Source organism: Vigna unguiculata, chromosome 4 (assembly GCF_004118075.2).
Source record: "Vigna unguiculata cultivar IT97K-499-35 chromosome 4, ASM411807v1, whole genome shotgun sequence".
NCBI classification, from domain to species: Eukaryota; Viridiplantae; Streptophyta; class Magnoliopsida; order Fabales; family Fabaceae; genus Vigna; species Vigna unguiculata.
In genome coordinates this window covers 37,889,937-38,031,882 of record NC_040282.1, presented here as the reverse complement: position 1 = coordinate 38,031,882, position 141,946 = coordinate 37,889,937, and the positions used below count along the sequence as shown (strand labels likewise).

The window sequence follows — 141,946 nt, the reverse complement described above, 5'->3', positions numbered from 1 at the left end:
GAAAGAAAAATATATTAAATATATTTAAGGAGACAGAACAAAACATATTTGTCCATTTTTTTTTTTCACTCATGATCTTCAAGGAAATGGTGATGTAGAGATCCAACAAATTTGTTCATGTGAAAATCTAACAGATTTATGTTTAAAGTCTTTGACAAGGAGAACTTTTGAACAATTGATTCACAAGATTAGAATATGTTATCTTAATGATGTAAGTTTACATAAGGGCGAGAGATGGAAGATGTAATGAACAATATTACATTGTAAAATATATTGAAATAAAGTTTTAATGAGGCACATCTTATCAATGGACATTAATTGAGAAGTATTATGAATTAATGGTTGTTCATTGATATAATTTGATACGATTAGTAATATGATTTATATGTTATATGATTGATTACTATAATTACTCATATGATATGCATGCTCGTATGAATAATCACTCTTTATGATGCTCAATATATGTATTAATTATTTAATTTATACCTTTTATGGATTACATTTTTTATCTATAAATATAACTCACTCTTCCTGTTAGTGATAACACAAAGTTGTTCATCTTTATCTTTTTCTCTCTATAATTAGCTTTATTCTATAACAACTTACTATTGATAATAAAATAAGCTAGAGAATGAAACTTTTATCAAAATCAATTTAAAGAGAAAATATAAAGAGAAAAAAACATAAAATTAAATATAAAAGAAATTTCAAATTTTAAGTATATGTTTTTTTTTAATTTCTCATCCAAATAACATATTTTCTCGGTTTTTTAAATTCTGTATATAAATACGTAAGAGTTGAACTATGAAAATGACTAACCCAAATACTATTTTGTTTTAATCGTTCTTAATGACGATAATTTTGTTAAAAACCATTTACATACTTAGAACTATGTTAGAAATTCACTTGACAAACTCAATTGTTTTGATAAATTTAGCCTTCAATATCTTCTGGATTTCTTCTTGAATTGTGGTGATGTTTTGATTCTTCAGGAATTCAACTTTCTCTTCCTTAAAAGCTTTTATTGTTGACTTGTTAAACATTACACAACATCCATGACATAGTTCAACATCTTCATCACTATCTTTCTTACGATTAAGATAATCACCCAAAATCTCTCTAGCATGAGTCAATTTTTGTTTCTTTCTCCGTGAAAGACTTTGATATCAAAATTCTAAAATTTCATTAGTAATTACCAAAAAAATATTCGTCAGAAATTATTAAAGAACAATTTCGTTAATAATTTAATTGATGTTGAAATATATGCGCATACTGACGAAATTATTCGTCTGTAATTTAAAAGGTTATGGCAATGCAATTTGTTCATATACCAGTACATAGCAAACCTACATATCATAATTCCAAAACATTTCCAAACACAAGACGAGCGTATAAAATAGTTATAAATTAATTATAACCATAAAATCTCAATAAAAAATATGACAAGAATATTTGAACGTATGAAATCATATTTGTCATAAAAAAATCAGCTTAATGTCTTTCACCATTGTTATTTTCGTTATAAATAGTGTTAAGAATATTTACAATAATTATTACTCATAATATCTTATAATCTTAAATTTGGGAGAATAAATCAATCTATAATTACCTAACTTATTCTTAGGAAATCATATCAAAATATACTTATAATTACAAAATATCCTATCATCTAAGTTGGGAAGAACAAATCAATCTATGATTACCTAGCTTACTAAGGAAATCAAATTAAAATATTTAAGGAGACAAATTAATTCTTGATTGACAATATTTCATACTGAAATAAAATCTGAGTTAAGAAAGCATGTTAAAAACAATATGTATAATTAAGAGAGGATTGTGCTTGATCTAGATTTTCACCCTCTTGGTCATTTTGTTGTTGAAGGTCTTGTTGTTATTGTTGTTGTTGAGAGTGTGCCTCTTGTTGAGGGATTTATGGATTTCATTGGTTGGTGTTTGACTATTATTGTTGAAGAAAAGATTGGATATCAAGATGGAGAAATTACATAACTAGGAATTGAAAAGGATTAAAACTGATGAGTCAATCGCCCATTTACCTCATCACTTGCTAAAAGTTGTTGTCTAAGTTGGGTAAGGTCCTTATATTTGGAAGAAGAAGTTGATAATTGTTGCTTAAAGCTATCATTTCCACATGTATAATTTGCATCAAGTTGTTTGGCCTCATAAAGCCTTTTTTTCCACTAATAGTCTCAATAAACATCGAGTCCTAATGGTCTCATCCTACGAAAGATCAAAAGCATTATTCTCTTTTAGTCCATTAGTACATGAAGAAATATCATATTTGACTTATGAAATTCTAGTCTCAAATTTGTTGTACACTACAAGAAAAACATGAAATATGGACTAAAATTTCGATCACTAAATGAGTAAAATCGGGCATTAATCAAAGTAGTGACCGATTTAGTGACCAACCCATATCGGTCACTATTTCCTTGGTCAATAATGCATAATGACTAATTTAATGACCAATATCAATGAATAAATCAGTGACCGATTTAGTGATTGGTGGTGATAAAGGCAACACCTGAGTTTACATGTCTATTGGCACTCTTTGTAATCATTTGGGAAGGGATAGTTGTTGATACAACTTAGATAAATTAGGTTAGGTTTTTAATCAATAAAATAATGGAAAAGTTGAATATGTTAAATTTTTTCTATTAAAAAATAAACAAGTAGAATGGATTCGAAAATAATGTCTGATTTAATCCATGATTTTTTTGACAAAAATCCAGTCACAAAATTGATTACTAATTCAAAAAATAATTTTGGTCATTAATTTAGTCACTTATAATGACTGCCATATTCTGTCACTAAATTTAGTCACTATTTATCATATTTCTAATAGTGCTAATAGTAAAAATTGAAGAATTATTATCACATGGTATATATAAGTCTTGAGGTAAATAATATTAACACAAAAATTTGCTTACATGTGTATTCCATACATGCTCTCTAATAATCCATTCAACATTTTCACTACAATTCTAGTATTTCCTAACATCTAAGATGGTTTATGAGATGCTTTAGCGTTGACGTTTTTCTTAATTTCATTTTAATGCTCTAATCCCAACTAAAGCTCCATATGTAACAATTAGTCAATTAGATCTTGGATATGAGATGTGCCTATAAAAGTTCCTATAAAACTTTCACCATATTATTATTCACAATGGGTCTACTTTAAATAAAACCTAAGTAGTAAACGTTTAATTAATTTTTCACATATAAGCATATTCTTGTATACATGTATTGAATAATAAGTTCAATCATGTTACCTTAAAACGTTGCTGGTAGGGCTTCTGATAAGATGGAGGTATTGCTACCATGTCGTCCAAGGCTTAAAATTGTTGCTTAATACATGTATTGTGTAAGGTCTAATACATCTCAGCCAAATTGGATTTGACACATCTCACCCAAGATTGGCCCTAATACATCTTGACTATAATAATTTGGTGAGTCTAGTCTTGTTTTCTTGGTGTAAGGCCATATATTTCAACCAAGATGAATCTGATACATCTTTGTAATGATAACTTTGTGTGTTTAGGGTTGAATACATACTGGTCATATATTGACTATCTTGATACAAGAGACCAAGGGTATGAAACGAGAAGTATCATACCGGAGAAACCTATACATCCTGGATAGGGACTTGCTAGCTTCGTCAAGACAATATTGAACATGTTTAGATGTTAATCTTCATATTATCATTATAATTATCATATACTTCTTTATCCTGACTTGAAAGTATTAGCAGGTATTCCTCCCTGTTCCTCTCATAAAAGATGTGTGTTGAGAACACTCTTGACATAACATCAGAAAAAATAAAAACTTTCAAGAACAATTCAGCTTCATACACAAACAAGATAGTCTATGAAGCAACTTTGAAAGGAACAAACTTAGATAAAATAAAAAAATCACAAAAATATCATAAATAAAGCAACTTATATAATATAAATAATTATTTAAATTGAATTAAAATATTACCCTCGATTATAAAATTCAAAATTCAATTCTCAATTCGTCCATTCTTAAGTCAATTACTGCTTTAAGTATTTACATCTATACTTACTTTAAAATCCTATGTACATAATAATTAACAAGTTCTGTCATATTTTAGAAACTTCATTGAATTCACACTTAACAAATTGATTAAATTAATCAAAACTTCATACCTTACAAACTAATTAAATTAATCAAAACTTTTGCATTATTTATTATCACAAAAACTTCAAATGTCTTATAAACTAACATTTAGATCTACATTTATGTCTAATTTTAAATAATTATATTATGTTAACTAAGGATAGATTTGTTCATATATTTGTTCATACCTGTTAATGTATTTGTTCATCCTAAAATCATCTTAAATTTTCCATTCATATATTTGTTCATACCTGTTCATGCTTATTCATAATTAGTAAACTAAAGATATTCAATGTGTCAGTTTTATATTAAGATAACAATTACTAGACTGGAATGTTATAACAATAAATGTTTTTATATATGATAATTGTTCAAATGTATTGACTTATCAAAAAGAATATCCTAATAATGATTGTGGTCAACTTAGAACTTAAAATATCTTTCATTTACCAACTTTATAAAAAATATTCATAAAATATCACAAACGAAAATTCAGTCAAACCTACTTCATCCAAATAGTTAATTTTTGTAATCTTAATCAATTTCTTTATTTAAATATCAGTTCCGTACTTTTCATCATTTTTTATTGACAATTACACCATAACCAATACCTTATCTGGTTTCATTGTACTACTGCTCACTGTAGTGCATATATTGATGTATATGTTTGAAAGATTAATATTTATAAATTTAGTAAATACTAATTGTCTATGACTTCATTATATTCTTATTCTCTTAATATATACTTTTGTTATAATATTTTAATTATTTCTGTTTTCATTTTTACATTTAATTAGTGGCGCTCTTATAAGATCGTTCTTTCTTTATCTTAATTTTATTTACTTATTTGATGGATAGACAAAAATTATTGACAGAAACTAATTAATATATATATATATAATTTGATAACTAAATTAATTAAATTTGTTATAAAAAAGTTATGAAAGATGTAACTTAAATAAAGTATTGTATTAATAGAAAACAAAAACAAAAATAAAAAACTATTACATAGATTAAGAATAAAAAACAATAAAAAAAATTGCCTATATAAGAGCGAGCGGAAGATGTGTCACCAAAACAAACGATGTAATGATCCTTCACTTCACTCGGTGTGCGGCGCTTCAGTTTCAAATTGGTTTGGTTTCATCGGTTTCAACGATTCATGGATTCAAACCCTAACCAAACATTCTATAAAGAAATTTGAAGCTGCCACTTTGTAACTGTGACATCTCCGAAGTATAAGGTATTACTTCTGCGTCCCCTTTTTCGTTTTACTAATTATTTTAGAAATGACAGAAAAAAGATTTTTTCTAATAATGATAACTTCTAATAGGGTTTTTTTTTTTTCATACTTTAGAAAGAAAAGAAAAAAACACCATGGGAGGTCTAAGGTTTATCCTCAGATGCTAAAATTCTTTAGAAAGAGAGATAGGGAGAGTAAGTTGTTTCTTATTTTTGTTCAAAATGGAATTATTGATTGAATAACTCTAATCCTTTTCAAGAACCTGTTAGAAGGATTTTTTAGAGTATTTATTAATTGGAAAAAGTTCTATATTTTTTATTTCTTTTGCATGCAATGAGACAAGAAACTCTGAAAAACACTTAGGCCTTGTGTGGATACACTGTTAGAAGAGCTTTTGAGTGTTCATCTACTAATGCTGTATTTCCAGTCCTTACGATCTATAAAACAGTTTTCAGTTTTGTCTTGTATCCAAAGACGCTTGTATAACTTGCATGCAATCAGATCCTTTGTGACCAAAGTGAATAACTTGCATGCAATCAGACAATCAGACCCTTTGTGACTAAAGTGACAATAAGTAATTAAGTTTAAGACTAAATGACAACATGAGGATTTAGTTTGAATTTTCTGATTTTCATATACTAATGTGGTATTGTTTTACACCTTTATGAATAAAAATGGTTGTTTGCCCTGTAAAAATGAAAAATATGTTAGAAAGGTTATTAATTTCCTGCAATTTAAAGCATATATGAGATTGAGAAGTATTTTTTCTAACATTTTTATGGTCAGGTATCAACAGTAGGAGAAGGAAAAGTAGGGAAGTTGATTATGAAGACAAGGAAGAAGAGAAAGAGGCAGAGTAGAAGAGATAGAGAAGGGAAGAGGGACAGGCTGAGTGAATTGCCTGACTGTGTTCTGATCCACATTATGGAGTTTATGGACACAAAGCATGCTGTTCAAACCTGTGTCTTGTCTAAAAGATGGAAGGATCTCTGGAAACATCTCACTACTCTTGCATTTAACACATTCTTCTTTAATAATGTTGTCAATTTCAAGAAATTTGTGTCTCACGTTCTATCTAAACGTGATGATTCTATTTCCCTGCTTAATCTTGAATTCACTCGTCGCGGTTATGCTCAGCCCCAGCTCCTGAATAGGCTCATGAAATATGCCGTGCAGCACAATGTTCAACAATTGACAATCTTTATAAATTTGAATTCTAAACCCAGTTTTGAGTTTCGCCCTCACATCTTTTCCTGTCAGTCCTTGACATTTCTTAAGCTTTCTGTTAGTAGTTATGACCCTTTTATGATATTACTTCCAGAGTCTCTGGACATGCCAGCAATAAGAAGCATGCAGCTTGAGTCTGTCACTTTTACTGCAATTGTCAATGACTATGCTGAGCCATTTTCTAATTGTCGCATGTTGAATAGTTTGATACTTGAAGGTTGTTCGTTGCATAATGGTCTAAAATTCCTTCGTATATCCAATTCTAACCTTTCCAATCTGATCCTAGATGGCAGCTTTGAAGCAGGATTTTTCAGAATTGATGTTTGTACTCCAAACCTTAGTTCTCTCACTTTATCGGGTCATACTGATCATCCACTTTTGTCCATACCCAATCTTTCGTCCCTTGAGGAATTAACCATCGAGTCACGTGGAAATTCATGGTATCACAAGACACAGTTACTCATCCTATGCTGGCTGCAAGGGATAACTGATTTAAAGATGATGACAGTGTCTCTGAGTGCTCTTGAGTTAATAGTACAAGTGAGTTACTATGCTTTTACTCTTTACCTCTTTTATTTTTTTCATAAGACATATAATATTCTTGTGTTCTTGTGCCATTTTTTTCCTATTACTCAGTCTTTCAATTAAGAATGTTGATCAAAGTATGTCTTCAATTCCAATTTTCTCTATCTCTGTAGGATCTATCAAAACCTCGTGCAGCGGGCATTCGACCTCCTTCTTTTGTTGAATTGAAGACATTGACTGTGAAGAAGCTACCATATGAAGAAGTATCTGATGATATATTAAAGATATCATTGCCATACTTACTTAAGAACTCTCCAGCGGTCAAAATTGAGTTTGACTTCACAGATTGATGAAAGACATATACATGCTTAACTCTTGGGGTATAAAATTTTTCAAATTATTCAGTTTTACTTTGTTCATGTTTCTGTTTTTCCATGATATGGTGATGCACTTATGTAGCAAGTTATGGATTGTGTTTGTACGTGCCTCGTCTATATTGTGTGTCATCAATTCTTTTTTTTTCTTTTCAATTTAGCAAATGAAAATTACAAAATTTAATAAGCTACCACTATACCACTATGAGGAGTTATTAAGTGGTTGTAATCAGTCCGATATGTTCTGTTTTAAACCTAACTTCTTTGAAGTTCAGGGACAAAAGATATACAACCATCTCTTTTGATTAATTTATGTATCTCTAACTGTAAAATGTGGTTTTGTGTTGTAAAATGTGTCATACATTACATCTTGCTTTTTGGGGTTAAGCTCTGTTAAATGAGTCATTGTTCATTTTCTAAACCTGAGATACTTTTTCTGACTGCAAACAAAATGTTTGAGGTACAAGCCTCCCTTTGTTTGTTCTTTTAAAAGGAAAGCCTAAAGATTCTCTAACCATTTCAAACTAACATTAGGCACCTGATTGATGAAATGCTTCCACCTTGTCCAGCAAAGGAGTCTGTCTTTTGCAAATTAATAATTTTGTTCTTTCAAGTATCTTCTGTGTTCTTTGGGTCCCTGTTTATCTGTTTCTTTCTCTTTCAACCGATTCTTTGTATCTCTAATTTTCTTTAATCTTCATTTCCTTTTCAGTTGTCTTTATTTGTCTACTTTTATCCAAGTCTCTGTTCTTTTCTATTGATTCTTTAATTTGTTCTCTCTGAACTGTGAGGCTTCTTAGTATAAGTTTGTGGATTGTGTACTTTTGGTGAACTTTATTTTTTACCACATGTTTGTATTTCATAGTTTGTTATCGATGTTGTTTTTTAATTATATTCTGCAGTTTTCAAGTATACTTTTTGTTTGTAGAATGCTTTTTTACTATATCCACCATGCTTCTATTATAGACTGCAATGGCATCTGCCGTGTATTCATGGCAGACTTTTGACTAGTCACTGCAAGAAACTGGAATGGGTGCTTAAAAGTTGTAATTGATCTAATTTCATTTGTTTTATGAACTTCGAATTTTTAAATTTAAGTGACATACATTATACATTTTTAGTTGCAATACTTTCTCAGACCTAATTTCATTAAGCATGTGTACGGTTTTGCACCATACTAACTGACTTAATTGCATTAAGCATATGAAGTAGTACCTCTGCATTGCTAGAAAATATTCAGTGTTCTCAGACTTCAAAGCCCAATTCGATTTTCTATTCCTTATCCCCTGTTAATCCAATATAGTTTATATGCTATGTCTTCCAGAAAATTACATGTTTTTTTGGAACTGTCATGTATAATCTGTGCAAGGTAATAATTCTGTTGATTTAACTTTTTATGATTCTTTTGATAAGATAATGCTTAAAGAGATCTAGTTAGCTGATTAACTTAACATATGTCTGGAACTTCTTGTGTTTTAGTCAGTTTCGCTTGCTGTATTATATTCAATAAAAGTAAGCACTCTTAATTTTTGCAAATTATGTTGAAACTTGAGCTTGTATTGGCATAAAATTGTTTTAGTCTAGTTTTTGCTTGCATGGTTGGTGTAGTTATTTGGCATTACAAGTTCGATTTGAAGCCTAAGAAGATTTACCACTTATGGCATGTCATTTTTTTAATTGGACCTATTGAAATGCTTGAAAATTTATTGCTATAGGTTTACTCCCTAATCTAAATTGGTTTTGACTAATTTTTACTCATTCTTGTTTAGGTTGTTGATCTATGCACTCAAAGAATCCCATGCGGCTCAATATGGTGACAGTTTGTTGCTTTCTTGAAGACAGGGCCTAAGGAATGGTTAGGTTCTCAATGTCTTTTACTACATTTTAGACCTAAAGCAAGGAAATTTCATAGCAATGATGGTAGCTGGAAGCTTAGAACTTTTGAGAATTCATCTCTACTGTAGGTTTTCTTTTTCAAATTTTATTTTCCGTTCGTAGCAATGGCTAATTTGAGACTCCAAAACAGGCCTCGAAGTTGAGTTTTGACAATTGAACATAAACCCAAGTATGTGAAGAATCTGCTCTTCAGACTATTAGAATCGTTTGGGTATTCTCTGTTTTTAGATGAAATTTATAAAAAATCATGGAATTTTGTAGTTTTAATTAGAGATGTTAAAATTGATTATATGCGAGTTTAACACGAGTTTGAGCCGGGTTAGCTTAAAAAAAATAATTATTTTAAATGTTGAATAAATCAAACATAGTTTATGTGTTAAATGAGGTCAAACTGAATTAAATGTGAGTTGATATGCAATTCACCAAAATCTATATTAGTTTTTTATCATCTTTTATAATTTTTTTATCATAGTTATTTCGTATATTATTTCATACATTTTAACTAGTCTATATTAAATTGAGATGGATTATAAAATTTTTAGCTTTAACAAAACATGAATTGATTATTTTTAACTTGATGTTTGACATCTTTAGGAATAGTCTCATTTATAATTTTGTAGCTTTTTATTCAATACAAAATGGTGTCTTAACCGTCTTTTAAATCTAATATTGGAAATTAATGGGAATGGATTGTGCTTATATGGAAATTAAAGTGAAGCATTTTCTGTTTTTGTATCGGCCTATTATTATTGGGGATTATTATTGGGGATAATGATATTTTAATTCATTTTTTTTATCTATTTTTAACTTATCACTTTAATCACTATTAGATTATTACATCACTTGAAAGAATCAAAATAAATGATTTAATGATGATTGAAGGAGTAAATTAAAAGTGGATAAAAAAAGTAGATTAAACTATCTTTATCCTATTATTGGAAGCCTCTTTTTTGTTGAAGTGAGGTTGGAATGCTTTCAAAACAACTCAGTAATTTTACTATTTGTGGGCTCTGAATTCCACTAAAAACCTGTGCAGAAATAAACTGCTCATCATTCTAAACTATTTTTCGTTTTAAAGGCAAACTTTACGTGGGTCCAACACAACTTGAAATAATTTTGAGTGACTCTGTTATCATATTGTCAAGTATACTAGATATTCTCAAGTATACCATATAAATAATAAAGCGAAAAATTTAGATATTGTTTTCTTAACAAATTTGTATTGGCTTTGACAATTTGTAATTCATAATTTAATTAGACAACAAAGTTCATAAAATATATAAAAATAAAAAGTAAAAATTGTACATTCACTTTTTTTTCATGTATTTACATATATTTCAATTCTAATTTCATGTTAAAATCAACTCACAGTTATACTCAAATTCTATTCTTAGATGTTTTGGACTTATGATAACTCATCAAATTTCAATTCTTTGGATCATTAACAAGTAAAATCATGTATTAAGTTTAAGAGTCTTAAAGATTACTAATGAAAAAAATTATATTCTCATATAAAAGTTTCATTAGGTATTTAATTCAATTGTAGGTTCAAGAGATATTTTTCAACTGCTCAAGAACCACAATTAAGTCAGGGGTGTTCAAACCATAAGAAGCATTAAGCATAGAAGTTAAATACTAATATTGAAATGGAAAACATATATATTAACATCACAAAATAAACAAAGAATCACTTTATTACATCTAATCAACAAATAGGATTAGCTCTCCGTGATAAAGAATCTAAAGATTACAATTTTGAAAAATAGGAAAGAAATTGAAACCATAGATCAAAATCAAGGCTTCACAAGGTTTTTGGTAGCTGCTTTACGCTATAATGACACCTCTCTTTCGCATCTCCATTTCCAATTTCATGATTCATCTCCTCCTCAATCAAAAAGGACAAAATTCTCTGGATGAAAATGAAAACCCAAGGAGGAGAAGGGAAGGCTTTCCAGCAACACAAACAGTCTTAGGAAACTTCTCTCCAACACCATAAGCAATTCCTAATCGTGAAAACATGGAAGATAATAAAACCCTCATGAAAATATATTTAAATACCCAATTTCGCAACCACACTCACAGGACGACTTGACCTTGCTTGCTGGTTGACTTAGACTTGCTCGTTGGACGAATTAGACAAACATACTAGACATAAGATGATTATCAACACAATATTTCACAAATAAAAATTAAATACTTATCTTTCCAAAATTATTTAATAAATTTTATTTATTTATTTAAATACTAATAAAAAATAAAATTAAACTTAATAAAAATAATAATAATGACAATTATTGATCAACCATTCAAAAGTAAACTAATCTTAAAAAGAATGTGAATGCTTCAATTTAATTTCTATATATTCCCGAGTAAATAAAATTGTTGGAAAGCCACCTAATAAAAGTAGAATGTGAGATTTCTCTCTATTATATTATTATATTACTAAGATGTAATATTGATCGCATATTATTATATTATGTTAATTATCTCTGTCATATCACATTTCGATTATGAAATGACTTTTGAAGTAATCATATAAAAAAGTCAATAAACAAGTTAATAACGAAATGGTACCATTACTAGTGAAACTAAGATCAGAGAAGCAGAGGTTCTCAAAATCCATGTTCTGCTTCTGGTTTTCCATATGTCCCTTTCAGATGGTTTTTGCGTGTTCTCCATGAAACCATGATCACGACTTCTCAAATAATTTCTGACCCTAACAGGCAAAAAGACACCAAATCACCGTTCCTAGTTTCCATTCTCTCTCTTACACCATTCACTGTAATAAGTAAACATAAATAATTCTCATAAAACACAATACAAATCAACACAACTGTTGCGGCACACTCTCCTACAATTACCTCGCAACTTATGACAAACTTTTCATCCACGTTCCCCTTTTTAAGAATAGTAAATGAGACCATAGAGTGTCCAAGTAATTTTTTCCTTTTTTTTTTCTTGTCATTATTTTTATCACTCATAATTCTCTTGGTTATACACTGTGTTTCTAATTTGTCCGACTCCTTTACATATAAATTTATGGATGTAACAAAATAAGTTACATAATTTAATTGGTTTAAGTTGAATAATTATAGTGTAATTAAAGATTGTCCTGTTTTAGTTTTGTGTTAATAATTTTAGAGGAAAGTAAGGTGAATATGTAGATAATTTTTCTACTTTTTTATGGTACAAATTTTTAGTTATGTTGAGTTTATGGATTTTTTATATTTTTAGTCAGAAAAAGAACTTTCAAAGATTTTTTTTGGAAAATAATTCCTTTTTAATTTGTCATAATTTTATGAATCAATGAGTATTACTTTGAGTCTTAGAGAGAAATAAAGTTAATATTTGCATTTTTGTATGCATACACCCTAAAAGTTTTTCATGTTTTTTGTGAAAAAAATTATTATGCTGATAATTTAGTAAATAATGTACATTATTAAAAAAACTCATATTTTTTATCAATTTTGTTTTAAATTTTTTTTATAGAAAATACTTATAAATTTTGTTATGAAAAATTATTTGTAGGAAATTGATGCCAATTCTTTTGCAAGATAGTTTGTATAAACACTTTTCACAACAAATTTTGTAGGAAATACTTACCAATTTTATAATTTTGTAAAAAATAATTACCCACAAAGGAATTACCTGTCAATTAAGATTCTTAGAAGAAATAACAAGAAAAAGTTTTTTCTTGCAAAATTTTTAACAAATTTGCAAAAAAAAATCTCATGCAATAATATGAAAATTTTTAATAGTGCTACCTCTATGTTAATTTTATCATATTTTATAATGTTCTACCTCAATTTATTTATTTATATTTTTCTCATGAAAGGTTAACTACCGTAAATAAAATCGAAATACATTTGAATTTTCAAGAAATAATCACAAGTCATAGTGCATTAATAATTCCATAAATGATATGTGACTCAACTTTTAGAACTTTAGATATACAAATAGACTTAAACAATGGATGTTAAATAAAGAAGCAACAAAATGTCTTTTACGATATTCATATTAAATATGCTTTACCGTATACTAACACTTAATTTAATCAAAGATTTTGATCACTAAGATTATTGCATAATCATAAATTGAGAAAAGTTCATTACACTGATATCAACATAGCTACATATCTATTTTAAGGACAAAAATTTTCTTATCTCATATTTCTACCACCTAATATCTTAATCTATACCATTTAGACAATCAATAGGTTGGAAATATATCCCTCCTTAATTAAGGGTGCAATTCCTATGCATTGAAACTAATGAATATTCCTATAAATTAAAACTAATAAATGGTTTATTCCAAGTTTGGAATTATTTTTTTTTTTTTACTCTTAGAAGATATGCACATTCATCTTTGAAAAGTTAAAGGACATTTAATATCCATTATCACTCTTCATCTAAAAACCTCAAACATTCACTATAAATAGAGGTATTGAGAGAGTGGAAACATACATGAGTAGTTGAGTTATCTATTTACTAAATTAAAAAGTAGTAGTGAGTTGATTATCATTTCAAAGAGACAAGAGAGTTTTTATAATAATTTCTTGGGGAGATAGATATAAGTCATAAGAACACTAGCGAAACTTGAACAAAAATTTAAAGAGACCCAAATTGTATTTGTTATATATAAGTTGTTTTTCTAATTTTTTTTTTTCATTTTTTACATCATTTTCTCTATTCAAAATAAGCACTCATGACAATAGAATCTAAACAATATGACAATAATATATATATATATATATATATATATATATATATATATATATAAAAGAGTAACACAAAGTTTATCAATTATAATATATTAAAAAAAAATTACATTTAGTCAGAGTGTTCCTCTACGTTCTTTCAATGACTTGAAATTTTCAATAATTGAATCAGAACTGAAGGTAGTTCTTCCAATGACTTAAAATCTTCAATAATTGACTTGAAATTTTCAATAATTGAATCAGAACTGAAGGTAGTTCTTCCAATGACTTAAAATCTTCAATAATTGAATCAGAACTGAAGGTAGTTCTTCCAATGACTTAAAATCTTCAATAATTGAATTAGAATTGAATGTAGTTGCAATATCCATTTCCATGAAAATCAACTCAATTACCTGTAACAATATAAACATCTGAGTCAAGCCATCCACTTGGATTTTTACTAAAAATATAGCACAGTAAGCAATATACAACATCTTTTAATAGCGAATACTCTAACCATGAAGGAAATAAGCTAAACCATGTATACTGAAATCTTCTTAGATCTTTACCAGACAATAGATAATTTTCTAGATGCATTTGATATGGACCCCATTTTAGATAAGTCTTTCATACCTCATCAATTTGATTTGGTAGGTATTGCCAAATTTGAATACGCTTCCCCGGATCACCGGATCACGTTCTAAAGCATTTTCACATTCATTATATGTAATTTAGGAACCTTACAGAGATGTTTTTCATTTTCTTCAATTGTTGGATTCTCATGAAGTTTTACAATTTTAGATGACGTAGATGCATTTTTTTCATCTTCATCACAAGCCTTCCTCTTGAAAAAAGAATAAATTTTTTTACTCTTTACCATAATTTTTCTAATATAAATTTGTCACCTCTCACCTATTTACAGAAAGATAAAATTATGAATACCCAAAATTAAATCTTAAAAACAAGACTCAATATTTTAATAAAACTAATAACTTCTAAATGATTAGCTTCCCTTACCTTAGAGTAGATTCCTAATCTTGCTCTTCCCTTACACAACTTCAAAGCCTAAAATAGTTCTATATACACAAAGAAGAGTTTGATCAACAATTAGAACATGATTTTATTATCTCTAACATATATATATATATATATATATATATATATATATATATATGCCTAGAGCGTAGAAAAGCTACATACAAGAGGAAAACATATTGCTTCGGAAAAAAATGGTAAAAAATGAACTTACTTAAAAGAATAAATTGTTCGGTCCAAAATGTTCCTTAACTCCTCAATTTTGTCGTAGTGCAATTTGATTTTGGAAATAATAAGAAATTGATTGTGAAAATTGAGATGGAAATAAGAAGACAGAAAGAGATAGAGGTACAAAAGAGAGATAAACCAAATAAAGAAGTATAAGAAATTATAATAGAGAGGAAAAACATAATTTTTAAACTTTTAAAAAGTTTTTTCAAATTAAATAAAAAAAAAGTAATAATGTATAAATATTTTGTAAACTATATAAAAAATAAAATAAAATAAATCGTTGGGAGTCGTGGCTCCCTATCACACTTATCTTCCGCCAATGCGCAAGAAGAGAAATTGTGATGCAACTTGGAACCCACCAGAGTGTAGTAACCAACAGTCTGCTACATATGTGGATTATTTGCCTTTGCATCTGCACATTAACATGAATCATGAATCAATCCTGCATAAACATAAACATAAGGTAAAGGTACATTCATTCAGCCAAAACCCAAAAAATCGAAACAAAATCCAAAATCAAGGGCAAAAACAATAATACGACAAACATAGAGCAATCCAAAATCATACATTCAACAAAAACCCAAAATCAAAATAGAACCTATGAAGCTTCGCTACAAAGTTAAACACTATATAAAACTAAAGACTCATAATACCATTATTTTAAAGTTTTGGAGTAAAAGTAGTGTCAAATATCTTTATATGTGTAATATTAATGTCACATATATATATATATAGAACCACAATCTCTCAATAACTATAATTCATATATAACCATATATGAAAGAATATATAACCCATCAATGATATTAGAGCCCATGGTTCGGAGTGACTGACCGTATAACCATAACCATAACCATAACAAAAAGGATCACCGAAGTGTCTGACCGCATAATCATAACTAAAACAAGGTCACCATACACCTGAAAGAAAATATACCATATGAAAATGAGAAAAGAAGAGACTCACCCTTGAGGAGAAATTGTTGAGAATAATCCAAGTGTAAGTCAAAAAGTTCCACATTTAAAATAGACAAAATTAAATACTATATAAGAATAAAGACCAATAACTCCATTATCTTAAGATTTTAAAATAAAAATAAAGTCAAATGTCATATATATATATATATATATATATATATATATATATATATATATATATATATATATATATATATATATATATATAGTGGCGGAACTTGACCAAAAATTATAGGGGGGCCAAATTATATTTGTTATATATAAATTATTTTTTTAATTAAAAAAATTAATTTCTTTTAATTAAAAAAAAATCAATTTCTTTACATTATTTTTTTATTCAAAATAAGCACTCATAACAATAGAATCTAAACAATATAACAATGGATAATTTTCTAGACACATTTGATATGGACCCCATTTTAGATGAGTCTTTCGTACCTCATCAATTTAATTTGGTGGGTACTATCAAATTTGAAGACGCTTTCCTGGATCACGATCTAAAGTATTTTCAAATTCATTATATGTAACTTTAGGAACCTTAGAGAGTTGTTTTTTGTTTTCTTCAATATTTGGATTCTCATGAAGTTTCTCAATTTTAGATGATGTAGATGCATTTTTTTCATCTTCATTACAAGTCTTCCTCTTGAAAAAAGAATCAATTCTTTTACTCTTTATCATAATTTTTCTAATATAAAATTTTCACATCTCACCTATTTACAAAAAGATAAAATTATGAATAATTAAATCTTAAAAGCAATACTCAATATTTTAAGAAAATTAATAACTTCTAAATTATTAGCTTCCCTTACCTTAGAGTAGATTCCTAGTCTTGTTCTTCCCTTACACAACTTCAAAGACTAAAATAGCTCTATCTACACAAAGAAGAGTTTGATCAACAATTAAAGCATGATTTTATGATCTCTAACAGATAGAGATATGCCTAGAGCGTAGAAAAACCACATACAAGAGAGAAACATATTGCTTCAAAAATAAAAAGGAAAAGATGAACTTACTCAAAAGAAGAAATTGTTTGGTCCAAAATGTTCCTTAACTCTTCAATTTTGTCGTAATGCAGTTTGATTTTTAAAATAATAAGAAATTGATGGTGAAAATTGAGATGAAAATAAAACGGGAGAAAGAGATGAAGGCACAGAAAAGAGAAACCAAATAAAAAAATTTTCAAAATTATATTAGAAAAAAAAAACCTAATTTTTAAATTTTAAAAAAGATTTTTCAAACTAAATTAATATAAATAAGGTAATAATATATAAATAAGTAATAATATATAAATATTTTTTTTAAAATATATAGAAAATAAAATAAAATAAAAATCAATTAATATAAATAAAATAATAATTTATAAAAATTATTTTTAAATATATAGAAAAAAATAAAAAAAAAATGGTTGGGGAGCCGTGGCTCCCCTATCCCTTCATACTTCCGCCAATATATATTAGGGATGGCAATTAGGGCCTGGCTCGTGGGTCTGGCCCGCAGGCCTGCAGAAAAAACGCGGGGCGGGCCAGGATAGTGAGCCCGCAGACCCGCGTGGGCTCGGCCCGCATAGGCTCGCGACCCGCACGGGCTAGCCCGCGGCCCGCAAGCCCGCATAAAATTAAAATAAAAACTTGCACTTGTGTATATTAATTACTTCTTTTATGGACTCTTGCATTAACATTTCAAATTCTTGTATAACTGGAAAAGACAAGTATTATGTAATTTTTAATGTGCTAAAATTTAAAGAATTCATTGTGTATGTCTTAGTATGAATATGATGAAAATGTTGAATTATCAATTTATCATCTAATTTATCAAAGTCTTTACTTAATTTTGTGAATTTCTTAAAGTTTTTCAATTTTAAACATTGAAAGTTTTATCATAAAAAAAAATAAGAAAAATAAAAGCGGGCCCGTAGGCCCGCGGGCCAACGTATATGCGGGGCGGGCCAGAGTATGTGGCCCGCATAAAATGTGCGGGACGGGGCGGGCCGGCCCACGGTGTGCGGGCCTTATGCGAGACAGGCCTAAACGGGGCGGGCCGACCCGCATTGCCACCCTTAATTAATATATATATATATATATATATATATATATATATATATATATATATATATATATATATATACACACACACAATGGCGGAACTAGGTGATGACCAGTGGGAGCCACGGCTCCCCCATTTTTTTTTTGAATTTTTTTTTATATATATTTATATATTTTTTAAAATTATATTATATATTATTTATATTAAGATTATATTCTAAAAAATTATAATAAAAGATAAAATAATAAATTTTAATAGAGACATTAATTTATAAAAGAGATTAGGATTTTTTTTTCTGACTATAAGATATTTTCACTATGTAAATTATCATGAAAGTGTGTGAAAAGAGATAAATACAAAGAGATAGATTGGGAAACAGAGATTGACAACACATAGATTGAGATTGATGTATACATTCTTGCATTATCTCTCATAAATCAAATGTTAGTATCTTATTATGATTTATGTATGTTAGTTTATGATTCTTTTTAGGATGTTTCTTCCAAATTAAGTTTATCCCAAATTAATATAAACCCTAATTATGATTTTAGGGATTCTTTTATGAAATTGGTATGAACCCTACTTATAATTTTTCCTAAATTATTATAACCCTTAATTATGAAATTTAGGGATTTTGTGTTTTTCGTTACCTATGGTAAGTTTTTTTTTTTTTTTTTTAAGTTTTGAATTTATACCGTGTTACTTATTTAATTAAAGTAGTATGAGTTTTGTTATGTTTTGCATTGTGATAATTGTGATTTGTGAATATAAATTTTATTTTTTTCTAAATAGGTGAGAGGTGATAAATTTATATCCGAAAAATTATGATAAAAAGTAAAAAAAATTGATTCTTTTTTTTAAAGAGGAAGGTTTGTGATAAAGATTAAAAAGAAATGCATTTACGTTAAGTAAACTTGAGAGATTTAATAAGAACCAAAAATTTAAAACAATATAAAACAAATCTATAAAGTTCTCAAAATTAAATATAATGAATTTAAAAATTCATTAGTACGTGATATGCTACTTACAATATAATGGAGGAGAGAAAATGAAAAGAAAAAAATGAATAGTTTTTCTTTTAAAGAAAAATTATATATAACAAATCTAATTTGACTCCCTATATTTTTAGTCCAAGTTCCGCCACTATATATATATAATCACAATTTCTCCATAATCATAACTCATGTATAACCATAACCCGACCGTTCAGGTGGGATGTCGCTGTAGCTCCGTGAGGCTTAGCTGGAAATAGCAGCACTGACCTAGGGTAGTAGCGAGGGAGACACGAGTGGTTCTACAACCATTACAGCGAGAGGGACACGAGCTTCGACGTCGAAGGAAGTGTCGCGAGCTCGTGTGGTTGCGCGGAGGAGATTTGAGGGGCGAGAATGAAGACCTGATCCGATAAGGGGGTTGTTGCCTGCTGCCTGGACGAAGCTTCGCTGGAATCTCGTTAATGATCGAGTGCGCTAGGTTTGAAATCAGCGTGGTTGGTGGGAAAATTGAGAAGAAGGATGTAATTTGTGTGTTTGTGGATTCTATTTGAGGAGAAGAAGGAAAGACAAATTTTGCAGCTGGAAAGCTATAAGAAGCAAAATGCATGAGAACAGAGAAGATGAAGCGCTAGAATATGAAAAAAAAAGGTTTTGCCAGAAAAGAAAACAAAAGTTACTACATCGTTTATTATGAACAATGCATGTCGTATTTCTCGTAAATTTTTTTTAAGAAATAAAGAGATATAGATACTATAGTGGTGCGATGTAATATTTAACGTATTACATCGCCTCTTGATATGATAGATATAATAGAGTAATATGATATTCAAACATTTTGAAAATGCTACCGCCTTCCTCTTTACATTGATTCCGCTCCAAATCCAAATGATGTTATATGTAATTGTTAAATATATACATTTTTTACTAGTGATAAAATGTATCTATTTGATTCTAATCTCATACATGGTAGCAAAAACATCTACGTGAAATAGTAAAAGAGACCTTATATATGAGAAGGAAGAAAAAAAAAACTTACTATAAGTAAAATTATAATTGGTAAAAAAATATTTAATTATCTTCATTTTACCATTATCTATTACTATCTAATTGAATATATAATGAAATTCAACTCTGGAAAGTTATATAAAAAAAGTCATCCAAAATTTAAAGTACAAAATATATTTTAAAGAGATAACGAGAACTAAACATGAATAACGATATGCTCTAATTTAATACTTAATATAACTCAAATTTTATTTTTATAACTTTATTTATTAAACAGAAAATCATGTTTCACAAGTTTAAGTATTATTTTTACAAATAGAGAAATAAATAGTTATATAGTATGTCTTTTTTGAAGGAGAATGTTTTCTAATTTTTTGACATCTAGAGACACTTATTTTGTAGAGAAATTGAAAATAGCTTCTAAATAAATTAATATGTTTTATGACAGAGAACACGAGAACATGATTATGAACATGTTTAAATCACAAGAAAACTTGGTAGGAATAAACCAAAGAAAGTTAATATTAAATCTTTGGGTTAAATATGTTTTTGATCCCTCAAGTTTCAGCGAAATTTGGAATTAGTCCCTCATCAAAACTTTTGACCAATTTAGTCCTTCATCTTTCAAAACAAAATCTTTTAAAAATTAAAGACATTTTTTGGAATATGAGAAGATTGACTAATGATAAATATTTTAATATTCAAAGGAATATATTTTCTTGATATATGGTGTTAAAAGTGGGTTTTAAGCCTAATTCAATTCCACAAAACCAGCTTGTAAGGTGAGGATTGTACCCACTTATATATTGTGAATTAGCCTTATATCTAGCCAGCCGATGTTCCAACATATGGAGTTCAAAGCATGAAATTATTTTCTTGAAGATAATGATAAGTTTTTTTCATAATAGTTTTTTTTTATTATGTGTGCAATAATTTTACCATGGATTTGGTTTGGCCCCATGTTTTTTTTTTTAATAAAATCTTCAATGTAATGAAAGTGATGCCTAAACATGAGCTTAGTGAGAAAAAAAAAATCAAAGAAGCCTATATCTAATGCAATCATTTTGTTGTCCCATATTCACTAAAAAAAATTTCCTTAAATGGCAACCAATTTCAAAGATTAAAAATAATTTCTCATTATGGTTTTAAAATATTTACTATTATAAATAAAAAAATTATAATTAATAATTAATTAGACTATAAATTAGTCACTAATATTAATTACCAAAATTTTGTTAAAAAAATTAGTATTTAAATTAATCACTAATTATTAACTATCACATCTCCTCATCATTCATGAGACCCGCAACCAATTCATCTCTTAGAGCATTTGCTTTAGTGAGAGCATTGGAATGGTCATTATGCATTAATCAAAACATCCATCCATGTAAACCCGAATGCGCCTCTTCCCAGATTCTTCTTGTGGAAAATATTTGGGTTTATTGTGTTTGAGTTTTAACACTAAAATTGATTCAAAGTTTTAATAGTAATCCAATAAATACTACGAATACAAACCTTCGGGGATTTCAACTTGCATTTTATGTAACAAGAACAAAACGAAAATGTTTATACCAGACAATGACAGTGGAAAAAATTGATGGCTTGCAATTCTGCAACGAACCCTAATTGATGCGTGGAATAGCTTTTGAAACACTTGTGATACATAGCGAATCACAATTCAGTATTACTCTTCGTGAAAGAACCAAGATTTATAAATCATGGCGGAAAACAAAAGGGCAAAAAAGAGAAATACGAATCAATGAAATAATAATTAAATTGCAAAACAAATATTTAAATTTAAAATAACATAAATAATTGTAACGGTTAACACAAAATGAAAAATATTTCTAACAATTTATATAATGCAATAAAATAATTGCTAATAAAAAACACTATTTTTTAGTGTATGGATTTAACTACTTCACTGTTTTACTCTCTTAATTTAATTAATTAATAGTTTAAAAGTTATCTATTTTAATTCCATATATTTATCACATTAAAATGATAGTTAAAATTAAAATGTTAAAATTGTTAAATCGATGGTCAATTTAAGTAATGTCAAATCATGAGTAAAAAGCTATTCTTTTTATTGGCGCGAATTAGGATAACGCATTTAGATATTGCCACGTCATTTGCTATGTTAAAATCCGCAACTTTAATGACATTTAATTGAAAACTCAAAACCCATTTTTAAGAAAATAAATTAACAATAAAATAAACTAAATTTAAGACATAATAATAATTATTATTATAATAATAAATAATATCATGCAGGAGTTTTCTAACTACACAATTTAACTAATGGATAACAATAATTTTTAAATTAATATAAGTTATATGAACATAATTCAAACTTTAATATCGATAATTATTTTTTATTAGCAGGATTGTAATGATTGTTTATCTAATTATATATTTAGATAGTAAAGCAGTAGGTTAAGATATTCTGAATTTACTCATAACCAACTTATTACGTAATTATTATAAAAAGTAAGAAGTTATGATGTAAGTAGGTAGGTGAGGACAAAACACAATGATCCGCAGAAAAGACAAAAATTATTATTAGTTTACCATCTAAGATTTCCCACAAAACTAGGTTCTTCTCTCCCTTCAAATCCATGTTCTGCTGCTCCTAGTTTTCCGTTTCCCCATCGCATCTTTTTCCATTTTCCATTCAAACAAAACCAGCACAACACAAAACCCTTTTCTTCCACACTTTTCCTTTCTTCTTATATTTATTCAACCACCATTCCCACACCATCCATTTTCAAATTTCAAATTGCAACCAACAACAACAACAACCCCAATTTCTCAAATGAACATCGTACTACTCCTCTTTCTCCTCGCATCATCGCTTTCTTCAGTTTCCTGCACCGCACGCGCTCAATCTCTCTCACCGGAAACGCTCAATGACGCCGCCGTCAAAGCAACGCTTTTCTTGTCACTCGTCATCTTCGTTTTCGCCCTTCTCATCACCGCATTCTGCTTCGTCTTCATCCGCTGCATATCCAACCGAAACCACGCGCTTCCGCAAGTCACGCGCGGACTCGACCCGCGCGTGCTCGCCACGTGCCCCGTCATGTCATACTCCGAGCTCAAACTGAATCACCCCAAAGCGGCACAAAACGCCCCGTTTCAATGCGCGGTGTGTCTGGCGGACTTCGCCGACGACGAATCGCTCCGGCTGCTGCCCAAGTGCGGTCACGTGTTCCACGCGCGCTGCATCGAGGCGTGGCTGGCTGCGCACGTGACCTGTCCCGTGTGCCGCAGCGACGTGAGCGCGGAAACAGGGGATGCATGTGCGCGGCACGTGCTGGAGGAGGAAGATTCTGTAAGGGACTTTGGTGTTCTTGTTAGGTCGCATTCTACGGGTCACTCTCTAGAGGGCTTTTCCATCAAAGTTCCTGAGGAGGTGAAGAAGAAGGTTCTAGAAGATGGCGAATGTGGAAATTCCATGAAGATGAATCGTTCAGCCAGTTACGACGTCGTTGTGGGGATTGAAGAAGGGGGTGTAGGTAGCAATACTGCTGCTGCAACTAATAATAATAACAACAGTTGGGTTTTGTGGACTTCGCAACCTATTGATTCTGGTGGTTCGGGGATTCCGAAGTTTTGGGGTGCTTCAATGGTGAGAGAAGATAAAGAAAAAGGGAAAGTGAAAGAGTTTGAGGGAAGAACATTTTTTGATTGTGAAGTTTGATTTAGTGTGTTTTATTTTGGAAGTGATGAGGAAAAAAAAACATAGGTGTTGGGGTTTGTTGTACAGTAGGGGTAGGGTTTTAAAAGGCATTAATTTTCTTATTAACACGTAGTTTGATCTCAGATAGATTAAAATGTATAGAAAATTCTAACTATTGATTCTCAGTTAACTTTTTTTTTTGGATAATGATGGTTTAATCTGGACTTGGGAGTTGACTTAATAATTGGTTTTCTTAATTGATTGGTAGAAAATTAAATAGGAAGAGTTGTTTAGAAGGTTCTTTTGCTTCTGCAACTTATTGTCGGCATCTATTTAAAAATATACAGAAAATACAATTTTTGATTGGATTTGACCGGAGAGTTTATCCGTTCAATTCTGAATTGGGTCTGAAAAGATTTGATATTATCCGATTGACGAAAAGATTTACGGCATGAACTGCACAAATCTTTCGAGATTCAAATATTTTATTTTGTTCTGAAACAAAGCGTGAAAAACTGAGTTTTATCCGTGTATTATAATATTCTAATCAAGTGTACAGGAGATTGAACATAGATAATTATTAAATTATTATTATTTGTTATTATTACTGTTATTAAATTTGCTGCTAGGATTTTATTATTCTTATTCATAAATGATTTGCTCTTGTAGTTACATAATTATAATTATAATTATAACAAGGAAGAGTAATACCATATAATTATTAATACACTCTGTGTAACTTATATTAATACATTGTCATCAAGATAAAGTAATTCTCAACAATATTTTTAACAAATATTAAAGGGTTAAGTTTATACTTTTTGAAGTTATATGTAAAATTGGAATTCATCTCTCAATCAAATTTTAATATATTTTAATTTTTAAACTTTAAAATTGAATAGATATAGTCGTTTTAATTTAATAATATTATTTTTATTTTTGTTTGTTAAACGGTATTTCACAATTATATTTGAGTTAAAACATGTCAAAACAATACAAACAATTCAAACGTCATCTTAAAATGTGTTTGAAAACGTAAAATAAAATTAATGCAGTTAGGTTAAAAGAATTATATTCATTCATTTTAAAATTTGAGGACCAAAATGTATAAAAATTGAAACAAAAATGAATTTCAATTTTATAGCAAAGTTTAGGAATTAAAAACATATACAATCCAATATTAAAAACTAAAATTGTCAACAAAATAACAAAAATGTGAGTTGCATTCTTAACATGCACCTAACCATCACATGACTCCTTTTGAAAGACTCACATGTCTTATGTATATCTTAATAAAGACTAACCACCTAGTTCATCTTAGATAGTCTATACTAACCAAGTTTGATGCACAAATCCCCTTAACGTCTTTATATATATATATATATATATATATATATATATATATATATATATATATATATATATTAATGAGTTAATATGCTTAATATCCTTTCTATAGATTGATACCATCCACAACTAGGATTGTCAAAACGGAATAGGCCCAAAGGGCCAGTACGTTGGTCCGTAAAAAGAAAAAAGCGAGTCGGGTTAGAGAGCAGAACCTACCAACCTGTACTAACTCGACTTGCCAAGCCCGCCAGCACAGCGAGCCAACCCGTGGGCCTCCTATTGCGAAACACTCTTCTCTCTACAACATTGACGAAAACTCTCTGCATCATTTGGGGTTATATATGTACGCACCTATAACATTCAGTTCAACTATAAGTTTTTTAGGATTTTATCTACACCAACCAACAATCGTAACAAAATTTTTGTTTTTTTGTTTTCTTTACTTTACTTACATTGTTTATTTGCAGGTATGAATCTCCTTAAGCTTTACATATTTATTAAATGATTGTAATATTTTTCCTACAACTAAATATTAGGTAGAACTATTTTCAAGTTTTTTTTTTGTTTTTCGGTAAAACATGTCCATATGTAAAAGCATGTAGGTCTATCTTGTTGGACTGATGAAAATAACACATCTTGAAGAGTCCCACATCGCCTAGCTTATCTCTCTTCTAGTAGAGTGTTGTGAGATGTAGTTAAATTCTTGCTTTGGAGGGTGTGAGTGTAATTGGAGTCAAAGGGTTGAGAGTGCTTTCTATGTGTTGTATAAATTTGCATATAGTGATTATTCTCTGGTGGTTGTGGTTTTTCTTCGATTTTGGGATTTTCTGTTATATTCTCAACGTTGTGTTGACGCGTTGAATCTGCAGTTGGATTTGTGGAGGTGCAAGTATTGTGAGTCATGCTAGATCTACAATGAAATTTGTGTGTGGCAAGATGTATTCATGCGTCATGGATGTATTCATGTGTCATGTTTTTCTAGAACCTGGGAAATGTTTATGTGGGCATTCTAAACGACTCTGAAATAGGTTTGGAGAAACTGGACTTAATTGTTGGTAGGAATTTTTGTTATGTTATGACTTGGTTTTAAATATAAGTTCTTAGATCTTCATTTTGATTATATGTTATGACTTGATTTTGGACGTGATATTAAAACTTCATTAGATTGTTATGTACATTAATTTCATTTGAATTTGTGTTGGTAAAACTTTATTCATTCTAACTTTATTGCCATTAAGTTACAATAATATAAAAAAATTATAAATATATGTTACATACGGATTTATCGATGGGAAATGCCATTCATTAGTTACATACGAATTTATTCAATAAGTAAAATCTACATTTATTATATACGGATCTATTTTCATATGAAAAGGTATTCAGAATTTCATACGAATTTATTTCATGGATAATGTCCTTAACTAGGTATTCAAAATTTCATACGGATTTATTTCATGGTCCTTAACTGTTACATACAAATTTATTTCGTATGTAACATTACATACAGAATTTTTTCGTATGTAAAATTATCGACGCCTATTTTACATACAAATTTCTTTCCGTATATAATTCGTCAAAATTATTCATTTACATACATATTTAAGACCTAACATACAGATTTTATTCGTAAAAAATTGAATTTTTTCTGTAATTCTATATATATATATATAAAATGATTGTCTTAGTTAAGAGACTTCTTAGTTCCATGTCCTATTTTACTTTATGATTGATTATAAATCCATCTATAAATTGGATTCATTAATAAATAATTATATGCAGGGGAAATAATGCCAATAATTGTTATGAGGTGTAGTGTCTCATTTCATTGTTGTTTACGTGTCCAAATGTTGTTTAAGTGTCTTGTACTACAAGGTACAAGCTCTTGCTATGTGGCGTTTAGGCAGTGTGTGAGTACTAGATATTTTTGGCTTCAATGTTCACATTATTATGATGTTTTCAACCACTCCAATTCAACAACAAATTTGACGCCAAATGTAGTTCAAGAATTGGGACCAGGAGAAACGTGATTTTGTTCGTAGAAGTGATTGAGAGGGATAGGGCGTGTTTGGTAATGTGAAAATAAGGAGAAAGAGAAGAAGTAGTGAACGTATAAAAGAGTGATTATTTGATAGGAGAGAAAGCATAGTAAAATAAAGCTTTATAAAAATAGTAGGACATTTCTAACATTTGTTTTATTACTCTAATATATTTTCAATTAAAATAAATTTATTTTTCAATTAAATAAGACTATTGTACATAATATTCAAATATTTATAGAACTTGATCTTTAAAATCATTATTTAATATTGAACAGATTTGTACCTACTATGAGTGAAAGTTTGAGATTTGGTGAACATGCAAATGGACCCATCATAGATTGAATTTGTTCAGTTTGAAACAATAGTACTAGAATGTGGTCACATGACATGGCGTGAGATCTGAAACCTTTACATTTTGATTGGTGAGAGGATACGTGTTTCAATAAATTGGTTTCTAAAAGGTAAAATAAGACATTTTTTTCTTTTGATCAAATGGAGGGGCTTAACCCCAACCAAAAGATACGTTGATCATCATGTTATGATGTACCGATATTTTAATTTGAATTATGTACTTTAAAATATTTGTATTCAATATTTTAAAATATTTTACAAATATATATCAATGTATTCTCTAATTTATAAAATAATAGTATTTTTATGATGATAATAATTTATAATTTTTTATGTTAATAATTTTAATATATATGATTTTAATTTGGATTTATACAATAACAATCATATATTTATTTTTTAAAAATTATTATACACTTTTTAATATGCATATATCACGTTCGTACCCTATTATTTTTTAAATTAACGTATTGACGTATCAAATATGTGTCGTATCTGATATACATAATCGTAGTTATGAGAGAATTAAACAGAACAAAAATAATTTCTTTTTCAATAAAAAGTAAACTAATTATAAAATAAACTAATTAGATGAGAATTATTGTAAAAAATTTGGTGATTATAAATAAAAGTAACTTTTTTTAACATAGGTTCTTTGAAGAATTTTAAATAAAAGTATATATAACTATAATTATAGGAATAATTCACTAGTGCAATTTTGGTCGTTAAAATCGTCTTATATGCTTTGATTTTAAGAAAAACGAAAGATATAAAAATGTGGTGACATTTTTAAAAATTTCACAAACTTATAGGCTTCGGTAGTTAAGAGAATTGAAATCTATTCCTCTATATGTCATTAGAGATGTCAAAATGGATTTCAACCCGTGAGCCAACCCGGCTCACCACGGGTTCGAGTCGGGTTGGTGTTGAGAAAAATTCAACTTTTTTAAAAGTGGGTCGAACTCAACCCGGCTCACTTAATCCACGGGTTCGAGCCGGATTGAAGGTGGGTTGGCCCACTTAACCCACCAACATTTTTTTAAACTTTTTAAATTTTTCTTTTATTTTTTTTAATTTTTTTAATAATTATTTACTACTCCTATTATATTTGTTCACAATTTCATATTTTTAAATGCTAGAATGTTGCTTAATTATATTTGAATAGTTTGAATGTTTAATTAATTTGATTGTCAAGTTATATTTATGTTGATACTTTAATATTTAACTATAATCTTTATAATAAATTACTCAAATAACCGTCTTATAAACATTTTTTTCTAAATTAGCATGAAAAAATGAATAGTTTTTTTTTATTTATATTTTGTTCAATAGCATGACAAAAAATTTGTAATATTAGCCATGCTTTCTTAGACTAATGGATACTTTCTTGGAAATAATTCTTCATATATTGGTGGTGAGCATAATCAAAACATTGGTTCTTGATTTTACTATGATTGTCATTTCATGGGTTACTTAAAAATTTATTTAAATATTTGAATACTAAAAAAAAAAAATTTAGGTGGGTTGGTAAGCCAACCCACTTAACCCAACAACCCGTGGTGGGTTGAGCCGGATTACAAAATTTCTGGCTCATCAGAAAGTGAGTTGGGTTTGGTTCATTCATTTTCAACCCGGCTCGTGGTGAGCCAACCCGTGTGAGCCGGGTTAGCTCACTTTGACATGTCTATATGCCACTTTGTTGTGCATAAGAATTCTAAAGGAGCTCCATTCTCTGCCGTTAAACGTCGAACTAGTGAGTGATTCCTTTCGATCTTTTTGCATTTTCTTTCCTGAGTTTGTGTCTTCCTTGGTTTCATTGTTGGTAAAGTTTGAGTTTTTTTTGCTACCATTTGTGTCCAGGGTAGCATCTTCCTCCATTGTAAGTTCGTTCTCTCTTCCCTCATTTTTTTTCTGTTTCGTTAAGGCTCGTTATCTTCTTCCTAACACATGCATTACATTTGTGTCCAAGTTTTTTATTCAAATGGAATTGTTGTAGCACGTGTTTCCTTGCTTCCAAAATGTGTTTTACATTGCTACAGTCCTCCCCCATTGTTGTGGAAAGAAAAACAAAAAAATAAATCTAGAATAAGCTTTGATTGTGGCAAAAAACGAAGCATATAGTGAAGAATAGGCTTTGGTTGCCCAAGGAACCAAAGCATATGATCAAAAAGGCTTCAATTGTTTTTAAAATCGAAGCCTATTCTCCACTTTCAAGGGTTTTTTTTTCAATTTATTTTTAATTGCTTTTGGCTTCGATTTTGAAGGCAACCGAAACTTATTCTGAAAATATAGGCTTCGGTTAAGAACTAAAACCAAAAGTCTCCCATTCTTACTAGTCTAAGTATGTTTTGATTGGAAAATTGTAGTATAATGTAAAAAAAATATGTCAAAGCCTTCCTTACACTAGTGATCGATGTGATAAGATGACCCAAGAGGAAAAGTTGTTAGTTCGATCTTTGTGATGCTAACAATCGATCTTCAAGTTCTCATTTTTTTTCTCTCTAAATGTTCGTTCTCATGATACTGCAATGTTCAAGTAAGTATTCGACTTTAGTTAATCTAATAAATGTAGGTCATGAAAAATTATCAATTACCTCATTATACATTCTCTATTTATATTATCTTTGATGGAGTTTTACCTTTTGGAAGACTTAATCAGGGCCCAATAACATTATAACCTTATTTATTGGTATAATTCACAACTTACACTTTTAATCTTGCTATCTCGTTGACTTCTTGGTCATAATGTTTGGTATCGACAATGTCTTTGATCGGACAAGCACATGTGTTTGCGTTGATATCTCAACAACCGATCACTTGGAAGTTCTCGGTTCGAATTTTAGACATTCAGTTGTACTTCTCTAACCAAAAGGTGTAATGTCCAAAAACCATCAAGTAGATACAATAATGTGAGCTTGATTAACATAAGAGATTGACATCACGTCCAACTCAAACTTTTAAAATAATAAATTTATGAATTTTCTTCATATAAAATTCTCAATTTTTTTAATTTTATCTAAGAGACTTAAACTCATTCTTAAAATCTCAAAATATAGTCATATCAAAGAAGAATCTTAAAATACCAAATACATTATTTTTCATAAGTTAAACATGATTCTGAAAAAACATTACATAAAAGTGATTTATTGAAAAGCTTATCCAAGTTCACTGTAAGTGTTAATGAGAAGAATAAAAGACAACCCTAAAAGGGAAAAAAATGTGGATCTTTATGAGGTGAAGTTGTTACCATGTCCCTACACGCATGGGAAAGGAAAGGTTTCATGTTTCAAAATAAAAGAGTTGATGGCGTGAGATGATATCCTTCGTCCATGGAGAAAAGAAAAGAAAGAATAAAAAAAGAGTTTGGGTACCTTTTAGCAAAAGACAAGACAAGAATAGATAAAAATATTACCCTATTACTTTTCACATCTTTTTACTTTATTCTCAAACCTTACCAAAACCTTTCACTCACCATGCATCATCACCCTTCAATAATTGCCTTTCATTTTCATCCATGCTTCTTCTCATTCAAAGGAATTAACAACTCAATACTCCACGCTACATGTGTGTGACATGGCCATCGCATAATATATATAAATAAATAACACAAAATCTACTTACATTACATCGAAAAGTTAATTTTTTTTATAATGCTAATTATTAGTATTTTGTTAGAAAGAAAATAAATCCCACAACTTCTCAAAATACATTTTTAATACTTTTTATAAAATATAAATTTAAACAATTCGACAGTTGGATTTTGTATTTTTATCGTAATAATTATACTTATCAAAATTTATATCGTTTAAGTTTTATAGATAAATAATGAAATGCAGTATACATATTTTTTAAGTATTATATTATGTACTGAATTTAAGTTATGTAATGAAATTTTAAATAATTTCAAAATTGCATAATTTTTTTTATATATATAATATAATTAAAAAAGATCAGGTTTAACAATTAGATTAATTAAATTTAAATTTTATAAAATTATTGAATATGTAATTTAACTAACTTTTACACCTCTATGTATATTCTCAACCCTACAAAATGTTCGAAAACTAACTGGTGGAAGAACAATAAATTGATGGAAATCAACATCCATAACAAAATATCCATAAATTTTCAATAATTGTGCGATAGGAAAAAAAAATTGCGTATGCCACTTATAAAATTTAGGCATAAATATGATAGCTTCTTATTGTTGAAAATTTAATTAAGGTTAGTTGTCTACTACCTTTATAGCTCTAGAGAAATTAATAAGGGTGGGTGTTCAATAAATAGTCATAAGAAAATAAAATAAAATAAATACTCTTGTTATAAGTTAAATTAACGTAAATATATTTTATTTAAAAAAAAATAAACAAGAGAACTTTTACAGACTTTAAAGGGTATAATTATGAGAAGACTAATTTTTTATCTTCTAAAATTTGTCTTCTTCTAGGTACTTTTTAAAAAATTTAGCCACATAAAAGTTTAAACAAAAGCTTCTCATGTTTTGAAGAAATTTTGTTCTAAAACAAAATATTTTAATCTTATCTCTCATTTTTGCTATATATTTTTAGAGGAGGGGCTTGTCAATAAAAGTGAAAGGAGATATACTTTGCATTGAATACGATTTTATCAAAACCATTTTTTCTTTAGAAAATATATAATAATAAAATTTATTATGGTTTATCCTATGAACCCTACTATGACCTAGTCTTTTTATGATATCTCGATTAGGGTGTCAATTAGCCTATCAGAAGCCATGCATTTCAGATTGGATAGGTTTTAATTAATATATATATATATATATATATATATATATATATATATATATATATATATATATATATAACTTGGTTCAACCCCTTCATGGTTTGTGAATATAAAAATTATTTTTAATATTTGTAACCATTATACATTAAATAAAAATATAGGTAGATAATAATAGAAATGAAATAGATTACATAGGTATAACAAGAAATGAATGTTAAAAGCAAAATCATAACAATATGCTTAAAATATTGGCCTAAAAGCGAACAATAACATATGTAAATTTAAATTGATCATTTATGAGCCTATTTTAAAAAGAAAAAAAAATTGTGGGTATATATTTTAAAAAAACTTTATTAAACTATCATATTTCTTTTGAAGAAAAAAAAGTGTGTATCCCAACTTGGTCTAGTAAAGATGCAACGTATAAGTCTACATTTTAGCTTTTGATGGGAAAACGCCACTTGATACTCCGAATTTTCACTCCCACAAAAACTCCTTTATTTTTATTTCTCATCTCAAATAAATATTAACATTTTAATATTTTTATTATATTTATTTTTTTCAATTCCCTTCCTTCTTATTTATCTCTTTGCGTTAAATTTAGGAAAGGAGAAATTTTTTTTTTTATCTTTTTACAGTTTCAATGTCATTCTCAAATTAAATTTATAGTCTAGTAAGTATATACTATTGGCTTAAGATATTTATATTGGAAAACTTATTATACTATTGACGTAATTATTCTAAAAAATTAAAATTTAGTATACGTGATCATTTATGATTAGATCACAAGTTTAAAATTATTAAATTAGGAATACATATCTCATAATTCAGAAAATTAAATTAAAAAAATATTAATTAGCTTGAAAAGTACGTTGAGTTGACGTATTCATGAACAAGTTATCATTTATTTATGAACGCAACAACTATAAAATAAAATCATAACATATATCATTTCATATAATAAAATGTATAGCAGTTTTTTAATTAAAAATATTTAATAATTTTAAAATAAAAATTATACAAAATAATCTAAAATAAAATATAAAACTTTAATTTAATTTAATTTTTTTATTTTAAAGTAAATTAAATATAAGGCAAATTTTTATATTTGATTTGAATGAATTTTAATAAAATAAAAAAGTGAAGCAGGTATTTAATTGCGAGACATTGACTTTTAATAATTGGTTTTCATTTAATGAATGGTTTGGTGGTTTTCATTAATAAGCAAAGACATCCATTATGAATCCACATGTTTCTTTTCACTCTCAACAACACCTTCTTCCAAACTCCTATTTTCCTATCACTCTATCTTGTGGATATTATCATATATCATTTCTTTAATTTCTGAATTGAAAAAAAAAAACTTAAACTGATTTAATAGTTCATGTGGGATTCCAATTAATTTATTTTCATTTACAAATTCAATGATTCTTCAGATCTTTTCTTACAAGAATCATCTAAACATATATTTATGATGAATTAAAGAAATCCACATTTATTAAAGGTAAAATTGTAGTATCCAAGTAAATATAAATTTAATGTAACGGATTTTATAAATTAAATTAAATTTAAATGATATAATTTATAAGTATGTACAGAGTTTATTTCAGAAATTAATTTTATAAATAAATAAATTTAATTTAAATTTCTTTTATATATATATATATATATATATTTAAATTAAATATATATTTCTAACTTGTTTAATATCGTTTTACTAAATTATACATTTTTTGAATCGTTAGATCAAAATAAAAAACTTAAAAATAATAATTAATTTTTAACTTATATGTTTATGAAAAAGTTAATTTTTTTAGTTTATCATCATTCCTTATTTCTTAAATTGTAATGCCTCATTTAATGAAATATATTGTGTACATTAGATAATATTTCACGTACACATTATGTAATAAAAATAGTGTATATTTTACAAGATTTAAATTTCTCAAAATAATACATATAATATCATATACTAGATAGACAAAAACAATATATTGTATGCATTTACACATAATTAATTTAGAAAGAAACATCATAAATTATAACATATATAACATATAAAAATATCAACATCATTGTTATCATTAGTTAAGTGTCGTTTGAATAATTTATTTTTTATAACTAAGAAAAACTTTCTCACATAAACAATCATATATCATTTGGACAAGATGATTCAAGAAAGCAAAATTGATGTTGTCTCCCTCACTCAAATGTTCCTTTTATGTTTGAGTGTCCATCCATTGAGCATTGTTAAGACTTTGACAAACATACCAAATCTTGTAAGTAGTAATTTATAAAATCGAAATATCATTTCTCAAGGGACTCATACAATACTAATTGATCACGTAATTAATAACTAATTTAAACTAAAGAATGAATCTATAATTTGAGTTTTGTGCAAGAAAGTAATTTTTGCATAAAAGATAAAGGGTGATTTTTTTGAAACTCATATAGATGGAAAAGACTAGAAATGCAATGGATTAATATTCTTGAGGTTAGATTTCACCGACTTCACTCTTAGGGATATAAAATACTCAAACCTTTATCCATTAAATTACTAATGTCAATCCACAAGTCTACTCAAGCTTTAAACACTTATTTGAACTTATATACCTAATCACTTAATCATTAATTATAACATTCAAACACTAATAACCAGTACATATAAATTACATTCATCATTTGAATGTCGTTTAGACTATACTTTGCTAAATTGCAAAATTCAACATATTGCACAACATACCATACAATATCATGTTTATTAAGAGTTGGATTGAAGAAATAAATTTTCAATATCTTTTCTTTATTTTTTAATGAAAATTAATATTTTGCTTTTAGTTTTGTTATTCAATTTGTAAATAAACAGAATAATACCGGCAACAAAATGTATCCAATTATAAAACAGTCAAATTAATTATTTAGCAAAAAGTTTGAGAGATAAAATCACAATCACATCATCAAGATTAAAGAGATTAAAAATACAATTAAATCTTGATCAATGGTTTCTTCATCTCGTCTTCATGCACCTAAATCAAAGAACATCATCCAAATACAACCATCCAACCTAGAAACTTCACATAAATACATGTGCTATAATAACATAAAGTGTTTTATTTATTTTTATATAATAATAACAATAATAATATAATAATAAATTATTAAAATGATGTGATGAAGGAGTATTACATACATTAGGAAACTAGCTTGTCACGTTATGCCAAAGAAAGACCTTTCTCGATTCTTCGTGTTCGTGTACATCAAGTTTTGACAAACAATTATTTTCTTTTTTTCCCTTTTTACTCATCTATTTATCATTTTCTTTTCTTGATACAGATAGGAAAAAAAAAACAATCAAAATTTCAATTCAGAAAGTGATATTAAAGTGCTTTGATTTTTAATTATTTTTCTATTAAAATCATTTATTAAGCATTGGTTCCTCCATCAAGTAGCAAATTTAATTTTAGAAAAAAATTGGGACAAAAGAGTTTAAAGGAGAAAATTTTGCATAGAATATTTGCAATTTCTTTTAATCTTTATCCGCTTTATTACAATTAGTTAATTTTTTATATATATATTTCAGAAGTATTGTAATAATTTTTTCAGAAAATTTGTTTATGTTTCTGAATTTTCGTGGCCATGAAAGGAGAATAAAAAGGAAAGAAAATTGAAAGTTTGTCCATATTTTATTGTCATTTTCAGGAACAGATAGAGTTGGTTCTAGATCCTGTCATTATTTGTTTTTTTCTGTATGCAAAATCATTTTCATGCTTCCTATTTCAGCTTCTAATCATTGGACAAAATATAACAAGAATATTATCAAAAATCACCTAGGTTTGATCGAAGAAGGGTAATATTTTTTCTTATTATTATTTTATATAAATGAATGAAAAAGTAAATGAGAATAAACAAACAATATAACCTTTTCATGATAATTAAAAATTAATTTAACTAAAAGAATTTAAAGTTCACATCATTTTTCTTTATTTTAACTAAATTTATTTATAATACAAATGTATTTTTACAATGTAATCTATATAATGATTAATTATTTATAATTTTATAATGTATACTTTAAATAATATTAGTAGAATGATTTTTATTTATGTGATTGTCTACATTAAGATGCATAAGAACTAGTTTCTTACTTTTTCTTTTTAAATGAATTATTATTTTTAATAGATTTTAAAACTATTAGTTTTACAAATTTATATCAAAAGTGCATAAAAATGACAATTCCTTTAAAGTGAAAGTGTTGATATGTATGTATGTAACACACATTTAAACTTCACTCTTTTTTTTAACTAACGACTAATAATAATAATAATAATAATAATAATAATAATAATTATTATTATTATTATTATTATTACTTGGTCATTTCATACTTATTTTTTCTATTTTACAACTCAAATTTGTCTAGAGTGTGTTAACCTATAATTTTTTTTTCTGTATATAATAACAACCATGATAATAAGGTTCAAATTCAAAATTTTCCTAAATTGTTCAAATCTTTCATATAAACTCATTTTAGTAAGTCATCAGCCGTAATATTTCAATACATTTATTATAATACTTTTTATTACTGGAAATTATAGCACCTGAACAAAGTTTTTTCATATAAGAAGTGATATTTGTGTAATTTGTAATTTTTCTGCTAATTTTAATTATGAATAATTTTTTAAAAGGAGAAAAATATTCCAATAGTTCAACCAAGTTAAATTGAACTAAAATGAAAACAAAAAAAAAAAAAAACAAGAAAAATTCATTACAATGCATCACCAAAATTTCAAATGAGGTTAATTATGAACAAAATATATCACACTTGCAATAATAAGTTGGTCTAAAAAAATTGTGATCCAAAATCAATCTATATCTTGTTCAATAGATAGTAAAAAAAATTTTTCCAATGTTTCAAAGAAAATTAATAAAATTTTATTAAATATGAGATGATTTAAAATATAAGATGAGTTTGAATTTTGCTTTCTACATATATGATAAAAGATACAATTCACCATCTCGTTTACGCACTTTATCATGTCAAACTTTAAGTTTAATTAAATTTAAGTATTTATTAAAATATTTAAATTTTATTTTTATTTCAGTAATCTATTATTTTATTTTATTTTTCACTTATATCAAATCATTATTTTCATTTCTATAAAATAAGAATGGTGTCCTTTGTTAATATAAAAGTTAAATAATAAAATATGTTAAAAGTTAAAAATATTTTAAATACTCAGTTAAGTGAAACTTGTGAGTTACTTAAAAGTTAATCATACACCTTCTTTCATCTAAAAAATTGTCTAAAATAACAATGAATAATAATCAAAACGAAATGAAAAAAAGAAGAAGCATGCCAATAGAATAATTTGTTCAAACATACCATTTACAAAGGAGTTCACATCATCCAGGACCTCCATATCTTAAAAGCTCATAAATTTTTCACCCTTTTATTTTCTGAGTTAACAGCAATCATATTTAATATTTTGAAACATGTGTCTTTCTTTCAAAACATCATAAGCAAAAAGGTTCCAATATTCTCAATCAAAACAAAATCTAAAGAAAAACAAGAATCTCAAAAGGAGTTGGGGAGATTACCACACAGGGCAGAGGAGACAAAAAAAAAAAAAAAACAGAAAATAATAAACAAAACACAGTCACTAATAATCACTTCTAATGACCACGAATTGTGGTAGCAATCAAAGAAGTTGAAAAGGAGGTCAAAACATAAAACTCCATAATTGAGACTAATGTAATGGTAAATAATAATGGTACACCAAACACCACCAATAAGAAGTTATCATAGGTCTTCATTTTCATATATTTTTGGTAAAAGATGAAGAATGGCACTGAGTTAAAGATAAGTAACAGTCCTTAACTGATATTACTCATCAAAATGGGATTAGGGTCCCAATAAAGACCAGACAAAGACTCTAATGGAGATTGTTATATATATATTACAGAAAACCTAAAAAATAAAAATTGATATATATATATATATGTATATAATAATCCATCCGAAACCATATAATAATTTATCTTTGAAAAAGGTGGCACAGAGAGAATGCGTTTTGAAGCGTTTGTTTCTGATATTCTAAAATAAAAGGAAGTGGTGTGAGGCAAGTTATGGTAACCGTTCCTCTGCATTTCCTCTCCACTAACACCACACAAACACAAACCCTTCTTCTCCAAGCTACACAAACTTCCAACCTCACTTCTCTTTTTGACTCCATTCACTTTCTCCCATCTCCTTCAATGCCAACAAATTCTCATCCCCAAAACACCCATTGCTAGAAACAATTCCCCATCTTTTTCACTTTCCCTTCCCAATATAACCCCCCACACCACACTTCCCAACTTCAACCTTCAAACCTAAAATCTCTAACATCAAACACTTCCACTACCACCTCACTCTCTTCTTCACAAACTCTAAATAATCACCCACCCAAATGCTTCAATCAACTAAATTTCACACCTTTTTCATCACCCTCTTCACATTCATCTCCCTCTTCTTTCTCCATGCTTCCACTGCTCAAGCACAGTCTTCCATGGAGCCTGTGCCCACATACATCACCCACCACAGCTGGGAGCCCTCTGTTGCCATCACAGTTGGAGCCATCATCTTTGCTCTTCTTGTGATGGGAATCCTCTCCATCTACCTCCGCCGCTGTACCGAGTCACGGATCATCATCACGACGCAAACCACCACCACAGTTCCCTGCTCCTGCGCGCAGGGGATCAACAAAGAACTCTTGAATACCTTCCCCACTCTCTTCTACTCCAACATCAAGGACCTCAAAAAGGGTGAAGAAACGCTCGAATGTGCTGTGTGCTTGACCGATTTCTCAGACAAAGATGCCCTCAGACTCCTCCCCAAATGCAACCACGTGTTCCACCCTCACTGCATTGATTCCTGGCTCGCTTCCCACGTGACATGCCCTGTTTGCCGCGCGAATCTCAGCCAGGATGCGTGCCAGGTTGCCATAACAGTCCCCACCCTTCATGATGAGGAAGTTTCCGGAAGTGAAGAAACTGTGCCGGAACCAAATCAAAACACAAACACAAACCAGGTTTGTGTCGGAAGTCCTACTCATGACACAACCAAAACAGTGTGTGTAAATGAGGAACAATGTTCATCTCCTGATGTTGTTCCTGAGTTGGAAACAAGCTCAAATTCTGTGAGTGGTGATGGGGTGGTTGTTATTGCTGAGAGGAACCTTTCTAGATCAAATTCCACTGGGCATTCTCTTGTGGGTGTAGAGAGGTACACGTTGAGGTTACCGGAAGACGTGAGGAGGTACATTCTGGTGAATCATGGAAGGAGTGTTCAACGTTCAGCTAGTGCTAAGGGTACGTGTTGGAGTGATAGTGAAGAGAGTTATGGGGGGAAGAGGTTGGAGAAGAGGTGGGTGATTTGCACGCCGCCATTTGTGGCGAGCCATGGCTGAGGAGCTTTGTCGAAAACTTGGTGTGCGTTCGGCGTTGGGCTTCTAGAAAGATCCTTTGGTGAGAGGGAATGAAGCTTTGTGATGTGTTGGTTGCTTCAATAAATGGGTTGCTGTCAATTCTCGCAGAGACTGTGAGAGTTTGCTGTTACAGAGATGAAGCAGAGGACGGAAATGGAAGAAGAGAGAGTTCTCAATGAATGAGTCAACTCGTTATGTGTACTATTTTGGCTTATGAGTCAACTCGTTTTCTTTTCTTTTTTTTTCTTACTTTATTTTTTGGGATGGGAAAGAGAGTGAGATCAGTGGTTCCTTCTTTAGCACATTATTATGTTATTTATTTTATTTTATTCATTTATAATAATATACCTAGTATTGTTAGTCGTAATTATTTTCATATTATCTTGTCTGTGAAATATTTATATAATTTAAGGTCACCTAGTTTTGTCGGACGACGTAAATAGTTGAATCATTTTTTTTTGTTAAAAAGTTGAATCTGATCTTAATTTATTTTATTACCTACGCAACCTGCCGTGTTCTTATTTCTCCCTGTATTTTCGAACTTGTTTCATAATAGAAATAATTTGATATTTTTTTAGGTGTGTAAATATTGAACACGTAATCCGGTTACGTTATATGTTTTGCATCAATAGAAGATATTAAAATTAGGAGTTTCTTAATGTTATATAAACATAGGACAACCCTCATTTTACGGGGTTTTAAGAAATTTATTTTTATAATTTTAATCTTTTTAATTTATTGCTTTTACTTTTCTTTTTTAATTAATTTTTAAATTATTTTCAAAACTTTGAATACTCAAAAACAACTTTATAATTTATTTATTCAAAGATTTTTATTACTCTGAATTTCAATTCAAATATAATTTGTATATTTAAAAAATATTTATTATAAATTTCAACTGTATGAAATAAAGTACTGTACAATTCAGATAGTAATACTGGTTTCTTTAGAATTAAGGAGCCAACTGACCAGAATTTAATTAATCTCGCGATTTCCAACTCAAAGGGCAACCACTTTTCCTTTAAATTGACTCTTTTTTACCTTATGATAAGAATAAAATCTTAAAGGAAAATATTGTGAGAATGCTTTTAAAACCACCAGCTAAGTATGTAGTATAACCTTTACATATTATTGAATTAGCATACAACAAACTTAAAATTTAATAGATGAGCCTTTATTTATGAATGGCAAATTTGATTAAATGATAAATACACTTCAAATATAATAATATCACTTTAACGGTTCTCGTGATTATTTGATAAACAAATATGGCCACCTTCCACCATTAAGTTCTCACCAAGACCAATAACTAAATTTCAAAACCATTTAAATGCAAAATATCTTGGTGTCTTTCATTATGAGAGAGAAACGACGCAAATTGAATTGCTCACTAACAGGGTTTGTAAGTGGCACATGAGTTTTGATTGGTTTTACTTTTTGAATCGTATCAAAGTGACTTAATGATGCTCAAAAGATAAATTACAAACAAAAAAATCTTAAAGCAGTTGATCGCATGATCTAAAAGCTAAAAAGAGTATTGGTTTTTATATTAAATTCTCCCAAAGATATGCTTCACCCTTATACTAAAGATGTCCGTGGCAAAAACAAGTTTTCTGCTGCATATACTTATTAGCTAAAGAACACAGTCCTACAAAAGAGGGAGGAGCACACAAAAAGAAGTATAGTATTATGTGAAAACCTATATGCGCATTACCCAACTAGTTTTCTGTTTCGTGGGAAAGACAAATTCAGATAAGGTTTAGTTTAATTAATGTCATTTGCATATTCACACGAAAACACAAATAAAGATAATGACGCATCAAACTCCTCGTAATGATAGATCACAATCACTTCTGCCATTATTGGCACTCTATATAACATGTGGTTGCTATGATTACAAATATGGGTAAGACTTTGGCTGAATTTGGGTTGCAGCGTATGAAAAGGGGATGACAAGTGTGCCTCCAATTTCTTCAGTTTTCTGGTCCAACATGGTTTCAACAAATGACAGTGACAATGAGTCTTAGGCAGCTTGATTTAAGGGGAAGAGCCTAACATGATAGGCTTTTGTCTTTCCCTCGATGCCATCTGTGGCTCTTGAAAAGAAAGAAAAGAAGGAAGGATAACAATTAGCATTTAGACACCAATTCCACAAAATAAACGATGCAGGGAAAATGGAAGAGACAAGAGAAATACCAAACACATAAGTGACGTGTCCTTAACTATTGTTTGTTAGTTAGCATCATAGAATCAATATGTAACAATTTAATGTCCTATATTATCTTTTCAATTGTACAACAGACTCTAAACAAAGGCAAGCATTAGTTGATAACACGATCTGCAAACTACGTGTATGGAACACTAGATATGCAAATTTGGCGTATTTTTAAGGTACTTTGATTGCCAATTTCACTCTATTATTCACGATACGCACACCATTAACGAGGTAATTTATTTTAATGACGAATCTAAAGTAATGGTAAAGTTGTATTCCGGTAACCAATTAATCATGGACTCGAATCTAAAAATAGCTTTTTACATGTGAAAGGGAAGGCTGTGTTCTATTATCCTCTCCTATACATTTGCGAAGCTATTAGCCTCTGATACCCTAGCATGTTAGTCATGAAGATTATTTTAGTCATCTAGTTAGGCCAAAATGGAAACTGCCGCAGGTTTTCGCCCTTTTAGAATTGAAATGACAGCTTTAACCAGTCCTCCATCCATGTGGCCGAATGAGGTTGCATTTGTATATCATCCGCAAACCCCCATCTTCGTCTTGCTTGTAATTACAGCAACTAATTGTGGCATGTTCCCATGTATGTTCTAATTGTAAAATGATTATCTTAGCATAGTAATAAAACTGATTCTTTTTCAGACTTGGACAGATAATCAAAGAGAGTAACTAATGAAACTCGTAAGAAATGTCAAAAACAGCTATAACTTTACTCCAAGAATCTGTTAATTTCTTCTTTCTCTTCCTTGGTGTGAGTTGTAAGCTATTGCGTACGGGGACAACCTTTTGGATTGTACAGTTTTTTAATTAAGTATTGTTAACGTTCTAAATTTAGATAAATAGTTGTAAAAAGGTAAAATAAACTAAAATCTTATCGTGATGGAAGGTTTGGACATTTGAAATGAGCATCTTAGTACCAGTAAGATAACATGTGCATTAGGATTGTTGCTTTTTGTAGTTAATTAAAAAAGATGTGATCTTTTAGGATGAACTTCAGGGATTTATATGCACCATGCCCCCACACACTATGCTTTTTATTATAAATTGATTATTGGGTTACTTGAGGACAAGACTGGAAAAAGCATCTAAATTAAAGATGAGAAGGACATATACTAGTAAACAAGCACGTAAAGAGAAATTTGGAGAGTTTCTCAAAATTGGAATTGCTTGATTGAAGTGGAGAGAAAACCACTACCGATACAAAGATTGCAAAAACTTTTTACGCGTAGGAGTGATCATCTTGATTCAAGAAATAAGAAAAGATGATAAGAAAGGGTGACGTGTGCAAATAGATAGAGTAAGAATAATTAAAGGGTTTTTCTTGCAATGCGAAAGGCAGTGACCCTTGTGGTTGCAACATAAGCTGTCCAGCAGAACCATGTGAGACCCACAGTAAGATAGACTCAGATGCAATAACAGAATCTTTTCCATGGACATAAGTACACAGGGAAAGAGCGTCTGAAGGGAAGAATTCCTATTCCAACTACACTGGTCTACATCATATCTTGCTTAATTCAATTGAAACTCCCCAGTGTTGACGTTCTAGGAACATCAACACTAAAACAACAATACAAAACTAGTCTATCATGAGTTTACTTTTGGGAAAATATTTCTTGGGCAGTTACTAATAATCTACGAAAGATGTAAAAAAGAAAAATAATAGATACACCTGACATGATAAAAACAAAAAATGAAGAATATTGAGAGAATATTTGAAATACGTAAGTGTTGAAATATCCTTACGTTTGCCTTTGATCAACGGTAAAAGTTTATACAGTACCGTTCAATCATTGGTTGATACACCATTAAAAAAAGTTTAACTTTTTAAATGTATAAGCTATAGTTTTATGAATGATGTGACAACAAATGATTAGGGAATAATATTTTACACTGTTAGTGAAGTAAAATGAAATGCTTTACCAGTGAAAATGGAAAGTTTATCTTTGGTAGGAACATAAGTTGGTTCTAGTCTTAGACTTATAGACGATAGGGAAGAAGTGACCACTAATCCTATGACAAAGTGGGTTGTTTTTCAAATTCACAATTTTGTAATTCATACTAATAAAAATAAAACTTAGTGGGAATATACTTGTTTGTTATTGTTATTAATATACATGTTATTTGTCAAGCACATAAAAATATCTCTTACTCCGCAGTTAATAGTCCTTCTACTTTTTGTAGCCAAATATTTTTTAATAAATAACTAAACCATCAAATTCTTATATTTCAATTGCACCAACTATTATTTTAAGAAAAAACAAACTCCGGAATAGTCTCACTTCACGTCTTTTTTATCTCTCTTTTCTCAAAAGTGGTAAAAGTAGGAAGAGGGACCAAGAATTTATGTATACGAACAACTTTTCCCCCTAAACCCTAAACCAAAGGAAGAAATTCTGAAGTCCACCGATATAAAATAGCACTCATAGTACTAGGAACATGTACTGCTACAATCATATGAGGATTAGCACTAAACATAAATAAATGTGATCGAGGATTAAAGTGAGAGATTATAATAATCGACGTCACACACGTTGACACCTAAATGTTCCTAAGAATCTCTACCAATGAAGACACCAAAAGTTTGGAAATGTTGAGACACTTTTTCAAGGGTCATATGTTGCTTCACAACTGTCCTCTACAAAACGAAAAATATATTCCAAAGAGGGTTTAATGGAACGAAAGGAAAAAGAAATCTTACTAGAAATGAGAGCCTTTGGTCTGTTCTTGAACAGAATCTTATGTCTAATGACTCCAACAACTTGCAGCTCCACCTTACACCCACTTTCTCCATCAGGATGCTTTACTTTCTTGAGCACCACCAATGGCTTCTTCAAGGGAACCTTTGACCCTGTCAGTTCGTGGTATCCAACAGTGAAGGTATACACTTCCTGAACAACAAAAGTCATCAATAAAAAAATTAGTTTACAATTAACTAACAAAAACTTGAAATGCTTTTGTTGGTAATCATTGATTTAGAACCCAACTTGGGTCAACCAGTGCAGTCCATGGTTTAACTGAAACCACTATTTTTCTGTGGACAATCATTTTTTAATTACTATAAAATATAATTGCATTCATTATGTCCATACATTTTCTCTATTTAAGATGACAAATCTTCAATTTAGACCCTACTCTATTTAGACAGTATTATTTATCTTCCTTTTACCTACTTCTCATACTACATTTCTAAAAAGCTAGAAAAAGCTTCTCTCAATTATATTAAACTATTACACGTTTATCATTATATATTCCTATATTTAATATTGTTAGTGCATATTCACTTCAATTTAAAAATAATCATATTATAATTCAATTCATCATTACAAATTAAAATTATAGTTTATATATTCAAAATATCTATCTGACATACACTTTAGTAATAATATAACTTTTATATTTCAAAACATATAATTAATTTACATTTTAATTATAAAAAATAAATATTTGTCATGTAAGACACGACTAAAATAATAAAAGTAAAATCCTAAAACAAGATATCACTTTTAAACGAACAGTTATTTGAACCCTAAAAGGTAAAACGAACAAAAAACACTTAACAAACATTATGTAAAGAATTAGAAAAAAAGCTATGTAAAAAAAATCTGTCTATTTAAATAGTTATATTTTAGTTGAATATTCACATTTTATTGAACTATTTTCCCGCTTCGCTGATGTTAAAAATTACACTATTGTTATATTATAATCATACACACGAAAGGTTTACTTATATTTCAACATTAAAACTTGATGTGAATCTGGTTTCGGTCACTAAAATTTAAGAAATTAAAATTATTTTCTTAAACGTAAAGGATCAAAACAGAATTCAAAATTATAATTAAACCTAGAAAGCTACAAAGTCTGATTTCAAAGTAACTGCACACATCTATTTCTTCCTATTTAATTTACATCATCTCTCCCGTTCTTCTATTCTTTTTTTTTTAATGTAGGGATTCCCCTAGAAACAATGAGTCCAATCGCTACACTTCGGCAAATCTTCTGACAAAATCTCATCAATAATATTCTTATAATACAACTTAACAGAACCCTAAAATTGGAAATAAGCGTTTTAAACAGTGATTTGAGAAGAGTCTATGGTATAAGCAGGTAGCGAGGGTGATTCTAGGTGTAGTATGAGTGACATTTGTCGATAAACCGGTGGTCAAAATGCGATTTGCAATGAGAAACGGAATTGAAATGATGATGGAATTAAAGAGAGAATATGAAGAGACGAAAAAAGAAGGGTGAGAGAAGGGAACCTGAGAAGAAGGACGACAGAGAGTACCGATGTGGAGATTTGGGAGGGAATCGTGGAATCCTGGCTGAGGCTCCACCACTCCTTGAAGCTCCACAATGCCCCATTCCTCGCAGCTTCCTTCTCCGCAGTTGCACCTTACGCGAATCTCCATCTTTTTCCCCTTTTCTCTCTACACAGACTCAGTTGGGGATTGGGAATTTTAGAGCGATGTGATGTGGGAGGTGCTAGCGCGGCAAAATCGCTTTATTTTCCCGCCAATTTGCTGCCAAAATTAAGAGATGGGAAATTGTAATAATAGCATTAAACATGAATGGGAAGAGTTTTTTTTTTAACTAATTATTTAAGATTGAGTTAAACAAGTTTTTGATAATTTCAAATTCTATTTATTTATGTTAAATTTTGTATCCCCATATTTTTTAAAACTTAATTGGCAAACAATTTAGTTAGGGAAACAACTTATTATTTTTTAATTATGTGGGTTCAATATGTAATTACCATAATTATATAGATATGTTCATCCGTGATATTATATCATCTCGTTAATTTAAAAATGATAAAATAATTATTAGATCATGTAACATTTTATTTAATAGTTTTTACGTTACTAAACAAAATATTATATCATGATGAAGCAAAACAGATAGTAGAAATAGATGAATATAAAATATTAATACAGTCATCCAAAATAATTATAGAAATACCAACTATTAACAGCCTATGCTAGTAAAGAGGTAATAGAGTTCCAAGTCTTAACAAAACATGGAACAGAGCCTGCTGACGGACATCTTAAACCACTGACTCAACTCCAATCCAGGAGGGGAGTGTCTTCACCTGCTCACACCAACTAATAGATGATCATTGCAAAAGAGAAATCACATAAAGAGAAACAAATACAAACAAGAAGGGTAAGTTAACTTAATTAAAAGAATCATGCAGCTCATTTATAAATATCATACAATTTTTCTCATTTTTACTAGAATTCACTGAAACTACCACAACACAACACAGATATATGACTCTAGACTCAATATCCGGATTATGTAAGCGACATTGGACCTCTTGGTGGCATGCACCTGTGGTGATCCTCGAACTCTGCAGAGTTTGGCCTTAAGGGATTATCACCCAACCACTCATAGGGTAAGTCCCCTTCTCGTCTAAGACTTGATCAAGTCCAAAGACTAGGACTTTATGTTACTCCTCATGACATAATACATTATGTTCTATCTGAGCGTGAATGATTATTGGAGTTTCAGGATACCTCCGATAATGAGTCCTTATGTCCTTACATACACTAAAACATGTCCCTTAGAATCTCCCTTGAAATCACAGTTCAACCACATCTCCTCATAATCCAAATTCATGCAATTTCACCACACATGTTGCCAGCCACAACAATCCAAGCGTATCATAAACTAATTTCACATTTTAACATTCAAACATAGCTTCATCCATCAAAACAGGAAAATAAACACTCAGCTGTAGTGGTTCTCGCTCAAGCTAGAAGATCTCGCCCAGGCGAAAGGGCTCTCTCGCTTAGGCAGATCATCCTCGCCTGAGCGAGACTCGAAACAGAAAGCAACCCAAAAATCTAGGCGAATTCTCACTTAGGCTAAGCTGTCTCGCTTATGCGAGATTACCTCTCGCTCAAGCGAAACGTGCTCGTTTAAGCGACAATTCACGCAGTGACAATGGGTGAGTTTCTGGTGTTTTCGCTCAGGCAAGAGCTGTTCGCTTAGGCGATAACACCAGATTCCCAATCTGTTCTCACATGCAGAAGCCCAGAAATTTTGCACAATTCACTCACACACCCAAATACACAGTTCAAGCACCCATACAACACCCAATCATGCAATTCAAAGTCATAAAAAATGATTTCTATACGAAATTTAAGAAAATGGTTAGCTTCCCTTACCTATAACAATCACCAACTAGCAATGAGACACTCCTCACAGAAGGGTACCACAACATGACCTAAGGAACTGGAATGCATAAACATAGGGTGAGAATGAGACTTTGATTCGATTTAGAAGAAGGAGGAGGTTCCAGAATTCGAAATTTAAAGAGAATTGGGGAAGCCAAAATTGACTTACGTGGATGGAAAGGAGACTCAGCGAGAGAGGTTTTGTACTTATCTCAGGTTTGCTTGCTGCAACAGGAAGAAAGGAATGGATGTACAACAATTTTAACTTACCCAGATGACTATATAGAATGAATGGATTTAACATTAGTTTATAGAGTTTAAGTTTTTATGTGTATCGGGAGTATTTAAAATTAGTAATATGCTTATATTTAATAAGACGTGTTTAATATAAGTATTTTAAAATATGTTTATTTGTTATGTGTTATCTTTATTTCGGATTTTGATTAATTGATTTTTGAAATAAACCCATATTATCACAAAAATTAGAAGTAAACCAATATTAAAGCATTGAATGCATATATTTTTGAAGACTCACGCTTGCAAGGAGTTTTTGAGTGGATTGTACGATAACATGTTTTCTAACATGCTTAGTTATTACTGATAAGTAATTTCAATCATAATATATTTTGATTATGTTGCAAGATTCCCTCTCTAAGCAAAGCTCCTAGGGTGCTTTTACATCTTATGGTTGTTAGGACAAATTAGTTGTTGCACTTAGTGGATATATTCAGCTGTATATAATTAATCGATCATAATACATAATTTATACTTGAAATAATAATTATTTTTAATCAATGAGACATCGTTGGATTACTTGTAGTATCTCTAATCATATTGTTGTGTAGTTTTACTCAAAATAAAATTTCTTACATAATGAATTGGTAATGAACATCATATATATATATATATATATATATATATGATTAATTAGGCTTATATTATTGTCCTTACCAAAAAAAATTGTTGTTATTAGTGTCCACTTAACACTTAAGATATAGCATTTTGGAATAGTAGACTAAGTGCAAAATTATAAAAGGTGACATGAGTGGATCTCAAAATTATAAAAAGTGTTTTAATTATGTTTATATTAAATTATAGTGCAATATGCATATTCAAAGTACAAATGTGACTATTCTTCCCTACACATTCACCTCCTTCACATTATGAATCTCACAAAACTCATCTCAAATCGTTTCACCTAAAAAAACACCATGCTCTACAATCACATTCCACGATAAAAAAAATACAATGCTCTACAATCACCTTCCACGACAGTCACGTGAAAGGATATAATGATAAAATATAAACAAATCCTCACAAATCTTCTTAATTTGGTGAGATGAGATTATCAGAGTATCCATAAATACATTATTTCACTCTCGCGCAAATTAGCACACAAAAATATGATTCACACTCGCAAATTCATCTCATCAAATTCATACATAATCCATCTACTCAGACAAACACTGCCAATATTGATAGAAAGAAAAAAAAAGTCAATAATTCAAATACATGCCTCTGAAATGCATAAAAAATTCAAAATTGAGTACCATCACAATAACAATTTTAGCCAAAATCATCATCATTTGTTACATATACGATGACCGTAGCCTATAGAATCGTCATCATAGGATGATCACGCTTGCAAACACCATTAAGGCCATGTTCTTTTAAACAAATTTACTGTTTGAAAGAAATAACATGCGCGAATTTAAAGGTTTTTTCCTGTTCTTTTTAATTGATTTGCGGGTGAGGGAAGAAGTGGAAATGCAGAATTCATTCCTTTTTGCATCTTCCCTCATGCAAAGAGATCAGCCGGTGAAAATTGTGCTTTTATAGAAAACACCTCGATTTAAAAGATCAAAAATGTTTTCAAATTAAATATTAATTATGTCATAAGAAAATAAAAAAAAAATAACTTTCTTTTTCCACGATAACCATTAATATCTAAATATTTAATTTTTCTTTTCAAAAAATAAAGGGACTATTTTAAAAAATATTTTTTTTTCAAAAATAATGAATAATAATGTTAGAAAAATTAACTCATCTAAAATTCATTTCATATTTTTAACAACAAGGGCAATTCAGTCAATTTTATTTTTTATCTATTAAATTTTTATTTTTATCTATCACTTCAATCAAATCACTCATAAACTTCACTCCCTAAACCACTCAAAATCACCTCCAAATCTCTTTAAAAAAAACAACACCAATTTCACTCCCTAATTCTTTCAATCTATTCCTTTCCCTCTCTCCTAAATCAATTTATCCAAAAGAACACACTGTGTTCTTTTGAGAGGAATGATTTGAGGGGATTTGAGAATGAAGTTTATATTGTTGTTTTTAAGGGATTTGAAGGTGATAATATAATGGATTTGCGAGTAAATTTTGTGAAAATTTGAGAAAGATTTGATTAATGTGATTAATAAAAAATAAAATGTAATTGATGAAAAAGTTGATTACCAAATTGTTCTTGGTGTTAAAAATAATTTAAAATGATAATTAGGTAAGTTGTAATTATTTTTTCAATTTTTTTATGATGAATAAAATTATTAATGATATTTATTACGTTAAAAAATAAATATTATAATATATTTAATTTTAAAAATTAAATATTTTAATTTTCAATATTAAAGCCAAGATTTTGGAATCAAATACAAGAATATTGGAACTAGTTAAATGAACCAAGATAACTTATGATTTTGGAATCGAATACAATTGAAACCAGGTAAATGAGATAAAACTTTTGAAGTTGGAATCAAATCCAACTACAATGTATCTGGTTCCTCTACTTCTTCCATAACACACTTGTAGTTCCACTTTGTCACTGTTGTTATCTTCGTGAATGACCATTAACAATGGTGGAAAGCTAAGGAAGTGTTATGGAACATCAAAAATCAAATGAAAGTAGAGTGATAGGACACATAAAAAAATAAGAACAACCATATGGTCTCACCACGAGCATACACACCTCGAGACATGAAAGTAGTGAGAGCAACAAATATGTTGTATTTTATAATATAATAACAAAGGACATATTGGTAAAATAGTAAATGTTTATCTTAAATCTCTTTAAAATAAGGTATAATTAGTCGCAACGTACCCGGTTTCGTCCCAATGTGTCTAAATGGTACCCGCTTTTAACTTTGCACCTACTTAGTACCCAAATTAGTTAATTTGCATCAATGTGGTCCCTTTTCGTTGACCCGTTAAATAAGATAGTGTCTGACTGTGTTGACCAGTTAAGTGAGAAAATCAGTTATTACGTGGCACGAGAGTGGTGTGTGATGTGGAAGAGTGCTGCGTAATAGGAAATTGAAAAGAAAAAGGGGACGAATTGGAACGTTGTGTGAGATAGAAGAGGGGTTTCGTGAAGTTAGGGTTTAGTAAATTTTAGCCATTTCGTGCGTTGTGGACAAAATTGAAGGTGTAATTGACTTCAAATTGGCAGCTATTTGGGATTGCAGGTGCGCAAACCACTTTTTTTTGTCGTTGATTGCATTATTTGTTTCTGGGATGGTGGGGTTTAGGGTTAGTGGTTGAATGTTGTGCGTGGATTAATTTAATGGTGTTATGCGGTGTTGTTGTAATTTTTTTATGATTTTGTTGACGGTGGTGGTCCTTTTTTTCTGATTTCGTTGACGATGGTGGTCCATGAAGTGTGTTTTTGTGCACGAAAAGTGGTCGCCCGTTAGTTATGCTTTTTTTCTATTTTGATGCTTTAGTCGGTGTGATAGTGGTATGAAAATGTAATATGTGTTTCTTTGTTTGGGTAAAATGGTATTTCACAAGGTACTATAGATATATTATTGTTGGTATGGACGACCATTTCGGAGTTGTGTTTCATCATGGTGGGAGGTTTGAGAGTAATGGGTCACAACAATATGTTGGACAATTTAGTATTTTGGCATGTGACCCAGTTAGATGGAGCTATTTCGAGATTTTGGGTATTCTAAAGGAGATGGGTTATGCAAATGTGAAGGAGATGTGGTATGCAGTGGGTGGAGGATCTGTTTGGAGGGTAGATTAGAGTTGTTGTTTGATGACTGAGGGGCATGTCATATGATGAATATTGCCACTCTTAATGGTCAGGTACACTTGTATGTGGTTCACAAAGTGGATGAAGCTGAGGTAGTGAATCTGTTAGAATATCATCCTACTGTGGAAGAGGGTGATGTTCAGGGTGATTCTGGGGGTAATCCTGAGGGTGATGTGAGGGAGGGTGTACATGTTCAAAATGAGGATGATGGAGGTGAGGTTGATGATGGTGTACAAGTTCAAAATGTGGATGATGGAGGTGAGTTTGATGGGGGTGTACAGGTTCAAAATGAGGATGATAAAGGTAAGGTTCATGGGGCTGTACAGAACACAAATGAGGAACATGGAGGTCAGGTTGATGGGGGTGTACAAGTTCGAAATGAGGATGATGGAGGTGAGGTTGATAGGGCTGTAGAAATTGAAATTGAGGAACATGGAGGTGAGGTTGATGAGGGTGTACAAAATGAAGAAGAAAAAGATGGAGGTGAGGTTGATGAGGGTGTGCAAGTTAAAATTGAGGAAGATGGATGTGGGGTTCATGATGGTGTAGAAGTTGAAAATGTGGGTGATGGAAGTCAGATTCATGTTGAAAATGTGAATGAAGATGATGTAGATAAGGATGATGTAAGTAGTTGTAGTGATTCCATAGGGGATAGTTTTATTGAAGAGGATTTACTTGATGTCAATATCCATACTTATGAAGATGAAGATGACTCTTGGGATGGTGATGGTCGTGGTTCAGTTGATTTTGGTGGAGTTAGTGGTCATAATAATCATGCAGCTGATAGGGGTTTATCTGACACTGACTAGGCATCTGAAAGTTTGAATAGTGTTGAGTACAATGATTGTTCTGGAGATGATAGAGATAGTTATGAAAACTTTGGGATATTTTCAATGCCCAAAAGTATGGAAGGCTACAACTGGGAGGTGGGGACATACTTCACAGAAAAAGAGGAGTTTGTAGAAGCCATAAGAACTTATGGTATGCACAATGGGAGGAAATTAAAGATTTTTAGAAATGACAAACGAAGGATTTGTGTCAAGTGTCTAGGGGCAAAAGGAACATGTAAGTGGTATGCTTATTGTGCATACAAGGTTGCTCAAAGTACTTGGCAGCTAAGAAGAATTACAAATGAACATAGTTGCAGTAAGGAATTTAATATCCAGATGATAACATCTAAATGGTTAAGTCAGAGGTTAGAAAAAAACATAAGATATAATCCTGATATTAAACTTACTAATATTCGAAACAGAGTTGGAAAAAATGGAATATTGGAATCTCCAGGTCAACTGCCCATAGAGCAAAAAAAATGGCATACAAGAACGTGGAAGGGTCATTTAGGGAAGAATATAAAATTGTTTATGACTATGCCCAAGAACTTTTAAGGTCTAATCCTGGATCTACTGTGAAATTCAGTGTAGATGATAATGAAGGACAAAAACTTTCAAAAGACTGTATGTGTGTTTAAAGGCTTCTAAGGACAACTTTGTTAGTTGTAGGCCTATCATTGGGTTAGACGGATGTTTCCTAAAAGGCAAATATGGTGGAGAATTATTATCAGTTGTGGCAAAAGATGGTAATGACCAAATGATTCCTTTGGCGTATTGTGTTGTTGAAGTCGAGAATAAAGAAATGTGGAGTTGGTTTTTAGTGCTCTTGGTGGATGACCTTGGTGGGCAATGGCGGAACTTGCTCAATATTTATGGGGGTGCCAAAATACACTTAAAATTTATATATTTAATTATGGATCCATAAGATTATTGAACTCAATAATAATTGAATCAATACTAAAATTTTTAGTTATATTTTGTTTTTAATATAAATAATCATATCGTCAGCAAAAAAATTCATCTTCTGTTTTATTTTGCAATCTTATTTTGATAATTTTCACTGTAGAAAATTATCTTTCTGATATAGTTGTAGAAACAAGAAGAGTTAAAATAAGACGAGACGGATTAAAAAATCAATCAAGTAGATGTAATTGACTTCCTATTTTTGTCAAAGATTGATTTGTCTATTTTCTTCCTCACGGTAGCTTTCATTTTATCACTTTTAAATAATTAATTTATTCTTTTATTTCTTCATCAATATACTTATGTTTTAAAAAAAATACTAAAAGATAATTTATCATAATCTAAATAAAAATTGTGATACGTAATTAATAAAAGAAAAATATATGATAATCAAGTCACAATTAAAAACCGGTTATTAAAAAACACTTAGTGCATTGCTTTTTCTTCTATATTTATAAAAATGAATATACCAAATGCTCGTAAGAAAAAAAATAATATTAATTATTAAACTAATATTTCACTATCAATTGAGAAAAAAAGAATTACTTTTTTCTTCATTAATAGAATAAAGCATACAAAAATGAGAGCACAAAATAATGAATTTGTGTTCAAGTTTCTTTTTTTTCTTCATAAACAAAAGAAAACAAAACAAATAAAAGTCTAAAGTGGGTACAATATGTGAGAAACTCAAAAAACAGTGAGAGAAAAAAGAAAAAATATCTTAATAAATTTCTTTATTTTTTATTAAATTTAATTTTATGCTTTATTATTTATTAACATTAAATGTTATATTTTATAAAATAAATAAAAAAATACCTATTTTAATTTTTATCAATTCTCAAAATATACTTTTATTATTTAAAAAATTCCAAAGAATCAAATTTCTTATACATAATTAAAAAAATAAAAAATAAAACAATTTTCATATAACATTAAAAAAATTTCAAAAAAAGTTTGGGGGGGCCACAGCTCCCCCCTGTCCCTTCATTGGTCCGCCAATGTTGGTGGGGTTGAAGTTTGCAAGGGAATAACCTTCATGTCTGATCAACAAAAAGTAAGCATTTCTAGAACCATTACTATTAATGTCTTAAACTATATTTTCTACAAGCTTTCATAATTTATTTTTTAATTTATACAGGGACTACTCCCAACACTACAAGAATTAATACCTAATGTTGAACAAAGGTTCTGTGTAAGACACATATATGCACATTTCTGCAAGAAATTTTCTGGGAAAAACCTTAAAAGACTCTTATGGAAGGTAGCTGCAGCCACTACACTCAAGCATGGGAGGCCACAATGAGAGACATGAAAAAGTTGAATGAAGATGCCTTTAAACATCTTATTGCCATTCCTCCAAGGCAAGTTATTCATAATTTTCTGATTGAACAATATTAAGTTTTATGTATTGACTTTGTTTTGGTGTGATAGATTTTGGTCTAGGTCCACGTTCACAGGGCAGGCAATATGTGACACACTTGTCAATAATATGAGCGAGGCATTTAACAATACAATCATCAATGCAAGAAGTAAGCCAATCATCAGCATGATGAAAGAGTTGAATGAAGATGCCTTTAAATATTTGATTGCCATTCCTCCAAGGCAAGTTATTCATACTTTTCTGATTGAACAATATTAAGTTTTATTTATTGACTTTGTTTTGGTGTGATAGATTTTGGTCTAGGTCCAGGTTCACAGGGCAGGCAGTATGTGACACACTTGTCAACAATATGAGCGATGCATTTAACAGGACAATCATCAATGCAAGAAGTAAGCCAATCATCAACATGATTGAAGACATTAGAATTTATCTTATGAAGAGATGGGCAAAAAATATAGTCAACATAAAAAAGGTTGAAGGTTCCCTCTGCCCCAAAATCAAAAACAGTTTGGATAATGAATTAGAGAAGACAAAATATTGGATACCTTGGTTAGTTCTGTTTCCATAAAATATCATCTTATTTAATGTGTATATTTCATATTTTAATTGTTATATGTTCTTTTGGTAGTTGGGCTGGAGAAAAATTGTTTAAGGTTAACCATGTGTCCATGGCTGGAGATAAGTTCGTGGTGAACCTAGACAAATTGGAGTGTACATGTAGAAAATGGACAATCACAGGAATTCCCTGCTGCCACTCACTCACTGCTATGAGGTTCCTCAATATTAATGTAGAACAACATATACCTCACTAGTTTTTGACATCAACGTATGAAGAAACATATATTCCACTGATATATCCAGTCAATGGACCTAATGTTTGGGAGATGAATTCAAATATTGATGTCTTGCCACCACCAAAGAGGATATTGCCAGGGAGACCTAAAAAAAGAGAAGACTTGAGAGTTGGGAGTTGCGCAAAGATTCTACACAATTGAGACAAGGTGGGACTAGAAAGAAGTGCAAGATATGCAGACAAATATTTCATAGAAGAAATGGTTGTCCACAAGCCCTAAAGGAGCCACCAACTAATCCACAAACTCAGCCACCAACTGGGAGCAGTCAACAAACTCAACCACCAACACATGGTCCTGGAACAGAACAATCAATTCACACACCAACTAAGGCAACAATTGATACTCCAATTCATTCCCCAACAAAAGCTCTTCCTGGATCGCATGCATCAAGTGGACCACACCAACCAATTCAGCAACCAAGTACAATAACCAATCGAACAACTCAAATTGAACCGGGTGCAACACAACAAAGTCAGGCACCACCTGCACGTACAAATCTTAGACCAAAATTGGCATATAAAAGCGGAGGCCCAGCATGGAAGCCATGATCCACCAACTGAATGTTTTATCTTGAAGAATTTGGACCTCCTTTTTGTTTTTTAAAGTGTAATTTGTAATTGACTACTTGGTTTATATTGGGCTTATTTTAGAAGACAAATTAGTTTGATATGCCCAACTTATGTACTCAACACTTAATATTCACTTCCTCTTTAATGAATGCATTTTCATCCATCTTTAGTTCAAAATTTATGAATGTCAAATGAATATGCCACCACCGGTTATGGTTCTTCTTCTATGTGCATCCAATTAATTGCAGAAGATTAAATTTGAAGATGTAACCACAAATTGAACACACTTTTCATCACCAACAATTTCACTTCCAATTCATTTAATAACCATTCATTACAACTTCATTGAACACAAAATACATACCCAAATACAAACCATATTCAATCATTCATAAAATTAAGCCTTCACGGATTTTACAAAACAAGAACATCAAACCATATTCACCAATGAACTCTTCATCTATTTTTTTATCAATACACATAGAAGAAGGATGACAATTAAACCAAACCCAATCATTCTAAATAAGTACATCAGCCACTTCTCGGAATCAATCAACTCTTTCTCCAGTTGACGTATTCTTTGGCTCTGTCTAGCAATAGTTGCATCTCTTTCATCCCCATTATCTTCAGTGCACCATTTGAAGTAATTGCAGCCTTTGAAATCTTCAGTCCCAGTCCGTTGTTAACAAAAATCAAAGCAAACATGATTTTGAACAACAAAAGTCAGCCCAAACAAAAATAAAAATCACATATCAAACCTTGTAGTGAGGGCACCCCCAAAATTCTTTCCCACCATTCTTCACTGTTCTTGCAACTCTTAACACTGCAATCTCCCCCACAATGGCAATGTGGTGTTCCACCCACTGACCCAGATACAGTAGCAGGAGAAGAAACGATGTGGTTATGTGACCCACACAAACAAGACGACCATGGATGACTAAAACCATGCGACATTTCCCACTTCGCCAACCACCTTACCCCTGCAACAAATCAGCTTCCCGGCCAAAAAATGAAGAAGAAGATGAAGATGGAAATGGGAAATTAGAGCTTTTTGAATGGGGACAATCAATTCAAATAGGGCATGACACGTTATCCACCAATTGCCACTATACAATTATTTTCATTGACACGTATATGTTCTACAATGCCACATCACTGCTCTGTTAACGGCGTTTCTGAAAACTTAACGGGATGGACCACATTGATACGAATTAACTAATTTGAGTACTAAGTAAATGCAAAGTTAAAAGCGGATACCATTTAAATATATTGAGATGAAACTGGGTATGTTGTGACTAATTATACCTTAAAATAACAGGATGCAAAATATTAGTGTATCGCAAATAAGATTTTTTCTTCCTTTACATTCATACAAAACAAACACGATTAATCTCTACAATAATCGATCTCTATTATCTTCCTACATTAAATCGCCTCAAAATAACACGCTGAAAAAGTTATAGATTTCAACAACCATTCCAAATCAATTTTAATTATGTTAAAATTCCTTTTTCAGTAGTGTGTCGTTAACAGAGTTGGAATGTGCCTATGTATGCACTAATTGAGGTGCATAAAAAGGTTACATCTATTACTAGGTGTCAAGGTTTTGTCAATAACTTTATTTCACTTGCAGGCTCTGAGTGGAGTGAAACATTCAATTTAAGATAACGTTGACACGTGATAACATTTATAACTTTTTACTTTTTGTAACAAAGGTGACGCTCAATCACGTGACACCATACAAAATTCACATGGATTAGGCTTTAAGTCACATTCTCCACTCCCAGGTAGTGTATATAAATTTATTGCACGCAAATTAGTAATTCTTATAAGTTTTTATACATACATTTGAATTTAAAAATATTATTCTAGTTAAAAGCTCAGTTATAGGCAAAACAATAGTTTAATTAGAGAAATTTACGAATTATTTTATTTGAGAATGTCATGAAAAGATAAACCATATTTATATTCTTATTCTTTTATAAGAAAACAGGTTTATTCCTTTATTTTTAAAATATCTATTTTTTTTTTTTCTAGGAGTCAATGATACCCTTTCAATGAAAATGTTATACTAAATTTTTAATTAGTCGTTAGAATTTAATTTGACAAGTTTTATGAGTAAAGCAGTTCAGAGCCTGGCTAAAAATAAATAAATTAACTCAAATTTGAAAGATAATTTTATCAAATAAACATTTTAAAAGTTACAAGACCAAGACCAAATTTAATAAGAACATAAGACAAAACCATATCTTATTCTATTACGGAAATAATATTTATTTTTGTTTTACTTTTGAGTTTTAAAAATGATAAGAAAGTAAAATATTTGTCATGCAAATTTTTGAAACAAAGGATTTAAAAGTCACTGTTTCCTTACATCATTATTATATAATGTGAGTGTCACAAATTCCTTCGTAATAATATGAAAGTATATGATTAAATAATAATGCAGAAAAACTTTGCATCATTTTTTGACTTCATCAGCGTGAGAATGAAAGTATAAAATTTTTGGCTTATTCTAGGAATGCAATTCTTAGCACCAAGAACAAGACCAACTAGAAGACTATGATGTCACACTATGGAAAGATTCTACAGTTAGATTAGACACCATTAGAAACACAGTTCTAAGTCAAACTAACATGACAACTACCATAGCAAGTTCTACACAATACATACATAGGATAGGATCACACCTTAAAGGGATCACGAAACAAAATACCAACAAAAGGATAAGTCAAAGCTTTCATAAGTAGATAAGTAGGAAGCCTTTTATAGTTTTTCTTAACTGTACTATCTTATGCTTGTTCAGGCAGAAGCTGGTTGCTGATCTAACAAACATTCCTTCTGTTACCTTCACCACAGTGAGAGAGTCTTGCTCCAGCAGAATTTCCAATACCAATGTTTCTGGTGTGCTTCAATGATGGATCCACAAAAGACTGCTTAAACATTGGCTTTTGTGAGCCAAAGTATTGGCTGCAATAGTAGTCAGTTTGGTAAGTGTTATTTAAACTGACATTTGACATTGTCCTCTCACTGTGTTGGTTACTGGATGAACTCAGCTGCTGTTGAAGACAGTTCTTGGGGTTTGGATCAGACTCTAATGGGATGGAGTCAGTGAGAGTTTTTATAGCAAATTCAATGCATGGATCCATCCATGACATGTCAAGTGTTTTTTCAGAAGATGGTGATGCATTCTCGTTCTCGGCGTTCTTGGCTTTCATATCGGTTTTGGCTGCATTATCACCAGCATGTTCTTGAGGAGTAGCAAGACGCACTGGAGATGAGATCACATTGTTGCCTACATTGTTTTTCTTACCTTGCCCTTCATTATCTGAGGCTGCAGAGATTTCAGAATGCTGGATGTCTTTTAATTCAGAAGTTTGTGAGTTTTTGGAGGTCTCAAATGTTAAGCCAGTGAGAGTTTGAATTGCAAATGCAATACAAGGGTCTGTTAATAGTTCTTTGAGGGGAAAGTCAAGGCTGTAATCTAAATTTGCATCAACTTTATCTCCATCTTCAGTGACTCTCATACACTCTTCAACAGTACCATTGTTATCTGGAGGTGAAAGAGTGAAGCATTCTTTATCCTTGCCACTTAGTTGCTGTTTAGCTAGACCATCATGCAAGCTGCTGGAAGATTTATCCATATTTGTGATAGTTTTTTCCTCACTTGATTGTTTAACTGCTGCTCGACGTGTTCGATTTCTTGTTTTAAGCTCTGGAACAGGATCAAGCTTAATTCCAGCAAGTCGCTTTGAAGATCTCCTAGGCAAATTTATCTGTTTCTTGTGCTTGTTTCTGCGCCGATGATGTTTGGCCTGCACTTTTTCAGTTCCTTGCTTTGTTTCTGAGCTTTCTTGAAGTTGCTTCTCTTGGGTATCTTTGTCAGTGCAACCTGAAAACGAAGCACTTTCAACAAAATCAACCTTCACTTCTTTCTGATCTAAATTTTCATCCACCATCATACCTAACCATTTAATAAACCCACATCAAATGCAAGATCTTTATTAACATGGAAAAGGAAAAATTTAGCATAAATACAAAACTTACTAACTTTCACTTTATCTAGAATGAACAAATTTTTAATTTTATAGAGGGATTGAATACAAAAGTCTAACTGCATGAAAAAAAATGTCTTGGTTTGCACGAGATAGCCTAATTGCATATAAAGTCCATAAGCAGATGTCAGTCATAAAAAATAAGCTAACAAAACTAAAGTGAAGGGCAATGCAATACTAGCATTAGGTATGCATCTAATTAGATGGATTTCATGCTGTCAACTTCAAATAAAGATGGAAACTTTACCATGATTGGAAATAAACTTAGAATTGGGCACATGCATATGTTCTCCAGAACTAGCAGATCTTGGACTCTGTTGATAATTTGCTAACATGTCCAAATTTGAACTCTGAGCCATGCTAATTGATAATGTTGGTTTCATAGTTACTGACTGAAGAAATCACAAAGACAGAAAATTTGTATAAGTACAAACCTTAGCAGTAGCATTAATGATTCTCTTCTCCAGTTTTAATATGCCTATCTTAGAGAATTTAAATCCACACAGAAAACCACATGATGGGGCAGGTGGAGTGGAAGGGAAAGTTTAGCATGTGAGACTAATTAATAAACAGACAAACTAAAAGAAGCACAATTATGACCACCCATACAGGAGATTTGTCATCTTTTAAATTGGTTTCACTGTTGTCTCCATCTTTTGGTTTGAGTGTGTTCTTTCTTATCTCTCCAGATTCAAGATAGTGATAAGCATCTTCAGTGGAGTGGAATGTATACCCACTTACAGGGTCGATGTAGTACTGCATAAACAAAAGGGTGAATTACTTTTTCTTACATTGATTGGTGATACAAAAAGACCAAGAAAATCTAGATAAAAAGTTGTACATTCTTCTACTCTTATTGCTCAAGTGATGTAGTAATATGAATCAGAAGTAGGTGACTGCACACTTTTGAAGTTTAGTAAAAGTGAACTACGATTTTTGTATAAATCAAAATGGACATGAATAGACTCTTGAATATGTACGAGTTTCACTAAATAGGAATGAAGAATAAGAGAATGTTAGAGAAAAAATTAAAGAAAGGTGATGGTTGAAAGGAAGCAGTTTTTAGCAGATAATTTATCTCACAGCTACAGGGCCAATATCATGTTTGCAGCAACTTTAATGCCTATATTCATGCCTAATCCAAGCAATTTTCATCATCTGACACCAAAGGGGAAGATAAGGTATATCCAAAGCAATAATGATCATGGAAAAGAAAAGTATTGAACAAAATAAAATCAAGAACTGGATGCCTTTTATGAGAGTGATTTTAAGTGATGCCAGCACTCATGACTTTCAAACAAGCAACAAAGCACAATCTTGGAAGAAACACGGAATATATTTGACAAAAATAATCAGCATTTTTATCACAGCAGAACAAGGTACATTGAATTCAATCTATCACTTCATTTGTAAAGTGATCGAAGACAACTTTGCAAGGTCAGAAGGTCCAGTTACAAACAGTTTTAATAAGTACCTTTGAGTGAGGAGTTTGCCCCACATGCTGATTTATTAAATCAACAACAAATACAAATATGAAAAATGCGTCTTAAGAGCATTGTAAAGATTATTCGGACATGATTTTTCCTCTCCTTTAATAATGTGTAGCTAGCTGCAAATAAAAAATACAACAGAAATGTCGTTGAGGCATTGTTTACCGTGTCTCTTCTAACTGTATCTCCTTTAGTTGCAATTCTGGTCTTTTTCACCCATCCTGGTGGTAACCCTTCCGCACTAGCTTTCTCAACTACAACCTAGATTGCTTGAATAACCAAATTTTCCCACTTAAGTTATACAATCAAATAGGTAGTAAACATAAAGTAATGTCATTAAAGGAAGAATTTTATTGACAGACATTAGGAGAGATTTTCTGGATGCTGACTTTGTTACTAGCATTGTCAAGATGACGAAATACCTCCACCTTGGATTTGAATTTTAGTCCAGTTGAGGGGAGAATGTAATACTGCAATAAATATAACTTAAATAAGATCTGAGTTGCATCATCATAGATAAAGTTTCTATGCCTATGGTGTACTCCTTGGCTCCTTGGCCCAGTCAAGATTAAATTATTGTCAAAAAACAATTCAAGCCACAGAGAGATAAAATACTAAGTGAATTAGCAGGGAAAAAGATGTTAAAATGGAAATACATGGCTTTTCATTTAAAATCAGATAAAATTTTTACAGATAGACATTAACATAAATGCAAGATGCTAAAGTAGAAATATATGGATTTTCATTTAAAATTTACTAAATCATGGAATGAGTCACAAGAGACAACTAAGAAAATAATGTAGATAATTTAGCTTATAACCAACTACTAATGATTAATCACCAATTTTTTTTTGCTTAGCTCAATTTCATTGTATAATTCATAGGAGCAGTATTCAAAAGCAATAAAGGGTAATCTATAGAAATAAAGTTATGCTGAATGAAATTTTAACCCAATTTCTTTTAGTTCTCATCTAAACAAATGGAGGCAAAGAATGATAAAGGTTGAAGCATTTATAGTATGTTTATTTGGATAAACATCTGAATTTAATTAAGCTCATTTTAACTTATATAGATTAACTTATTTTATATTTCCTTCTTATCAGTCCCTCATAGTGTTTTAGGATAAGCTTATCTAAATAGTCACTCAATCAGTTTTTCAGACACATTACTACAATTGAGAAAAAAATATCAAGATGACTTTTCATACACATGACTACTGAGAAAAAAATATCAAGATGACTCTCAATCTCACTTGACTTTGCTGGGTATATAGAGAGGGAAACAAAAGATTTACATTGAAATCTTAAGGCTTCCTCTTGAACCAACCAATATCATCTATAACTACAAAGTTCAGTATAAACAACTTATTAAGCCTGTCTTACCTTTCCAGTGTCTTGTTTCATTCTGTCTAGAGTTAAAAACATCATTCAAAAATCTACTAAATCAGCAAAACAATTCTCCTCATAGTGCTGTTTGGAAACTATTGAGTCTAGCTTTGTCATGCATTCAGTAACTCTCACTGTTGCAGAGACATTTATATACAACACACATGCAACACATGCTATGCTAAAAGGACACATTGCATTGACTAATAAAAGAAGATTCCCGCATAAAACTTGTTTCAATATTTATGATTCTTTTCCTCTTGATCTAGTCACAAACAAAAAATGAAAAAACACACAAAGAAAGTGTGCCCCTTTCAAAGTTTCGAAATAGAAAAGAGAAATTTGCTGAAGAGACATGATCCAAACTCCAAAAGGGTTTACAAATTACATGCAAAGCATAGTTTAAATCTCTAATGAGCATAGCTTCATTATACATTCAGTCCGTCCCACTATTTCAAAGACATGCAATGTTCAACACACATGCAACATATGACATGCTGGAAGGACACCAACCAAAACTAATAAAAGAAAAATCCGGCCAAAAAGTATCATCCAAAGTTTATGATTCCTTTTTTTCTCTTGATCCACTCACACAGAAAAAAAAAAGAAAAAAAAAAAAAAAGAAGCACACCAAAATCATGACCCCCTTTTAAATCTTCAAAAAAAGGAAAGGAATTTGCTGAAGAGAAATGGTCCTAACTCCAAAGGGTTAACAAAATACATGCAAAGCAAAGGTTAAATCTCAAAAGCCGATTAAGTTACATCCAAGAGTTAAAAAAATTAAAACAAAAATTCTTGAAGCTCAGAATCAGAACCCTTCTCTGAAATGTTGACACCTGAAGCAACAATACAGGCTACACTTACAACCACAACTTTATTACAATAGAAAATAACATGCGCCAAGTGTGAGAGAAAGAAGATCACCAAAATACTGCAACCCCAGAAGAAAAAGCATGATTATTAGACTGTCAAAGCTAAATTACCTTATCTCTCCTACCATTCTTTCTCACCCTCACTTCCACCGTCCAACCTGGTGGAAGTTGGTCATCGGAGTCCGACATCTCCATTCCTCTAGTGAGTATTGGCGGTGGCCGGAAAATAGAAAATGCCTAAGATTTAACAGTCTGTTTCTTTCTCTTTTCTCTTTTGGTGTGAGGATGAGTGCCGCTACCTATAAGTACTAGACACTAGCTTAGTACCTTCCACCGAGTGACAAAATAAATTGCATGACCACGTGGTGCAAATGCAGGACCAATAGATACACTTTTTTATCCTTTTCAATTTTGTATCTTTCTCTTTCATTTTTTTCTACATAAGAATATCTCTTTATTAAGGAAGAACTTTAGAAACATTGTAGCTGGTGTTCTGAAGTGTAAGATGTTATCATAGTCACATTATATGTGTCAATTGTCTTCCAAAAGTTACTTTGATCATATGATTTTTGTTGCTTATAATTTGACAATGGAATAAATAATATAAGAAATAAAAAATTACAGATGATTAATAATAGTCAATGCATCATATGATAATGGTCAATGCATCAAAATGGTAACAAATAAGGAACACAAATATATGTACGAAAAAAAAACATCATTAGAATGTTTTAAATAAAGAAAGATAGAGAGAGAGAGGCTAGTACATAGATTGCTTAGGGTGTGATGATTAATGCAAAAGTAGTTTAGGTCAAACTAAAGTTTGAAAGATAGAAAAATAACTTTAGCTAAAAATATGAAATCAAACTTGATACTTTTACATGGTTCATGTTTCTTTCTATGTTTGTCCTTCCTAACCTACATAAACAAGATTTACATGTTATATAAAAGATGTTTATATTTTGTCTAAACCTATTATAATGATAATAACTTAATTTTTAACTACCTATTTAATTCTAACTTCTTGAAAAAGATATATCTTTTTTGAAAACAGTATGATGAAAAGCATAAATTCTGAAATAAAGTTTTATAAAAAAATTTATAGTTAGTTGAATGATTAATTTTTTCTCTCAGTTTGAGTCTACCCAAGACAAGAGATCGTTCCCAATGTGTCTTGATTTATGTTAGCATATTTGTCTGTGTTGCACACCCATAAAATATTAAAATATTGTTTGGAATTTTTTTTCTATATGTATTTTTACAAATTTTCAGAAAATTTGGAAAAAGTCACTTTTTTCAAATTTTTTCAAAACATTTATGCAATTTTTTTTATTAAATATAATTTATTTCACAGTGGGAATCATAACATATTTTAATTTTATAGAATTATGAAGGGTTGTTTCGGACATTTTGTGTCTCCTAGTAATTTTTAATATATTTTAAGTGTTGCACTTTATTTTATAAAACTATGAAGGGGTGTTTCTGACATTTTATGTGTCTGCTCTTTCCTTACACCACTTAAGATATTTTGTCTCACTCTTATCTCTACTTTTTCTCTTTGCTTTTGAAACTTGAAAAGTGTGCAAAGTTTCCTTCTCACTTTCTTCCATTTGTACTTTAATCAACAGTACTTAAACAAATTGTCACTAAATTTAGTTAAATACTCATTTGCCCCCCAAAATCCCAAATATGTTTGCTTATACACCAATTCCAAAGTCACAATCACACTATTTCACCATTCTACTATTGGGTTTATGCAATATTTATTATCATTTGTTATTTTAAGATATAATTACAGTGTGTGGAAAGTTTATTATAAAGAAAAGTAAGAGATAAATCAAGACATACTTCAGAAATACAAAATAAACCATTCTTAAAACTTAGACACATTGATTATTAAATTTATGTTTTTTATTTTATTTTAGGTGTTATTTAATAAGTTGACATTAATTTTAGTTTTTGCTGCACTATAAGAAAAAAACTGAATTTTCAATAGGCCGAATGAAATTTATATGTAAATCTTTATGAATCACCACCTGAAGTTATTATTAATGTAAACAAAAAATAACAAATATGGACATAAGAGATTATGGGAAAATAAATTTAATGAGTAAAACAAATGAATCCATGGATAGTAAAAATTAAACAAATTACGTTCAAAACAAAAATGAAAAATAATTTTTCCCCAAATTACATTAAAAATCAAATTCTTTACAAATTTTCTTCAACTCACACACGTCCCAAATCTCCCATAACCTCTCATTGTGAAAAAAATAAATTAATATAGTTAATCATGGATGAACGAGAATAAGGATTATGCCTCAAAATTGCATGTTGAGTCATTAAACCGATTAACATTCTGAATTAATATCGAAAGAAATGATAATATGGATCCATTATAAATAAACTCCTCATATTCACATACTAACTTCATATCTAACATTCATGGATGAATTAGGTTTTTATTCTCGGATGTTTTTTTTTTCATAATTCCAGTTATTAAATTTTAAATCGTCTCATATTTTTTTTTAATGTATATCAAATAGGTGTAAATTGTAAGATCCGGGAAAATTAAATAGTTATTTAATTTATTGTTTAGTTAGGACGGATAATGAGAATATTTAAAGCAATAAATGCGAGGAGTTATGACGTGGAAAAGTACTAGCTCAAGTGGTTGAGAGTACTTTATTGTGTATGAGGACTTGGGTTCGAGTTTTATGTGTGCCACTTGGATGTTATTTAAATTATGTGTTTTTGTGTGATTATATATTGAACTCGTATGGATTAAACTCTTAAAATTGTAGGATTTAGCATGAAACATGTGTTGGTTGAGTGGTTTGGCCTTGGTTTGGTATGTGCATGAGTGCGGGTTCAAACCTTGTTGAGAACTAACTTACTTTTCTTTTTGCCAAATTTTCTTGTGCATGAATGTGGAAGGGTTAGAAACCTAGCAGCCAAGAGGGGGGCAACTTAAGGGCTGGAAAACAGAGGGTTAATTAAGCAAACTGGGTAATCTTTGTATCATTTTTAATTAAAAATTCGTATAAACCACTAAATGAGCAATTAAGGGAGAGAGATAGTGGGAGCAAGGGTTAAAAGAGAGGAAATAGCATTTAGGGTTCGTGGTACACATAAGCAGAGCTTTTTCTGAGAATTGGGACTGATAAAGTAAGGTATTGGGGCTGAAAAACGCAAAGGTTGAAGTGGAAAGCAAGGGCTAGGGAGGTTTGGTGAGAGGATAAGCACATCTACTCGAATTTAGCAAGGAATTCAGGTAAGGGGAGTTGCTCTGTGTGTTTTCTTTTAATTATATCAATTACATTGTGCCTCATGATCGAAATTGCATGTAATCTGTCAGTTGCGCACTGTTTTATCGAAGTTTCTGGGTTTTTCCCAGAAACCGCCTGGCGGGTCAATCCCTACCGCCAGGCGGCACATCAGTGATGAGTTTTGTTCTTGTTTTGGTTTGAATCGCCTGGCGGCGATGAATTCCTGCCAGGCGGCGCGACTCCGTTCGCGGTCCTTGTTGATGTTTGTTGCTATTAGTGTAAGTACGTATGTGTTTTCTGTGATTGGTGTGAATGGGTCCTATTGGACATCTTTTTGGATCAAATTGGATTATCAAATTGCGGGATGGTAAGGGTCGAGGGATGATCATGTGTGAAATGATTTAGGGTTGCACAGGAGGGTGAAAATAGGGTCGCTTTTATGAAACAAATTGAGAGTAGAAAGTTAGTATGTAATACAGGTATGGTTGTCTCATGGTGATTGAAATTGGTCGGGATGGAAATGGGAAAAACGGACTGAGTGCGTGATATGAATGGAGGATTTTGGTGATTCTGCAGAACACTGGTGTACCGCCTGGCGGCGCGCTGCATGCCGCCAGGCGACGATGGGTGCAGGTACGTCTGTTGCGTGCTTAAAAGAGAGAAGAGGGGGGGGGGGAAGTGAGTAGAACTGGGGTGAGTCATGTTTTAAACAATTATTGATGAAGTTGTAAGAGATAAATAGCCAGTAGTATAGGATTAAGGAAATGGGATTAAGTGTGAAGGCATGAGCATGATCTGTAAGATTGGAAGGAGTGTAGTGGGAATAGTAAGAATAAGAATTTTAGTGACCAGACTCAGAATCGAATAAACACACTTGTTGGGGTCGCAACTGGAATAAGAGATAAATGAATCAAGATTTGAGGTAATATCTATGAATTGTGTAGAAGGAATTATGAATTAACTGAGCAGGGAGTGTGGTACTGTGGTAAATCAATTTGACTAGAGAATGTGGTATGGGAAATATTCTAAGGGATTTCTATCAGGAGACAAGAGAGCTTATATTGTAATGTTGGAAGAGAGTGGTGCATTGTAGGTATGATAGGGAGTTTGGAATGGGAGTTATAGGTACATGTATTTGTTTACATATGATAATTGTAGGCTTGCTTATGTGAGGGTTGAGATTGGGGTTCTTATGCGATCTATGGAAGGGATTTAAAATAGTAAACTGGATTAACTGGAGTGTCATAAACCAGAAAAATGTTGTTCTGGTATGGCGCCTGGCGGTCTACTGATAGCCGCCAGGCGATAGCCCTAGCGTGGGAGGGTCTGCACTGAGAGGCGCCTGGCGGCACGGTGTGCTCCGCCAGGCGGTGACGAGAAAACAGTGGGGTCTGGAAGAGCGCTGGCGCCTGGCGGTGGGCAGGTACCGCCAGGCGGTCTGGGCCTGTTTCGCCAGGCGGTGTTGGCTGGTGCGCCAGGCGGCCGTGCACCAGGTCACGAGTTGTGTGTGTTGTTTTAATTGACAATGATGTTTTGCTTGGATCGGGAGATGCTGTGCCATGAGCGGGTAGGTTCATGGATGGTGTAACATGTGATGATATGAGCGGGGAGGTTCATATCAAGTTACTCTCACGTGGGGATACGAGCGGGGAGGTTCGTATGTTCCGTGCTCACGTTGAGAGATGCCACGTGCGGGGAGGTACGGGGGCTGGTGGATCACATGTGTTGGACTACGGGCGGGTAGGTCCGTAGAGCAGGACTACGAGCGGGGAGGTTCGTAGAAGCAGGACCACGAGCGGGCAGGTTCGTGTGAGCATCAGATTCCCGAGTCCAAGGCTAACAAAAAGTATGATTTGAAGACTGTTAAGTCTTGGGGTTAGGGTCTTGGCCAAGATTTATAGATAATGATTAAGATGGGTAAATGATCTATCCTGTGATTACATGCTTATTATTTTATTTTCTCAGCTCACCCTTTTTGTTTGTGTGTGGCGATGATCGTGTAATTCGTTACACGGGAGCAGATGTTGATATAGGTGATGCTGAGGATGCTCAGATGGCGGAGTGAGGGCTAGCATGGGAGTAGTGTTAGGATTTTACTAAATTGTAATTTCTGTTTTAAATGCCATTTTTGGGAACTTGTAACATTTTATGAATTGGTTATGAGTTTTGGCGCGCTAACTTAATGAAAAAAAAAATTTTCCCGCGTTGGGATTTTTATCGAGATGGCTATTTAATGAAATTATTCATTTTAATATTTATTTTTTTAGTAATATTCCCTAGGGATGTTACATAAATCGTTAATGTTGTCTAAATCGTTAACGACAGTTTTATTTTAATATACATGTTATTTTACTTCATTTGATATTTGTTGTCGTGGTTGGGTTGTGCATTTTTGTTTTTGGATGGAAATGTTATGTCGTTGGGTATGAATGAGTTAAAGTTGTGAGTTTTGTTTTGTCCTGTTGAATGAGGTAAAGTTGTGGTCCCTTGTTTTGTTTTGAAATTTTTGGTCTCCCATTTGGGTGTTTCAGTTGTAGGGACCGTAATAGAGGATAGGATGTCTGACAAGCATTTTGAAGTGGTGGTCCACCATAATGGAAGCTTTGTAAGTGATGATAATGGGAAACTACAATTTGATGGAGAAACAACACAGTGTTCTGTGACCCGAACACATGGAGTTATTTTGGGATTGTAGGTGGATTGAAAGACAAGGGACATATTCAAGTGAAGGAGCTATGGTACTCTTTAGGAGGTGGGTTTGTACTAGAAGATAGGTTGAAACTTTTGATTGATGATGACAAGGGTGTTATGCATATGGTTAACATAGTTAGGCTAAACGGTGTAGTGCATCTGTATGTGGTACATAAAATGTCTAAACCTGAGATAACAGACATGATTGAGGGGGTTCAGTTGAAGGTTGATGGTCAACTTGGGTTAAAAGATATAAAAAGGGTGTTGAGTTTTAGCATGGTTGTGAAGGTGAGAAGCTGTTAGAGGAGTGTTAGTTGGAGAGTGATGGTGAACCTAGGTTAGAAGATATATAAGAGGGTGTTGAGTTTCAGTGTGGTGGTAAAGGTGAGAAGCAGTTAGAAGAAGGGAGTCAAGTAGAGGGTAATGGTGAGGGTGAAAAATAGGTGGAGGAGGTGGTCAGTTAGAGGATGATGGTAAAGGTAAAATAGAGGTGGTGGATGTGTACAATTAGTCTCAATTAGGCCTCTAATTTAGAAATTCACATTGTTATATTCTAGGTTTATGTATACATGATAGGTGGCTAGTAGACAAATTATTTGAAGTGAGACATGCATCTCAAATTGAGGAGTAGTTTGTTGTCAACAATGACACAATGGATTGCACATACAGAAAGTGGAGTATAAGTAGAGTTCCTTGCTGTCATGCCCTTGGTACATTGAGATTTCTAAATTTAAATGGAGAAGACTTCATTTCCTATTGATTTAGGAAGTCAACATATGAAGAAACCTACCTAATAAATGGTCAACAAGTGTGAAAAATTACTTCATATCGAGATGTATTGCCTCAAAGAAAAGAGTAACGCTAGGAAGGCCTAAGAAAAAAGAGAAGACTGAGGGCGTGGGAGATAAGGAATGATGATATTAAATTAAGAAAGGAGGGGTTCAAAAAAATATATGTTGTCTACAAGAAGTTGGACACAACAAAAGTTCTTGCCTGCAAAAAAGTCAAGCAAAACAGACTGAATCAACATCATATCCACCACAACAAACAGAATCTACATTATCTCCACCTCAACAAACAAAATCTACATTATTTCCACCACAACAAACTGAATCAACATAGTTAAATACACACAATCAGTACCATCAACAGAAGGAACACAGTCTACTCCGCAATCATCTCATGTTCCTGTCATTCCACCTCAACACCCTTCAAGAGACAAACCAAACATCAAGCAAACTCAAGGTTGTGAGGGGTTTTATTTCCAAGCCATGACCCTGGAGTTGTTACATTTATTTTGTGGGTCTGTTGTGACATTTATTTTGTGAAGATGACTTAAAATCTAAAAATTTAATTAAGATTTTGGAACAAAGAGGACATTCAAAAGTTTAAAGATGTGAATTACATATTGTGCGTGAGAACTCATCTACAATCACGTAAAGTTCTATAAATAAATTGGGTCACCTTATTTTATGCCTTTTTTCAAGTAACATTACTATTTTATATAAACAATTGAACTAAATTTTTTGTTAAAACAGCTTGTACACATCTTTTAGATTTAGATTTATAATAGATTTATAATAAGCGTGGCATTTAAATGTAACATATTAAAAAATATATTTTCATTTAAACTAAAAATATTAAAATAAATCTAAAAAAGGATTTCCTTGACACGCTTTTATTATTGAATTAAGATAATGCTTGTATCTAATTCTATGGTTATTGTCTCTTACTTTTATCTCTACTCATATCTATAGTATCATATTTGTATTCAATAGAAATGTTTACAAATCAGTTCAATTGATTCTGAACATAACAAATTACCAAACTCAAAAGTAAAATAATTTCTTTTTTGCTTCAACTCAGTTTGAATGATTTCCTAGTAATTATATAAATTTTAATGATCTTATTGATGCGGCCAATAGTAAAACAGCATACTGATAAATAAAATTTAACATAAAAATTGAAACTAGAAAATCTAAATCCAGCATGGTTGTGTGAACTAGACAATGAACCAAATATATATAAAGAATTAAGAAAAAAAAATGTATGTACAACATAAAGACATTATTCATCTGAAAGCCAAATTTCCTGAGTACTTTACATTGAAATGTAGAAAAAAGAAAAAAAAAAATATATTGAGACATCTAGAATTGAAAAATTCTATTGACTTTTCAACATGTTTCCAATGTAATAATCATTTTCTTCCTGCACGAAATTAATGAGGTCACAGAAGATGATGTTCAAGTAGCAAGAAATGTACAATAGATGATTGGGATCTGGTGATGATGTAATAATAAAAAGTTGCAGAGATCCTGATAATATCTCTAACCACTTTAATAAAGTCCTCCCAGAAAGGAAAAATCTCAAGCAATCGGTTGCGAAAATGTGGACAAAAATCATATCCCTATAATAATTAAGGTCATACACCAGCCTTGAAAGATCATTCTTTTGTTGTCTGGGTCAAGAATCTAAAACTTCATAACCATTGTTAAATGTTAAGTGCACAGGTACACTCTAATTGTTGTCCAAATAGTCCACAAAATAAAGGAAAATATTGTGTTGGCCCTATTAAGATAGGAGGAGCATGATAATCCCACATCGAATATGATATTCTTCTATATAACAGGTCTAAATAAATACAATTATTTCCTTCCTCTCGTAAGATAATTATTACCTCACCCAAAACTACACACTAACTAGTAACAAGCACTTCCAAATAAGTTCATTACTGGAAGGTAACCCAGGCTTCTACAGGGAACTAGACTACATATTCAAACTGCCGCATGATACTCATCTATAGTTTGTTTCATTGCATCCAATTGTGACATAATAAATTCCACCTTTTTGTGACAAATCTCATTGGCTATTCTTGGACCATAGTCACATTTCTCAAATGGACGATATTCACAAGCACTTTTTATTTCATCACGCAATGCCACCTGAATGTCCTGAAACATTTGAAATAAAAAGTAGTTAAGGCACAAGTTTGAGCATAAAATTCATGATGATGAGCTCGAACAAAACACAGTCTGTTGATCATAAGTTCACTGCTTTGCTTACTTTGAAAAATCCACTGCATTTTCATTATTTAATTAAGGATAGGCAAATTTGCTGAATGTGAAGAAAAAATTTAATATATACAGATTTCACACACAAGTAATTTAACAAACACTATACAAAGCAAACAAAACTATTTCTGACAAAGTTTATATTATAAAAGAAATTTCATTTAGAAGTTCCAATTACCAATATATATGGACTTATGCACTCAGTAGTTGAGATTTAAAGTACATATATCTCAGCAAAAATAGGAATTCATTTGATATCTACAATTTAGGTACATTGAGTTTTAAGTTTAGTTTGTTTGTCATATCTTTTAGTATTGTTTGAGTAACCTGACTAGTTCATGTAATTTGTCTTGAACAATTCAGCCTTAATTTTAAATATGAATAAGAATATTTTGAATATATCAAACTATGATTTTGCTAAAACACAAAGACCAAACTTACAAGGAACGTGTAATAGGTTGTAATAACAAGAACACTGGTAGATTTTAGCCTCACTATTTTTGGAACTTGAAGACTACTTTAAGTTGAAGTTAAAATAAGAGCTTTAAGTTTAAATACAAGGTTATTAGGTAATCACTAGTTCTATATCGTTTTAAAAGCAAAAGCTACTTTTTGAAATTATAATGTCATAAGCAGCGAAGCACTTGGAAACACATCCTTAAAAACTAGCTATTATGGGCGAGAACCAAATATTCAAATACTCCACCGAGCATCTCAGATTACTCTATGTGAAACTTAAGCATCCCATAATACACAATGCTCCTATCATAATGTCGTTGACACATGTTTAGAATGTCATTATTTAAAACACTGATGTATAACAATACCACAAAGTTCAAATTCTAGTTCACAGAAATCCTGGCTGCAAGTAATATCGGAGGTGTTATGAGACTGGGGTTTTGTTAATTAAGAGAGTATAGTCAGAGTTATTTTAGTAAGAATCTTATGTTTCTAACAAGTTTGGCAAATATAGGATATTAAGATATAGGGAGAGGAAGATTTGGGGTATGTTCTATCTCATGTTCTAGAAATGTAGAGAGTAACAAAACAACTTGTATTCATTTTTCTCTCCTAGTAGAGTTCATCCATAATACAGGACTAATGGAGATATTATTAACAAAAAAATATCTTTTTATTAATTTTTCACTAATTTCATCATTAATTAGACTGGTGCCATTTTGGTAGTGTGCTCATTTTGGGACTTGAACCCACAAGGCCAACCCCTTTAGTAAGTGACGAAGATTATATATATCCAAAAATCATAAAGGAAAATGCAGAAGCTACAAATAGTAGCCTCTGCGTAGCAGATGAAGCGTCCATGAACATAGATCCAAACACATGGTTAATATACATGTATACACCAAAAAGTTAATTGATTTCTGTGAGACAAGGACCTTGATTAATTGCATGAACTCAAGGCAGTGGTTTTGGACCACATCTTTCCTAGGACCCACAGGGCTTGCAAGCTCATCCATTACTCCTCCGGCAAGCTCCAAAACCTTCACGATTCTCTACAATGACCAGCAGAAAGGGGGGAAAAATCAATTAAAACAAACTACAATGTTCTGTTACATTCAGGACCCTTTCATAAACGTTTTCAAAAATTACCTTCTCTACATTCTGAAGTCTCTGCAAAGAAGTTGTCTGGCCCTGTGAATCCATGGATGCGGACTCCTAGTGTTGCTTCTCTAATTCAGATCTATACAATAAATTATGTGGACGACAAAATGATCCATAAGACTTCAAAAGCATCAAATGCACAATTAACAATTTTATAATCACATGAAATGACAACTATAAGAAGTATTGGGATGAATCAGATTGTAAGGATTTATTAGTCAATAGAATGGTCAAAATGGCCCGTCCAGAATATTATAAAATACTAATAGAGAAATAGTAAAATGAAAAAGAAAAAAAATGCTTTCTTCTTTCACATTTTCTCTGACTGGGACATCTTGTTTATCTCTCTCATGAAGCTAACAGGTCGCGGCTAGTGCATCGTGTCTCTGTCTCTATCAGCTAGTTTATTTCCTTCTCATCTTGTAGTAAGCAAATCTACTTCCAACAAATCATGAGCATGGACTTTACACTCATTTACTACACCATGTATATATGTTCTATTTGGATTAACCCTTGAATGCCAAGTATCTTGGAGAACCTTACAGTCAATTCCAGAAATCACTTAGGGAACAATAATCCTTCGCTGTTTGGATGGCCCATCTAAAGCTAAGAGCTTCTGCAACTGCTTTTCATGACAGTTGACAGTAGATGAGATGAGATGTAGGCACGTAGAAGAGGCCAAAATCTGGCCATCGTAGTCGCTAAACTTGAAATGTTCTTGGACTAGAGGCTTCCATGAGTCATTTATTCATCTCCTGCTTTGTGGATATTAACGATAGTTGAATAGTTGCATGTATGGGTTTCATAGCAAAATTCTAATGACTCCATTTTTCATGAAATCCAACTCTTTCATTCTAAGAAGAAGAGTAAATAATACTCTTCATTGACTTCAAAAATTTCGAAATTGTTCAACCCAGTACCATAAATTTCTCTCAAGTATTTCATCAAGCAGATTCTAGGCACTAGTAGTTGTCCATTTCAATGGTTGGGGCTATGAGGAGAACAAATGGGTCGCACTCAACATGACTCTAGTACGTTATTCTAAAAGATTACTAACGAATTTACAGTTTCTGGTAGGATGTGTCTAACAACTCACATTTAGGGTTGTGTCACCAAAGTGTTTCTCACAAAGAACACTCCGAAACTCGTTACAAACCAATTGGAATCCGATTTTCCAACCCGTAACCAATTTTCACAGTAAATCACTAAACCAGAACCAATCCAGAACTCCCCTTGTTATGTACATTAAAAAGAAGAAACATAAAAAACATACAAGCAAAGGAAGAAGGAAGAAAGGAAATCAAATTGATCACTGACAGTATAAGATTGAGACTTGTGCAGCCTGCAGCGGTGAAGACAATTATGCTGAAATCAACGGTGCTCTGGTTAAAGTAGGGTTTTCTCGGAGATGAGGAGAAGTTGTTCGATGCCTGCAGAGGAAGGAAAGGAAGAAAGAGCGGAGTTGGGAGAGTTTCTTGCTAAGCATGTTTTTTGCAAGCAATACAATAAACTTTAATTTTAATTCTTTTAAATTTCGTTGTTTTTATAAATAAATACCTTCAAGTTCAATTCCATCTAATTGGTCCTTGAAATTATTCTATTTTAAAAAAAATTTGCATTAATTTAAATCAAGTGGTTTATCTTAAATGTGAATCATTTATTGATTTTGTTCTTATTTTTTCTATATTTGTTTTCTTCATACATTAAAATAATATAGTACAAATAGGATTTTGGAGAAAAATAAAAATAAAAAGTATTTATTTTTGTTTATAATTTGAGTCTTATAATTAAATTATGTTGAATTATGATGTCAATATTAATCATTTACATTAGCTTGCCCTATTTTTAAAGTTTAGAGTAAATTAATTATAAATCATTTTTAAGTAAGTATGTTCTTAAAATTTTCTTTTCTTTTAATTTTCCTCATGTGAATTTTATATATATATATATATATATATATATATATATATATATATATTATAAAATTATATTATGATTTGATATGTGTAAGAGAGACATATCACACTTGATTAAAAAAGGTAATATCCATATACACACTTAAATTATTTTTTGAATTGCTTTTATTTTTCTATTTTGCAATGTTTTTGGAGGAGCCCTCAGCAAAGTTTTGATATTTATAGCTATGGGATGGTCCTGCTACAAGAAGTTCATGGGGGAAGAATGAATCTCATTTGTGTTAAATTGCAGCTATATGTTGACTACAAAAGCCTGAAAAATTATGTAAGATAACGTTCTTGTAACATGCTATATTAGAGTAGATATATCTGATAAAAAAAAAAACTACACCACGATGACATGTGAAAAGATATATATAATTGAAAAGTTAAAATTATATGGTGTCAAGTGGTGAATGAAAATCAAAGCAGATCTTTGAAACATCTTTTCTCATAAAAAATAAATGGATTTAGATCTAACTCATTTTTAAAAAAATTAGTATGTAAAGATGAATTTTTTATTCTACAATAAATTATTCTTAGCTTTTAATAAATACTTCGATTCTCACAGTGGAGGCATTGACATATCTTACGCAATATTAGACAGGTTTAACTGATGTCATGATAATATTTTATATAAATCTTATATTCAATTATATAGTATGAAGTCGTCTTATATTACTCGATTATATTTAGAATTTTCAAAAATATTTACCTTTTAAAGCTTCTATTATGTTGTAAACAGAACATTTTGCATAACATCTTTCCCCAACAACAAAGGACTAAAATGGTCTTCAAATGTTTCATAGGCTAAACCAAATAAACAAATAAATATGCAACAAGTCTGATGAACAAGTAGCTTACATTATTCCAACCTATAGCTATAAGAGAGCATCTGGGACTGGGAGAAAGGAAGACATAAAACAAGTAAAAGCTGGATCATATGTAAAAATCTCTAACAAAAGAGTCAAGGATCATTCTAATTCCTTGTGACTTCAACTCTAGTCCTTGGAGAGTTTTGAAGCAAGTACTTCACAACTTTGCTTATTTGTCCATCAAACAGGTCTATCAATTTGCTTTTCACTCTCAATGATTCCAATCTAACAAAGCATGGTGGTTGAAATCTTGTTGAACCATCAGAAAGATCCTGCACAGTAAGAGCAAATAATGCAAGACTGAGTGCTGCAATTTCTTTTTTTCCTCATATAAATGCAGACATGTTTTGAGCATAAAAAATATAAGGAGCAAAACAAAATGAATGCTAAAAGAACTTACATCAAGTATTGCTTGAAGGGTAAATGATCCCAGAGTCAATATCCTTGCATTGGCCAGTGCTTGCATAAGTTTTATGATGATTGAACTTTTCACCATAAACAAGCCAATACTCACAGCTCCAAGAAGAGGTAGATTGCACACAGAAGAGAGTTGGTGGCTATTAACACCCTTGATAGTGAAAGAACGAAGATTAGGAGTACAAAGTGCAATGTTGTAAGCTTTTCTTTCAGCAAATATATTGTAACTGTATATCTTGATGCTGAAAAGGGTGGAATTAGATATGCAGAGAGCTTGTGAATCATTTTGCATGGAGCAGTTTCGAAGGTACAAGCTTTCTAACACACGACAGTGTGAAAAAGGCTCAACACACTCAGCATCAGCAGTTGTTGCAGTAAATTTAACACGTTCAAGATGCAGGCTTTTGAGAAAGGGCAAGTTCACAGAGTTTGGAATCACCACCACATTTGGATCATAAACATTGCAAATCTTGAGGGATGTCAAAGACTTGCAACAAAAGATGAAAGGGAGGGAACGAAATGCAGGTTTGCAAGTTAAATCTATACGCATTGTCAAATGCTGAACATCATGAACAATAGCATATTTCATGATCAAGTCTAGAACTTCAGACTCGTTTGGACTTATGACTACAAGATTTAGCAGGGAATGAGAATGATCTCTGCTAGACAAAACCCAAGACACAAATTTTCTGAAACAAATGTCCCCGGTGTATCTAGCACAGAATGTGAGACTAGTGAGACATTTGCAGAGATTCTTCCATCTTTTAGACAGAACACAGGTTTGAATAGCACTTTTTGTGCTCAGAAAACTCATTATGTGCAGCAAAACACAATCAGGTAACTCACTGATTCTGTCTTTCTCATCTTTTCTACATCTTCTCTTCTGTCTCTTTCTTTTCATCACCAACTCTCCCTCAGATTGTTTCCGTTTTGGAGCCATCACTTTCTACTTTTTCAGTTGTACACTGTGGTAGCAGAAAGTGATAGCCAAAGGATAAAATGAGTTTGTGAAGAACAAGACATGACTTGTCTTTTATAAGCAACAGTTGTAGCAGTTTGTAGAATGTTGCATATGACAGTACAAAAGTTTGAACCATCGTGCTGGATTAAAATCTTCATCATATTAGGAAGGAGAATTTGTTAATTTTCACTAATTTATATTTTACTTAATGTGTCACTGTGTTATTAAATTTTATGCCTATATTATTTATGGTAATCTACTACTTATTTTTAAGATTAATGGCAATGTATATTATGAGTGTAAAAACATTGGCATCAGTAATTGTTGGTATGATTTTTAATATATTTATTACTATATAGGAAGATTTGTGATTGGATTACAGTGTATGCAAATGTTAATTGATCCGCGTTTGAACAATATTTTGTTTGATACTATACAGTAATAGTATATGGGAAAAATAATTTTTAATTTAATTACTTAACATATATTTGATAGAACTTTACTTATATAATTTCATACATTTATTAATTTTTTAAATTATTATACAATGAACATTATATCTTAATTATGTTCAACAACAATAAATGATGCAAATGTTAATATCTATTCAGTGCCAGTGTTAATAAATCTATGCAAATGTTAATAAGTGCCGAGTTACTTTATATGCGTGTATGTTATTAATACAGAAAGATATAAACAGTAAGGTCTTTCCGTAAATAAATAAATACATAAAAAGCAGGGAAAAATATTTAATAATAAAATTTAATGAAGAAGATATACCACTGTCAAATTTATTGACATATAAATGTATGAATATATAAGATAATGTAATTGAGTACAATAAAACGAGAGAAATATATTAATATCATATAAATATATAAAAGAAACTGTTCCATTAGATCCTATATGTTTTTGATTCAGAGTTTATTATATTATACAATAGATTATGAGAGACGAAATGAGTTTCGTCTATGAGATATATGTTTGCACTATGTTTGATAAGAAAAAAAATCAGATTACACGCATCATGTTGTACCACGTGTTAACAATTATAATTTATAAACACATCTTATGTTTGGATAATATTCTTATTTTTTTCACGTATACTAAGAAGATATGAAAAAACCTAGGTTTTTTTTTTTACCAATTCGCATATAATATTATTGAAATTGGCAATTTTTAAAAATATTATAATATAGGAAAAATATACCAGTCTCACACGACTTTATTTCAAGAAGTCGTCACAAATACAACTTTGAATCTTACATCATGAATGTGATTCCACTAAGTCGTACACCATGAAGACAATTTTGATATTTAATAAGATAATTAGCACTTAATGATGTGGTTAATTTTAATTTATTATGAAAAGGTGAAGTCGCATGTCTCTTATACGACTTGTAAATTTGATTTTTATATTGGAAAAGAGGAGTCGTACGTGAATCATACGACTTGGACATAGGCAAAGACAACATTTCATGAAATAAGGAAGTTGTGATTGTGGTGCTACGAAGGGAAACTAAAGTCGTATGTCAGATGACTTTTTTTTTTTATATATATATTGTTTTGAAGTTGCGGGAAGGTTACGTGTTATATATAAATTTATATTTTTAAGACTTAAAATTTTTAATGGTAAGTAGTTTTTGTGTAAAGATATAGTTGTATTAATAGAATAAAATAAATTATTATGCACTCTAAATGAATGAAAAGTTAATGAAGTGACATGTATAATAGTCAGAGATATATCGTAGAAGAAGTAATATGAGATTCAATATGTTATATCTATAAAGAGGAGGATTAGATTAGAAATTAATACATACAAAAAGTTTGAGTAATAATATAATTGTACTAAAAGATTTATTTATGAGACGTTGTTCCGTAAGGAGACGTTCTTCTTTATCTTCTTAATCTTAATTGAGGGGTGGAATAGGGTCATCGTTAGTTTTCTATTGATCGTCATTTTGTTCAACATTATCATGTTCCTGAGATGACATCATGGTCGATAATATTGCATGAGTGATATGGGTTGGTATGTAGATGAATGTGTTGGTGTTGAAGTTGCAAACATGTTAAATGGACCAAAAAAAATATCTGGTTGAGAAGGAAACATGGTGTATGTGTCAAGAACTTGGTGCACTGAAGAATAAGAAGACATTTGTTGAAGATGATACATATATGTGGTTTGCATCGATAGTTGTTGATAACTAGATTGACCAAATGAGTGATGATGAAATTGATGATGATAAGAAGAGCTAACATGGTGAATATGACCGTGAGATTGGTTTTGGATAGGCTGTGATGTATCATATTATATAGAAAAAGGAATCTTAGACAAATATAGGTGAATTAAGAAATGTATTAGAAAGAAAACTTACATCGTCGTCATCAGATGAATCTTCTTCTGAAAGTGATATGTAACGGATGCTATGGTTAATATATCATTGCATATATGGTATGGTGGCCCTCAAATGGTCGTTTTATATGAAATTGATACTTCAATCAAATGATTGTGTCGGTCGTTCCACATGGTTATCCACCTTGCATGGTACTGAAGCCAATTTCTCTCTATTTTATCCCTCATATCTTCTTTATGTGTCTGATATAAGTTTAACGGTTCCGTGGGAATAGTTTTTCGAAACCCATATTGTCATATAACGCGATCAGCTTGTTTGGGTTGTAATTGGTTCAATGTCTTTCTTATTAGGTGAACAACACTTGCACTTCGTTGTTGCTTGTGTTGATTCACAAGCCCACCTTCCCCCAAGTAACAAGTGTGTTGATTTCGATCTCAAAATGCAACATGCATGTAATGCAATCAATAAGTAATTAATACTAACGAGTAACAATTACCTTTTTGCTAGTGAAAATTCTAATCCTACGATAATCTCTTTAGTAGTTAATGGCTCAAAATATGGCGCAAGGGGAGGTATGCGTTCATAAGCCCCACACTACAACAATAACATGCACCCTCAAACATTTTCTTGTTTGAAGTCAACCTCGTGATCTAACGCACAATATAGACTCCCCAAAACAGTCAAACCCTAACTATAATTGGGAACATTATTTAAGTCTACCAACAACAGAAGATGCATCAAATGAATTCAGCTTTTTGATGTATCAAGCATAAGTAAACTACCCTTTAATCGGCAAATATAAGCTTTTGCATGTTCACATACAACATCCTATGTTGCGTCATTGGTTAGTTGTTGGAGCATGTTGTTGATGTTATAATTAATTGACGAATTAATTCTATTATAAGACTCATTTGAAATATTATGATGAACCCAATTGTGATTTAATAAAATATAAGAACCTATTGGTTATTGTGGGAAGTTATAATAAAATAAAATAAAGATAAAATAAAGTCCAACCCAACTTGATGGACATTGGCTTATAAAATGGCTTATAAAATGATATTAGGGTTCTGTCTCTGGCCATAAGGTTTTCTCATAATAAGCTATCAAAGAAAGAGAGTGGGAGAGAAGAAACGAAGGCAAAGAGATAGATTGGAAAAAAGAGTTTAAAGAACAAAGTTTGAAGAACACATTCTTATTGGATCTCTCATGGATCAAGGCTAGAATCCTATTATGATATATGTGCGTGAATATGTGAGAATCATGAATCTTAAGATCCTAGAATAATTTTCTATAATGAATTATTATTGCATAGAAACTACAAGATAATTTACAGTTGAGCCATGAAAGTTTGATTGTGTTTTCTTTAATAGCATTTTCGAGAGGTATGAATCCTAAAAGTTGTTGGCACTAGGGTATCAAGTCCTCACCCGTGACACCCGTCACGACTTCACCGTGTATAGGAAGTCCCAATTATAGTGAGACATCTTCTAATGTAATCGTTGCCTTTCCCAATAGAAGATGGGAAGTGTGTCCATTCACCATCTCTCCACCAATGCATTGAATAAATTATGATTGAAATCAATGTTGGAAAAGTGTACTTGTCCAAATCTAGCAAGATCAATCATATATTTACTCGTGGATGAAGAAATTCAATATGTTTTGCCACTCATACATGATGTTTTCTCAAATGGGTCATTCTCTCGTTTCCTTCCCAAATTGCTTTTGTGACATGCTTATATTACAACCACAATATAAACATATGGTTTAATTACTCGTAAGGTACCCAGTTTGGGTCAAGGGTGTCAAATTGGTACCCCCGCGAAAAAAAGGTGTCAATTTGATACCCAAATAAGTTTAAGTGCATCAATCAGGTGCATCCCGTTAGATTGTCAAAAACGGCGTTAAATTTGTGGTGATGTGGCAATGTATAATAGATACGTGTCATTGAAAGAAGAAGATGTGTAAAAAAAAAACAATTGTACAGTGTTACAAATTATTTAATGAATGGTAAAGTTTGAATTTGCCCTATGTCATTTGTGGTCGTTATCATCTTCTTCTTCCTCTCCATTTGCTTGCTAGTTCAGACCTAACCCTCTTCCTAATCCCAAATACACCCTCTTGATTTTTTCCAATAAAAACAAAACTTCTGAGGAAACCCTAATCTCGAGTTCCTTTCCCCCTCCTCCCAATCAATATCCCCCAGGGTTAGGTGTAGAAACTTTAGAACCCTAAAATCCCAAAACTTCAGAACCCTAAAATCCCAAACCTAAAAAGATACATAAAAATTCAGAATATTTGAAATTGGCATTGAAATTGAAATTACCCTATTGTAGCAACAAATTTCGTTGTACAGTTCAAAGAATAAAAGCGACAGAAAAATGAAAGAGGAAAAAAAATTAGAAGCTTAGTCTAACATGATTGTGTCATGAATCGGAAGGGAGAGGAAATGGGAATTTAGGACTCATATTCGGCGTCAATGGTGAAAACTAGAAGATGAAAATCGTTGGGAATGGGAGCGAAATGAGATTGAGATTGCAGAAACCCCCAAATCGCATAAACCTTGATCACCTTCTCACTTCTCACTACTTTCCTGCTTTTCTTGACACAGGGCCACTTCGAACATTACAAATTATTTTTAATTCATTTCAAAAATTCCTATTTTTTATTTAAATTACCACGTCACAAATAATTGGTATTCCACGTGTCAAATTTTTGTGTCAACATACTCTTTTAATTGGTCAACGTTAATGACTTTAACGACGTTAATGAAAATGGACTTAATTGATGCACTTAAACTTATTTGGGTACCAAATTGACACCTTTTTTTTCGCGGGGTACCAATTTGACACCCTTGATCTAAACTGGGTACCTTACGAGTAATTAAACCTAAACATATCATCATGATAACGACCGTGAGCCATTTTAGAAATCACCTGCCATATATGATCATGTAAATATATATATATCAAATAAGTATTAATTTTAGGTTATGATATTATTATATATTTACATCTTTTAAGTAATATAATACATAATATTTAATTTTTAAATTATTTTTTATTTTAATTTTTATTTAACAGATAATGGGTGCCAACCCTTTCTTCAATTGTGCTAGACAAAAACACTTGGTATTCTCTCTCATTTCTATATACAATTTTGTTGATTTCACTCCAAATGTTCTATACTTTTATTCATATGGTTCTATAAATCATATTTCTTTTATTATTAAATTCTAGTAAATTAAATTGTTGGAAATGTTGCTTTAGTTCGTTATGATTTGTTGTACTAATTCTAGTCAAATTGTTACACATAATCCATATCCTATTAGCCATCCTACAATGAAGAACAAGTTGTTCAAACTGTTAAGTTACACATAGGGCACAATTTTCCTAACTCAACTTACCTATGGTTCAAGTTCTCTCTTAGTCACTCTATTTAGATTAATGTTGAATAGAGGTCAATGCCCATTTCACTTTCAAGAATAGATTCTTCGGTGGATAGAAGGACGATGATTTTCTTTGTTCATCTGCGTTGATTTACAAATGTTAGATTTTGAAAAAGTAAATTTAAGGGATTGAAGGTATGATAAATTATCGCCCAAATGCAGAGATTGGAGGATATTTATAATTCATAAAATTTATTTTACTTAAATACCCTGTTATCATTTGGAATTATATTGGAATTATGTGTAAAGAGCATGAAATGAAGAAAACAAATTGCAAAAATGAGAAGAGGATAAGTAAAAAGGAGTTTAATAATAATAATAATAATAATAATAATAAATAATAATAAAATAATAATTATATTAACTAGCATACACACAGACGTTGTCGTGCCTATATGTACGCACTTTTTAAATATGCGTGATATTATATTAATAGACGATGATAATATAATGTTATTAAGTTAATATATAAAATAAAATTATATTTATTAAAAATAAAGTGAAATATATAAGAAAAGATGAGAGAATAATTATTGATAAAAATAACGGTCAATTTTCAAAAATTTAATAAATAATTATATTTTAAAAGATAAAATTGGTATTTTGAAATGTGAACACAAAAGAACAAAAGAGAGCATCCTCTTTTGTATATATTGTTATAGATAATAAAATTAAATAATAATAATAATATAACAATAATATAAACTCATACAAATACTAATTACACGAAGGATAATATAATAATTTATCTTTTATATTTATTAAAATATTTTTTTATCATCACATCAATCAAATTACTCACAAACTTTATTCTCAAATTCACTTACAATCATCTTTAAATTCTTTAAAAATAATCAACACACAATTCACTCTCATATCCAATCAAACTCATCTATTCTCTCTTCTTCAAACTCATGTCTTCAAGTGAAGAGACCCTAAGACTATAGATTAACAACTCATAAAATTCAGCTTCTTCTCGTCTAATATTATTCTGTAATGTTTTATAAGTTGTACTTTTTCATGTTCCTATTTTTCACCTCATTTTCTTAAGGTATAATTAGTCGCAACGTACCCAGTTTCGTCCTAATGTGTCTAAATGGTACCCGCTTTTAACTTTGCATCTACTTAGTACCCAAATTAGTTAATTTGCATCAATGTGGTCCCTTTTCGTTAACTCCGTTAAATAAGATAACGTTTGACTGAGTTGACCAGTTAAGTGAGAAAAAATGTTACAACGTGGCACGAGAGTAGTATGTGATGTGGAACAATGCAACATAAGAGGAAATTGAAAAGAAAAAAAGGCACGAATTGGGAACATGATAGAATAAAGGGTTTTCTAGAGTTAGGGTTTACGAAATTTGGGTCATTTCATGCGTTGTGGACAAAATTGAAGGTGTAATTGACATCAAATTGGCAGCTATTTGGGATTGCAGGTGCACAAACCATTTGTTTTTGTCGTTGATTGCATTATTTGTTGTTGGGATGGTGGGGTTTAGGGTTAGTGGTTGAATATTGTGCGTGGTTTAATTTAATGGTGTTTTGGGTATTCTGAAGGAAATGGGTTATGCCAATGTGAAGGAGATGTGGTATTCCACCCACGACCCAGATACAGAACCAGGAGGAGAAACGCTGTGGTTATGTGACCCACACGAACAAGACGACCACGAATGACTAAAACCATGCGACATTTCCCACTTCACTCGCCACCTTACCCCTGCAACAAATCAGCTTCCCAGCGAAAAAATGAAGAAGAAGATGAAGATGGGAATGGGAAATTAGGGCTTTTTGAATGGGGACAATCAATTCAAATAGGGCATGACACTTTATCCACAAATTGCCACTGTACAATTATTTTCATTGACAGGTATCCGTTCTGCAATGCCACATCACTGATCTGTTAACGGCATTTCTGAAAACTTAACGGGATGGACCACATTGATGCAAATTAACTAATTTAGGTACTAAGTAGATGCAAAGTTAAAAACGGGTACCATTTAGACACATTGAAACGAAACTGGGTACGTTGCGACTAATTATACCTTTTCTTAATCATTTGTTATTGTATTAGCGAAAAAAAAATGTAATGTATTTAAATTTATATATATATATATATATATATATATATTTATTTATTTATTTATTTATTTATTGTAAGATGTGTTTAAATAAATACTTTTGAAACAAGTCTTTTGTCTCTGTTTTTACTTTTCACATAAGTCATATATCTCTCAGAAAATGTAAAGAAAAGAATATGAATAAAAGTACGACCAAAACATTTATTAGATGTAGAAAGAAGCGTAATATTAAATGATTTGTTTCCAATCATGTGACATATATTTATGTACAAATACAAAGGACAATAATACTTACTAAATTTTACACTTATTTTATACTTATCATTTTATCTTTCAAATTTTCTTTTCTTTTATAAATATAAAAATATTCTTTTAAATATATTACTCCTGAAAATGGGTTGTTTATGATATTAAAAAATTATTTTCCGAAAATTCTGCAACTAATTTTTGCAGTGCACGACTTCAAATAATTAGTTTTACCACTTCAGATATGAAGAGATAGAAATGTAAATATGACTTAAAAGTTTCATATTCAATAAAAATATAAAAATTAAGTAATATAAGAAATCTATAAATACACAGCTTTATAATAAAAATAATTTTAAATAGATTTCAGAACCCATAATTTGTCTTGATAGTAGTTTAGACGAAAATAAATATGTTTTATTCACTACTAAAAATTTTCATATTACATAAATTTTTTTTGTAAATTTGTTAAACAAATTTGTAAAAAAATATTTTCTTTTATTATTTTTTCTAAAAATTTTAATTGACAGGTAATTTCTTTGTAGGTAATTATTTTCTACAAAATTATATAACAAATTTGTAAAAAAAAAATTACTATTTTTTCTAAAAATTTTAATTGACAGATAATTTCTTTGTAGATAATTATTTTCTACAAAATTATAAAATTCGTAAATATTTTCTATTTAACTTATTATAAAAAATGTTTTATACAAAATATTATGTAAAAGAATTGACAACAATTTCTTACAAAACAAATTTCATAATAAAATTTATAAATAATTTTTTAAAAAAATTTCAAAACAAAATTGATAAAAATATGAATTTTTTAGTCATAATTATATTATAAATATCCATCAACAGTTAAATCGATGTATTAATAACAAACTCTTCTCACTTTTTCACACAGAAAAACTATTAGTAGACTAGAATATAATATTTTGGGGAAGAATAATAATGCATATAATACCCATATATAGTGTATATAATTTTAGCTAACAGGGATCGTTTTTGAGGTGAATATAATAAATAACGTACTATTTTCTTCATCACTGTATCTGGCTGTTGAAAAAATATCCATAAAAGTTGGTCAAGTGTAACATTGTCTGACTAAACCCAACGTTGTTTTCCTAATTATTTTAAAAAAGAAACATGTCTTCTTCTATAGATTTCTATATATTTGTCCCTTTATGCTTATTGTTTTCATCTGGAATTTTGTGGCAATTTTTCATTGTCAATCAATAATTTGTATTAGTTTAGTTTCTTTTTGCAAACCAACATTACTCGTGAGCCTACACGTGCCCCTTTTAGCCCATTTATTTTGAATAATCCGTTCCTCATGCAGAAGATGCTTTATGTTATTGATGATTGATGAGATAAGGAAACGATAATACATTTTTGTATGAATATATAAGGTGTGGAAAGAAAAAGTTGTTTGGTACAATATAAACAAGATGAAAACAACATGGTTAGAACTTAGATATGTCTCCAACTTTTTATCTTAAACCTTTTAGTCAAACTCATGCCCTTCGTCGTGCCATTCAACTATTCTTTTATTGTAAGGAAAAAATAACTATTTAACAATCCACTATATAGAAAATACGAAAAAAAAATGAAAATTTTTATATTGGTTGAGAAGAAAAGAGTGCGAAAAATAGTGAATGATACTATTAAATAAGTGTAAAAAAAAAAATAGATGTCAAAATATCACTATATTTATTTTATAGCACTCGAAAAAAGTGTTTTTAACTTACATAGTTCCAAGAAAAAAATGTCAAAAATTTCACGTAAATTACTAATAAAGTCAATTTATAATATAAGTTTGTACAAAATCTTATCTTATAATTTGATTTTGTAAGATTAAATTAAGTTTAAAATTCACATCTTATCAAGAATTAAACAAAACATATAATAAACTGATTAAATTTCTCCTTAAAACATGAGATTGCCTCATAAACTTTTTAGAAACTATCTCACTAACCCATAGTTGAGTTTAAAAGTATCATCATTTTAAAAGTTCAAGAACAAAATTACAATCAAAATATTAAATTTTAAAGGGTTAAATATGTTTTTTGTCCTTCAAGTTTCAGTGGAATTTGGAATAAGTCTATTTTCAAAAATTTTGACCAATTTAGTCTTTCATCTTTAAAAATACATGAATTTAGTCCTTTAACTAACTTTTGTTAAGTTTATTTGACGTTTCAATCGCATTTTATGATAGTATTTGAATTATTTACACCGTTTGATATATTTTCGCTTTAATGTTAACTCAAATATTATCATGAAATGTGTTTAAAATATCAAATAAACTTAATAAAATTTGATAAGAATGACTAAATCCACGCATGTTTAAAGATGAAGAACTAAATTGCTATAAAATTTTGAAGAGGAATTAGTTTCAAAATTCACTGCAATTTAAGAGACAAAAACATATTTAACCTAATTTTAAATAGAGAGTACATATGAGAATTTTACTTAATCACTCATTAACTTGATTGTGAGAACTTTTTTAATTATTTTTTCTTCCACATGTTAAACCAAGGAGTTTGTAGTGTAAAGATAATAATCTTTTACAGAGCATTTAGTTTTGGTGAGATCAATGATGGACAAGATGCAGATGAGAAATATAAAAATATTAATAAGAACATTGATTGATTAGTGGTAGTGAGATAATTAATCAACACAGGTTACTGACAAGTACATTACAAGTTCTTCACCATATATGCAAGATAAATCGAATGAACTTTTAAGTGATACATGTAAAATATGCGTTTTCTATTATTATACATATATATGAAAGAAAAATGGCATAGAATTCTGAGAAGGTAGTTAAAGGAAAATAAAATCAAACTATGTCTTGCTTCTGAGTAAAATAATGCTACCATTTCAAGTTATCACAGATCTGGTTTTTCCCTTGATGATGCTTATTTTTGTTTGACTCAGTTATGAAGTGGGTTTGGTCCACCAGGAGTGGCTGTATGGGAAACAGTATGAAATCCACTGACCTTATTGTTTTCTTTGATTTGTGCAGAATTGAAACTATGTGGGAATGAAGAAGAAAAGGGGAAGCTGGTGCTTGTTCTTGGCTTCTTCATGTCTTCCTTGAACCCCCATGAAATGTGCCTGCAACTTGAAAGATGAAGCAGTATTGCGAGTATGAAAAGAAGGAACATAATGGTTAATAAGAATCTAGATTTATGAACTGCCATGATTTCTACGACAGGAGGAAAAAAGGAGCAGGGTTAGGATGAAAACTTGGTTTAATAATAATATATTTGGAAAAGACATAAGTTCCCTGTTCACAAAAACAGTCAGAAATTAAATACTTGCATGTAGGTGGTAGCTGGTGTGTGCTATTCACTGTATTTTTGAAAAAAAAATAAAAAAATATATATATAATATTACCAGTTTATGAAATAAATTTATAATTCGTGACTTTTATATTATAATAAAAAGTAAATCTAAGTTAATTTTAGAAAATTACGAGATTTAAATTTAGCGTCAATTATTAGGTTTTTAAAGAGAAAAGTTCTTCTAAAACATACAATATTAATAAAACTTGAATTCAATTTCATAAAAAATTATATCATTCTTAACTCAAATTATAAGATAACAAATTTATAGGTCTTCGCTTTATATAATTTTTTATTTTTATTTTTTTTATTTAATATAAAACTTAGGGTATGTTTATTTGAGTGGATGGATTTGAGAGAGAGGAAATGAATGAGTTTGAGTGGATATGAAAGTAAATTGTATGGATTTAGAGGTTATTGTGAGTAAATTTAGAAGTAAAGTGAATTTAGAAGTAAAATTTATGAGAGTTTGTAAGTGATTTGATTGATGTGATAAATTAAAAAAAAAATAGAAGTAAAAGATAGATTACCCTATTACCCTTTATGTAAAAAGTAGTATAAATTAGTATTTGTGTGAATTATAATTATTTTGTTTTTTTTACTACTAAAATTGAAAGAAATAAATTATAAAAATTAATAAAATAATATTTTTTTTGTAGTATATTGTAATAAATTTCAGCCACCAAGCCACCACCAAGTCACCTAGTAGATCGATGAAGATCGGATCAGTAAGTAGGGAATTAAATTTGCACACAAGGGATCAAATATCTCTTTCCATTTCACCCATGTTCGTTCCAAACTGATGTATGTTGAGATTGATTCCAATAACCATAGATTGATCCTCTTAACCATGTTACATTGCAACATGTGAATAAAGCATAACTGAGGATAAAATAGTCTTTATTCCAATAATCATTTTAAATTTACTTGTATTACGAGATCACAAAAGTGGTATATCTGGCTAACTTTTGCTTTCACTCATCCTTAATTCAACGCAAACGAACGTCAAAAATCAGCTAACAATCCATTTTTTCTTTTTCTCTCAAACATAAAATGAATCGAAGCAACATTAAACTCAAAATAAAATTACCAACCTCAATGAGTGGTGACGCATGTGAACCAAATTATATATCAATAATGCATCGGCCTAGCTACGTGAATAATTGATGGTAATTGGTCACGGATGCCGAAAAGATTTAGGAGTAATGTTACATGGACTTATCTGTTCTTCTCCCACTCCTCACTGAGTAAGTTACTGTACACAATTTATCATGTATGTTAGATGCAACTTTTTTAATGATTTGTGCACTGAATCTCACACAGGGGATCAATTATCACTGTTCTACAGTTTCTTAATTTGGTTCTCCCAAGAGTAATGATTAAGAACTTAAAAATAAAAGCTTTTATTAAAACAGTAAAACCACCAAACATTCTATGTTATTAAATATCTTAATCATTATCATAAGCAATGATTTAAAAAAATAATACTTTTGCTATACTAAATTAAAATGGAATACAGATGAATTTTAGTGTTACTATTTTGTATGAGTTTTATCTCATTAAAAAAAATATGAATTCCGGGAAGTATTCTGATTTATATATATCAGTAAATAATGATATTTTAATTACTAAACTTTGATAAATTTCTTAAGAGATATTTTTTAAATAGTTTTAAAATATAAAAAATTAAAAAAATAGAAAAATAGAAAATTATTTAAAAATATTATCTAAAATTATAAAAAAAAATTATCAAAATTTAATAATAAAAATATATTTTTCTATCTTAACACCGTTGTTTATCAATTGTCATATCAGGAATAACAAAATATATATATATATATATATATATATATAAAAGCAATTCAATTATTACGAGTTTAGTTTTTTTATTTTCTTGATTTTCACTGTATTTTTAAAATATATACTACTTTTATTATATTAAAAAAAAATAAAACATCAATATCAATACACATCAGTATATATTTTAAAAATATAATAAAAAGACTGTGAACAAAAAATCTTTCAATCTATAAAAATTCGTTTTAAAGTTTTAAATTGAAAATAATATCTCTTTTTCTTATATATAGAATATTTTTAATGAAACATTTTAACATTTTATAAGTCTAACTCAATTTTATAAAGTTGATTTAAAAAAAAATAAAATTTGCAGCAATTTATATGTAATTTATATACCGTAAACTCATATTATCATGTGAGACTTCTAACATCCTTACACTAAGATATATATACCTCGAATGTAAAATTAAACATTAATAGATTGTCCGACAACGGGTGAAATGATATGTTCAACAAACAACAAATTTCATTAGAATAGACTCTAAAAATAATTTTAATATATTAAAAAATAGACTTTAAGTCTAACTCAATTCCACGTAGAAAACCCAAGAAATAAAAATTAAAAGAAAATGACTAAAATTGTAATTTAACCTATTTTATTTTTAAATTTGATAGAAATTACTATTTAGATGAACATGGAACTTTCCACATAGTGTGGCCCCAGTGATATTGTTCTACCTGAAATAATAAAGAAACAAGGATGGAAGAAGCTTGAATCATAAATGGGGTGTTTATTGCACAGGGGTGTGATGAGACAACTTGGTAGCCCTACATTTATGTGTTAATGAGAATAGGTTGTAAAGTTTTGGTGTGTGTTGTACACAAACTTTTATAGCTGAAACAGTGTAAGCTCTGAGTTGTTCTTTGTCAACCAGTCTGTGTAACGTTACTGATACGAATCACACGGTCATAGAATACAGTTGAAGGGGCCATCACATATAACAAAAGGAAAACTTCATCAAACAACACAAAGGTAACTCTTCTTAGTTCTTACTTTTGTATTCATATGTTGCTGTCTCTCAGAAATCCAACACACATACTTATCTTTCATGGATAATTCTGTGTGTCTATGCATCATTTTCATACCACTGAGCATCAAATAGTATTTGCTCAAACATGATATAAGGCTTTTAAATATCTTAAACATAGTTTCATATTTATATATGTATGTAAAATGTAAAATGGCAAACTTTAAGGTATTCTTTTTCCTTTACAGCACAAGAATATTTTTGTGACTAATTATTTTATATTAATTTTATGCTTTATGTTATAATCACTCCATATCCTGAAATTTGATAGTTATGATATCCTTTCTTTGTGTTCCGTAATGTGACCATAATTTTGCTATCCATCATATCAATCTCTACTAATAAAAAATTGGTACATTTTCTGGATAATTGGCATATTTTCCATGCATCAAATTTTGAATGCTTGAAATTAAAAAGAGAAGTAGTTGGTTGATTAATAACCTCTCAATCAAAACGTACATTATCAAAAACGTACATCAATGGATTGGGACTAACAAATTTCAATTTCAACTTTATTTGTATGAGAATAGAGCTTAGGTTAGGTACCCAAGGAGACTTGATTTTACACCACATTTCTTTTCCTCATAAATGTCCACCCACGGACCAAGAGATTATAGATTCAAATATGCTTCACACAGTTAAAATTATGATCACGAACCCTAATTTTCTTTACAATGTTCTTACTACTTTTATTAATAAAAAGTATGTTATATAAGATATAAAATTGTATTTGATGTGATGGAGATGGAACACAACTCAGGCTTATGTCAAGTAAAAATATTAAGAATCTCATTTCAACATAAAAAAATTTAACCGAGTATAAGTTTTACATTAAATAAAAATAAATAAATAAAATTCATAAACTTATTAATCTTTAAGATTTTGAAATCGAAAAATCAATCACATTATTAGGATAAAATTAATATATCAATTATTTAACATGATTTTATTTTAGGTATATTATTAAATCATTTTTCAATTTAGACTTGATGAGTGTTTGGGAGTTCAAACTTAAGTTTATTTTGTATTGAAAATCATAAATGATGTTTGACAAAATTTTTATTATGTTTCTACCATTATCCAATAAGATTTTTAGTTTCATTCAACCAATCTTAATTTTTTTGACTGCGATCCAAGTTTAATATTTTTTTCATGTCATGTTTATTTTCCAATAAACTTAATTTTCAGCGGCAACTAAATTACTTTAATCTCCATCACCTTCTTCTTCCTTTCTCACCAACTCATATACCATTACCATATAATTCCATCATCAATCTCTTTCAAAAACCCAATTTCTCATCAAGGTTAGTTCATCTTAACTCACCTTCCATCCTTCACCAAGATTTAAGCTTTAAGGAAGAAGAGAAAGGTTTTGAACATAAGCTTTTCCTATGACCTAGTCACTTTCATCTTCTTCAAACTTTACCTCCATTAAAACCCATCTTATCCCTTCTCTTTCACACTTTAATAGTTACCCTATATATCAAAACAATATGGTAGCTACACTTGCCTAACAGTATGGAGTGCACCAAATGCCAAGAAATACATAAATGATCTTAGAAATAGAAACCCAATGGGGAGAAGATTAGAGGGGTTCATAAAAGTGAAAGCAAAGGACAAAGTACAAAACAGAAGTTGCTAGAGATTGATAATATCAGAAAATTTGTGGCGTTGGATTAATCGCTTTGGTATTTTTGTAAAAACAGATTATCAAAATCCGGAGAGTTTAATTTCTATTAGCTCGGTTTCTTATCTTTAATTTTCACATAGCTTCTGGTCATGATCAAGACCTTATCATGGAAGGGAGAAAGTGATTCAAGGAAAGATGATGGTGGTTTCAAGGTACAAACGTTAGGAAAAGGTAGGTTTCAAATTTTTACAAATATTTTATTTTTAGTTAAACTTATAAGAAACTACTTTTTTTTTTTTATCAACAAAAAATAATATAATAAAAGTAGAGTACTTGAAGTATTCAGACCCTTTTATAAAAAATATACTAGGTACCACCCTCTTAAGCTACACGATAGGTACTAATATTACATAGACTTGTAACAAAAACAAAATAAAAAGTAAACCAATAAAAAGAACTTATCCGAAGACAACACTAAGAAAACATGAATTGTGTTCTCAAGTTGAAACAAAACATGGAATGGAAATAATAAAGGTAAAGAAAGTAACACTTAAAGCATGTAATTAACGTGTGTACTGTATATGACTTCTTTGAACAACTAGACAAGTTTGAGTAGAAGCCGTCTAATAGCCATTGCAATAGTTTTAGCAAATAGGAAGACTTTTCATGCATGCTTTGTGCTATTTTGAAGTTGCAAGAACATCTTCCTTCCCTTGCATTTGGGGACATGTAAATACCTTGCCCCTACAACAATATCAACAACCCTCACCTTGCACACTTTGATGGCTAACAAGTATAATACACAAAGACATCGATTATGCATTACAAGAAACATATTCAAAAAGACTTTAAATAGTAAATTAAGTATTGGTACCAGTTGCTATAAGAAAATTTAACATTTGACAGTTTTTGTTTCATTCATATCCAAACATTTCTTTATGCCAAGCAGAATATTTATTTTGGGTCTACCTTCCCTTACTTAAATATAACATCATTCTGGTGTTACAAAATTTTCCAAATAATTGTTAACCACATATTTTTTCAGAATTTATTTTTTCATTTAGTTGCAAGATGTTAAAGTGCAGAAGTTAATACTAGGTTGGTTGAAGTACACTGCAATCATTCCTACCCATCTATCATTCATCTCCCATACTGATTGAGCTTTTTTGCAACCAAAGAAAATATGTGCGAGCTAGTTTTTCCTTTGTAGACAGCTTATCTAACAATACCTTCTAGTCTCAAAACTAATCTTTAGGAATAACATTTACACTCCAAAAGGGTTTAAATATACTAGTATTTTTCTCGCCTTGAGACCCTATCAATGCAAACCCAATTGTATATGATCCTTCTTCTTCCTCCATCCAGACCCAATTGTCCATACTATCTCTCTTGATTTCTTTCCTAGATAAGAGTTTAAATAACTCTTGTTCCTGGATTGTTTATCACATCAACCTAACTCTTCTCCAAGCTAAATTCCAACCCCTCATCTCCCTTATAGTTCTACCTTTACAATTGGAGAGTATGTATAACCTAAGGAACCTCTAACATAAAGATGGCCCTCCTACCCATTTGTCTTCCCAAAACAAGATTATGTTCCCTTCTCCTACTTTTCACGCAAAATTGTTGTCAAACCAACTACCTTGTTGACTATTCCCACATACCGAACACAGGTCACTCCACCACTAGGTCTCATATTGTCCTTTGTCGTGTTCATTTAGGTTTCTCCATGAATCATACTTGGATTTATAACCTCCTTCCAAACATCCTAGCTTTCCACACCTAATTTTCATTTCCATTTTTCTAGAAGGGTTTTGTTAAAGCTTATAATATCTCTAATAGGAATGACAACGGGACAGGTAAGGTATAGGTAGTAGCTCCCCCGTACCCTATTCGCTGGATAAATATCTGTTTCGTACCCATGCCTATATCTGTCGGGTATTCGTTATGCGGATACCGGCATAATTTTTTAGTATCCATGATTATCACGGGTGCCCACATATATTTACAAAAAATAAAAATAAATATTTAACAACATATTTTAATTTGTAAATTCAAATAAAATACAATACATAAAATTCATAAATTTTAAACAAAGTACAAATAATTCATTTAAATAGTGTTGAATGACATATATATATATATATATATATATATATATATATATATATATATATATATATATATTAAAGAAATACATAACTAAATATATTTCTATTAAAAATAAAATGTAAGTAGATTTAGACAGAACATGCATAGGATATGTGCAACAATTACTAAACATAAACATACAAGGTGATTAAACCTTTAATTTCATATTTAATAAATATAATAATTTATAAATCGTTAATTATATGTTGAATTTAAAGACTTGTTTAGTAATTAAAATTTTGATTTACGTAATGATTTTAAAACTATTAATTATTGTATTCAGTCTTGAATTTATTAATATTGAAGTTTTCAATATTTTTATACAAATATTTTTTAAATATAAAAAAGTGTTAAGATCCGATATATGTTAGATCAACAAAAATTTAATAAAAATAAAAGTGAACCAACAAATAATTTTCTACAAATATATAGAACAAAATTTGTCAGATCTAAATAAAATATATTTATAACTATTTAACAAAGTTCAATATTTTGAATTTAAGTAAACATAACCAGACCTAATTTAAGTTTTGAAGTCTTTCGGTAACTTTCTTGATTAACTACAGTGACGCTCTTTTATCCTTTTTCTCAATGATTTTCGTTATCGGCTATTACCCTGATTGCAATATGTAGTCATTGCAATCGCAAAGTTTGTTTGAGGAAGTTCTAATCAATACGATCCAGTTCTGTGCTTCACCCTGCTATGAAGTTGATGATGAGTTGTGACATTTTCACATCAGTATAGTTCAATCAAATGCATCAATTACATGCTGCTAATTCATGGGGTTAATAAGATGAGAAATCAATCAAAAAAAGAAAGACAAATTACAATCACAACAAACGATTCTACCTTGTACCATGCCATATAGATCAAAATGCACTAGTTCAATCCTTGGCTTGGCTTCTTTCCCCCAAATGTTGATTGGGTTGTTGCTTATTATTTATGTCTCATACATTACATGAAGAAGCTTAAACACAGGAAAACTGAAAACAAATACTAAGAATTTCTTATTTATCGAACAGAATACTTAGACAAAGGGGCTGGCCTAAACTAATAACTTATCTTATATTTGCTGAATGCAAGGATCAGTCTTTTTCACAAGTTTTTAGATAGCTGTTTCCACTGTTTGCAAGACAATTACTCTTTCTTCATCCAACTATTATTCCTCTTTATCAGCATCAACCTTTGGAGGGGGTTCATCATTTTTAATATCAGCTGATTCTGATGGGTCATTTTTAATATCAGCTAATTCTGATGGACCATCTTCAGTAGGCTTGGAAGATTCAGCATCACGGGGTGTTGATTCTGATGGTTCAGTCACTGGAACTTTCGCTTTAACAGTTCCAACTTTAACATACTTGCCCATAAACTTGTATTCCCAGTCTTGCAAGGCCTCAAGCTCAAAAGGGCCAAGACCAGAGATATCTCCTGTTAGATCTCTCTCCTCAAAAGACATTTTTGCCAAAGCTCTGCTTGCATCCTTCCCAGCAAATAGAGCATATGGTCCATTGGGTCCATAAAACATCCTGGTGGATTTCAAAAGAAAAATCAATATAATAATATTCTTCATAGCTACCAAAAAAATCAGGTATGCTTTGGATTCTTTTGACCATAATGCCTTTTCTTATTTTGACTAACAAAAAGATATACATAGGAAAAAGTTTGCAGGTGACTCTTTTTCGTAGAGTTTGAATGGCAGTTCTGTGGAATTCAAGCCCTTTCTAACCAATCATTCAAGCAAAAAACAGAGTAGTATCCAACACGTCATCCAAATAGAAAATTGGCTCAATTTCCCTGTATTTGTTCAGGACAAAAGGAAAGGGAATGGGGTGAAAAACTAGTTTTGAATCTTCTAATCCAGATTAACCTACTTCCTAGATTACCCTTTTTCTCCGGATGGTTGCATCACTCTATTGATACCTAATATTCCTCCTTTAGTTTAACAGCTGTGGTTCATTCATTTACATCTAAACTTTTATTTGATTATAGGTCAAGAATCTTAATTTACTTTCAAAGCTTATACAGTTAAATTTCTAAAACACGTGGCTTGGGATAGTTACTTGGTATTTCAGCTCTTCAATGATCAAAACTTTTTTATCTTCGACAAATCTGGTCTTATTTTCTGTTTAAGCAGTTGGAGGATATATGATTAATTTCAAATATTAAATAGTTATAAAAGTTGAAGTTAAAAAAATTTTGTGGAAATGTAATCAAATTTGAAGGAAGTTGGAGGTGAGATTAAGGTTTCTAGAAGAAAATTTCTACTGTTTTATTCTGGGTGAAGTTTAATATTTTTGTTGGGGATTTTTGGGTGAAATAAGGTTTAAGACTTTACTGGGTTCAACTGTGATGGTTGAGTAGAAAAGGAAAATTAGAATTTGAAGTATGAAAGAAATTGCCAAAGTGAAGTTATTTAAGGACACAATTTCACACTAAAGACTTGAGAAATAAAGCAATTACAACAGACTAAATAGAGCAGCCAAAAAATAAAGCAAGCAACTTAATGATAACTAGCGTGATCAGAATTAAATGAAAATTGAGAAACAGCACGCAACTTCCCAATAAGTCTTACCAACCTACTACTTAAAAAACAAGACCTACTACTTAAAAAACAAGACGCATGTGTTTGCCCTCACTTTGTCATACCCACCTACTCCTCAATCAGAAACTTTGATGAATCAAACTGAAAAAATTGAAATTTTAGCTTATAGAACGAGTTAGATTTATCAAGTACATAATTTGATAAATCAGTATTATATCAGGCCTATGAACCCAAAAATCATAATTTCCACATGAAACTAAATATGTACACGTTCAGTATTTCTAGAGACAGAAGCACTACAGTGAGAAATATGATTGAGATAACCCTTGACATAGTAACCCCATTAATCAATCTTTCAGACCACTTAAAACTAAGGAACTTATGAATACTATATTTTTGCAAGCTCCAGTTAAGATGCATGAACTTTGGAAGATAAACACAGCATACATAAATAAAAAGACAGACAACTTTCTCAACAAACTGACAAAGTAAAAGCAACTGTTGACTTGAACGGTAAGTAGAATGAAATGGGGTTACTAATTTATTGAAAGGGAACAAAATGAGGAACACTAGATGAAACGGAACAGAATACATTCCATCCCATTCTATTCAATAAGATTTTAAACAACCCAATGAATGAAACCAAGTATCATTCAATTCAGTTCTTCTTCACTCAATTTCATCCATTTCCTTCAATATAGACATACCCACCAACTAGCAGTGTTGGAAGGAGGAAACTTGAAATGAATGTCACTTTACATTTAGTGCATATTTGACTTTCAGTTGAGAAAGATGGAAAATTTGACAAAGTTACTTTCTGTAAAGGCCATAACTGGTCAAATGTCATTTTCAGTCGGCAAAACTTTTTCCACCCACCCAATTTTCCTCCTAACAAAACGCAGGTTCTAAGGCTAGGTTAACAGAAGTGTCGACCAAGAGTTGAAAAGTGGAGGCCTAACAACGTATTTAATACAATATTATTCAACTCCAAACCATACACATTCCCCATATTCAGTTCTCCGATTTCCTACCTTCACACTCCTACCAAGCATAAAGTGAGATTTCAAAACAGAGCAGACTCGTATCCCCTCCGTTTGCAACTAAAATTTACCATACAAAATGACAACAAATATAGATAACAGTATCATTATAAATAAAAGTAAGTTGTAGTAGACAACAGCAAATTTTAGTTGCTAACTCACTCCTCTCTATAAAATAGAACCAAGACTTCCAAGAACGAAATAGAAACTAAAAAATCACATAATTCTTCAAATCGATAACACTAACACCATTCCACGAATGTGCACAAAAGAAATACACCCAAAGCATACCAAAAAAGGGAACATTTTTTCACAAAAGTAATCCAAACAAAAAGAAAGAAAACCCTTGAAACGCGTACTTGTCCAACAAAAACATAAATACAATTTTCTCAGGTGCGTTTGACGGTGTCCTCAAATTGGAAGTACATTTTTACCTTGGTAAAGTCTTTTAAATAGTTGACATCAGCAAAATCAAACTCAAATTTTCACTAGAAAGCAACACTAGAAGCCTCTAAAATCTATATTTGACATATAATTTCAGACGTTTATTACGCCAATTATTAAGATAAACACAAATTTAACAAGAAAGAAAACAAAACTATAAAGCATGTGTAGAACTGCATGTAAGTTTTGTCTATACCTGAAATGCACATCTAAGAAAGAAATAAAAAAACCCAGAACACAAAAATGCCTCCGTTGACCAAACAAACGAAAAACCCATAACCCAAAACACAGGAAACAAAAAGGATAAAAACCGAAAAAAAAAATTACTAAAGGGATCTTTGTGTTAAGCTGAGTGGGTGTCATCAGTCAATATTAACCAAACAAACGATAACCCAGAATTCAAAATCACAAAAAAACAAAAAAGGGCAAAAGTAACAAAACACAAAAATTGATCTTTTCATCCCTGTACCTGCTTTGGGAAACATCATAGATCTGACCCTTGATAGCCATGAGGAGGGGCTTCTCCGGGTCAGAGCCGTCGTAGGCCTTGAGTTCCTCCTCGGTGACCTCGCCGATCTGAACGGGAGGTCGCAGAGGCTCCATCTGGGGCTCGAAGTCGCGGGGGGCTTCGTGGCGGTGGTCGGAGGAGGGGAAGAGGCCGGTGATTACATAGTAGATGGCGAGAATGAGGGCGAGGAGGGTGAAGAAGGTGGGCGGAGAGAGGCCGGTGTAGACAATTATGGCTTCCTTCAGTGTCTCCCATACTTGCAGAGCCATCTTCTCTGGTTGCTGCTGCTGATGCTGCACACTGTGTGTAAGTGTTCGTGTGAGAGAGAATAAATAGGAGAGAGAGAGAGAGAAGAGAAAAAGTTGGAAAGGATGGGATTTTGGTGATGGAGACCGAGAGAGTGCAGTATTCTACTCGCTGTCAATTGCCCTTCCCCACAATGTTTTTCATATTTTTTTCTTTTATTTGTGTTATAAAAAGTGTGTAATAATTGACCAGCATTTTTTTAAAGAATATAAATCTACTTTTAAAAATATTAGGCTTAAATATTTTTTTAGTTATCATGTTTTGAATGTGATTCTTCTCATATAGTTTTTTAATGTGATTCTCGTATAGTTTAGGTGTTCAATTAAATTTATTTTAATTTTTTTCAATTGAATTTGTTTTGTGTGTAAATAGTTAATATACATTGTACGATACATGTTAATTTTTAATTTTTTTATTTTCAACTTTTAACTTTTTGTAATTTAAAAAATATTATTATATATCAATTCAATATTATACTACATTTTAATGATAATGTCGTGAGTCATTATCTTTTTTTAATTTTCATTTCCGTGTCTATATTTATTAATTTTTACAATTCAATCTTTATTTTGATAAAATTAAACAATTTTATCATTTTAAATTAAAATCAAATTTAATTTTTATATAAATATTATATTAATATTTGTATCAAAATTAACATTTTTATTAATTATTTTTAAAATTTAATTACAAATTTAACCTAATTTCTACATTCAATTATTAAATAAAATATACTTATCAGTAAAACATAATTTTAATATTTTAAATATCAAATAAAACATAAATTAGAAATATTAAAAATATTAAATTTATATTTTACTTGAAATTTAAAAATATTAAATTGGTGTTTAATTTGACATTTAAAAATACAACATACAAAATCATCATCAGTTTCATATATCATTTTATTTCAAAAGTTGATATCTTCCTCACACATTCACGTAATCACCAAGTAATTTATAAAATAACTTAACAACACATATGCAAATTGGTTGGAGATTTTAAAAATAAAACTACAATTTCTATAAAACTCCAAAAATTATGATCTTACATTCAAAATAATTAAAAATAATTGAATCAAGAACTCAATGCAAAGAGAATCAATCCAATTAGATACCTATATAAAAAGTTGTCAACAACTTAATCTACAATAACTTTACAAGAAAAATTGTTCTTACTACGACTTTTAAACAAAAATCACAACAGTCAAAACAAAACATCATATGTCTATGATCTATTGTAAAAAATTTTAGCTCCATACAATAATTAACAAGCAAAAATTCAAAGTTTTTCGAGATAACTCGGAGTTAGTAATCTCAATCACACAGTGAGAATTGCTCACCAAATAAGTAAAAGTCTGTGACAAAATTAATTTAGGCACTCACCATGCATGTCATTTGCTCGTGCAGCAAGTTTGCGCAACGCAAAAGCTTAAAATCTATAGTTTTGCTCCTGTCCAACATTTTATAATAACCAAAATCAATTACAGCAAGTCAAAAACAATTCCAAACCAACTATAACTTATAAATAATACAAATGTATCTTATTTAACATCCATTCAACAAAACTTCCAATTTTTCATAACATACACACATAAAGACATGTCAAAATTAGGGATTTCTCCCCTCACACCCAAAAGGAATAAAATCAATAGCTCATGGATCAAAAACACCCATTATGCATCATAACAAAAGTACCCATAACATAGATTCAACATGCAAACAACAAATTTGTTAGAAAAATCATCATACAAATTGTGAAAGCCTAATTTTCCTCATCTTTGAAGATAGACTCAAATTCTAATAACACCCAAGGCACCTTCGAACTTGCGAAAGTCCAGCCTCAACATGAGACAACGGAAAACAATCCGATCATGGCTACACAATCACCGACTAGAAGAGATACAAGATGGAAACCAAAAAGACAGATATAAGCAAATAATACTTGCATGCACACTAAAAGAAACAAAGAAGGCAATAAAAATTGACTTACTCCAAACAAAAAACTCATTAGTATGAATCAAAAGTCTTACTATAAGGAATGAACCTACAATCTCAGTTCTACAAATAAACAAACAAACGGAGAATGAGAAATCAAGGTTTAAAGATGAAGATTAAAGAGATGAAGTTGAGATAAAAAAAAAACTGTGGTTTCTGCTTCTTTTAAAAATAAAAGACTTGAAATTTGAAGTTATTTAGGAAAAATAGATTTTATGGTGTTTTATAATAATAATAATAATAATAATAATAATAATAAAAAGAAAACTATTTTTAATATTAAAAATTTAATTTTTTTGAAGTATTTTGGCACGTTGGTTGTTTATTAAAAAAATAATAATCATCTTTAGTAATTTTTTAATTAAGTTCAGACAGATTTACATTAGTTATTCTGTTAGTCATTATATGTAATTATTTAGTAATTTTAACGATTAGTAATTATGTATTTAATTACGTTAATTATTAACGGAGATTGAATAAAATTATTTAAATTTAGATTAATTTTTTTTATTATATTGAAAACAAAATATATACGGAACTATTTTATCTCTTCTTTTAATTATATAATTTTAATATTTGAATAAAAGAAATAGTTAAATAATTCTTCTTATTTTAAAATAATTAAATATTTTTTTTAAACAATGACTATGCAATTTTTAATATTATTATGTCTACCAAATTATATATATTTTTTATTTGTATTATTTTTTTATCTTTTGGTTAATTACTTGTAAAAAATATTAATTGTATTTCTCAAATTAATAATAATACGTGGTTTGGATAGTTTATAGAGAAAATATATTTTAAGAGGAAAAAACATGGTATGATGATGGTGCACAACATAGATATGAGTCCGTTGCATACACTTGAGTTATTCGAATTTCAAAATCTTAAATGAATAAACCCTTCCTTTGTTTTCCCTCTAGTTGAAAAAGTTTCTTTCTTTCTCCCTCTCACCAACTTTCACTCTCGCTCTCCATTGCAATGGGGGTGAAGAACTTGTGGGACCTGCTGGAATCGTGCAAGAAAAGGGTTCCCCTTTACCATCTACAGTACGTTCAATTTCCTCAAGACTCCGTTTTTTCCCTCTGAACGGTGTTCGACGTTGACTCGGGTCTTTGTTTTGTTGGTCAGGAACAAGAGGGTGTGCGTGGACCTCTCGTGCTGGATGGTGCAGCTTCACAGCGTGAGCAAGTCCCACGCTTGCGTAAAGGAGAAAGTGTATCTCAAAGGGCTCTTTCACCGACTCAGAGCACTCATTGCGCTCAATTGCAGCCTCGTCTTCGTCACAGGTTTATCAATTTCTGTTTTTTCAGAGTTGGGGGGTTTCGTTTTTTGAAGGGTAAAACACCATTTAGTAATTGAAAATGTATGACACTGTCACATCCTCAAAGTAACATTTTTAAGAAAAGTGGCCATTTTTTTTTAATCTCTTTAGCTCAAAATTCGATTTTTTATTTAGCTCAAAAGTGGCCAATAAAATTAACATGTTTATGCTAATCTGGCCGAGCAAGTACTTGATCTTAAAAATTTATGTGACATCTTGGAGTTTATTTTGAATTTTTTTAGTTTCAACGACCAATGTGACGAAGATTTACACATTCGGGAACCAAATAGTGTTTTATCCTCATTGTTTTTAATTAAACTATCTTCAAAGAAGTGGGTGTTCTGTGACTGTGGAACTGTGTATTTCAATTTGATATTTTGTTTGTATTTTACCTATTTTATCTTTACCCGTGAGGTTTGAAGTACAGTTAGTTAGTTCAGTTGTGAGAAATGTAGATGCAAAGCAGACTGAAGAGAGTGACTTGAATTTATTTATGGGTAGAGTTGAAAGTCACCACTTTTGACATTATTTATACCAAAGCCTGGAAACCTTAGTGTATGTTTAGATGAAGCAGTTATTCATTTAAAGCTAAGGATTTGCATTATATGAGATTTGAGAATGGTCTCATATGATATAGCTATAAGCCTCTGGACCAGCTTTCTCTGTTTTATTCTCTATCAAAATTTGACAGTTGACAATTATTATTTGCACGGGCTTTGGTTTCGTCCTTTTCACCGTGACATCTCAATTCATATGATATGATGTGATTCAATTCAACTCACACAATCACTGAATACAACTGCACAAGCAATACATTTCATATCACCCTATCAGTCCAAGTTATTATTGGCTTGAAATAGTGTGAGTTGCGTGGTTTATGCTTTCCCCTGTTATCTAAGCTAATATCTTTTACTAGGTTAAAACTCTAGTGTATGTCAACGACTTAGGACATGCTAGCTACTTATTGTTCTTCTCTACAGGTGTCAATTAGGTTTTTCCTTGTTGATTTAATTACAGTTCTTTTATGACCATTAATTCTGCTTATTTTCCTTTTTGAATGTGTTTGCATTTACATTATTCATGCTTATTTCATCCCAAATTCCCAATGACTAAGCTTTGATGTCTGGTAGATGGATCAATTCCTGCCATAAAATTATCAACCTATAGGCGTCGCTTAAATGTTGGAAAGGAGGTTGGTAGTCCTCTCAACTTTCTTTTCTGATGTGGTTTCTTTTATATACTTAATACATATTCTTTGCGTATTGTTTATACTTTTCTAACTCTCTTTGTACTAACTTTAGTTAGTTAATAATAATGCAGGTAGCCCAAAACGAAACAAACTTACAGAAAGTGACTTCGTTACGGAGAAACATGGGGTCTGAGTTTTCTTGCATGATTAAAGAGGCTAAAATGTTGGGGATGGCTCTTGGAATTTCTTGTTTGAATGGGTAATATATAATAGAATTGAGGTTAACGCTCAGTGTTTTATTTTAAAGGACGCTCCATATTGTGTCTGGTAATTGTTAGTATTAAATATATTTTACTTAAATAAAAAATGAAGAACATTAATTTATTATTTTATAATAGTAATAATAGTTCAAGAAGAAAGTCTTTTGCTTTTACTGCGTTGATCCGTGAATGCCAATTGAACTAAAAAGTTTTCCTTTAATTTAGTGCTGCTATATATGAGGACACTGATTCAGTATAAGAGAAACAAGGTGCTCAACATTTTTATGGTAGGCAATGTGCTTGAATAAAAATTTGTAAATGTGCTTGATGTCTTCTTGTAGCGGTATTAAGCAGTCTAGGTTCATGTTTATAAATGGATGTTTGTGCTTTCTTTTTTTTCGTTTATTAGCTGATTGAAAAAGTTGCACTGCTGGATAATAAAGAAATTGCTGCTCAGTTGAACTAAATTATTTTTCTCTTTTCTAAATTCAGGATTGAAGAAGCTGAAGCTCAGTGTGCTTTATTGAATTTTGAATCATTATGTGTAAGCACTGTGTATATTTTTCTATCTTCGTATTCCTTTTCTGTCCACATTGTAATTTCTGATTTAAGTGGATGCATATGCTATTGCTGTCAGCTAACCTATCATCATTGTTGTCTGCCATTCATAATAATTATGGTAGGATGGATGTTTCAGTCTAGATTCAGACATATTCCTTTTTGGTGCAAGGACAGTGTATAGGGATATCTGCCTTGGTGAGTAAGTCAACTTGTTTTATTTCTGGTGAATTTTTTGTATTAATTATTTTTCGTATGAGTAATGAGTAGTCGTTTATTGATGTTTTAGGGGATGGTGGATATGTTGTTTGTTATGAGATGACAGATATTGAAAGAAAACTTGGACTTGGAAGGGACTCATTGGTAACTGATCCTTGACTTTTCAACATACTTATGAACCAACCACAATATTTACTTGCTTTCTTTTTCTTATTTTGTTTTGTAATCGGTGATCTTTCATTGTCAACTGTTCAATACAATTCAGTTAGATTTTATGCATACCACATGAGAAAGTTAGGTCCATGTACAATACTTACATATGTCTTATGGTTAACCCCATCAAGGGAAAGGTAATTGAAAAGCCTGTTAAAACTGAAGTTACCTTGTGAAGCATAATTGACATTCAATTGTTTGAATTGGAAATTTGGAAATGGTTTCTAGTGTCTGGTGTTGAATATAGAGCTTTGCCATGCTGTTCTGTGATTATTTTTGTTGTGTTTACTCTACCCCTCTCCTCCATACATGTTTTGATGATCTAATAATAACATTAGTGACATTTATGTCTTATTCAATAAGTGTAAGAATGCCAATACTTTCTCTGTGTGTGTGTGTGTTTATTCAAGGATATCGTGTTATTTTCCGGTGAAAATTAGTAACTGAGTTGTGATCTTCAGATTGCTCTCTCCTTGCTTCTTGGAAGTGACTACTATCAAGGAGTTCATGGTCTGGGTCCAGTAAGTCTTGAAATCTGCCTTTCATGGTGTTACCTTTTCGTATTTTCACCCCTTGTTGTATAACAGAGCTCGAGTTTACATGTGTTTACATATGCCTATGCCTTGGCTTATTTTTTTCCATGGCTATAGGAGTCGGCTTGTCAGATAGTCAAATCAATTGGGGATAAAGATGTTCTTAAAAAAATTGCTTCTGAAGGACTTGGATGGGTGAAGAAAAGAAGAGGTATATCTTCTAATATGTCGCATTCTAATTTGACAATCCTAATGTTATACAATTGTTACTTAACAAAAAATTTTTTTTTGCAAGAAATTTAGTTGTAATAATTTTGCATGTAACTCAAAATTGATATTATATGTATACTTTTCAGAGAATTAGAGTCATTATCCGTCCAAATTATGTGATAACAGTGCACTTAATATTTTGACAAAGAAGAGAGATTTTGTTTGCATGTTATTAATAGTAAATAATGTATGTAAACTTTAAACTTCAGAATTATTGACTAGTAAAGTGTTCAAAATTTTGTTATTGTGTGCATATTAGTTTGACAGTTTGGTTTTCAAATTTGATATGTTGGATATGTTTATGTGAAATGACCATTCGTTTATCCTCAGACTTGTATTACCCAAGTGGTAAACTTTATTAAACTATCCGTGATCATAAACCAACTATTTGAAAAGCTTAAGCTGTTAAAGGGACATGCATGAATGGTTTGATATTTTTGTATATGGCACGTCCTTTCCTTCCCACTAGCAAAACCTTTTGCGTTGAAGCATGGATAATGTAAATGGCCACCTACCATGTCATGAACCAATTATCCTCAAACCTTACTTTTGATTGTTTAAGACAAATATTATTGAACGAGTTTCTTATTTATTTCTATATTGTTCCTTTAAATATTGGACACCGATGCTCGACAATGGAAGGTTTATGATTCAATGGATAAAAAAAATTCAAAACTAAGGGTTCTTTGGGAGAATTATGAGGTTTAAATACTAATATAGGGTATGCAGGAAAAGGTCGGTACGCAAGGAAAAGAACCAGGATTAAAGGATCACACTATGGCTTTTAGGGCCTGTTTTGTGTTTGATAGGGGTTTATAGAAACTTCAGGTAAGAAATTATTTGGGATTTGATAGAGTTTAAAGGCTGTGTTGTGTTGTGATCAACCTGGGAATAAGATATTACCTAAATAAGTATATTATAAAAAAGCTAAATTAACACTAACTGTTTACTGTCCATATAAATGTAAATGATAAAGGAATAAGATGCTACAGTTAGGCCCAATATAATATATATTGTAAACCATTTGATGGAATGTATATACCCAATACCTATTTGCTTATTTTATGTCGTCTAGAATGCATCGTATACAAAGCATGACTTACAATTAATTGTCAAATGGAGGATTTGCCATTGAACTTTGTATCTTGGTTTCTATCTTTTGTATATACAGGAGGCAAGAATGATTTAGGGCGTGATGATAACATTTTAAAAGTAATTAATGCTTATATGAAGCCAAAATGTCACTCTGCAGATTCAGATATTGTGCACAAGTAAGTCTATCTTTTTTAGTGGATTGTTTCCAACTCCTAAAGATTGATTCTCTGTACAAATTGAAATATATCCAGTATACAAACCAAGCTGGGAATGTGAAAACGGAGACAATTGACCTGGGATTTTTATTGCATCACATACTTCTACTGTTATGATTCTTAATATTAATTATTCAACAGGTATAAACATCAATTTCTGAAAACTGAAATGAAGTTCATTTGAAACAGTTACGAATATCAAGCAAGTTTTTGTGATTCTTAAATGGATTTTTTTTTTAATGTAATCTGAAAATTAGATCTGGAATATAAACTGTATAACAGCTCATAGTTTACTTAAAATCTTTTACTAATCTCTATGTAGGGTTCTTGCTCAATATACGTTTCAACGTGCTGAACTCCAGCAGCTTTGCGCTGAATTCTTTCTGTGGCCTTCGGAGAAAACAGGTTCTTCATCTACTTTGACGCACTTATTCTTATAGATCTCCAATTAATATCTACAATTGAATGATTAATAATGGTAAAACATCTAATTTATTTTGTGGTTTGGGTTTACATTCAAGTGTTCATTGTTCATGTAATGAGTAAGGTTTACATTTAACCTGAAATTCCTAGACATTTGGAAATGTAAAACTTGAGCTGGGCTTTATCTGGGCTGGACTTTTGGAAGTTATTTTGTGATGCTGATTGACATTTCATTCAATAGATGGGTATATCCTTCCAAGTATAGCTGAAAGAGATTTACGACGATTTGCCAATTTGCGTTTAACTTCATCTAAAGTTGGACTGAACCTTCCTTTACATGAGGTACTACTAACCCTTTGCACTACCAAATTAATAGTTCATTACTGTCCGAGTTTGTACGAAGAAGTTCTAAAAGTTTAAACATTATTTTAAACTTAAATAGCGATTGCTTTCATGCTTAGAATATACACTTCCAGTCCGAGTTCGTACGAAAAAGTTCTAAATGTTTAAACATTATGTTAAACTTAAATAGCGATTGCTCATGATTAGAATATACAGTTCCTAATATGATGGCCAGTCATACTTCAGTAAATATTTTAAGTGGGTCCACTTGGACTATGCTATGTATGAATGATTTTTTCTATTTCATAGGAGATCTTTTAATTGTATAAAAATATAATTAATTATCTTTTAATGTATTTAATTTTTTTAATATATATTTTATATTAAAATTAATTAATTTAAATTTTAATATTTTTAATATATTTTTTATTTTAAAGTATAATAATTTTATCATTCATATTAATTAAATCATTCACTTTTTCTTTAATCCAAACAATATGATTTACCTCTTTTCTTAAATCCATTCATGAATCACTCCCTTAAATTCATCATTCAATCCAAACACAAGCTAAATTGTCTCCCAGGTTCCTTTTTTCTGAACCAAGATATGTATATCCACAGATCCCTGTAAAGTGTCCTGTCTCGGAAATCATCAAGAGCAGAAGAGTTCAAGGGAGAGAATGCTATGAGGTTTCTTGGGAAGGAATGGATGGACTTGAAACTTCAACAGTACCTGCAGATCTTATAGAAAGGTAATGCAAATGACATGATTGATGAACCATCTTTATTCCCAAAAACACTGAGGAAATGTTTTATCTTATTCTTATCAATAGGGTCGTTTTTGAACTATTCAAATTCAACCATGCTGGTGTGTATTTCTTTAGGGTGTCTTTCATTATTGTTTCATCATTCCTACAGTGCCTGCCGTGAGAAGATTTTGGAGTTTGAGGAAAGAAAAGCTCAACGGAAGAAACAAAATAATCAGAAAAGAAGACCAAAGAAGAAGGAAACTAATTCATCTCTTGCTGAGCTTGATCTTAAGCTTCAGAATTTGTTGCTTGATAATAATAGTTTGAGAGATGAAGCCAACTTCAATGCCTCTGATTCTTCAGAAAGGGTATCAAGGATTACAACTTTTATGGCTGATGAAGCTGATCTTAATACCGAAGACTTGTTGCATCCATCACATGACATCGAACACACTGGGTTGATTCAGAATACTAGCAACATATATAGTAGAAATAAGGCAGTTTCCACTACAGGTAAAAATGAGATCATAGATCTTCTGAGCCCTTCCCCACCTAAAAAATTCAATTTTTCCTCAAAATCTCTGCAACCAAGTGACCAAAATATCGAAGTGATTAATTTGAGTGATTCAGAAAATGACATGTCTGTTGAACACAAGCAGAAAACCAAGGAACTGAGATTGTTCTTAGCTAGTATTAGGAATGAAATTCATTGAATAGCAACTTAGATGTAACATAAAATTAGGCTTTGTCAGTGTTGTTGACAAGAAGAGCATGGACCAATAATAGTTTATAAGCTCGGTTCTCATCCCTTTCATTTCGATTTAATGTTGTAAAATATATTGAACAGATTTTTAAATACAAATATCAATGTATTGTTAATGCTCAACAAAACAATAAAAAATCTAATTGAACTGGTCACAAATGAATGCAAGGACTTTTTTTATTTTTTATTTTGTAATAAAGTAACAGAACGAAAAAAAAAAATGTTATTTAAAGTCCCATAATTATTAAAGTAACAGAACAAAGGGTATGTATTATTAAAAGTCCCATAATATTTTCATACATTTAGAAAGAAAGGTAAAAAAACATTAATCTTTTTTCAATTACTAACAATTTCCCTTGTTAACAGTCTCTCTCAGCTAATTAACAACTTACCTTTAATTTATACACTATAATTTTCTCATAACACTTATTGTACCATATACTCATTAACATCACCATGTATCAATATGTTTTTCTTTAATAATATTTTCTTACGAAATTTTAATGCACTATTAAAGAGATTTATAGTAATACAAACTTATGGTATTGGAAAAAAAATATTAAACATTTTAATATATATTATAATAAAATTGATTAATTGTGTAATTTTTTTCAGATTATAAAATTTTTCATTTAAATATAATATCTATAATATAATTACAACAGCTAACACGTGAGAATAATTATATAAATAAATATTTATTCAAATATAACAATATTTATATTAATTTCCTAAAAAAAATAAACGACAGTGACCAACAGGTACAAACATCTCAAACTAATTTCTTTTAAAATAATGATATTTTGACTCATTTTTAATTCACCATCCAATCACTTTAGATCATCACATTACACCACTAAAAAAAAGTAAAAAAAAAAAATCATTGAAGGATTATTGAAGTGGTGAGTTAAAAGTAGGTGAAATTATCATTATCTTTTCTTTTATAATATAAATCATTTAAATTTCTAAATTTCTACCGAACACCAAATGTCAATAAAGAACAATGTTACCATCTTAATAAGGATTCATAGTTCCACATTTTTTTCAAAAAAAAAAAAACAACATATAACAACATGAGTTCACTCTCCGATATTCATAATTTTCGTAGTAAAAAACCTAGGTCCACTTATCAAGATTTAACCCAGAATTATTCAAGAACATATTCTCTTAATCAACTCTAGCATTCTTTATATCTTTGACGATAAAACAATTAAATAAATTAAATATTTCATTTAAATTCACTTTCACATAGTTATAGCCTCTCCATCTAAAAATGAAACTCAAATTTACTCATAATCTTAAGATAATCTTAGGATCTCTCAGACTAATGGAACAACTTAAGACTCTCACAAAGTCTTACAAAATTAAAATGTTTTTTTCTTTTACGGGATAAAAATTGACCAAAGAAATTTTTCTCACATTTTACTGACCAGAAAAATTTTCTTAGAATTATTTGCACAGACTTTAGGTACAAAAGAGTTAACTTTAATTTATCTATTATAATCATAAAATATTATATAAATCATGTAAAGTCTACTTTTAAAAATAATTTTATAGGCTAAGACATATAATTAAATTACAAGTTATATACAAGTATGTATGTGCATGACTAATATTCATTCTTTGATTATATATTAGTAAAACAATATCATATTATTTATAATTACATTAATTTTCTTAATATAATTTTAAAAAAATAATAATAACAGTACATATGATATGTCTCAATACTAGCCACTACTTATTATTATTATTATTAGTTGTATTACATTAGTATTATTATTAACATTATTATTAAAAAAATTATCATTATTATTATTTTTCTGAAATAAATATAATTTATTACCAAAATTACTTGTGATTAGTTATTTAATTATTTTCATACTATTATTCTTTTTTACGGGATCCATAATATTATTATTATTTGAATTATTATTATTATTATTATTATTATTGTTAATATTGATATTAATAAATATTTAGTATTATTAATTTTGTTATTAATATTAATGTTATTAATAATAGTACTATTATTTTGTATTAGTATTATAATAATAATAATTATAATATTAATGTTATTAATTATACATAATTATAACACTTAAATATATTATTTTATTTAAATATAACCATAATTATACAAATATTGAATTAATGATCGTCTTCCTATCTATTGCATTTTAATATTATATACAAACAAATTTATTTTCACCGGGAGCTAGGGACCATTGGAAAGCTAGGAACCATTGGAAGTCTTTAGTGGTGTTGATATAGTTATGAAGTTGTCTTCCCCTTTTTCACATTTGATTGCAGACAAATCCACCAAACAATGTTTTTCCTCTTGAAACATCCTTCCCCATATATTACTTAATGTTTGTAATTTTGTATTCCAAAATTAAAGAAAAAAAACAATTCCTCATTTTTACAACTATATTTAAACTTTTAATTAATATATCCTCCAAAAATTATAGTAACCGATAACCATAACCATGTGACATTTTAATACATAAATATTATAATAATAATAACTAGTAACCAATTTATTTATTAGTAAGCAATTAAAAAACAACATGATATGTTGTTATTTCATCTAACAAATTTATAAGCAATTTTAAAATAATCTATTAAAAATATAATATATTTTTATTCAAAATAACAAAATATCTAAAATTATTTGTAATCAATTTTAAAATACTCCATTCAAAACTATAACGACAAATGTTAAAGTAACAGTCATCCATCCTAATTATAATAATATCTGACTCTAATATTTATTATTATTATTATTAGTATAAACAATAATATTATATAATGACATATATAAAATAATTATTAACTTAAAATACAATTAATATTTTTTTATTTTATAAATACAAAATTAAAAAATGCGTAATTTTTAGACCTCAATATTCAACCAAAAATTATTCCATCCAATTCAATAACATCTAATGATTTAATAGTTTTTTTAAGGTAATAAGATAAAATATTTTGAATAATTTTTAAACTTATATATCTAAATTCATAATTTAAAATATAAAATTGAATAAATTTTGAAAATTGCTGGTTTAAATTAAAAATTAAAATTAAAAATATATTATCTAATTTAAAAATTTAAAATAAAAAACTAAATAAAAATAATTATTACTTTAAATATTTAATTTTTAAAAATTTTAAAATTCTTCGTCTAACAAAAAACTAAATAATCATACAAAGAAAACGAAGAAAGATAAATATTTTGCCTTATATAAAGATTCACGATGAACGATGATATTTATGTAAGTATGACGGTTTTTTGGGCAAAGCAACAGAAAAATTAGATAATAATCTATATTATCATTCTATCTTGACCTAACTTTAGTGAATTGTGAACTGGGTGATAAGAAAATTAAAATTTGAAGTAGAAAAAAAAAAAATGCAGAAGTGGTGTGAAGTTATTTGACAAAGACATATGTTCATGTTAAAAACTTACCAAACTAAAAAACAAACAGCTTACAACTGTCCTGTAAGTCTCACCAACTTACTTAAAAAACAATTGAATGTGTTTTCCCATTTTCACATCCACCTACACCTCAATCACAAACTTCATGAATCATATGTATAAAAATGGTTTGAAATTTGAATATAACTTAGACATATATTAAAGTAATTTATGTTAAATGCTTATAGGATATAAGTACCTATTAGTTTATTATTATTCTTTATAGTTTAATGTATCTGTTTACTTGATTAACTTTTTTCTATCTATCATTACTATTATTATGTATTTTTAATTTTATAAAAAATAATAGTTATTATACTATTTAGTATTTGATTTTAAAATTTAGAAGTAAAAATCAAGTAACAATATTTAAAAGAAATAAAAAAAATTAAATTTCAAAAAATGTAAATTAAATTTAATTAATACTCATTCAATCACTTAATTTAAATAAAATGTTCTCTTCTCCATTGATGATCTTAAAGGAAAAGCATCTACTGTTTGATGCAATAGATTTAGAATTTGAAATACTTATCAAAACTTTAGAGGGATTCATGTGATTGGATCATCGTGAAGATGTACACATTAAGGGATTATCTTCTATGTTGAACGAATATCGCGAATACATCACGATGGAACGAAAATCGCGTGTTTGCCATGTTAGCATTTATTAGCAATGGAACGATGTCATGGCTTGTTTGTGCGTAAACCTGTCTCATTTAAACATTTTATAGGCATGCCCCAGCATAAGAGGCTGATAGCAATCGACAAAATGTAATATTAAAATTTAATATATTAAATATCTTTTTATTTACTATCTTTATAAAATGATTCATAAACTTTTTTTTTCAAATTTTGTCGGTTATCCACTCAAACAAAAAACACCATTTGTTTTTTATATATTTTTCAAATTCATCTCAGCACTCCTTTTTTTTTTACTTCGAAACAAACACGCAAATATAGTTTTCTAAAAATATTTAATAGAATTTAGGATTTTTAAAATATTTAATGTAACCTATCAACACCATTGCTCCAATATCTACTATACATACGTCTATACTCAACTATCCACTCTCTATACATACGTCTATATACATACTTACATACCACTATAAAAAATGGTATAAAGTGACTTTTTAAGAAGACAAATAATAATGACAGTAAAAAATGATGTTGTTTATTTCTTGAAAATCTTTATTTCTTGAAAATCAAATCCAATAATAAAAACAACGTCATTTAGAAATATTATAATTCATATTATATTACAATATTTATAAATGTCTTTATTTTTAAATAAAATATTTCATTATCAATTATCAGAATTTGAATATTTTATTATTTATTATTATTCACCTTTGTTCATGATTTAATAAATATAATTCTTTTAATTATGATATAAAAATAAATTGACACTATACAAAAGAGATTAACAAACATTTTATTTTATTGATCAATCAACATAGCAAAATATTTAAGTATCCAAAAAAAATACACTATTAAAAGTCTATAACACAATTCTACGTCTAAAATTGTTATCCAAATCTTAAATTGCTTTGCTTCCATCGCTTGATCCGATTATATCATTTGGAGATGACAAAAGTTATGAATCATGTAAAGATACAATTTCATGTTAAAACTTACCAAGAAACAATTGCATGTGTTTTCCTGTAAAAGGAAATTAAAAACTGAAAAGGTATTGCAAAAGTAACTACAAACAGATATATAACATCTAATTCATCTATTTATAAAGAGAAATGATAGGTTGACACCCATATTTGACTACTTTTTTTACCACCTTAAAAATAAGGTGTAACTCAAGACAAATTAACTTGTAACCTATGAAGGTGGTAAAAAAAGTGGTCAAATGTGGGTGTCAACCTATCATTTCTCATTTATAAAATCAACTCTAGCTAATGGACAGTTCTTATGTATATACTTCACCATCGTGTCTACAGCTTCATCAGACGTTACACTGTGCATATCCTTTATCAGTTTCAATGACTCTAATTTTGGAAAACAAGCAATTTGAGTTTCCACTAAATTATGCTTTGACAGAACCTACAAATCATATTACAATGATTGAATTCATATTACAATGGATATCTAGAAACATTATTATTAGAACCAAAAACAAAAAAACATAAACAAATGTAACACCTCTAAAATAAATCCAACGGCAGCATCAGGGAGTGTTAGTTCTTTTACATTAGCAAACTGCTTCAACCAGGATCCAACTTTACTATGTTCTACTGAAAGATTGCAGAGATAACTTTGACCCGTCACAGTTAGAAAACTAAGAATTGGAGTCGAAAGAAAAAATTTGTAAGGTGTTCTGTTCAAATGGTGCAGACTGAGACTGGAAAGATTATAATTAGATATGAGCAGTTCTTCAGTATCAAATTTGTATAAAGAACAATCTTTAAGGATCAAAGTTTGCAGCGAGTTATAACACGAAAAGGGTTCTGCATAATCGCTGTAACTTGCACTGAAACAAAGATTTTCAAGATGCAACACTTCTAACGCTGGCAGAAGGAGAAAGTTTGGAAATTTCAACACAGGATGACAAAAGTGCTTATGGGTAAGATGAAGATAAACCAAAGATGAACATGGAAGGTTGAATGAAGGGAATTTGGAATCCAACATATAGAAACAAAGATGCAGTGACATTTGCTGAACATGATGCAACGCAGCATATGTGATGATCCTGTTCAGCTTCTTGACATGAGAAGAACGGTGTAGAACAACTTCAACTTTAGACAAAGAGATTGAAGAATCTCGAAGAGAAAGAAATTGAGACACAAATTTGTTAAAATCAATGACCCTTTTAAACCTTGTGGACTTCATAGAGAAAGTAGCCATACCCTTCCAAAGCTCCTTCCATTGTTTTGACAAGACACAAGTCTGCACTGCATGCTTTACGTCCATGGATTCCAGTATGTGGAACAGAACACTTAAAGGTAAGTCATTGATGTTGTCTATTGGCTCGTCCTTCTTCGCCAGTAACATCTGCTTAACCTAATACAAAATACAAATACAAATAGTTTATATTAAAAAATATATTTTGATGGCAATATAGTACTAAATTGGTTGTACTATATAGAATGAGTTTGTTATCGAAATAGCAACAAACATGATTATGAATGTCTGACTTAGTCATTAACCTAAATTTGATTATGATATTAGTATTGGATCTTTTTTATATTTCAATGTTTCTATCTGAGTCAGTAATCAAGATAAACTCGACTCTAATATTACGTTGACATCTTTCTAATATTGAAATGTTGTCTTGATTGTCAAAATAAACAAGTTTTCAGTACTAGGATTTTAGCTAGTTACCAAGTTAAACTCAATGTTAAAATCATTTTATACTTACTAGTACAATAATCGCATTTTGGAAGACGAACTAGTGACCAGGGATATGGCTACGGGTTGAGGGTGACAAATTTTGTTATTTCATATTTATGTTTAGAGAAAAAATTTATTCTTATTCTTATATTCAAATTTAATGGATATTAAATTTTTGTTTTATCCTCATTTTCATCGGGTAATGGATATATATATTCCCTTATATATTTTTTTATTGTATAAATATTAATTATTTTTTATAAAATAATACAAAAATTAAGCTAAAGGAAAAATAAATCATCACATATTCAATATTAGAAAGAGGTTTATATTTTTAATATAAAATATTTAGAAAGAAATTGTAATTCTATATATTTCAATTGTTTATATTTTAAATTAGAATACAAATAAGATTTCATGAGAACTAAAACATTTCTTAAGTTTACAAAGACTAATGAAATGTTGATGATAAAATTTAAAAATATTTATAAAAAATATAAAAGGAAAAAAATATTCAAATTAAAAAAAAATGTAAATGTCTGTTTACTTTAATTTTTTAAATTTTAATGAAATCTCTTATTTTATATATTAATAAAAATTATAATACATCACTTGATCAAAATCACACAAAGAACAAAGACTAGACTAATAATTATAAAATTTTAACATAGATATTTTTGTCGTTTGAACCTCAATATATGTTGGATAGTAATAAAAAAAATTCATGACAATTACATTAAATTATTATATTACAATAAATAAAATTTATTTATGCAATTATAGTGATAAAATTGTATGACAATGAGTTAGATAATAAAAATAATTATATAAAAAATATCAAAATAATATTCTACATAATAAAAGTAAACAACAAATAAAAATATTAAAAAAAATAATCAAATGTTTGCCTTAGAAACAATTTGAGAAACCATGGAATGAAATCGCACAAATGATAACAAATCTATAATTAAATGTATGATAAGATGAAAAATAGCTTTGAGATCTAAGAAAACTTTTCAAATATCAACTTAATCGATAGTTTAGAGATAATGAAAATTGTTTTACTGAAACAAAAGAGTTCTTTAGATAAAAAAAATCAATAATAATAGAGTAAAAAAAATTTTTTTATATAACAGTAAATGAAATGTTATGCTAGGAATGACAAATAAACCTGACCCCATGAGTATGTCTGAACCCATTCGTGTTTTGACGGGAAATTCCCACGTTGACTGGTATAGGAAATACTCGACTTTAATTGTGTATGAGGTGGGGAATACCCGACTTTTTTAATTGGGTATGAGGATGATGATGGGCATGTACGAGTCCGATTTTTCTACTGATATATTGTATTGATATTTTAAATATTTTTTAAATATATTTTAAAACGTCAAAATTAGTGGTAATCACTGAAGGCACATTAAAGGAACAACACAAAAAAAAAAAAAACCAATAGAGAATCCAACATAATACCGGTCCCCATCCCCATACCTGCCATAGTATTCGTCTCCGGCATATCCCCGTCCATGCCATGTTTAAATTATTAAAATACTTATAATCTATTAAGTAACATTAAAAATACTCATACTCATAACTCTTGTCTAATTAGGTCTCTTCCAGAGATGACAACGGGTCGGGTCAGACATGGATAGTTCCTCTCGTAACCCGACTCACAATGAAAAAATTCACCTATTACTCGGATACCCATTTAACAAAATATTCACAGGTTTTTTAAAATTTGTGGGTAGTCGTGGATACCCGCAAATATTTAAAAAATATATTTTATATTTTTTAAAATAAAATTTAATAAAATTACAAAAAAATTAAATATAAATTAAATTTTAATTGAATTAAATTTAATAAAATATAAAATAAATTTTAATTTTAATTAAATTTAATTTAATAAAACATAAATTAAATTTTAATTTTAATTTTTTACCGTTAACATATACTCACGGGTAAAGATAATATGATACCACACTTGACCCTTTTATAAATGACTATTAAAATATCCGTTACCTTAGAATACCAACTATTCGAGTCGGGTACAGATAATAACAGATAATAACTACCTGCAATAAAAACAAAAGTCCACCGCTTACCCACCCCATTACTTCTCGGGTATCCATTCAAAAAATACTTGAGGGTTTTAAAATCCATGGATACCTACAGATATTTAAAAATGGATATTTTATAAATTTTTAAAATAAAATTTAAATAAAATTTCAAACAAATATATAATTAAAATAAATTAATTTTTTATCTAAATTAAATTTAATCTAATAAAATATAAATCAAATTTTAATTTAATTTAATAAATTTAAAATAAATTTTAATTTTAATTTTTTATGTGTAATAAATACTTGCGAGTACGAATAATATGATATCACAACCGATCTGTTATTGATTTTATTTGCGGATATCCACAGACACAAATATTTTTGTAATTTCTACCTCTACACAGGGATAATATCCACGAGTATCAACTATTCACCGCAAATCTTATTTGCAGATACCTATAAACACAAATATTTTTGTCATTCCTAATCACTACATGGACGACGAAAAATTAAAAAAAAAATTCAAAGAATAAGTTGAGTCAACATATAAGAAACTACTATACATATGCAAGTGATTAGTGATTTAATGATTTGAGTAAAGATTAGAAAATACCATGGACAAGTGATACATCTGGATTGAAGACGACAGTACCCTCCTTGAAGAAGAAAACTAGGAGAAAGAAAGAAGGATGGGAAACCATGCAAATTGGAGCTCTAGTAATTAAGAATGTGCGTACATATACGACAAAATTTTCATTCAAGAAGTTCGTATATCCAATATATAGATTTTTGCTTAAAATAACTGAATAAAACAGAAATTTTAAAAAAGAAATCCAATGTTGGACCTAATTGTCTCATAAAATACCAACAAATTAATATAATTGAAAATATGTATTTTACATTTAAAAACATTCTTTATTTAAATACCAACACCAAAAATATGATATTACAATAAAGAATTGAATGATAGAGCTAAATAGATTTTGTTCGTTTTTAAAACATTATTTAAAAAAAAAACACTTGTAATGTGATTCGTTTTCCTCTAATTAAAACCTAACAAAATACTAATTATTAATAAATAAAAAAATTGTAGTAAAAGTGAGAAAAAAAAATCATAGAAGAGATACCATTAAAACAATAAACCAGAAAATAACTTAAGTTTTGTTAAAAAATTCATTATTATCAACACCAAAATTTCGTCCGAGTAAATAAATTTATTTTCAAAAAATAAAAAATAAAAAAAATGTTTTTTTAGTTAATAAAAAATAAAAAATGATAAAATAAAATTTTCTTCCAAGATTTTCAAACTTTAATTTTAACAAAAAAAGAAAAAAAGAAGAAAAAAGAAGAAGGAAGAACTCAATTTATTTTTAATTATCACACTCCTTTCCATGAGCCCAACAAACTCAACATAATATTTTATAGGGATATTAGTGATATGATTATAATAATTAGAAGCAAAATCTCTTCGTATGGTTAGGTTAGAATCAATATTATGAATTGAGATTGATTTTTGTACTCTGATTTGTTAATGGTTAGAATCAATATTTTCGATCTTTATTGATATTGTGGTATGATTTGCTATGATTTGATATAATCAATTTCTTACCTGTATTGTTCATTACAATTAAGGGTAGAATTGTAATTTGTGAATATAAATAGACAGTTGCAAAAGAAGGGACCGAAAAACAAATATTCTCTACACTTCTTTAATTATTTTCCATCATCACTCCCATTTACACATCTCCTTCTCCTTTATTATATCTCTTTCAAAAAAAAAAAGATTGAAGGAGGTAGAGAATCGAAAGAAAATATTCGCTACACCTCTTTCTCTTCCATTACCACCTACATAAACACACCTATCTTTTTTACCTTTGTTGGGAAAACGAGAGGGTGATATTAATATAGAAGAGAACATATAGAAAAATTTTGAAGGTACGTCATTGTCAATCTCTAATTCTTTTGATTTATTTATTTAATTTTTCATTATATATTTTTTAATCATAAACAAATATTTTTCTTCATTTCTTTTAGTGTGTTTCTGGCTGCGAGCGCAGCATGACACCAGTTTTCAAATTTATTTTTCTAGAAAATATATCAAAAATAATATAAAGAACTAAAGATAAAAAAATATTTTTCTTTGTTTAATTTTAATGTCTGTGCGTCACGTGACACTTATCTTCAAATAATTAAAAATACCAAAAAACATAAAAAAGTTTTCAAAATTATAAAAAAATAAAAAAAATCAAATTAACTATTTCTAAAAGATTATGAAGAACTACGTAACCCTGATTCTCTAGTGTGAATGGAGATACGTAGGAGTGATGATTAATCCTCGTCGGGCCAAAAAAATCAAAAAATTATTTTTGTTTTTTTTAAAACTTCATTTATTATTATTTTTGGGAAAAATTAAATATTTTGAAAACCACATCCTTTTGCATGTTTAATTAAAAGTACTGTCTTAGGACGGACGTTGTGGGGTGCTACTACCTTCCCCACACATAACCGACTCCCAAACTCAAAATCTGTTTTTTTTTGCAAGACCTTGTCTTTTTTTTCGTAATTTTTTAGAATAAACTATTGTGGTGACTCCAAATTGTTTTTTTTTCAAATTTAATTTTTGGTTCGTCGTCCGTCGTGATTTCGGTTGTGAGAGATGACGACTCTACTAGGGATGCTAGAGAGTCAGACCATTTATTTGGATGTGCAAAATTGATGTGGTTTTTCTTCATATTTTTTCTTTCTCATTTTTTTTCCTTTTGGGTGTATTTTTATCTCCTTTTATATTTATAATAATTGTATGTGTATATTCTTCTTTATTTTGGTATTTGGAATGATTGTTAGGTGGGGGTTTAGGTATACCTTGTATTCTCCCTTCACACACATATTTTGTTCATTACAGGAGTGAGGCCCTATACCCGGGTCTGAGTTGCTTAGAATTAGAGGAGATTGTGTAGCAGTGTCACAGTAAAAGTATTTCCCAAGTGGTCATTGTGAGAATCTAAGTAGAGTTTGTTTGCTTCATTGATACTCTCACTTTTTCTTGTTTACCAACTGTCAGGGAAAATGCCACGAAGTGGGCCATAGCTCTATTGACTTTGATCTTTAGGTATTAGGAAACTATCCTTGTGAGCACATATACTTTGTTTTAGAACTTTAAGCGCCGAACCTATGTTAAATTAAGGCACTAAAGGGAGACTATTTGCATCATTTACCCTCACATTTCCTTGTATATAATAATAAAGTCATCATAATCACACCATTATAAAAAAAAGGGAAAAAATATGCCTCCTAAGGCATAAACATACATTTCATTGGCATATATCATGTGAATAAGTGTCTAACGAGGCACAACCATGCATCACATTCCCATTATGTGTTCATTCATGGTACCCTGTCCATAGCTTCAAACACATAGCATGCATATGCATAATTTAAAAAAAAAAATCCAAAAAGTTTGCACTGCAATAAATTCAATTTGTTTCTTATCATTAAATTATTGGAATCTTTCTTATGAAAAATGAGAAAATAATAAAACATTTTTTGGTCAAATCAGTGGATTGAATAAAGAAATAAAATTTTGTTTGTTATCATTTCTTTTAAAGCATCCATCTAGTCTTCCATACATGAAATTGCTCAAATTCATCTCTTTTTCCATCTTTCTTCTACTATAAACCTTGTTTTCACTTTTCATGAAGGATTATCACAAAAAAAGGATATTGTCTTAGAATGATTACCAAAAACTCTCTGAACACAAAAATAAAAAAAAATGAAGAAAAATCAACCAGACTGAAAACTCTGAATGATAGTCTAAGCAAAAATAAGACAAAAAAGTGAAAAAATAAAACAAAACAAGGGACATCCTGTCATATGAAATCAATTATTTTCCTGTGAACAAAATAAGGGACAAAATTCTGCATTCTGCATAAATCTCTAGTATTTTAGATAACTAATTTGTCTTTTTTAATCGACTGTTTCATAGCTCAAGAACAAATTAGTCTACTGTTTTATTTTTTAATCGATTGAAAGTGTACTGGTCTGCTGCTTTTACATCCTAACTTTTCAGTCTATTTAATACAATTGAAAAGAGGTTAAACTTTCAAAAAAAAAATTAAAAAGTCAATTCAACCCTCCCTTCTTGACTTAAATCACCATTTCAAAACTAACATAATATTCATATGTTGAAGGGTCGTATTTGAGCACATAGGGCTCATTGTTTATTTTCCTCGGATTTAACCTAAGTTATAAGCTTCATATATTATTCTAAGTATGTTTTTGATATTCATATGCTGAGGGATTGTATTCGAACATAGAGAGCTCATTATATATTTTCCTCGGATTCAACCTGAGGTAGAAGCTTCATATATTGTTCTAAGTATGTTTTTGATATTTGTATGTTAAGCGCTCCTTATTTCTCCTCTTCGAATTTAACTTGAGGTACGTAATGCACAAGTATCATATATTATTGTTCTAAGTTTAAATTATGTTTAATATTCATATATGTTGATGGCTTATACAAGGTACAATTACTTTATATATCTTTATATCTTTTTATCTTTGAAAGATTGCGATGCTTGGATGATAATCGATCCCTAACCTTCGATTCAAATCTAATCACTAAGAGTTCACTAGTTAACCTAGTAGATTTGATTTATTTATTTACATTTTTATTCTTGGATGAATGTTGAGTTATATTGACCATATATAAAATTTAAAGGTTTAGTTTGTCCTTAAAAAGATTGTTAAGATCAAATTATTATCCACCTTGATAGAAAATCAAAGCATTAAGGACTTACGATTAAGGACTTACGGTTAAACACTGAGACTCAAAGTTAGTTTAACTAGTTCAATTTATTCAATTAATTTCCTTATTACCAAAAAACCTTAATAAAGAATGATAACTCAGATGATAACCGAGCTTTGTTCTTGACTTATTAGATGTTATTGTAAGTTTGTATTAGATGTTATTGTAAGTTTGTATTTGATTTTACCATTTTTTTTTTCTTTGAAACATCATATGCATACGATAGATAAGTTTTTATCATTTACAGACTTATCATTTATATATCTCGTTATTTGTATTGTTTTTCTTATCATTGAAACTCATAAATTACCAATCTGACAATAAGACAAAAGAAATTCCGAATTTGATTTGGGAGACAAAAATATTCATTTAAAGCAGCTAACTTAACACAATTTAGTGATTGTTATTGACCAACTAAAACAAAATCAAAAGAATTAATTATTTTACAGGTAAAATAGATTAGGCCATAAATTTATTAAAGATAAACGCCAAATTTTCAGAAAGTGATAAACTTATTTAAGGATGGCGTGAGAAATAGTTAAAAAAAAAAGGCCAAATTTCCAATGATAAACTTATTTAAGGATGGCGTGAGAAATAGTTAAAAAAAGAAGGCGTGAGAAATAGTTAAAAAAAGGCAAGTATTTTCAAACCCATTCAAATTATTCTTCACTATGTTGTATGACATTTTTTTAATTTATTTGTTGTTTGAATTCAAATTTACGTACACGGGGAATCCAATAATCTAAGTTAGAAGAAAATTCTAAAATCTATTATTTTAAGAACAATTCTTTAAGTAAATTTGAGTCAAGTATATTTTGGTATCTAGAAACTTATATCATTTTATATCAAATCTCTCTTCAATTTCCTCTAGAAACCTATCACTATCCATGAGTAATAATATTAATTTTGTCAACAATGTAATCTGATTATGTGTCCATTTTCTTTAATGATAATAAAAATAAAAAGAATAGTTATAAATCGAAATATAAAAAAATATTATTAATTGTATAGGTGACTTTATTATTTATTTTATAGATGGTTATTTTTATTATAGATAGTTATTTAATTTAAAAAAATTGGTTATGTGTTAATAAAAAATAGTAGACATTTTTAGTTTCTTAATAAATTGAGAATATATATAACATCTAAAAGTTAAATTCAAAATAAATTAAATCTATAGCTTCTAAAAGTTAAATTCAATTTTGATGAATTAAATTAAGATGATATTATAATTCAGCTTTGCTGTAAAAAAAAAAAAAATCGATATGCTGTATTAGGATTAAAATTAAGATGTGAAAAGTTTAATTTAAATAAAATTCATTTAAAGAAAATGTTCGAGCACTTGTAGTCATACGTTTATATTAATTAATTTCAAAAACACTTGCTTTTACACACTTCATATACTGTTTACATATACGAGATATTCTATTCCCATGGATAAAGCATAGAGCTTTAATATATTGTATCAAAAGCTTACATTTTCCAATTTATATATTCGCCACACATTTATCAAAACCACAACTTTCTCTTTTATTCTTACTTTCTCTTTTATTCTTTTATAACTTGATATGTTATTTCTAATTAATTTAAAAATATAAAAAAATGAAAAATAAGAAACTATTTAAAAAACGATACATCAAGTTATAAAAAAATTTACCAAAATTTAATTGTTTTAAAAAAATTATTTTCCATTATTAAAACACATTAATGAAAAAGTCAAATTCTTTGAACTTCACTTGGAATGACTAAACAAATTTGAAAACAACATTTAAATGTCTAAAGAACGGAATTTATTACATAAATATTTTTATCAACACAGTAACACACTAACATGACATATAACATTGCCGACTCAAAAGCATCATATACATAATACAGAAACATGAAAATAAATTATCAGTGACTCAAACATCAGACTTTCTTGCAAGAAAGAACCAGACACATTACACAGGTAGCAGACAAACAACAATAACATAAATCTAAACAAATTCACATCAAAAGCAAATATTCCTCGAAACCAATTCTTCAATTAGATGACTCCTGTAGTCTTCTTTGAGTTCCACCTTGGTTAATATGTTCCACTTCTGTCCCATAATTCGTAGTAGAGGAATCTTTCTCTGCATGCAACCACAACAAATCAGAATATTCATCATAATGCAGTAATGAGAAAGTAAAATCTGCAAAAATATCATCATAATACAGAAAACCATGTTGGAGAGATTCCTCATGAAAACAAACACTACTGATCATTACCTTGTAAGGATTGGTTCTCCACTGGATTGGTAATCAATGATCCAACCATTCCCTTAAGCTTATCAACCACACCTGTCCCTGGACTCTTCACATACATCTCTTGGTACCTTCTCTCAGTTTCTTCATCACTTCCTAACCTTCTTTTCACTTCCTCTGATTCTGTTACCTTCCATACTGGTATCTGTTGATCTAACCTTCTTTCAGGGTCATCCTCTCTCTTATGCACTGCATCAGAAATTACCTTTTTCACACCCTTGTTTTCTTCCTCAGTGACCTCCATTGGCTCTTTCTTATGCAAAGTCTCTGATATCACTTCTGAGAGAGCCCTGTCTTCAGGGGTAGGCCTCAACTTGTCCGCCAGATAGTCCCTCATAGAGACACCCTTGTCTTGTTCTACAACCACACTAGCATTTTCACCTGAAACATTGGACTTCACACCACTCTTTCCATAAACTGGACCTAGGTTCTCAGTCAGAGACTGAGCAACACTCTTTCCATATTCAGTTGGTGCAGCAGCATGCTCTCTTCTCTTCTCTTCTTGTGCTGTTGTTCTGTCACCGAAACCGAGCTTGGAAGCTACGGTGTTTTTGGCTGAGATAGCTTTATCAGCTACTGCAGAGGTTGCTAAAGAGATTGTTGATGGCTGTTCATGGCTTGTATTCTCTTGGTAATTCTTTGTTTGTGTTGTGTCTGTGTTGGCACCGTATCCAAGCTTTGAAGCTACTGTGTTCTTGGCTGAGGCAGCTTTATCAGCTATTGCAGAGGTGGCTGCGGAGACCGTTGATGGTTTTTCTTCGTGATGCTTTGCTTGAACTGTTTCAGTGTCAGCACCATACCCGAGCTTGGAAGCAACGGTGTTTTTGGCAGAGACAGCTGTGTCAGCTATGGTGTTTTTGGCAGAGACAGCTGTGTCAGATATGGCCGAGGTTGCTGAAGAGATTGCGGATGGTTTTTGTTCTTCCTGTTGAGTCGTTTCAGGACCATATCCGAGCTTTGAAGCTACGGTGTTTTTGGCAGTGACAGCTTTATCAGCTATTGCAGAGGTTGCCGCAGAGATCGTCGACGGTTTTTCTTCTTCCCGACGAGTTGTTTCAGGACCATATCCGAGCTTTGAAGCTACGGTGTTTTTGGCAGTGACAGCTTTGTCAGCTATTGCAGAGGTTGCTGCAGAGATTGTCGATGGTTTTTCTTCTTCCCGATGAGTTGTTTCAGGACCATATCCGAGTTTTGAAGCTACTGTATTTTTGGCGTTGACAGCTTTATCAGCTATTGCAGTGGTTGCTGATGAGATTGTTGATGGTTTTTCACTGCTTGTGTTCTGTTGTTGATACTTTGTTTGAGTTGTTTCGGTGTCGGCACCATATCCAAGCTTGGAAGCTACTGTGTTTTTGGCAGCGACGGCTTTATCAGCTATTGCGGCTGTAGCTAATGAGACTGTTGATGGTTCTTCGTTGCTTATGTTCTCTTGCATCTTTGCTCGAGTTGCTTCGGTCTCATTTCCGTGGCCATATCCAAGCTTTGAAGCTACAGCATTTTTAGCAGTGACGGCTGTATCAGCTATTGAAGCTGTTGCTGATGAGATTTTATCTGTGTAACTGCTATCATTTGATGGTTTCTCCATTGGTCTGTATTGGGATTCCTCCATACGTGTGGTGTTGTAGGATTGTGGGGTTCTGGTTTGAGTTGAAAATTCTGGTAGAAATTGATCGTGGCTTCCAGATGAAGGATAGTGGGTATTTTTTGCAACTGGACTAGATTGCTGTGGCAAGTTTCGGTCATGGATCGTGGTAGAAGGGTACTGATCATGGTTTACAGATGAAGGGTATTGATCATGGGTGTTGGTGTAATGGGACTGAACATTAGGTTCGGTAGAGAACTCTGGTGTAAACTGAACATGTCTTCCCGTTGAAGGGTACTGATGTTTTGTTTCATCAAATTGTTGTGACAAGTGCTGGTCATGGGTTTTGGTAGAAGGGTGTTGCAAACTAGGTTCAGTAGATGACATTGGTGTAAACTGATCATGGCTTCTAGCTGAAGGGTACGGAGTTTTTGTAGGACTGAATTGTTGAGGCAAGTGTTGGTCATCGATTTTGGTCGAAGGGTGCTGAATATGAGGCCCGGTAGAAGACACCGGTGTGAACTGATCATGGCTTCCAGATGAAGGGTACTGAGATTTTGTAGGATTGAATTGTTGAGGCAAGTGTTGGTCATGGATTTTGGTCGAAGGGTGCTGAATATTAGGTCCGGTAGAAGACACTGGTGTGAACTGATCATGGCTTCCAGATGAAGGGTATTGAGTTTTTGTAGCACTGAATTGTTGAGGCAAGTGCTGGTCATGGAATTTGGTCGAAGGGTGCTGATTATTCGGTCCGGTAGAAGACACTGGTGCGAACTGATCATGGCTTCCAGATGAAGGGTATTGTGGTTTTGTAGCACTGGATTGTTGTGGCAAGTGCTGGTCATGGAAATTGGTAGAAGGGTGTTGAATATTAGGTCCAGTAGATGACACCGGTGTAAACTGATCATGGCTTCCAGATGAAGGGTATTGTGTTTTGGTAGCACTGGATTGTTGTGGCAAGTGCTGGTCATGGAAATTGGTAGAAGGGTGTTGAATATTAGGTCCAGTAGATGACACCAGTGTAAACTGATCATGGCTTCCAGATGAAGGGTATTGTGCTTTGGTAGCACTTGAGTGTTGTGGCAAGTGCTGGTCATGGAAATTGGTAGAAGGGTGTTGAATATTAGTTCCAGTAGTAGATGACACTGGTGAAAACTGGTCATGGCTTCCAGATGAAGGGTACTGAGTTTTTGTAGTACTGAATTGTTGAGGCAAGTGTTGGTCATGGATTTTGGTCGAAGGGTGTTGAATATTAGGAGAAGACACTGGTGTAAACTGATCATGGCTTCCAGAGGAAGGGTAATGAGTTTTTGTAGTACTAGATTGTTGTGGCAAGTGTTGTCCATGGAATTTGGTAGAAGGGTGCTGAATATTATGTCCAGTAGATGACACCGGTGTAAACTGATCATGACTTCCAGATGAAGGGTATGGAGTTTTTGTAGCACTGGATTGTTGTGGCAAGAATTGGTCATGGCTTTGAGCTTCAGGGTAGTGAGTCTTGGTTGGTGTGGACAACTCTGGTGTAAAATGTCCATGGCTTTTGGGGTATTCGGTTTTAACTTCACCAGAAAGTTCTGGGAAGTATTGGCCACGGCTCTGAGTAGATGGGTAATTGGTTGCACTAGACAGCTGTGGTGCAATATGAGAGTGGCTTCCAGCAGAAGGGTGGTGGTGAGTTTCAGGAACAGTTGGAAAGAGGTTTGGTTGTTCTTGGTTTGGCTCATAAAGAATAGTCATCCTGGAGAAAGTTTTGTCTGGGGTAATGTCAATTTCTGCTCCACCTGTTATAGCCATCAGATCAGACACAATAAAAAAAATGGCATGACATAGATTACAATCAAATCAAGGCATGTGAAGATGCTTAATCTCATGGCACACAAATATAGTTCATGTTAAATCTTGGTTCAACTTACCTGCCCCAGTTGGATCTTTGACTTTTGTTTGATGATTTGGTGGAGAATGAGCTTGAGGTGCACTTCGTGGAGCATGAGGATCTTCCTCCAAGTGAATTTGTCCCTCCAAATTGACCTTAGTATGCACTACTTTATGTACCTCAACAAATGCCATAGTAGGCTCAGTGGCTCCGCTTTGATTAACTCCAGTAGTTGGAGAAACAACCACTACTCTTGGATCCTGATGAGGTTCTCCTCCCATAACTGCTATACCTCCTAAATTAACTCCAATAGCTTCTGCACCTCTAACAGCTGCACTATCGTAAACTGCAGAACAATCATGTAAACTATTATCTAACGCAAGTTCTCATTAAAAGGCTTCAATCTTCTTCAAAAATACTAAATTCTCAGATCTTATCTTAAAACTTGTTGGTACTAAATAAAATTGTTCGAAAGGTATATAAACTACCTAATGAGGGAGTTTTCATTACGATGATTAATTCAAATGTGCTAGAAAAGAACTTACTCGGTGCTCCATGGACTGGGTCTACATCTTCGTCATCTTCTTCATCCAAGTCATGATCATCAGGGATATGCTGATCTTCATAGTGATACTCGTGGCCACGTTCATGGTCATGATGACCATGCTTTGTGATGCTATCCTTAATTTTCTTGGCCTTTTGTTTTACTTTCTTCAGAACCGTCTTCTTCTCATGGTTGTGTTCATCCCCATGTGCCGCCACTACACCCAAAATTTGAAGCAAAAACCGAAGAAACTTCAATACAGAAAGTAATATCAAAGGTTAATCAAATCAAACTTTCAAATTCCAAATAAATGAACTTTGTACCTCCTTGTGACCCAATATTTTGAGGATTACGGTGGTGTTGATCGTACTTGTGCCCCTGAGTTTGAACTGCTCTTGAATCCATTTTTGAATATAACTTCTTCTGGTGTACTCGGTGAGGAATGTTTCATGACAAAGGTTTGTAATAACAAAGCTTTATAAAGAAGAACATATGAAGCTGTGTTTTGCCACCTTTGCATGGCTGTGGCATCTCCAAACTGGAGACACGTGTGACATAACCGACACCCTTTTGTCACCTGACACGTGTAGAGCAACTTTAGACACGTGGCTCGTTCTCATACACCGCGAGAGGTTTTGAAGTAGGAACAAACCGTTTTAGATAATAGATAAATGATACTACAGTTGTGTCAATATAATGATTATTTTACATAGAACACTTGACAGTACATGAAAGTTCAAGTTGTTTCATTTCTCTTTTCGATAACTCGCTGAGGTGACACGAACGGTATTGGCCTATTACTTGGATATGAAGCATAGGAAGAATGAATACAAAAGTGAAAAATGCATAAAGATTAAACTTGTGGTTATCTGTTAATATTACTTTTATGTAATGTGAGAACCATTTTTATTTAAATGTTCAACTACTCTATAAACTTAACTTACATAATCAATATAGAATTTACATTATTATTATTATTATATTATTATTATTATTATTATTATAAAGATAAAGATAAATTTATACAGATATACGCACCGATACAAAAAGTACACTTCTATGTAATTTTTTAATTAAAGTTTTTAAAATAATAATTTATCCTATTTTATGTGTTGTTTCACATGATTGTGTTACGCGAGAACAAAATGGGAGAGAAGGAAAACCTCTACGTAGATATATTGGAAGAGATAGAAGAAGGATATATATTTATATTTTGATTTTAAAGTTTTATTTTGAAGTGATATAAACATAATTGATTATCTATGAAGAGACAAGTTTATTTTGAAATTTTGTTAATGTAAATATTAGTAGTAATATATGTTGCATTAATAAATAAAAAATATTTTTTTTTAATAAAATAGTAACTAAGCAACTTTTTCCAATTTAAAATAATTAATATTTTACTTTAAAAATTCAATCTTTGAAAAAGTACTTTTTTAAGTTTTAATTGAAATTAGTTTTATTGAAAAACTAGTACCACGGGTCTTTTGTTGTTGTTGTTTTTCTTATTTGGATTAATTTTTTTAATAATTATTGTTATATTTAAATAAATTATTTGTTTATATAATTATATTTTAATATTATATAATTAATATAAAACAATATTGTTACATGGTTATAATTTACGATTATAGTTTTGAGTTATATATTATATTAAAATAAAATATGTATGCAAAATCGTTGTTAAAATAAAATGTAGATAGATTGTGTAATATGGTCCCGTACAATACAAGATGACATTTGTTAAAATTTTTAAATAAAAACACATGTAGAAATAAATACATGTATATTATATTAAAATTAAATGTGTATGTATTGTTGTTAAAGTAGAATGTATACATATTATGTAATATGGTCCAGTACAGTATAAATACATCATAAAACTGTAATTAAGAAAGTAACTGCCAAATACAAAGTTAAAGCTAAAAGTTTAACTCATCTCAATTCAGAGTGACGACTTAAACTAATAATAATAATAATAATGTTAATATCAATGTTAATCCTAATAATAATAATAATAATAATAATAATAATAATAATAATAATAATAAAATAATGTTAATGTTAATGTCAATGTTAAGGTTAATAATAATAATAGTACTAACATTATTGCTATCAATAATAATAATCTCAATAATAATAATGTTACTAATACTACTACTAATATTAATTCAAATAATATATAATTATTTATTAAATATGCACGTAATCGAAATATGGTCCCGTAGAAAATAAAAACAATATGAGATTGATGTTAATATTTATAAATAAAAACATATATAGATATCAACAAACACACATAAAACTTTTGAAATATATTTATATATAAAATTAAAGATATTATTATTATTTTAGATAAAAAATGTTAAGATTAAAAAATAACATTTGAATCGATAGTTAAATATTAAAATATTTAAAATTAAATACAAAACTACCACTATAAAATGTAATAAAAATTATTAAAAAGTAATTAAACATAAAAAAACAACTACCAAAGTAACACATTAATAAAAATTACTAAAGTCCATTTAAATAAAATAATATATATCACAGTAAAAAATTATTAAAAAGTAGTGGATATGGATTTAGAATTAGTGTTTAAATATATTTGAAGGTATTATATATTAAAAAATAAACTTCAAATTAAAATTAAAATATAAAATAATTTGTTATTTTTAAATAAATACAAAATGTAATTGATGTTAAAATTTTAAATCAAAACACATGTAGATATAACGTATGTATATATTATATTAAAATGAAATGTGTATGTATGGATCATTATTTAAGTAATATGTATGTATATCGTGTAATATGGTCTCGTACAAAATAAATATAAATAAAATTGATGTTAAAATTTTTAAATAAAAACATAATGTATATTATATTAAAATGTGTATGGACAGGTCGTTATTAGAGGAAGATGTAGATATATTGTATAATAGGGTCTCGTACAAAATAAATACAACATGAATGGAGGTTAAATTTTTTAAATAGAAACAAATATAAATTAAACACATGTATATTATATTAAAATGAAATGCAGATGCACGATTATTATTAGAGTAAAATGTACGCATATTGTATAATGTGATCCTATGCACTTGTTTTTATTTTTTATTTTTTAATTTGTATTAAAAACTTAATACAATTATTATTAAATTAAATAAGTTATTTACTTATATGATTTTATAATTATAAATATAATATTTAAATAAAGAGTTGACTTGAATCAAATAAATAATTATTGATATTTTTTTATAACAAATTAAGTAAAATTAATAATTATTTTAATATTGAATTTTTATGTTAAAGTAATAGATTTATAAACAATACAATTGGCAAGGAGCAGTAGTAATAATTTTTTATTATTACTATTTTAATACTAATAATAAAATTAAAAATATGAATTTATTATTTTGATGATAGCATGTAATACCTGCATGTATTATATTAATTAAAAAATAACCTCGCACTGACTATGTGTACCCGTCACAACAGTAAAATCAATTGATTTGGCTAAACTAAAATTCTATTTTACATTAAAAACAAATTTTAAAAATACTAAATATTTGTCAATTATATCGATAATTGCATAAAATACATTATACTATTAATATCTTGTAAAAACCATACATATATATATATATATATATACATATATATATATATACATATATATATATATATATATATATATATATATATATATATATATATATATATATATATATATATATCAGACTTGCTTTATGCTGTTAGAAGTAGGAACATTTTTTTTTCTATAAATTTCTATTCCATTTTTCATTAAAAGTTAAAGGTTATTAAATAAAATAAAAGATGCATATCGATCACTTAGGGCTACAAATACCATCACACATTAAAATTTTACTCCACCATTACATCAACCGAAGTTTCAGCAGTATGAACATCAAACTTTCCTTTGTTCTTACTGTACAATATTATCACAAATATTAAAGTTAATATACACATGTTTTATTAAAAACAATTTTAAGGTTAATTCTTAAAATATCCACAAAGTTATACAATTTTGTTGTATAGTTACATTAATTGATAAGCTTTTATGTGTTCAAGAAATTCTCTCCTAAAAGTTAGCAGTTAAAAGATCAAGCTATTTGTGTAGTCAACTGAGTATATAATATTATTCAATATGAGGCTTAGGTACTCCATAATACCCTAGCCTCTATCAAGCACATATCTAATATTACTCGTATCTATTTATAAGTTCAAGGACCTAGATTTAAAGTGTAGTTGGACTTGTTTAAATATTTCAAAGAAATGGGACTAACAAATTAAGTTAAGCTTCATTCCATGATCTTGCAAGAATTTTTGAAATGGATCTTAACAAATTAATCAAATGAGTTTGCCAATTTTTCATCTGTAAATTTTTGAAGCACACTTGGTGGTTAATCATAAGGAACCACTTCTCTTAAAACAATGTTAAATCTGAAAATGGTGTTGGTTTTAATTTGTGATGCGATTTCACTAAAAAATTAGGAACTGGTACCATAAATTAACTACTTTGACATCAAACTTCCTATACCAACCCATGATTTTGCAACCATTGCTTTTATCGGAAAATAAAATTGCCCTCTTTAAAATAAATTCAACTCCATAACTCTGCAATGTTCAACAAATAAAATATAAAATGAAATAGTTAAAAAGACATTAATAATCTTTTACTCATTTCAGAGAAATTTTAGTTCGTATAAAAAAATTTCAAAGCTCAGATAATTGTCTCTAAATAATACCAAGGAAACTATTAACATCAAATGTATACATGTGTGAAAGGAAACAAAATAATGTCTATTGCGTTGCTACTTGACAACACAAAAATTCAATAAAAAACTTATGACATGATTTTACACCAGACATTTCATACCACACGCTAAAATTAAACTTAAGGTTAGAAATCTACAAACTTTAAAGCATTTCATAGGCAAAATTGTACTTCACAATTAAGAACCATCTACATGCACACAACTGTTCTAGTTAGCATGCTCAATATTTTCCATCTTAAAATTTGATTATTCCAACATCCCAAATTTGTATAAAGTTTAAAAACTCAAGGGATACATTGGTAGCATTACAGGGATCCAAATTCATATCATTGGTAGCATTATAGGATACATTGGCCCAAACACATTTTTTGCTCATCCTTAAAACTTCAGTAGACTATCTATCAAAGGCACAAAAAAAAAAAGAGAGTAGAAAAAGTAGTACAACCTATAGGACATATTGCAATTTCATTATCGAATTCTGGAACATACTTGAATATATATGATGACAGAAGAAAATGAAGTAAGACTAAGAAGCAAACACAAACATATCCATAGATAAGATGATCAAATCCACAAAATCAATTTCAAAATCACAAACATTCTCTAAGGACATGGGAATAACACCTATAGTTGTTGAGCTAGCCTGCAAATATTTTAATTAGCAAACATAATTACTTCATCAAATTCCAATAATTAGTTCGTAATATATAAGGTCATTCTATGATTATTTTAATATAACCCAATTCTTTATAATAATAATTAGGCAATCCTCATCATAGTAACTCAAGAAAGGTCACAATGATCACAACTTTGCTATACTTTCCCTGATATTTTATCAAAGGCAGAATCCAACATGAATGGATAATTATGATGATTTCGGTGTATTATGGTAAAAATTTATATTCATAGTTTTTTTATGCATGTACAGTAAAACCCAACGGTGATGTCTATGTAAAATATTCATATTATTTGATGGAATTAGACTTATTATGAAGCGGATTAGGGATTAATACTCTGTATCAGGAATTAGAAGAATTATCTTTCAATCTTTTGACTTGGGATTGGGACCCACCAATGTCTCCATTGTCTTTATGAATTGAATGATAAAAACGAAGAACTAACCCTTCACTCTTCTAAAACAACAAAACAATATTGTGCATCTTCGACAATCAAAATTTTTATACTAAATCACATCATTAGTCATTAAAAAAGACAAAGAAAATCAAATATGAAAACTATTATAATTATCTGATAGCTATATCACTACTAACAGGTATTTTATCAGAATAACAATTGATTAAGTAACTTAGGAACATTCAAAATTACAATGAACTGAATGAACAACAACTACTAAAAGAAACATGCACATAACCCAACTCATTATTCATTTTTGAAAAGTTAGACTTATTCTTTGTGTGCATGTTGCAGCCTCTTTCTCTTAACATCCAAACACTGATTTGATATATCAGACCTCATGCAACCACCTTGATCTATTTAGTATAAGAAATTATAGTCAAAGTTAAACTCCTAATTTAAATATCAACAAATAGCTACACTTAGTCATTTACCTAGTTTATATATTTAGTTAAATTCAGTTCTATGATTGATTGAGATCATATTTATTGGGCAAGAATAAAGTTTTCTTTTAAATTCACTAAAAAAACAATACAACCGCTTCCGTAACAGCTATGCCAATCCATTCAATGAAGGGTGGGGTTAAATGCTTACCTAACTTGGTTCCGATGAGAATTATTGGAACACCAGGGGCATGGGCGTAATGCCTTGGTTCAGGGATCCACTGACATAAGAAATAAAAAGAACAACTTCATCATTTATACCATAATAAATGCACAAGTTGATTTAAATGGAAATCATTTTGACTAAATTTTTCACATGAAAGAAAAGAAACAAACATTCTTAGCAATATTTTCAAGACATTAGATGTCCATAAATAGCATAGCCTACCTGTAACACCCTCTATTTTATATTAATTATATTTAATTTTCTTGTTTAAATATATAGTATGAAGTAATTTTATGATTTCATAAGTAAAGGGCTTTATACAATGTAAAAGATGTTATCTTTTGGGTGTTAACTACTACTTATTTTGAGTTGTGTAAGTAAAATTGTGATTAAGGCTTCATTAACCATTGGATTAGGCTGAAATTTTTATAGAGCATTCTTAAAATATAGTTCTTCAATATGAACGGTTAGATTTTGAATTGGAGGTGTATGCAAAGAGCAGTTACTTCCGCACTTTAGAGTAAAAGTAAGGTCTCCAGCTGCTGTCAATTCTGAGTTACCTTAGTAAATATTTTATTTCCGCTTTGTTAACCGTTGGATCAAGATGAAATTTTTATACAGAAATAAAGAATAAAAAGGACTGTATGGATAGTACAGAGATACACTGGGTATAGAGTCCAGAGAAAGGACTGTATGGATAGTACAGAGATACACTGGGTATAGAGTCCAGAGAAAGGTCTGATAGACCTAGGAGAATCGAGGGTGGTGATATAGATACCCTGGATTGACGTATACAATTTGCCGGGTATTCGAAAATTCACAGGCCTCACACTCTATTCTCGACCGTCCTCTTGACTATACTTTAAGACCAGGAAGGTGGAATAACGTACACGTTGTATCCGTGAGAACGTTTAGCCTGCTGGCACTATCCATATTGGCATAAGACCATTATGATTCGGAAAAAAATCTAATGGCAGTGTTTGGGACCCAAAGTATATAAAGAAATAATATGAGATGAATATACTGATGAGTTGAAACTCAGAATTATACAAATATGATTATTAAAAGATTGATAATGAGGATTTTGATATCCTAAATTTAAAACATACGGAAATGATTATTTTATTGATTAATTTGATTTTGATATTTTTGGCATGGTTAGTTATGACATTATGGAGATTTAAACTTTTGTGAAAATGTTTCATTCAATTGAAAGTTTATTCAAATGACCATACTTTGAAATGTTATGATGAAGTTTTGGAGTTAAGGGAAAGACTCACCCTTACTTTCTTTATTTTTCAGAGGAAGAAATTGGAGACCTAACATGTAACAATGAGATTGTTTAGCCTAACTTTTCTTGTAACCTTGGATTATGTTAAAGCTACAACTGATATGGTGTAACTTGTTTGTGATGTATTTCAAACTAAAAGTACCTTTAGTTGGTTGTAAAAGTATAAACAAACATATGTTACAAACACTTATATGTATGTTAACATTTTATTCGCATAAATATCATGTATGTCTAACAGATGATACATTCGAGTGATGTATTATTATTATTTTTTGTTTGGTATTTATTAATTGAATACAAATAAATTTTTTCTTAAGTAAATGATACATTAGACAAGTAAAGAACATCTAGTAGCACCGAATTCTAGTTGGGGTGTTAGATTAGTGGTATCAGAGCAGTTCATTCCAAGAGGACTGGGTAGGGACTAAGTTTGCTTGTGATCTGTGTTTCTAGATTCTTTAGGAAATAAGAATGTAGAATATTGTTGTAAAACCTACTTGTTAATCTAAGTAGGAACTATATGATTTATTTATTGAAAATATGTTTTCTTATAAATGGTAAGTAAGTATGGTATTAGGTTGGTCTGAAGAACGCAAAGTTACATAAGCAACATATATGCCGACTGGGGAGACAGAGGATTGGTGAAGGTGTTATCCAAACAAAATTACCACATGGAAAAAGAATAATACCGTGAATATAATGTACAAGTATGAAGATAATTTTAAGTTAAGGTAAGTAGTTTCATGTTTTTGTTACAAATAGAGGTTGATAATGAGAGCTAGATAAATGGTATGTTAATAAGTAGAAATTTACAAATGGCTTTCAACACATAAACACAAAAAATATTACCTTTTGTTCAATCCACAATAATAATCTGTAAAACTAATTGTATGAACAAATTTGGAGTACCCAGTTAGCGCTTTCAACACATAAACACAAAATGAAGGAAAATTAGAGAACAAAGGAAAAAGGTAATCAATAAAAAAGGAAAAGGAGAAGAACCTATCGTGATTGGAGAGTCATAGAAAAACCTTGAGGATATGTAAAAGCATAACTTTGAAAAAACCCTAAAAATTAAAAAAAAACAACGTATTAAAGCATAAATAAGTAAACTATATAGAAAAAAATAAAAAAAACACGTTACCTTTTGTTCAATCCACAATAATAATCTGTAAAACTAATTGTATGAACAAGTTTGGAGTACCGATTAGCACTTTCAACACATAAACACAAAATGAAGGAAAA

At 30.1% G+C, this 141,946-nt stretch overlaps 11 protein-coding genes across 13 annotated transcripts; 4 read left to right on the top strand and 7 right to left on the bottom strand.

The window, feature by feature from the left end:
• Positions 1-5,238: 5,238 nt before the first annotated feature.
• On the top strand, positions 5,239-9,693 carry LOC114180403 (F-box/LRR-repeat protein At3g26922-like). Of its 2 annotated transcripts, none has more exons than XM_028066719.1 (4): positions 5,239-5,404; positions 6,201-7,171; positions 7,330-7,536; positions 9,300-9,693. In XM_028066719.1, exons 2-3 carry the CDS (start codon positions 6,230-6,232, stop codon positions 7,504-7,506), a joined length of 1,119 nt encoding a protein of 372 aa, XP_027922520.1. In that variant the 5' UTR covers positions 5,239-5,404; positions 6,201-6,229; the 3' UTR covers positions 7,507-7,536; positions 9,300-9,693. The 2 variants fall into 2 exon arrangements, with proteins under 2 accessions (XP_027922520.1, XP_027922519.1); XM_028066718.1 differs by having other exon boundaries at positions 6,191-7,171.
• Positions 9,694-23,223: 13,530 nt separating this feature from the next.
• Positions 23,224-24,108, top strand: LOC114180882 (E3 ubiquitin-protein ligase ATL31-like). Its single transcript, XM_028067174.1, has one exon. The coding sequence runs from the start codon at positions 23,224-23,226 to the stop codon at positions 24,106-24,108; it is 885 nt and encodes a 294-aa protein (XP_027922975.1).
• A 14,542-nt stretch (positions 24,109-38,650) lies between these two features.
• Positions 38,651-40,427, top strand: LOC114182565 (E3 ubiquitin-protein ligase ATL6-like). Its single transcript, XM_028069452.1, has one exon. It carries the CDS (start codon positions 39,044-39,046, stop codon positions 40,040-40,042), a length of 999 nt encoding a protein of 332 aa, XP_027925253.1. The 5' UTR covers positions 38,651-39,043; the 3' UTR covers positions 40,043-40,427.
• A 1,467-nt stretch (positions 40,428-41,894) lies between these two features.
• On the bottom strand, positions 41,895-46,796 carry LOC114181492 (putative uncharacterized protein DDB_G0287975). The gene is made up of 3 exons (XM_028067961.1): positions 46,550-46,796; positions 44,992-45,181; positions 41,895-42,156 (listed from the first exon to the last, which is right to left on the bottom strand). Exons 1-3 carry the CDS (start codon positions 46,697-46,699, stop codon positions 42,098-42,100), a joined length of 399 nt encoding a protein of 132 aa, XP_027923762.1. The 5' UTR covers positions 46,700-46,796; the 3' UTR covers positions 41,895-42,097.
• Positions 46,797-59,673: 12,877 nt separating this feature from the next.
• Positions 59,674-65,210, bottom strand: LOC114181099 (methyl-CpG-binding domain-containing protein 13). Of its 2 annotated transcripts, none has more exons than XM_028067444.1 (6): positions 65,019-65,210; positions 63,013-63,120; positions 62,816-62,911; positions 61,770-61,916; positions 61,408-61,552; positions 59,674-61,069 (listed from the first exon to the last, which is right to left on the bottom strand). In XM_028067444.1, exons 1-6 carry the CDS (start codon positions 65,100-65,102, stop codon positions 59,931-59,933), a joined length of 1,719 nt encoding a protein of 572 aa, XP_027923245.1. In that variant the 5' UTR covers positions 65,103-65,210; the 3' UTR covers positions 59,674-59,930. The 2 variants fall into 2 exon arrangements, with proteins under 2 accessions (XP_027923245.1, XP_027923246.1); XM_028067445.1 differs by having other exon boundaries at positions 59,674-60,997; positions 65,019-65,207.
• An 8,111-nt stretch (positions 65,211-73,321) lies between these two features.
• On the bottom strand, positions 73,322-77,069 carry LOC114181089 (mediator of RNA polymerase II transcription subunit 11). Its single transcript, XM_028067430.1, has 4 exons — positions 76,876-77,069; positions 75,547-75,637; positions 75,333-75,449; positions 73,322-73,818 (listed from the first exon to the last, which is right to left on the bottom strand). The coding sequence occupies exons 2-4, from the start codon at positions 75,598-75,600 to the stop codon at positions 73,642-73,644; spliced, it is 348 nt and encodes a 115-aa protein (XP_027923231.1). The 5' UTR covers positions 75,601-75,637; positions 76,876-77,069; the 3' UTR covers positions 73,322-73,641.
• A 1,423-nt stretch (positions 77,070-78,492) lies between these two features.
• LOC114180881 (putative F-box/FBD/LRR-repeat protein At1g78760) lies at positions 78,493-79,745 on the bottom strand. The gene is made up of 2 exons (XM_028067173.1): positions 78,789-79,745; positions 78,493-78,660 (listed from the first exon to the last, which is right to left on the bottom strand). The coding sequence occupies exons 1-2, from the start codon at positions 79,743-79,745 to the stop codon at positions 78,493-78,495; spliced, it is 1,125 nt and encodes a 374-aa protein (XP_027922974.1).
• Positions 79,746-98,665: 18,920 nt separating this feature from the next.
• LOC114182136 (membrane steroid-binding protein 1-like) lies at positions 98,666-102,861 on the bottom strand. The gene is made up of 2 exons (XM_028068912.1): positions 102,399-102,861; positions 98,666-99,429 (listed from the first exon to the last, which is right to left on the bottom strand). Exons 1-2 carry the CDS (start codon positions 102,704-102,706, stop codon positions 99,063-99,065), a joined length of 675 nt encoding a protein of 224 aa, XP_027924713.1. The 5' UTR covers positions 102,707-102,861; the 3' UTR covers positions 98,666-99,062.
• Positions 102,862-105,632: 2,771 nt separating this feature from the next.
• LOC114181509 (flap endonuclease GEN-like 2) lies at positions 105,633-113,012 on the top strand. Its single transcript, XM_028067982.1, has 14 exons — positions 105,633-105,792; positions 105,875-106,032; positions 107,198-107,259; positions 107,388-107,515; positions 108,009-108,060; positions 108,200-108,272; positions 108,364-108,437; positions 108,968-109,027; positions 109,157-109,250; positions 110,481-110,580; positions 110,942-111,024; positions 111,284-111,384; positions 112,006-112,136; positions 112,303-113,012. Exons 1-14 carry the CDS (start codon positions 105,725-105,727, stop codon positions 112,844-112,846), a joined length of 1,728 nt encoding a protein of 575 aa, XP_027923783.1. The 5' UTR covers positions 105,633-105,724; the 3' UTR covers positions 112,847-113,012.
• A 5,240-nt stretch (positions 113,013-118,252) lies between these two features.
• On the bottom strand, positions 118,253-121,246 carry LOC114180880 (F-box/LRR-repeat protein At3g26922-like). Its single transcript, XM_028067171.1, has 3 exons — positions 121,205-121,246; positions 118,529-119,386; positions 118,253-118,429 (listed from the first exon to the last, which is right to left on the bottom strand). The coding sequence occupies exons 1-3, from the start codon at positions 121,244-121,246 to the stop codon at positions 118,253-118,255; spliced, it is 1,077 nt and encodes a 358-aa protein (XP_027922972.1).
• A 7,098-nt stretch (positions 121,247-128,344) lies between these two features.
• On the bottom strand, positions 128,345-133,310 carry LOC114181060 (mucin-12-like). Its single transcript, XM_028067383.1, has 5 exons — positions 133,189-133,310; positions 132,867-133,082; positions 132,362-132,667; positions 128,831-132,229; positions 128,345-128,694 (listed from the first exon to the last, which is right to left on the bottom strand). Exons 1-5 carry the CDS (start codon positions 133,268-133,270, stop codon positions 128,603-128,605), a joined length of 4,095 nt encoding a protein of 1,364 aa, XP_027923184.1. The 5' UTR covers positions 133,271-133,310; the 3' UTR covers positions 128,345-128,602.
• Positions 133,311-141,946: the final 8,636 nt, after the last annotated feature.

What these genes read in the sequence shown, in the direction of transcription:
- LOC114180882 (XM_028067174.1), top strand. Translation starts at nt 23,224, where the DNA reads ATGAACATCGTACTACTCCTCTTTCTCCTCGCATCATCGCTTTCTTCA.
- LOC114180880 (XM_028067171.1), bottom strand. Translation starts at nt 121,246, where the DNA reads ATGGCATGGACGGGGATATGCCGGAGACGAATACTATGGCAG. An exon ending in GGAGACGAATACTATGGCAG is followed by an intron (nt 119,387 to 121,204) that starts GTATGGGGATGG and finishes ATTTTGTATTAG; the next exon opens with GTTAAGCAGATGTTACTGGC. An exon ending in CCGTTGGATTTATTTTAGAG is followed by an intron (nt 118,430 to 118,528) that starts GTGTTACATTTG and finishes TATGATTTGTAG; the next exon opens with GTTCTGTCAAAGCATAATTT.
- LOC114180881 (XM_028067173.1), bottom strand. Translation starts at nt 79,745, where the DNA reads ATGGCTCCAAAACGGAAACAATCTGAGGGAGAGTTGGTGATGAAAAGA. An exon ending in CCCTTCAAGCAATACTTGAT is followed by an intron (nt 78,661 to 78,788) that starts GTAAGTTCTTTT and finishes CTTACTGTGCAG; the next exon opens with GATCTTTCTGATGGTTCAAC.
- LOC114181099 (XM_028067444.1), bottom strand. Translation starts at nt 65,102, where the DNA reads ATGGAGATGTCGGACTCCGATGACCAACTTCCACCAGGTTGGACGGTG. An exon ending in TAAAAGATGACAAATCTCCT is followed by an intron (nt 61,553 to 61,769) that starts GTATGGGTGGTC and finishes TGATTTCTTCAG; the next exon opens with TCAGTAACTATGAAACCAAC. An exon ending in TAAGTTTATTTCCAATCATG is followed by an intron (nt 61,070 to 61,407) that starts GTAAAGTTTCCA and finishes TTAAATGGTTAG; the next exon opens with GTATGATGGTGGATGAAAAT.
- LOC114182136 (XM_028068912.1), bottom strand. Translation starts at nt 102,706, where the DNA reads ATGGCTCTGCAAGTATGGGAGACACTGAAGGAAGCCATAATTGTCTAC. An exon ending in TATGATGTTTCCCAAAGCAG is followed by an intron (nt 99,430 to 102,398) that starts GTACAGGGATGA and finishes GAAATCCACCAG; the next exon opens with GATGTTTTATGGACCCAATG.
- LOC114181060 (XM_028067383.1), bottom strand. Translation starts at nt 133,270, where the DNA reads ATGGATTCAAGAGCAGTTCAAACTCAGGGGCACAAGTACGATCAACAC. An exon ending in CAAAGATCCAACTGGGGCAG is followed by an intron (nt 132,230 to 132,361) that starts GTAAGTTGAACC and finishes TGGCTATAACAG; the next exon opens with GTGGAGCAGAAATTGACATT. An exon ending in GGAGAACCAATCCTTACAAG is followed by an intron (nt 128,695 to 128,830) that starts GTAATGATCAGT and finishes GGTTGCATGCAG; the next exon opens with AGAAAGATTCCTCTACTACG.
- LOC114181509 (XM_028067982.1), top strand. Translation starts at nt 105,725, where the DNA reads ATGGGGGTGAAGAACTTGTGGGACCTGCTGGAATCGTGCAAGAAAAGG. An exon ending in GGAATTTCTTGTTTGAATGG is followed by an intron (nt 107,516 to 108,008) that starts GTAATATATAAT and finishes TTCTAAATTCAG; the next exon opens with GATTGAAGAAGCTGAAGCTC. An exon ending in GTGGCCTTCGGAGAAAACAG is followed by an intron (nt 111,025 to 111,283) that starts GTTCTTCATCTA and finishes TTCATTCAATAG; the next exon opens with ATGGGTATATCCTTCCAAGT.
- LOC114180403 (XM_028066719.1), top strand. Translation starts at nt 6,230, where the DNA reads ATGAAGACAAGGAAGAAGAGAAAGAGGCAGAGTAGAAGAGATAGAGAA. An exon ending in CTCTTGAGTTAATAGTACAA is followed by an intron (nt 7,172 to 7,329) that starts GTGAGTTACTAT and finishes CTATCTCTGTAG; the next exon opens with GATCTATCAAAACCTCGTGC.
- LOC114182565 (XM_028069452.1), top strand. Translation starts at nt 39,044, where the DNA reads ATGCTTCAATCAACTAAATTTCACACCTTTTTCATCACCCTCTTCACA.
- LOC114181492 (XM_028067961.1), bottom strand. Translation starts at nt 46,699, where the DNA reads ATGGAGATTCGCGTAAGGTGCAACTGCGGAGAAGGAAGCTGCGAGGAA. An exon ending in TCTGTCGTCCTTCTTCTCAG is followed by an intron (nt 45,182 to 46,549) that starts GTTCCCTTCTCT and finishes TTTGTTGTTCAG; the next exon opens with GAAGTGTATACCTTCACTGT. An exon ending in ACCAAAGGCTCTCATTTCTA is followed by an intron (nt 42,157 to 44,991) that starts GTAAGATTTCTT and finishes TTTCTTTTCAAG; the next exon opens with AGCCACAGATGGCATCGAGG.
- LOC114181089 (XM_028067430.1), bottom strand. Translation starts at nt 75,600, where the DNA reads ATGGATTCACAGGGCCAGACAACTTCTTTGCAGAGACTTCAGAATGTA. An exon ending in GACTTCAGAATGTAGAGAAG is followed by an intron (nt 75,450 to 75,546) that starts GTAATTTTTGAA and finishes TGGTCATTGTAG; the next exon opens with AGAATCGTGAAGGTTTTGGA. An exon ending in AGTTCATGCAATTAATCAAG is followed by an intron (nt 73,819 to 75,332) that starts GTCCTTGTCTCA and finishes CAAATGTTTCAG; the next exon opens with GACATTCAGGTGGCATTGCG.